This window comes from Eupeodes corollae, chromosome 2 (genome assembly GCF_945859685.1).
Source record: "Eupeodes corollae chromosome 2, idEupCoro1.1, whole genome shotgun sequence".
NCBI classification, from domain to species: Eukaryota; Metazoa; Arthropoda; class Insecta; order Diptera; family Syrphidae; genus Eupeodes; species Eupeodes corollae.
The window spans coordinates 98432823-98563636 of NC_079148.1; the positions used below are offsets into that span (position 1 = coordinate 98432823).

Below are 130814 nucleotides of genomic sequence, written 5' to 3' on the forward strand. Positions count from 1 at the left end.
CCAAAATCAGTGCTCGGTTCGAAATGTGTCTCGAGCTTTACGTCCGATTTATGGTTTACATAATCCACCAAGTGAGCAAACAATTAATGCGATTGTGACCAAGTTTCGTACTCAGTTTACTTTATTGGACATTAAACCAACCACACAAATGCGTACAGTGAGTACAGAAGAGAATATTGCGTCTGTTTCTGAGAGTGTTGCTGAAGACCGTGAAATGTCGATTCGTCGCCGTTCGCAGCAATTGGGTTTGTGTTATTCGACCATATGGAAGATTTTACGCAAAGATCTTGGTGTAAAACCGTATAAAATACAGCTCGTGCAAGAACTGAAGCCGAATGATCTGCCACAACGTCGAATTTTCAGTGAATGGGCCCTAGAAAAGTTGGCAGAAAATCCGCTTTTTTATCGACAAATTTTGTTCAGCGATGAGGCTCATTTCTGGTTGAATGGCTACGTAAATAAGCAAAATTGCCGCATTCGGAGTGAAGAGCAACCAGAAGCCGTTCAAGAACTGCCCATGCATCCCGAAAAATGCACTGTTTGGTGTGGTTTGTACGCTGGTGGAATCATTGGACCGTATTTTTTCAAAGATGCTGTTGGACGCAACGTTACGGTGAATGGCGATCGCTATCGTTCAATGCTAACAAGCTTTTTGTTGCCAAAAATGGAAGAACTGAACTTAGTTGACATGTGGTTTCAACAAGATGGCGCTACATGCCACACAGCTAGCGATTCTATGGCCATTTTGAGGGAAAACTTCGGAGAACAATTCATCTCAAGGAATGGACCGGTAAGTTGGCCACCAATATCATGCGATTTGACGCCTTTAGACTATTTTTTGTGGGGCTACGTCAAGTCTAAAGTATACACAAATAAGCCAGCAACTATTCCAGCTTTGGAAGACAACATTTCCGAAGAAATTCGGGCTATTCCGGCCGAAATGCTCGAAAAAGTTACCCAAAATTTGACTTTCCGAATGGACCACCTAAGACGCAGCCGCGGTCAACATTTAAATGAAATTATCTTCAAAAAGTAAATGTCATGGACCAATCTAACGTTTCAAATAAAGAATCGATGAGATTTTGCAAATTTTATGCGTTTTTTTTTTAAAAAAGTTCTCAAGCTCTTAAAAAATCACCGTTTACAAAGATAGCACTTATTTTGTTTGTATTAGTCCAAAGACTTATGAATTATCATAGGTATATTTTACAGCATTTTAAAATACAGAATTTTAAGTGAAAGTATTTTGATATAATAAATTTTACAAATAGTTACATTAAATTACGAAGCACACTACTGCGCATAAACTCAAGATCTTTCAGTCTTATTTAAAAACGCTGTATAGAGCCAACATAAAGTTATGTAATCTCTATAATGCCTCTGAACTCAAAAATGCTATTTATAAAACTTATGCAAGGTTGCATAGTCTCATAATAAGCTAAACGCGTTTTTAGGTTGATTAAAGCATACATAAGGAAATGATTCAGCAGCGACAATAGAGGAGACCACATCCCCATGGATATCCAAGTAATGTCAGTGAACCTTTGTTGGGGAAGGTTGCCCCTGTGTTGTGCGTTTCCGTTCTGTCTGTGCTCGTTCTTTTTTATTTTTATTGTTCGTAAACGTGTCGTGGAGCGGTTTTTTTTTTTGTCATCAAATAAATTTAATAACAATTAAACATATACACAAACAGTATAAACAAACAAAAATAACAATAATTTATCATAACAAAAAAATAACCATAAATTAATATTAGTGGTTCCAAAAAAAACAACAAAAAAAAAAACAATAGTGCAACCCCATAATAAAATATCATAGAAATCACGCCACTCAAAAAACAACAAAAACACACCAAAAACAAAAAAATGATAAGCCACTCAGCACTTTAGAGAAAGCTAATCTCTTTGCTAGGCAGTTCGCCGCCAATTCTACGCTGCCAGTGAGTGTTATGACTCCGCCTGTACTTGAGCGAGTTAGTGATTCTATGGGACCAATCTTTTTTCGCACTCGTACTGTGGCAAGAGTCCTAAGAGATCTAAACACACATAAATCCGCTGGTCCGGATGGTATCCCCGCTATTGTTCTGAAGAGGTGTTCTTCAACGCTGGCAAAACCACTGCGTAAGCTTTTTCATCTGTGCTACTCCTCAGGTCTCGTTCCGAGCGGATGGAAAACGGCATTTGTCCAGCCTATTCCCAAAAAAGGCGAATCTTCCTCACCCTCTAACTACCGACCGATTGCACTTACGTCCCTTCTTTCCAAGGTCATGGAAACGCTGATTAATTATCAGCTCAAGAAATATCTTGAAGATCGAAAGCTTCTTAATGACCGGCAATACGGCTTTCGTAGCAATAGGTCCACTGGTGATCTCATGGTTCATCTCACCGAACAGTGGAGCAAATCTTTACATCGTTTTGGAGAAAGTAAGATTACTGCACTTGATATTTCAAAAGCATTTGATAGGGTTTGGCATCAGGCTCTCTTATCGAAAATGCGTGCATTCGGTTTTCATGAATCCCTGCTTCATTGGATTAGTAATTACCTTTCGGATCGTTCAATACAAGTAGTATTGGATGGATTCAAGTCTGAAAACCATAAAATAAATGCTGGTGTGCCCCAGGGCTCTGTTTTATCCCCAACACTCTTTCTCATTTTTATTAATGATCTTCTGTCTGTAACATCTAATCCAATACATTGTTTCGCTGACGATAGTACTCTTAGCTTTACATATTCGTTTTCAGACTCACATCCCTCTTCTTCGGATGTGGAACTGCAACGACAAAATATGATAAGCTCATTAAATTCCGATCTAAACAGCATTGTTCAATGGGGATTAAAAAACCGCGTGGAATTTAATGCTTCGAAAACCCAATGCTATCTTGTATCGTTAAAGCGAGATATACCCCCATTGCCATTATCCATGGATGGCACTTGCATCAATGAGACTGAACACCTCGATATTCTCGGTATGTGTGTCACCAACCACCTCTTATGGAATGATCACATACGCGATGTCGCCAAAAATGCCCCAAGGTGTTTGGGTTTTCTTAGGCGATGCAAGAAATATTTCACACCTTCTGATCTGGCTGTTATCTACAAGACTTACATACGTCCAAAGCTTGAGTATAACTCCCATCTCTGGGCTGGTGCTCCTGCAACTTACTTAAGCCTCTTGGATAGTATTGAACGTAGAGCATTTAAATTGATAGGTGATAATATCATCATAAGTTCATTTACTTCGCTTGAACATCGTCGCAAGGTCTCTTGTCTGACCCTTTTTTACCGTTATTTTAACGGCTTATGCTCTAGTGAAATAGCCAGTTACATTCCTCCCCTTAAACAGTTCAACCGTAATACTCGCGCTTCTAGGAATGCTCATCAGTATACCCTCGAGCCCAACTTCGGTCGTACTGTCAAATACAGAGATTCGTTCTTTAGCCGTACTACGCGAATGTGGAATGCCTTACCACACTCTGTCTTTCCTAGTCATTGCAATATTCAGGAATTCAAAACCAATGTGCACCGACATCTCCTTTTAAACCCTCTCTCCTCTTCCTAGTGCTCACACTGTGCATCTGCATAATAAGGGTAGTAATATCCCCTTGAGTTTGTGTTTATTATAAAAAAAAAAAAAAAATGGCTGCAATAAGATATTGGGGACGGAACGAGGTGCGTTTGTACTAAATGTTCAAACTTATCCGAAATTTGTACCTTTTATGATTTGTTTATAGATTCAAGACGATGGAGCAGACGGATTTAGCCAACCTACGCTTTCCCGAATTTGTAAGCGAGTGGCAAGAGCATTAGCTAGCAAAACACATTTGTTCAGTAAAAAACTTCTTTCTTTTCTTTGGGACCAGTTAAGAACTATGGACAAGTTCTTTCAAATACTGGAGTTTCCAAAGGTGGTTGGCGCTATTGACTCTACCCACATAAGAATCCTAAAAGTAGGTGGCTCATCAGGGCAGTACTATATAAGCAGAAAAGAGTACTACTCGCTGAATACCCAAGTAGTATGCGACGCATCCCTAAAAATGAATGACATTGTTTGCCCCTGGAGAGGCAGCTTTCATGACTCTCCAATTTTTAGGAAAAGCAGAATTAAACAAAAATTTGATGATGGGGAGTTCAGTGGTAGTCTGCTTGGGGATGGTGGTACCCTTGTATACCCTTGTATAAGATTCAATATATCTTATAAAGCTACTCGTAACACGGTGGAAAGATGCTTTGGCATCTGGAAGTAAAGATTCCCCATTTTGTTATCAGGTATGAGGTGCTCCTTAGAAAATGCCAAAACAACTATTATAGCCTTAGGAGTTCTTCAAGTCATGAATTGACTTCCAACACAAATTTTTATATTTTATTTGTTATGACAAACATTACAGATAAATGGAATAGATTGCTTCATTTTGATACTTTATTGACATAAGCATTGTAGAACTAAAATGTGTAGCAGAATTTTTTATAAAAGTTACATAGAACCACATAAATCCTTATTCACTGTATAACTATTCATCTGTTTATAGAATTCCATTGAATAAGACTGTTAATTTATACAGTTTATAAATTCGTAGTATTCACTGATGCAAGTATTATTTTTATAGAAAGCCCCTGACCTCTAAGACTTATATGAGCAAAAACGTTAAGCTTCGGTAGAGAAATTCTCAACAAAAATTTGCATTAAGCTACAAATCCGGATACTAATTATCTACAATATTAATTTAATTCCACAAAAAAATTAATTAACATACAAAAACAAATTAACAGTTTGAACGAATAAATCAATTGTCTTGAAAAATTGGAGGTACCAAACGTTTTGTTCTTATATACATTATTATTAAGTTAATAAAACGGTTTCTCATTACCTTAATATGTTAAAAAAAATTGGACTGCGTTTGTTTTGAAAATATTTATAATCTATTAAAATTAAAAGATTATTACAACTAATCCAGCAGTTTAAAAAAAATCACAACGTCAAGAGTAGCAAAGTCGTTTCGTCCTTCAGCCGTTGTGATCTTTGGTAGCAAAAAATAGGTAATACTTTTTAAAAATAAAATTATGCAATTTTAAAGCGTAAACGTTAACAAATATGTACCCATGCAAGTTTGTGCGATTCAGGATGCAAGTATCTTTAAATCAAATTCATTTTTTTTAATTTTTAATGGTTCCAAATAAAAATAATTCGTCTCTAATTGAAGGCAGTGTATTTAATTACATTATTTATAGAAACCTCCATACAATGTGGTCTCTCATTTAAAGCTTAAAATATAACACCGACTCAAATATACTTACACCATTCGTTATTGTATATATATGCACCTACTCAGTTATTCAGCTTCTCATTTTGTGAATTTATAATATTTCATCTCAGTATCCGACACCCTCAGTTGATTGTTGTAGAACTTAAATTATGGCAGCCACTCCAAATACCTGAGTTATGAAAGTGCATTTCAAAAGCAATACGCGTTACACTCCAATGATGGCCTACTCCTCCTTACGCCCGCTGCCGCCGCCGCCGCCGGCCCGCCATGAAACACCAAGTAAACTGTCCACTGTCGTTGTCGTCATCAATATAAAATGCAGCAACTCATAGTGCGTTAAAGCCGTAAACTATCATAATCGCGAATTTTTGTTGTTGCGGAAACCAGGCGACATGATCTCCTCGAAGGGGACACCTATAAACTCTTCAAACACAAAGAACTGATGCTGTGCGTTACAATAATTCAAAATGGATTATGGTTTATTAGGTTTGCTGCGCACTGAAGGAGGACTACAGGGCAATCGCTGATACTGATACTGACTGCACCGCCATGCCATACCACGCACCGCCATGCATCAGGACCAGAAGCAAACCAAAGGACACATCATTGCGGCCGGCCGCGAGTAAAATACGAATAAGAATAAGAGTGGGCTTGTGGCAGTGATTTATGCAACGCAAAATGAAATACACCGCGCTTCCATTGGAGCAGCACTGACCCCAAATGTGATACGCATTCGTGGATAGCGAATTATTGCCACATTTCCAATGCGAACGAAGAAGTCTCACCACACCGACCGCGCGCCTGCGACTCAACTGTCAACCAACCAACTGAATTCCGTCCGCCTATATCCCGAATGGCTACGATGAGCGCTGCGGTGCTGCTGTGACGATCGGTCCAACGATCACATAAGTCAAGTTGACACTATTAAGGCGACGATTTGTAGCCTCGAATAAAATAAACGCGGATTAGACTTCATAAGGGACAAATGCTCACTGCAAATTTATGATAAACTCTTTGGACTGTTTGCACGGTTTAAAAAACGGACGCGGTCGCCTTGGATTGGCATTGGAATTGTGTGTTCATATATTCACGTTACTCAAATTGGTGGACGTTAATAATTTTTTTTTATTCACTGAGTTCAAAAGGAGCGGCAACCAACGCTTAAGTACTTAAGGTTGAGAGGAGGACTGCATGCGGAGGTGACGATTGTATTAAATCGGTAAGAGCTTCGCATTGAAAACAGATTTTGAATTATGAAATTTTGCAACTGTCATTCGATATTCTCGACGATTTAAAACTTTCCACAAAAAAAAAAACAAAGATTTAGCATAAGTTGCTTTGTTAATAAATCAATGAATGGCAACGTTTCGAAAAAAAAAGAATTTAAAAACGACACCTTTTGCATATATCAAATACAAAATAACGAAAGGAAATAAGGTATATTAAAAACACGACATAAACCTTAAGCTTAAGGTGTACCAAGTGAAAACTTTAAATAATTTCTTTCGAAGTTTTTTTTCAAAGAAATCAAACTCTTCGTAATCAAAAGATAAAAGTTAATTGTTTATGTCATATTATTTCTTAATACATGCACTTTTAAGAACGGGACGCATGTTTGAAGTATTATGACCTCAGAAATGTGTAGAATTAAGATTTAAAATGGTCTCAGAGAAAATAACCAACATTCACGAAGTTGCAAGTTTGGAGCATCTAATTGTTCTCAAAATGTTTTACACAATTTCGGTTATAACGCAACTGCCTCTATAAGTCTTTTCTAAAACGTTGTCTTTCTTGAAAGAAGCTGAAGAATTTTACGCAATTGCAACAAATTTCAATAAATCTCACAAAATATCATTCTTACAAAACTTAAAAACTTTTGTTTCTTCATTTTTTTCATCATGGATTTATTCATATCTATCTGGTGGTTTTTTTGTTTGACAAGTAAACGAAAATAAAACACATTTAAAATGTTTTATTTCATGATATTTGTTTGTTATTATAAAGTTTGAACTTTGAAAAACACTACATCATTTGAATTACCATTGAATTAAGCATCGATTCTTTCGAGCTAATTTTCTACCATTTTTTGACACAAATTGGGAGCAATCTCTGCGATAACTTGATGAATGTTTGTTTTTAAGGGTGCTCAGGAGTTTAAGGCTTATCTGCATAAGCAGGGCCGTCGAGAGGAATTCCCGAAAAAGATCTTACCATTTTTTTCAAAGTTCATGCCTACTACTATACTAGCATTAAATTGGTTTGAATTAATGATAATAACAATTTTTTGTTTGCAAAGTGAACCGAAAGAAAGTGGAATAGATCAGATTCCGAACAGAATCATACATTCAATTCAATATTGCCAACGACATGTTAATACTGTCAAATAACTATTAAAGTAAAATTAGAAGATCTAATATACCTACTATGAAAATAAAACAGAACGAAATAAAAGTATTTGAAATTTGTTTTTAAAAAAAGACTGTATAGATTTCGAATTTCAACGTCAATAATCATGTTTCTGGCTTGAAGAATAATACTTTTTTCAGTTATATTTACATTTCTTCGAGCAGTTAAATTAATATCACTTAAGGCTTCTAATGATGATTTAAGGCTTTTCAGGTGATAAGCAAATGGTTTCACCTCAATTCTAGCGACCATCTTGTATTGGAAAGTAAGAATTTCCCAACGTTGGGCCCTGCTGCTAAACAAATTGAAACACTCTTGAACAACACCAAAAGATGTGATGTGGCAGTACAACATTTCGCTATATACACACTTCGAAAAGATTTGATATCCTTCAAATCCTCAGTAAACAACATATTCAAAATATTAATTAATTAATACTACGGAAATCACAATTGAAAAACTTTTGCGTGGAATTTTCCGGTCCCCCGAAATCGAATCAAAAATTTCGTTCCCAGCAGAAACAAAAAAAAAAGAAGAAAATAAATTTTATAATAACAGAAACCAAAATAAATATTCGTGTTTTGTTTTAAGTTGCCGGGCCCCTTATTTTGACTTTTCAATTTTTCAAAATAAAATATATTTAAAATTTGCGTTAAATGAAATAAGAAAAGCGAAACAATTTATTATAACTTTCTTTCAATAGTTTAGAGTTGACCAATTTATAACTGAATACTAATAAAAATGTACGCCCATAATAATCAGAAGCCCAGATCGGCAAGCTTGTGACTGATAGGTTCGTAGATAACATGCAAACAGGTGCCCGATTACGAAAGCATGAATGATCGACAGTGATAGTCGTTCCATAGTTGTCGAAAAAATAAGGTCCAATCACACCTCGGGACCAAAGAGCCCACCAAACCGTGACTTTTTGTGGATGTAAAGACCTCTCTTCAATTACTTGGGGAAATTCAGAACCCAAAATAAGACAATTTTGTTTATTAAAATACCCAACTTACTGAGTAGGAAATGTGCTTCGTTCCTGAAGAAAATTTTTGGTCGATAAATCACCGTCTACCGCCTGTTGTTCAAGCAAACATTTGACGTATCAACGATTCTGTGAATGGTCAGCTAGCTTCAGTTGTTCTTTGATCTGAAATGTATATGCATGAAAGAGTAGATCCAAATGCAAAATACGCCATAATGTGCCGTAAGACACTCCTAATTCCTGAGAACGACGAGGATTTTACACATTCAGGTCTTCAGCAACACTTTTACTTACAGCAGCGACATTTTCAGTGGTACAAGCGAAACGATGATGCACAGATCTTACAATATCTGTAACCAATCCATTCTCTTCAATTTTCTTCAAAAATTTGAAAATTGCTTACATAGTTTAATGATTATGTAAACCATAACCTCCTCTAAAAGCACGATATGTGGCTGTGGCAGAATCACCATTCTTTTAACAGGTTTTAACAATTTGTAAGAGTTTTTTTGATAGTTAAGTGATCCGTCAGATTGTCCACTAAAAGAACTTTTAACAACTTATTTTGACAGATGTCGAATTCCAGCTTTGCATAGGGTTTTTAAATTGTCACGGGTAGATTTTGGCACCCAAATTTGAGAAAACCGGTTAAGTAACAATCAGCCATCAAGCAACGCAATATCGACGAGAACATCGCCGCTGTTCGTCAAAGTGCACAGCACATGGCGAGTCAGTTTTTTTTGCCGTTCACAGGCTCGGCCTTTCGCAAACTTCAACTTGGCGAACTCAAAATTCATAACCATAGACAACGCCACCATTTGTTCGCTGACTAGTTTTCGAATCGTTTGGAAGAGGACCCCGGAATTTTTTTGTAAGGGCTTAGAATTTTTTCGCAATTAAAAATTGAAACACAAATATCAAAATCAAAGCGGTTGTGTATAGACGAAACTTAAGTCAACTTATACGCTATGCTGATGGTCTGTAATCAGAATTTATAGAATCTGTTAGAATTTCTATTTTTGAACTAATAAGACGATCAGCAACGCAAAGATTTCGTCCTACAACACTGATGACAAAATCGAAGTGGTACGACGATGAATGTAAGAAATGTATTGAAAAGTCTTTCACTTGCCTAAAATTGTTTACACAATCTAACAAAGAAACTCACCGAGGAAATTACCTTGAACAGAATAAAATATATAAAGATTTTTGTAGACGGAAAAAGCAATAATTATATTTAATCAAAGCGGCTGGGAAACTGGGAAGCTGGGACGTCGCAGCAAGTCATCATTAGTATTAGTGTTGACGACCTGGCCACATACTTTGAAGGTTTACCACTGCCAGATCCTGACCAGAATTGCATCAGTTTTGCCCTGCAAAAATTTTCAATGGATGATCTAAACTCTCTCTAGGCATCTCTAAGCAGAATGAAAAAAATCAAAGTAGCGGGTTTGGATGGCATTCCTATCGAATTCTATAAGAATTCAACTCCTGAATTTCTCGAGCGTGTTTTTGGGGTTATTAAACAAAATGTTTACAGAAATGAAAATTCCGAGCTTCTTTCGTTTGGCTACAATATTTCCTATAATTAAAAACGGTAATCCGAGTTCACCAGAAAATTATAGAGGTATTTCAGTTCTGAGCTCACTATGAAAACTGTTTGAACAAATGATGTACGTTGGTTTCCGAGCGGGCCTTTCAACGATTGATCAAATGCTCTTACAAGCGTTGTCAGGCTTTTTATCGACAAAAAGAAGCCCCTATACACTTTTTTCGTTGATTTTAAATCTGCTTTTGATACCATCAACAGAAGATCACTTTTATATAAGCTAGCAGTTATTGGTCTTTCAACCAAATTTATGAACAACTTTTATAAAATACGTCTGCAATGGTTTGTAATGGTATATATATGTCAAAATCCTTAAATACCGAAACAGGTGTTCCACAAGGCTGTATATTGAGTCCACTAATGTTCGCTCTTTTTATCAATGATATTGAAAATAAATTACCGGGAGTCGTCAACTATGGCGATTTACCTTTGAAGATTTAGTTCTATGCTGTCGACCTGGTAGTATTTTCTGATAACACAGTGACGTTGCAGCTTCAGATAAATAAACTTAAACAATATTGCGATTCGTGGAATCTCAAAATCAACATTTCTAAATATATATTTATGATTTTTAAACACCAAAACAGTTCAAGTTTAAAGTCCAATGTAGACTATCTTACTAAAGTTATGCATAGACCTGACAGTAATCTGCACAAGCAAATCCTCCTTACATCACTCCATTGTGGATATTCCCCTTTTAGAAACTGGCATGCTCTTGCCACAACACATAATTTAGCAATGAATCTTAATGCATGCATGCAATGAACAGCAAAGAAGAATGGAGAAATAGATACCTTTTACAACTTCGATGGTTGTTGAGGAAATGTACAAAACTAATCTCGAAACGGCTAGGGAATCACTTTCTAGAGCAACCTATAGCCGTCTTAATTTAACTTTGGGTGGTTATAATTATTTCTGTGAGGACCATTCTGCTTCTGATATAAGTTTGACTTTCAAAATACGGACTGAAACTCTTAAGCTCAACTACAGGCTACATAGAACTGACATAGATGCAATTTGGTCCCTTTGCAACGTAAACCAAAACGAGGATGATATCCATTTTTAGTAACTTGTCCTATTTTACAAGACGTCCGTAAACTTCATTTTGGTAAAAGCTTCTTTTCGTCGAAAGAATGTTTACGCGTTTTCAACGGAGAGTATGGTTGGAAATTACTGGTAAGCTATGTCTCCAATGAATTTTTCTTATTTGAGTCTGTTTCGAAGTATCTACTTAAATAAAAAAAAGAAAAAGTTTTGTTTTAGCTAAACCAAAAGCCCCAATATTCCATAACTGGAACCTCATATAGTTCGCCTCTTTCGGCTTTAACTAAACAAAAAGTCCATATTCTCCGAAACCTTTCCACTTCTTCGAATACATCGTTTTTTTAGTTAAAAAAATAAGCTTAAATATTTGGAACAATCATTTGGTGCACAATTGTTAATTGTTTTTTTTTTTGAAAATGGGGTCACACAAATCTTCCTTAAACACACAAATATGACATTGCTTATGTTTTAAAATTATACGACTCAGCAAGCAAAGAAAATGTTTGTGTAAATATCTAAATAGTTATATGAGCCTATACGTAAGACCCGAAATTTCAGAACTTAGAATAATTTTAAAAAAGGAATCCTTGACAGAGCAGAATCCAATTCTACTGTTGACAGAATTCCCACATACAAGGCAGGTGAAACCAATAAACAATGCGCACTGTTCCCGTTCCCATTCCCATACAGACATTTCCCTGATACAAGCCTAAAGTCATTGGACTTAGCGCAGTTGATTTATGGACAAATGTTAAAAAAAATTAAATTATTTATGTATATTTGGAAACAACACACAGTGGTTTTAGTTTTTTAACTATTTTTTTCCTCTCTCTTTCTGAATTTAATTTATTCATTTGACCATAAAGTATGAACTGATTGCAGCAGTGGCATTGGCATCCAATGGATTCAGATCTCAACACACAAGCGAACACCACACCACACCAAAAAATAAAAAAAAAAAACAGCCTCTCTGTTTTCGGGAGATCTGTGAACATAGTGGCTTTTGTTCACGATTACAAATTTGATAATCTCTTCTTCGACTTTCAAACTTCTTATAGTCGTAGGTAGAGTTGGTCTTCTATTAGGCAAAATATGGCTGGCAATAAAAATGAAAAATCTTTCGAGGGTTCCTGGAGCCATTAGGATATCAGTGGTTCGGTTCCGTAAAGCAAACCGCACCATCCTCGTTTCCATTCCCGTTTTTAACTTTATGTCTAGAAACAAATTTCGAATACAAAAATCCACAAAAAATACCTGTCATTGTTTTATAAAGACATTAAACGAATGTAATCGGGCGCTTGATTTATCTTGGAGGCAATCGCGGTTGGAGATATGTGTTCCATGGGTGTTTCTTTAAAACGATCACAGAAGAGATGACGGACGGACAACGATGACCAGCACCGAACGAAAGGGACGAAAGGTACGAACGGCTGAATGCATATATAGCTATTGATGGAATAACACATGCTCGGGAGGTTTGACCTAAAGACATAAATTATTGATTTTTTGGAAAATTTATGGCACCGATCAAGTGCGTAATCCATTGGCGATGATAGATCGATAAAGGGAAGTGAAGTTCTTGTGTGGGACATTTTTCTTATTTCTTTTTTCTTGAGTAACTTTATGAACATAAAGAAAACCTTAAACTCTTAGTTTTTTTTTATATAAAATTAGAAGAAAAGAAACCTGTTGGTTCAAGTATTTTAATTAATTTAAACCATAGGCGCATTATGTAGATTATATATAAAAATAAGAATACAAAAATTGCAGTTATAATGGAAAAGCGATTATAAATCAATTTGATGTTACATTTTTACTTTCAAAAAAGTTCGTTGATATTTTTTACTTTCATATAATTGTGTTGTTTTTGTTGTTGGCTATGTTAGAATCATTGACATAACTTTTAAGAAGCTTAACGTTTGAGCTTCAACAGGATATAGTAGTGAAAAGTGGTGGTGATCTGTATTTGTTGGCTTTTAAATTGTTAACTTTAAACAGATTCAATATTTAGAGGTAGGATTCATAAAAAAACGTAGACCTTATATTAGTCAAGAGGTCAGGGCTAACTAAAGTTGCAAAAATACAAGTAGTATTGGTTAAGGTGATATCGCAAATTTTGCCCGCCAGCAGTTATAGGGGTGTAAAGTTTTTGTTCTTTATTTAACGTTTTTTACGTGAAATCGTCTAAAAGAAAAACAAAAACTAAAAAATATCGGCACAAGAGTAAGGTATTCCCGGCACAGTACCTTTTACATTTTTTTAAAAGGACCTTTAGACTAACTTTCTCCATTCCTAAAAAAAATTATTTTTTTTAGTTCAAAAACTCATTAAAAAACTATAACGAGATCAAGCGAAACCCTGGTTTGACGACGAATTGCGGTCAGCGCACGCAGTTAAGGAACGGTGCTGCATAGAAGGAATAGAGCTACTCGCGAACTCTACAAGCAGAAGAGAAGAGAAGAACACCGGCTTTTAAAACGGCAAAAAAAAGAGCATGAGAAGCCCGCGATCTTAAGTTCTTAAATTTTACCAAAATGTAAAAAAAAACTCCCAAATGAAGGAACAAAGCAGCAGGCGACGCGATGACTTGTTAGGGAGCATGCACCAACTCATCAGCAAAATATGGTCGGAAGAAAGCATGCCCGATGAGTGGAATCTCAGCATAGTGTGCCGATACATAAGAAAGGAGAAACTCTAAACTGCGCCAACTACAGAGGCATCCTTAGCATTGCATATAAGATCCTCTCTGCTCTATTATTAGAACGTCTGAAGCCGTTCGTCAACAAACTGATAGGTCTATATCAGTGTGGCTTCAGACCAGGAAAGTCCACTATCGACCAAATACTCACACTATTGGAGATCTTGGAAAAAAACCAAGACCTTCAAATCGATACCCACCCTCTCTTTATCGATTTCCCGCGTATGACACATCTGCAGGGAAGAGCTCTACAGAGCAATGTCTAGTTTTTAAGTATATGTTCTCATTAAAAAAGGACATTGAACAACGACGATGTCTTGAACAAAACGTCACCTTGGGCATCTATAATTTTGAGGTAGTTGAGGACTTTGATTACCTAGGCACCGCTATAAACTCAGACAGCGACACCAGCGTTGAAATCAAACGAAGAATAACTCTTGGAAATCGCTGCTTCTTTGGACTTAGGAGGCAATTGAGTAGTAAAATCCTCTCTCGAGCATCTCAAATCACCACTCACAAGAAACTTATCATCCCGGTTCTAATTTATGGCGCTGAGGCTTGGGTCCTGTCAAAGAAAGATGAGACCGTCTTAAGATGCTTCGCGAGATAGATGGAGAATAGAGGAAAAGATATAACGACGAACTGTACGGGCTGTACAGCGACACTGACCTATAGTTAAAAGAATTAAACTCCAACGACTTAGATGGCTGGGTCATGTAGAACGAATAGATACCAACGCTCCAGTCCGGAAGGTCTTCGAATCCAATACCGAGAGACGGCGGCGCAGTAGAGTAGAGAGTAGAGTAGAGACTGAGGTTCCGTACGCAAGTGGGTGAAGACCTCAACTAATTTGACTGGAGACGCATATTGGTTGAGGTCCAGGTCCGCCCTGGTCTGTAACGCCACCTTAAAAATGGAAAAATGTGTGTTCAAAATGTTGATGGTTAAAATTGACCAATATTATTAATATAATTTCCAAGGTCCGCAAATCTGAAAAAAAACCTTCGATGGAGCGAATCGCTGAAATGTCAATTTTCCGAAAATGTAATGACTTTTCAGGTTTAAGAGGAACCGTTATTTTTGTCCATATTGTATCGTTTCTAAATAAATACAAACAATCGTTTTTTTCGGTAACAAATTGCAATTGTTTTTTCTAGTTTTCCTTTATCTGTATAAATTACTTTGCAAAAATATTAGAACACCTGTTAAGTTGATAATTTAGGAAACAGGTAACGTAAAATACACTTTTCTATTTTTTACCTCATGAAATTAGAGAAGAAGTAAACGTTTTCCTCCTTAGACGTGCCAATAACCATTCGACTTGTAAAAATCCTTTGACTCATCAATTATAAACTTTTTTCCTTTTTTAATCGGGGACGAACAAAATATTGTCCAAATTGTATGGTTTTTTAATTGTATATAAAATAAGTTTCATCATCATGTTCACACATACAAAATCCTTTGTTTATTAAAAAAAAATATATAGATGTTTGTCTATAATCTTTACCATTCTCTCCATAACCATTCAAAACATAAAACTCTTTAAAGCGATCCAAAAACATCAAACACCATAACTATATATCTCTATGATATCACATTCAAATATGATAGTTGATATGATAAGTATGAAAACATTATTCTGTTCTCCCATGAATTAACAATAAATTGCAGGCAACACTGTTAATATATAATTTGTAATTTTAAAATATGCATATCACGTTTAAGTTCAGTGTGATATGGCGAACATTATAACGCTCAGTTTAATCTTATTTGGATGCACTCTCGCATGTCGAAACAAATATAAGCGAGGAGGCTCCCATATCGTCATCGCCACCGTGCTGCGTGCAAATCATCACACATGCTGCGTTATGATACAAACACTATCGCCACACGAATATGGACAATAAACTCATCCTGAATGTGAATTGTGTTGCCCCTGCTGCTATTTGCAACACCAAAGTGCAAATTGGATATACATATGTATGTATATACGAATGCGAAAACGAAACGAAACGAATCGAACATTCAGCAAAATATCCTTTTCTGCATATCCTCGGCCTTGCTGTTGCCATCACCCATCACCCATCTTCCTGAACCCAAATCCAAACCAAACAGTCACATCACACGGCATATAATGTGTTCCTAAGTCATTTTTACAGTTTACACCTTTATGCAAATCCGAAATATGTTCGGGAGTGCTATATAGCAAAAGAGCCTACAACTTTACAATTCGGGATGCACTTCGATTTGCTGCTAGGGTTTTGACATGTTTTCTCAGTTTACGAATCTCCCACTCGCTGTCTGGTCTTTGGGTGATGACTGTTTAGGTACAATTCAAAAAATCGATGCTGTGCCAACACCATGAGTACAACATGTCAGCTTGTCGACGCTCGCATCGATGGGAACTTTATGTGATGGCGCAACTTGTTTCATATCTTTATCAAATTGTTTAGGTACAAAATGGACTATAAAGCAGAAAAATATCAGAGAATAAACAAATATAACTCAAATCTTTACATGGTACCAACGAATATTTTTTCCTTTTAATGCAGGTAAAACTCCTCCCTTCCCTTTAAGGAAAATAAACCTCTAAATTGTTAGTTTTAAGGATTGATGATGCAACTTACAAATTCCTTTTTTGTAAAATTAAACAAAAGAGCTGTAGTGCGAACTTGAATTAGCTCAATGGCTTAACTTTTGTTAAGAATACTCCCAATGCTTCAATTGGTAAATCCACTCTCTTCGGAGATCAGTCCTATGGATTCTGGGGAGGACCAATTATTGCTTCTAGAAAATAGACGGAGTTCAAAAACACTAAGAACTCCACCAAAAATATCACCAAGGGTTACTCCATCGAAAACCCCAACGCAAAAATCAAATGACATAGAAGTCATTAACGAAAAAGGAACCATCTATGAAAAGATAGAAACAAAAGATCAGCAGTATTTCAAAAAAAACAACGAGAACCACCAAGATGAATCCGAAAATTATTTCGATAAATGGCAAATAGAAATCTTAGCCAGAAAACAACTTGAAGCCCTTGTTGAAAGTCTTCAGCAACAAGTGAAGAGACTCGAAGAAAAAGTCAGCTTGCTTGACAAAAAGTCCGTGCAAGACAACATATCAAGTCAAAAGCCACCAGTAGTGAAAAGCCCACAAAAAACTGCTAATGAGTTTCATACTGATGAGGAAGAGCTCCTCCTTGAAATTGAAGGAAACCGAAATAAACGTAAGTCAAAGAAACGAAAAGCAGAGAGTAGCCCAGAGGCTGTTATAAAATGTCAGCAAACAGGTTCAAAATCAAAAACTGCTACAATAATGATCCAATAAAGAAATAAGAGATTTACCCCAAAATAAGTCTCACGTTAAAGGTAACAGGCAAACTGCCCTACCTCCAATTATGATCTCCGGATCGGCAATGTTTGGCGAGCTAAAGAGCATAGTAGAAAAATGCACGAATAAGGCATGTAAATATACATCATACAATAAAGACAATTGGAAAGTCATTGTTGAAGACGCCGATGCGTATAGATCTGTCACTGAAGAATTGAACAAAAAGAAAATTCAGTGGCACTCGTACGAAAATAAAGCTACAAGATCGATAAAAGTAGTAGCAAGAGGCCTTCACTCTTCATGTGTTGCCAAAGAAATTGTCGAAGACCTTATACAAAAAGGCTTTCAAGCTATCGATGCCAATAATCTTATTAAAAATGAGATAGTAAAAGACTCCACTGGGGTATCAACGACAAAAAAGAGATCTCTACCTTTATTTATGCTCACGTTTGAAAATAAAGAAAGTCTCGATAAGATTTACAGTATTAAATCAATTATGGGCATAGTTGTTAAAATTGAACCACTGCGAAAGTCGAAAACTGTTCCACAATGTAAGCGCTGTCAAGCCTTTGGGCATACACAAAAATACTGCAATCGCGAGTTCACTTGTGTTAAATGCGAAGGCAGACATGCAACTAAAAACTGTCCCATGGGCAGAGAACAGAAAGCGAAATGTGTTAATTGTCAAGGTAATCATCCTGCAAGTTACAGAGGATGTCCAGTAGCAAAAAAGTTCCAAGACACAAAAAGAAAAAACAAAACTGGGAACAAGTTTAGAAACTCAACCAACACAAAACCAGTAGTTGAAAGCAAAAAAGTAACGGTCGATAACATTACTAAAAATCAACCGGGAAAAGCAATTGCACTAAGCAAAAGTGATGAAAATAAATCCTATTCCCGGATTGTAAAAAATGTGCGGAAGAATGGGGAAACTTCTATAAAAGAAATGCTGGAACTCATCCTGAAAAGGATTGACCAACAAGATTTAAACATAAAACAGCTAAGCGAAGAAGTCGCTCTTAAAAAACAATGATGGACAGAACACTCAAAATCGCAACATGGAATGCAAACGGTCTTTTACAGCATGTATCAGAACTAAACATCTTTTTAGACAAAGAGCATATAGACATTTGTTTGGTGTCCGAAACCCACCTCGCTATTGAACAAAGTCTTGATAATAAATTACCAAACTATACATGTTATCACGCTCCGCACCCAGCTGACAAAGCTAGGGGAGGATCAGCAATACTTATAAAAAAGTGCTTAACACACTTTGAAGAACCAAAGTTTACTAAAGAAAACATGCAAGTAACAACAATTAGTATTGGTATAAAAAAGAAAGAATTCAAAATAGCAGCTATATACTGCCCTCCGAGGCGCTCTCCAACTGAAGAAGACTATGCAGAACTCCTACATTTGTTAGGACATAACTTCCTTGTTGGTGGCGACTTCAATGCTAAACACACCCAATGGGGATCTAGGCTCATAACAACAAAAGGTAAACGGCTATACCAAGCAGGCCGACAACTGCGAATTTTATTCTTCTGGTTCGCCAACATATTGGCTATCTGATACTAACAAAATACCAGACCTTATTGACTTTTTCGTAGTTAAAGGTATTAAACGAAATCATATAAGTGTCGAAGGTAATTACGATTTATCATCAGATCATACTCCAGTAATTTTATCACTGATCGAAACAGAAATAATAGAAAAAAGTAATCCTAAGCTCGTGAATAACAGAACAAACTGGAACGAATTCAGAGACAAACTTGAAAATCTAACCTAAGATCCCCTATGCAAACAATTGAACAAATTGATCATGAAGTAGAACAATTTATTGCTGATGTGCAGCAGGCTGCAGAAGAAAGTACTCCAACTATTTCGAATGCGAGAGAAAAAGAAATAAAATATCCTATCGAAATAAAGGAGTTGATATTGGAAAAAAGAAGAGCTAGAAGAAAATGGCAATCCACGAGATTCCCAGATGATAAGGTAGTTTTTAACCGTCTTAACAACGAATTAAAAAAAAGAATCTGTGAGTTTAAAAATGATTCACTAAGTAGATTCCTGAAAAGTCTGATGACGGATGCTTCTACAGAATACTCCTTATGGAAAGCAGCTAAGCGCCTAAAAAGACCTCAGACCCGCCGATAAAATCTCAAGACGGTAAATGAACCCGAAACAAAAGGCTAATCTCTTCGCTGAACATCTCGCGAATGTTTTCAAGCCTTTCCCAGCAAGCACAGCTACAGATCCCTTACAGTTTGTTGACAGAAACGACGAATGTGAAATACCTTTTGTCACGCTCAAAGAAGTAAGAAGCATGTGTCAACATAAGTTGTCAGACAAAAAATCACCAGGGATCTTATAACTGCTCAGGTTCTGAAAGAAATGCCTCTTATAGCCTTCAAGAAACTCCAATTTATAAGATATGTGCCACATCATTGGAAAATTGCAGAAGTCATTGTTATACTTAAACAAGGTAAGGCACCAACAGAAGTTACATCTTACTGACCAATATCGCTTATACCAATCATGGCAAAAGTTTTTGAAAAACTGCTACTGAAAAGGCTTAGCAAAATAATTGAAGAAAGAAGACTAATTCCTAGCCATCAGTTTGGATTTAGAAATAAACATTCCACGATAGACCAAGTGCATCGAATTACGGATGTTGTGGAAAAGGCACTTGAAGAAAAACAAGTATGCTCGTCTGTATTCTTAGATGTTGCTCAAGCTTTTGACAAGGTTTGGCACTTGGGACTTGAGTACAACTGCATAGGGACTTCCCCAGGAAGTACTACGAAATACTGAAATCCTACGTTACGAACCGACTCTTTAGAGTACGGTACGACCAAAATTACTCGGAACTTAAGAAATTTGAAGCCGTTGTACCACAAGGAAGTGTCCTAGGACCAACCCTGTATCTGTTATATACAAGGGATATTCCAGTGGACATCAACCCTATCATGGCCACCTTTGCTGATGATACTGCAATATTGGTGCCAGATAAATCCGTTACGAAGGCTACACAAAAATTGCAAAATGCAGTCGATAAAGTTAGTGATTGGACGCACAAATGGCGTATCAAATTAAACGAAACAAAATCGACGCATATAAACTTTACAAACAAAAACATAAACAATGTTCCAATTTTTATAAACAGTACAGAAGTACCTTACTAAAATACCGCCAAATACCTTGGAATGAATTTGGATGCAAAGCTTAAATGGAAAGAACACATCAAAAAAAAAAAAAGAACTAAACTTGAAGTACAGAAAAATGTACTGGTTAATAGGAAAGAACTCTGACCTTTCTATCCAGAACAAACTAATGCAAAATGTATAAGCAAGTATTGAAACCCGTTTGGACATATGGCATCCAACTATGGGGCTGTACAAAGAAAACAAATGCTGAACCCATCCAAAAATTCCAAAGCAAGGTCCTTCATGGAATAATAAATGCCCCTTGGTATATAAGAAAGGTCACGATCTACATCGTGACCTTCAAATTGAAATGGTTACAGAAGTGGTTAAGAAACACGCTGTATCACACAATCAGCGACTGCAAAGTCATACTAACTCTGAAATGTAGACCGTATTAAATGTACGAGACAATGTTCGGAGATTAAGAAGAACCAAGCCTCATGAGCTGATGGGCTAGAAGCTACGGGAAAGTGTTATAACCTTAAACTTCCCCCAATGCGATTTAAAAATTAAGAAATAAAAATCATTTGTCAATCTTTCATAGATTGGTCCTGATTCACCGGTGGTTTTAGTGCGGTAAGAGTCCCACACTACTCGGTACCGATTCTTACCGAGTGTCTTTTGAAGATTTCAATCGGATAATAAAAAAAAAAAAAAAAAAAATCTGTTTATTACTTTCTCATAATGGTATTGTGATTTTGTTTTTCTTGGAAGATATCACTTTAAGTTTGTATCTTTTTTTCAAAACAAATTTTAAGGTTTTCGTGGTTGCTTATAGATAATTGTTTAAAATTTCTGATAATTTGTGTATAAATAAAAGGTATTACAAAGACTTTTATACCCTAATCACCCCGAACGTTTTGCTTCAAACTAAATTAATCAACAGTAAACTGCAAAATCTAACTTGGTCAAAGTGATTCCAAAGGTGTTCATCTGGATAGTCTAGTATAGCAATACTCAACCTGCGGCCCGCGAGCTTATAAAAGTTGGCCCGCAGCGTAGTTTAACATATTTTTAAATATCGAGTGACTGTAAAATAACCTGAGACAAAATATCCTATGAGTTTTTAAAATGGAAGCAACACTAGAACGTACAGCAGTGGAAAAGTGGACATCATGTGTTTTCAAAAAATTAATTTAGGTGCCACTCAAGTTTGCACAAATAAATGAAAAACAGACGTCGCTGAGTATTCCTTACTTTTCGTGCCATTGCGAAATGTAATTGGAATCATTTTATTCAAATTTTTAATGGAAAATTCATAAACAGCCCAGGAATAATAAGTCAAGGAAACTACTTTGCCGACATACCTCGTTTTAATGAATAGGTACTTACATTTTAAATTTTAGTTAGTGAGGTTACGGAAACCGTTCCCCGATGCAGGAACTGTCAAAGAATGTTTCGCAAGTGCTGCCGATATACTGTTTGATAAATTTTGCAACAAAAAACAAATATTGTCTGAAAAAAACTACAGCTGTCTGATTGAACATGTGTGAGACGTATTGAAGACATTTCCAAATATATTCGTGACAATTTAATAGAAAACTTGAGGAACTGTATGTTTTTTAGCTTGGCTTTGGATTCCAGCACTGATATTTCTACAACATCTCAATGCTCGATGTTTGTTAGATATTGTACAGAACAGAATTTAATCTTCAAAGGTCAAACCCGAGGAATAGATTATCTTGATACAGTTTCAAATTTTAAATTGATATTAAAAAAATCGTGGGTGTATGTACAGATGGCTGTCCATCCATGACTGGATCTGAAAAAGGATTTATAATCTTGTTTTAAGAAAATTATTATTTAACAAGTTTAATTACATTTCTTTGCATTATTCATCAAGAAAACTTGGCTGCTCGAATTATCAATTTAAAAATCGATGCTATGATGATGATTGTAATTGATATTGTGAATAATATTCGAGCGATAGAATTAAACCACAGAAAATTTAAAAGCCTTTTATAAGAATTGCGGTAAGTGAGTATGGTCACGTTCTTTTGCATACCTCTGTGCGATGGCTTAGAATGGGAAGGGTTTTGGAAAGGTTTTTTTCCTTGCGCGACGACATAATCCTCTTCTTACAACAAAATACAAATTTACCCAGAATTACAAGATGATCAATGGTGGTGTCTTTTAGCATTTTTATGCGATATCACAGGAAAACTAAAAAGCCTAAATCAAAATTTACAAGGACAAAATAACATAATTTAACAGATGAATAATATTTGAAGAAAAGCTTAATATTTTTCATGAAGAAATAAGCAGTAAACAGGTACAAAATAATACTACAAAAGACCTCATCGACATATCTGAAGACAACTGCTCAACAACATTGAATTACTTAACAGCACTGTCAAAAGAATTTGAAAAACGGTTTCATGATATCAGAAAAATAAAAAAATGCTTAACGCTTGTAGAAAACCCATGGCATCTGGAAACAGCGACTATCTCACAAGTGGCTTCTGTTTCATATCAAGATCAAGCTAAGATTTTCGATGAGTTCATCGATTTTGAAAACGATTCAAATCTTGAAGCTCCTTTTAAAGAAAAAAGAGAAAAAGGGGAATACTTAGAATTTTGGAGCATCGTCCCTGAAAAATTCGTCAAAAGAAGTTCACAGATTCTGCTGACATTATTTGGATCCTAATTTGTTTACGAACCTTCGTTTTTGGGAATGACATATTAAAAAAATATTTAGAGAAACAAACTGAGTGACTCCAACCTAGATGGTACCATTAGCCACAAGCCAGATCTAATTATAAAGTTTTGAAAATGTGTTCTCAATTTCGAAAATCATATTTCAATAAATACATAAATAAAAACATAATGTACAGATGTATGAATGAACATTAAAATGTTTGGATTTATGTCATACTTATCTTGCGTTTCTTCAAATATATGTATAGCAAACACATAAGGCAATTGATGATCTTCAACGTAATTTAGCTTACCACATGAAGCAATAACCGTAAGCAGACTGCATAATGAACAACGCACCGACATATCTGCATAATTTTTAGCTAATGACTTGTACACACAATGTAACACTTCTTCATTAATTTTTTTTTTTTTTAATCCGAATTTACATTAATTTCAATTTTCGGTTTCGGTACAGTATTAGAAATAAGACAAAGTTTGATTTGAAATTTCAATTTCTTTATAAATATCATTAAATCTTATTTTAACGTAAAAAACTCCATATGTAATAACAGGTAAACTACCTACTCCGTAGTATCGAGTTGGTCTCAGATTATTGCAACGCAATCGGATCGGAATATCTAAAAGCTTAATTAAACTTATCGGAATACCGGTATCAAAAAGAGAAAGATAAGTGTTACAATAAGGAACACAATCACTAGTAGGAAAAACAACACTTACAGAATTTACAATCTTAACAAATCTTGACATCGGATAAGGCATCCGCATCAGATTGGTTTTATTAAGGCCATAACAGAATTCGTCAATCAATGCAACAGTGCGTGCATTTTTGGGGGGTAGCTTCGGGCAATCCTTCAAAATATGAACTGTTGAACCACATCTGAAGCCTGATCATTTTTGACGTTTGAGATGTGGACATGAAGTAGAAAAACGTCCCATGCCAGAGCAATTGTAGCATTGGACAAGCATTTTTTTGGAGTCACCACCGGAAAACTTGACTTTAGGTTTCGATTCATTTTAATGCTGGGAAACTTGCGTTTGTTTGTCGGTCTGTTAACTGCTGAATTTGATTATATAACAATAACGGAACGATCTTGGAACCCATCAATAATAAATTGAATAATTTGTTTTTCGTCAATATCAGCACGTGATGCAAGCTCTTGCATTTTTTAAATGTAGCTCATAATGGATGTGTTTGAGGACACAAATGTTGTACTTCGCATCTTGTCAATAATTTCGAAAACTGAATAAGTGCAGCGAAATCGGGCTTCAATCGGCGAATGCTTTTTAATTTGAACACACTATCACCGTGAACAGAATCACATGCTCGCTTAAAAGTGCTGATCCATTTCTTAGCATCGTATGTTTCATCACCAGATACAAAGGCGACCAAGAACTTACAAAATTTTCTTCTTGCCGAGCTAGTTCACAACGTAATTCCATAAGCTTAAGTTTCTTTTCAATTATCTGGTCGCATTAGATTCCGTTCTTTGCCAATTTTGTATCACAATCGAAAATGCAACTATTTTCTTATCTCTTCGAAATGCATGCAAAGCTAGCCTTTTATTAATCATTGAGCTTTTGTTCATCCTAACATAACAGTTAAATCTTGGGGAATTGTTGCTTTATCGATGCTGTTGAATTTATCAACATCTCTATGGCAAGTTCCCGGTGATCTATCTCAATGTAGTTTGAAGCGATACGTTCTGGCGTTTGGTTACTTGTGACAAAATGAGGTTCTTTGCTTGAGAATAATCCCGACGGGAACTTCAACTTATAATTGAAAAGTGTATTTCCGAACTTGCAACAATATCACAAACAGTAAAATTGTCTCTCTTCAGAGCTTCTTATTTTATGTTGGTTTGTTTTAGTATTACCGCGCCATCACACATATATGAGATGCATACTCATTGTGCATGTCAATAGCTTTGGTAGAAACATCACCACCAATGGCCATACTGACTTCTGTCCTGGAAATGAATGCAGCAGCACAACAGCAGCACCCTCTGATATGGCAATTGCGAGATGGAGTTAGTGTGGTTGTGGCAACCCATTCAAAAAGGACAGCAAAGCAGCAAAACATTCATCGGTGCCTACACGGTGCCAATTAAAGGGGACTTGGGGTGTAAATTGATTGCCATGTTCCCTGACTATATACTCTCCTGGCCTGGTCTGGCCTATGGATGCCTTGCCTGTTGTTTCCTGCACTCCAATATCACCACCATGCTCTACCTAGAGTTTACTTTTACTTGAATTTGAATTGAAAATAAGCTCCGACAATATGTGTAGTTTTAGAGGAGAGTGCAGTATACTATCAACAACGAGACGCCTCATCGACTCATGGCTTTGGTTGTGGCTGAGGCACCTTATATCCCCAACACACAGTATTCCATGTTGTTGCACGCTCTACTTTCTATGTCGGATGACTTGAGTATGAGGATGAGGATGAAGATGAGGATGAAGCTGGATGCTACTGCTGATGCTGCAATCACTAGCGTGCGACTGCAGTGCGCTGTTCCTTGCGCTGCGCTGGTAAGAATGGTGTTTTACACGAGTTCGGATTTCGAAAACTGTCAGGGAGCAAGGGAACATGTATAAACTGGGCTACTGTTTGACTAGCCACTCCATGTGGAAAACAGACCATGGTGCGTCTCGTCCTCCAAGTCCAAGGGTGTTTGCATGATTTAAAGCCGAGTCGCATAAAATGTGCTCAGCGCATGATGCAACTGTATATACATCGAGTGTCTTAACACCTTAGGCTACACCACTAGGTATAATATGTCTCTAGGAGTCCTTGGTTTTGTTTTATTTGTTTCCAGCTTTAGGTACATTTTCGAATTCAACTCGATGTTGACACCTCTCTTTCGAAACTACACCTCGTTGCGATAAGCACATATACGCTTTGCAACTGCGGGTGTGTGTGAATGTGAGTCAACCGAGTACACACGATTCTTTGCTTAATTTGCCAGACAGGAAACAAATTTACGGTATTTTTTTGTGATTTATTTTAATTAACGCAACGGCCGCCGTTCCATGCCTCGCCGAGGTGTTAATTGGCGTAAAATTTCGGTAAATTTTGCGCGACACTTTTGGTTTAACATGATCAGCGAATTTTGGGTGGCTGTGACATTTTACGCATTCGACTGTCAATTGGTACATGAACAAGCGAACGGAGTGTGTTGTCTTTTCATCTCCTTAAGCTTCGTCGAGAGTTGTTGTTTGGATTTAACTTCTTGCATTTATAAGAGAATGGATATAGAAATCCCACTTTGGGTGGTATGAATTTGCTGATGGAATGCTTTTCATGACGATTGTTGCACAGAATGCTTGTGGTAATGTTACCTGCAGGAGAGGAACATTCAGAGAAATAAAATTGTATTCTGTTAACAGGAACTTTTTCTTCGGAAAATTTTAAGTATGATACATTTTAATGTTATCATTTGGTTGTCTTAATTTAAGGAATTTTTATTTAATCTATCGAGATCGTATAAAGCCTTCAACGGAAACTGACATTAAAAAGACAGATGGCCAACAAAGAATATTTTGGAATTCATATAATTTTTCGGGTGCTGATATAAACCCAAGTAACTTTGACAAAGTGAAATAAAGACAAATTATTTTGCGAAAAAGGGCCAACTTAAGTTTACTTAAGAGAGCATGAATCAACCAGACAATTTTTTACACATTCATTCAATCTAACTTTAGTTTTTTAACGGTTTTAATTTGCGAAATTGGTAAAAACATATTTTTTGACTCAATTATCTCGAAAATTATTGAATTCATTGATTCTAAAATTATTTAATGATACCAAAGTCCATTTTTTATAAGAAATAAAATCTTTCAAAAAACCTTTTCATAAGTTGTTGAAAATTGGTTTCGACTTAGATAGCTTGGAGACAAGAACAGATATTGAAGTCAAAGTTATTTTATTTCATGCAATATATTGTCGTTAACTTTAGTTTAGTTTTTTAGAACGATTGACAATTAAAAAAAAAAACAAAATCTACAAAACTGATAAAGAATGTTTTCGACTAAAGTATCTTGGGACTACAAAATTGTGTAACCTACAAAATTTTGTATTAATATTTTAGAAATTTTAACGGATGGGAAATTGTCAGTCTGACAATTTAACCTCATAAAATTACTGAGCTATGGACTCATTCAGTCCTACATATATATCTGAAACAGTTGAGCAAATGAACATTTGTTAGCAAACTGTATATATGTATCGTTGAGGTGCTAATTCCATCGATATTTCATGAGTATTTTGCACAATGTTTAAAATACCAAAAGATATATAAACAAATTTGGATATGTCCAAAAAAGATAGGCCTTACGTGCAAATTTTATAGAATATACTACCATTTGGCTGCCAAATTTACGATACTTAGACATATCTATTTTGTTTTTGTCAACTTTACAATTCGTTTATAATCGAAATAAACCAATTTATCGGAATACCTTTCTCTATACAAATTTACAAGAAACTTGTTAAATTCTAGTTGATAAAATGTAAAAGGTCGTAACCAAATTGTCTTTTTCTGTAAAACCAAATAGATTACAGTAGCTGCTATTTAAGGTTTTCTACTGTTTCCTGAAAGCACGAAGAAATATAGATCATTCCATTACAATCTTTAACACACACATTTTTACGACACAATTTTCGACTTAGAAAATACTAAGAAAAAGGAAAATAAAATGTATATACATAATTTTATATTGACTTCAGCATCTGTTGCTTTGAATGTAGTTATGTCTCTAAAGTCAATTTATCAATCAAATTCAAACATTTACTTTTACAGAAAATCTTTAATATTCTACTCATTAAAAAACCATTATTTTTGTTTTACCTCTAGATCAGCACAATAGTATAATCGTTCGTAGTTGGAAAGATGATAAATTGTTTAAAGAATTTCGTAATTTGACAAACTTTTAATAGCTAAACATATGTATATGCTTTTGAAGAGAAACAATTGTTTGGATTATAGTTATTGTACGCGAAACAAGTTCATTACCAAATCTCTAAAAAATATTACAAAAGACGTGCTGGGCTTGAAAGTTAATTCACAAGAAAATAAACCCCTAACCCGAAAGACGAAACTCGAAACCTTATAGAAGAAACGCAGTCAAAGTTGAGGATACGGAAGGACCACTCTGCAGATTGTGTAACGGCGACGACGAACTCAATTCCGCTGTCGGGTGAGAGGATCCATTCAAAATAGATGATGAAAGCCAATAATCCCGTCTTCCCGACTTAGAGGAAGTGAAGATAGACATATCTAAGCTGAAGTCTAAGAAAAATGCTGGAGCAGATGGCATAAGAGCCAAGCTCTTCAAAGCAGCTTTAAATAATTTGGTTATCTGTAAAATATGGTCGGAAGAAAGCATGTCCAATGAATGGTACCTCATTATTTATTGCCCGATACTGAAAAAAAGAGACCCTATAAACTGCACCAACTATATAGGAAACATTCTACTTAAAACCGCATACAAAATGTTCTTTGCCGTAATATGTGAAAGTCTGAAGTGCATCGTCAACAACCTGAGAGGTCATAGGTTCCTATCAATATTGTTTTAGACCAGGAAAGTCCACAGTCGAGCAAATATTTCCGTTACGGCTGATCACGGAAAAAACCCAAGAACATAAAATCTACACCCACCATCTCTTTATCGATTTCAAAGCTGCACATGACCCTGCCAAACTTGCCCCTATGTGCCGGATGACAATGGAGAATGAACGCTGCTCCATAAAGATTCGAAACAACTTAACAAGCTAGGACAAAAGTGGATGATAGCACCTTGGGTCGTTTCGAGAGAAAAGTTCTTCGTGTAATCTACGGAGAAGATGAAACGACCAACTGTTGGGGCCCTACAGCGAAGTAGACTAACCCACTGAGATGGCTGGGTCACGTAGAGCACATGGAAAGTCTTCGAACCCACGCCTACAGGACTATAGCGCCACCATAAGTAAGGAAGTAAGTATTACTAAAGAATCATTTTAGTGCACTTTTGAATCTAATGATTGTTCTCATGTTCATGTTCTCAGAAAGGATTGTACTGAACTGGGTTTTATTTAAGAATTGGGCTCATTTAAATTTTAAAAAGAGGCTGGGATGTTACCCACACTGATAACTTCACTTTCCGTCTGTCGATTTGTCTTGCTTAAAAGTTTGTAGGTTTTCGTTTTGGGTTAAAAAGTTGTTGTTTTTTATATAATGAAATAGTTTAGTTTAAAACTCTAGTTTTGTTAACGAGACTTCTAGTCAACAAATTTTTTACCAATTTTAGTAGCATTTTTTTATGAAAAAGCGGACTATTCGATTTTTATAAAAGAAACTACTGAATATCGAAAACAATATTTTCTATGAAACAAAAAGAGAGACAATATTTTTAATTTTCAAAAGCTTTTTGAGTCGGAAGTTAACTTTTACCAAGTTTTAGTATTGTTTTTCTTTTAGGTTTTTTTTTATAAAAAAAAACTGTTAATTTGATTTTTCTCATAATTTTTCTGAATGTTGAAGGCACAATTTCTAATAAGTTAAAATTAAATGGAAGCCATAATCTGAAATTTTTGAAAAGAAATTTTCTTTTAAGTTTCTATTTTTTGTAAGAAAACTGTCAATTAAATTTTTCTAAAAATTTTGCTGAATGTTGAAAAAAATATTTTTAAAAGATAAAAGTAGTTGAAAGCCAATATCTCAAAGTTTTGAAAAGATATTTGAGTCGAAAATCAATTTTTACCAACGTTCATTAATTTTCTCGGTTAAGTTTTATTTTTTGGTAAAAAAAATTTCAATTTGATTTTTCTGAAAGTTTTTCAGAATGTTGAAAACAATATTTATTTTAAGTTAAAATTAGTTTAATTCCAATATCTTTAATTTTAGAAAAAGATATTTGTTTTGAAATTCAATTTTTACCAATTTTGAATAATGTTTTTTTAGGTTTCTATTTTTTATAAGAAAAACTGTCAATTCGATTTTGCCAGATGTTAAAAACATTATTTTTCGTTGCACAAAATTGTTTTGAGATAAAATCATTTTGTATTCGTAAAATTTTTGAGGTGGCAAATTTTGTTTTTAGTTTTTTTGATTTAAAAAAAAAACCGTTAATTGGATTTTTTTTTCAAAAATATATTTGTTTGGAATCACATTACAATATATATTATATAAAATTTAATTCAAGTCTCTAGCGTATTGGGTTCGTAAGATATTTAGGGTTAACCAAAATGTTCACCTTTTTTTAAACTGCTATGGTAAAAAAAACCACCCACGCAACTTTCTTGAGAGCCCTTTTTGTATCTTTCTGCCTTTTTATTTGTACAACAAAGATTATTTGAAGTCGATATCTCTTCTGGTTCTTGAAATATGGACAAAAATCTTTTATTTTGACTCTAGGGAGCTTGAAATGTCAAAATTTTCAATTTGACAAATCGGACCCATTACAATAACTTCCTATGGAAAGTTAATAAAAATCTCAAACTTATGTAAAACTTCGAGTGACAAAAATCAGCCACTCCAAGCAAATCCAGAGAGGCAGCATCTTTTCTAATAATTAATTTTATTTGTTCGTTTATCAAAAACGCGTCTAGTAAAATTCTAATTCTTGACAAAGAAATTGCGAAAAGTGAAGAGAAATAATGCTTTTCAGGTCTAACTTTGACAACGGCAAATTCAATTTTTAAGAATTGAACAATATTTTTCCACGTCATCTAATTTTCATCGATTATAACGCCTTTCACTTTCATCAAAGCGGAAATGAAATTCAATACTCAATTAACGTTAAAACTCGTATTAATATAACTTGAGTACTGATTTGTTTATTTTTTTTTTTTGTAAAGATATTAGAAGATCTCCAAAAATATTAAGAAGGTTCATTCCCAAGGGAAAATCCCTACACCTTAAAAAAATTACTCGAAGAGAATTTAAAAAAACTATGGAAAATATTAATTCAAATAAAAAGAAAAAAAATTGGATAAACAAAAAGAAACCGAAAACCAGAAGTTATATAATCCAACGAAAAAAAAGAACAAGAGTTTTCAACAAAAACATATCGGTCTTAACGGGGGAGCATATATTTTCTGATACAAAGATGCACCTTCACATATTCTATACCTTCCGTGCCCTGTCACCTGTACCCAGCATACCTATACCTTTGTATATTTAAAGAAGATCGCCCATCAAAACAATTTGCAAGTCATCTTTATACAGATAGGTAGGTACTACAATTCGATTCGAACTCCAAATTGAAACGTTTTCGAGCTGAAGTAAGTTATCCCAATATCACAACACAACAATGTAACCCCTTGCTCGCCGTCGGTCGCCCGCACTCTGGTATCAATTCTTGAATCAACATTGACTTCAAATAATAAAATAACACCAAGATCCACAGGAAGAGAAACTCTTTTGAAAGGATGTTATGTTATGTTATGTTATTAAAGACTTTCATATATGTTATAAAGGTTATTCATCGGGCTGAATGCACATATATGAGGGAGAAGTGCTGTATAATGTGTAGTGTGTCTCCTCAGAGTCTGGCCAGCTTATTTTCCGTTCCCAATTTCCAATTATTGATTTAAGCGAAGCCATTTACCCGATCTTAAGAAAACATCAACAAATCGTCATCATTAATAATAATCACACGCAGGTAATCGACGAGCGATGTCGAAACTGTCTCAATACCTGGCAATCCCTTTCATTTATATGGATGCCAACTATGGTAAAACTATATTAAAACGAAGCAGAAGAATTTCAGAAAAACAAACCTTTCAATTTGACATTCAATTAGGATCTTATCATTGTGAAGTTTCATCACTCGAGGAAACTTCTGTTTAAAATAAAACCTTTCAGTTTGTAAGCCAGGGTTGCACTAAACTAGGTTGGTGAGATAGCAATCTCCAAGTTTGGACATTCAATAGCCTCTAAATGGAAACTCTCTCAATTTTGTATATTTGATTTGCAAGGTACGAGACATTTTTATGAAATGTAAGGCAATCGTCGAAGAAGAATTTGAAATGAAAACATAAAAAGTGGCAACCATTTAAGTTCAGTAAAAGACATATAAATCATATTATTCTCGGTGAATGGATTCAAAAATACCAACAAAAATAAAAACTCAAAGCAAGAGTTTGATGTTGTTTGTAGGAGGAAGTCCCTCGAAATTGTGAATGATTTGATGTTTATATTTGTTCTCCCCCCACCCTCAACACCTTCGTGCTTGCATCGTCTCCAGCTTATCTTCACCTCAAACTGAAGCACATATGATGTGTCATGTCAATGAGTAGTGGGGATATCATTTCTCATGTTCAATTCAATTTAAAAAAAAATCAAAATACCTGTTTTTTTTATGTCCAAGTCAATATAAAATGTATAGCTGTGCAATTCTTTGGTATGTCTTCACCTTTTTTTGAAATATTTTGGATAAATGCATCCAATCAATCGTCAGAATCTTGCAAAAAAAAAAGTACATAGCAAGCCAGCAGCTCGACCTTATTGAGTCAGAGAGCCCTGACAGACATTTCGGCATCCACTTAAAAGACACGAGACGGAGGCGGCCGGCACGCGGCGGCCGGCGCGGAGGAGACAACGACATTGCAAAATCATTTTGTCTTGATGATTGAGCTTGAAGAAAACATGAGCAAAGGAATTATTTCTTTTTTCTTTTGATTGATTGAAAAGGATTTTTCACAATTCTATTTATAATCAAAATTCTGCAAAGTACATACATACATATGTAAATTTTGCAATGTTAATTTAATTTTTAAGCAGAAATTCCAGAATTATTGTGAATTTAAGTAACAGCGGTTATTAGTTTTTTATTATTTAAGAATAGGTTATGTTAAGATCCATTATCAATTTGCCGTCGGCATCGCCTTTCCTTTGTTACTTTAAAATTAATAATGAAAATATTAAATAATAATTCAAAAACTAGGTTTTATTATTAAAATAAAGAGAGTTGAGTACATCATTATACATTCTTAGTGTGCGGCTGAAAAAGGAATCTCTTTACTTGACATTCTTATTTGATGCATCTTAAATTGAGCTGGAAGATCCTTAAAGTTTAAATATTGTGCCATAACTCTTTAAGAGGATCAATTATGTCTCAGAAAACCAAAGACAGTCACGAAACGTGTTGTATGACTATTGCATTGCGATGAGTTGCTAAATAAAGTTGATAAAAGTGAAAGGAAAATAAAAGGTAGTTTGTCAGCAGAAAACGAATTAATGAACGGCCTTTACTTTTGCTTGGCCCCTTCCGTTTTTTATAATTCAATTCAAAAATAATTGATTTACGAATTATGAAATTTCCCATGTTGAAAGCATTAAATTTTCCATTAAGCGTAGTTTTGAATAACTAAATTTCAGGCCTTACGATATAAGGATGTGCTTTATAATTTTGATGATTCTCTCATCTATTTCCGAAATACTGTACTTCAGGGACTACTGTGCCATAGAGTAGAAATGTAAAGTAAAGTGCGTGTTTGTAAATAAACTGAGTTTGTTAATTTTAAAATCGTGTTTTTCTTGCCTTAAATCCTGATATTTTATAATTTGAAGTTTTTTAAGAAAATATTTTAAAAAGTGAGAAGCATATTTAAAAAAAATACGTCGTTTTGTAGCAATCGTCTGATATCGCACCTAACCAATATAAAGATCAAAATTTTCCCTTTTAATCACTATCGGCACATCGGAATAACATATTCTGATGTTGAAACAAGAATGCGGCAGCCAATTAACATTTAGCGAGTTGGAAGAAACGTTGAAGACGCTTAAAGATGGAAAATCAGTCGGATCGAATGGTATTCCAGTGGAATTTTTTAAATATGGGACTGTCATGCTCAATGAACACCTTATAAAACTTTTTAATACAGTTTTCGAGGGAGAATTGTCACCAGATGAATTTTGAGATTCTATTATATGTATTTCCGATCCACAAAAAAGGATCTTTGTTTGATGCAGCTAACTACAGAGTGATTTCCTTTGAAATGCATCTTACAAGATGTTTACAACTATGATGCATAAGCGTCTTGTTAGTGAGATTGAGACCAGAAACTTGCTGAATTTAGACGAGGGTATTCAGCCATAGATAATGTTTTTATGTTCCGTAGCTTGACAGAGAATTAATTGAAACAAAGGAAAAGGCTATATGTATTTTTTTCGATTTTAAAATAGCTTTTGATACAATCGAAAGAGGTGCTCTATTCTATAAGCTGTACAGTCTGGGGATTTCATTGAAGTTTGGTCGCGTTCTTGAGCAGCTATATAGCGGAATAAGGGCGGCTGCATGGACTCTCAGACTGGTTTGAAACCTCTCATCGGAAGTGAGACAAGGTTGTACATTAAGCCCTACCTTGTTTGCATTATTCATTGATGAATAATGCCTTTTAGACTACCTGGCGGGTGGAGTGGATTTCGCAGGGATGCGGATTAAGGCACTTCCGTTCGCAGATGATATAGTCATGTTTGCCCAATCACCGGAAACTCTGAAGCTAATGATCAACAGTGTTTACCAGTATTGTCAGCTTTGCATGGAATTTAATAGTAGTAGTAATATAGATAAATCCAAGGTTATGGTTGTTAAAAGTGGTGGTGGACGTAATGCATCAAATGATAAATGGAGGTATAATCGCGAAAATATTGAATGTGTGCGAGACTACAAATACCTTGGCATTACTGTTACAAATAATTTAAATATGTATAAATACTTGAAGAAGAAATTGCTATTAATATGACCTGGAAACAATGCTTCATGAATAAGTTTATAGCACATAGTAGCAAGTTTAAAGTTTTTGAAGCAGTAGCTGAGAGCATACTTTAATATGGGTCGCATGGTATGGGTATGTAAAAAGTACAATTCGGTTGAACAACTCCTACCGCACTTTATAAAAAGAATACTTCATTTGCCAAAAAATACTCCAAACTACGCCTTAATGCTGAAAACGGGTCTCCCTCCTTTGATTATAAAAAACATTGACGTTGCAATGGCCATAAAAGCCATACAAGATCAAAACAGTTGGTATCGAGAGTGGCAAGATCTTGCTGACGAATGTCAAATTAATTTTAATTTAACCATCAAGGATTTCAAACGTTGATGAGAAATGTAGAGCTGAATATACATATTGCTGAAGCGTCTAATTCCTTTTACAGAACAACTTGCAGCAGATTAGATCATAACCTTGCAGAGAACAACTATTCTAAGGATTGTTTTTTAAATTATTTGTAATCTATCATGAACTTATAGTTAAAAAATTATATATACGTTTTTCAATATTAAAAAGTAATGATATTGAAGGCTTTTTACATTTATTGTGTTTTGTCGTCAATCTGGCAGACCGCAAGCGCCATGCAATAATGATTTTTGTGAACATTTTTTGGGTGTAATGTAAATTTTACTTTAATTTTACAAAATCTGTACCTATATTATCCATCTATCTGAATTTATTTTTGAAGTAATGAATTCATGGTACAATAATATAAATTAAAAAATATGGGTTTGCCGTCAGCTCGAAAACTATTAGTATTCAAAAAATTGTATGCTCTGAAAACATAAGTCAAATGTTGTCTGTAAACACAATGTACATATTTTTGAGATATTGAAAAAAAAAACACTTTTTCAGGCGTGTACAAGGAACTTTAGTAGTAAGGGTAGTATTAATATGTGGCTTAGAGCTTGACAACATAATCATAAAAGATAACAGTTATCGACACCAGGACACAATATTCGAATCCAATTCACATTGACATAAAATCTATGTTATTAGATATAGCATTTTTTAATATAAACATATTTAGAATTTTGAAAACGTTTTTAACTACAATAGGTACTACCACGATATAACGCGTTGGTATTTAGAAAAATCCATCCGTGTTCAGTTTTATATAGTTGTGGTCAAAATAATAAGCGTGAAATTCTGTTACGACAATTATATCACAAAAGTCTTTATTTTTTGAAAAAAAAACATTAAAATGTTAACAAGTATTGAAAGTAAATATTATTGAAATTAAATTACAGATTTTATAACCTTTAATATACTGTGATGAAAAAATAATAGTAACGAATTTTATTTTTCCTGATCCAGCTTTCACAGGAAATATTAACTCATGTGCCCTACTGTATATGATCGATCAAAAATAGTATTTTATTATACTATAGCTTTTAAGCACATTTCGTTCCAATAAATATATCTTTATGGTCATTTGTTGAACGGCCTCGTGTTTGTGCTGGAAAAAAATACAAACTCTCTTTTGTTTAAGAAATAAAATGCACGATTGGGTCGCACGAACTTGCTCCTGTATGCTAAAAGTATGTTTAAGAAAGTACTTACATAAGATTTTAAAATATTCCTGTAAAATAAGTTTGTCTTCAAATATATAAACGCCATTTGATTTGTCTCAAAAAAATCCGCGCGATCTTTGTATATGAAAACCATAGTACTCTCATGAGCCGAAACTTTTAGGACGACAAGATACCGATACCGAGTCGTTGGCGTTAATATCGAAAGTGGAGAAATTCAGCGGAAGCGAGAAAAAATATTATTTCCATTCCCATAAGCAGCCAGCAGAATAAGGGAGATAATTAATTTTCGACCCAAAAAGTCTACACTTGTATATGTTTTCACATAAAGAGCATCCATATGAAAGTTCATGAATTTGTTTTTGTTTTATTTATATCAATGCACTTTATATAACAAACAAAATGGCTTAATATTGTATCTAATAAGGGGATGAAACAAACTTTTGCATGCTTACGTCAGCTCTTTAGGATCTTTTACCCATATTTGTTGTTATTTACATTCATAAGTCTGCTTTTACTTGGGTACGATCTTTGTATATGAAAAATGGTTTCTATTATGTATAAAGCTACGATGCGATTCATATAGATTCAACTTGTTCCTTCAAAGCTTTTTTCCTTTAGATAGCTTTATTGTAATTTCATATAAGAAGAACCAGGATGGAAAATAAACAAGAAAGGAAAGAGGCATACCATGAATGTTTAAATTGTAAAGCGATCGCCTCCTATTGGTTGTGTAGTTAGGTAGTTAGGTTAGATAGATAAAGCCATGTTTATGATGATAATGAAGGAATGTTATTGGAAATTGGAAGGTTCTTACTACAATCCAATCCCATTTCTCATTTCCTATAAGTTTTCAGCGCAAACATTGAGTTATTAAGTTCAGTTTATTTTTTTCGTTAAAGATTAAAAGAAACAAGTATAGGAACAGGAAGTTGTATGTACGTAATACCTTTATAAGTAGGTAGGTATAATGTGTACACGTTGAAAGAGTGATTCTAATAGAAAATACTCTTTCTGGTCCGTTTCTTTAACTTGTACTAAGTATTTATTCTTTTATTTAGGCGGAGGCAAGCAAAAGAATAATATTTTAAAATCATATAGGTATACAAAAGTACCAAGATATTATTTCTTGATAGACACTTTAGAATAGATTGTTGATTAAACATATCATATTCGTTAATCCGATGCAGTGGCGCTACACGGCCATAGTTGGTATTTACAATAGTTATAGTTATAAAAATACATTTATAACCAAATGCATTAATTTGGATAAAAGATAGGAATGTAATTAAAACTTTGTCAAAATAATTTACTTTAAATACAGTAAAAACAATTAAAAAAATTTTTTTTTTAAGATTCAAAATTTTACCTGAAAAATAAGTTTGTCTTCAAAAATTCAAATGCCATTTTATAAATAAAAAAACCGTTGATTTTCCAAATTATTTTTTTGAAAATCGTTAGAGCGGTTTTTTTTTTAATTAATTTTTTGTTTATAAAATTTTTCAATTTTGTTCTAAAAATATTTTTGGTATGCAGTTGTTTAGAGATTAAAAATATACGCCTTACATTTGAATTTTGTAAAAAAATGTTGACCCGTTTTTGAGATATTGAGTTTTGAAAAAAAAAATTTCAATGTTTTTTTAAAAATTCAAACAATTAAAAATTGCACTTTTGATAATCACATATTGTTAAGGCAATATAAGAGCTTACTCAGAAAAAAAATTATTGAAATCAATTCATAAGTTGCTGAGAAAATTAAAAAACAAAATAACGGTTCTATGAGCGGTACCATTCCTGAGCAATACAAAAATATATTTTTCTTATTAAAAGAAGCCAAGTTAAAAAATAAAATTTTAGAGAAAATTTAAGAAAAATCTATCGGTTTGTTTTTGAGAAAATTCGAATTATCGTTTTTTGACCAAAAAAATTGTATGGGGGCCACTGTTAGTTTTGATCTTAAAAAAAAAAATTAAAAAAACGCCTAACGCGAATATGCTGAAAACCTTAACTTCCAAGTTTAAAGTCAATCGACCCAATGGTTTAGGCTGTAGGAGCGTGGACAGACAGACAAAACCGACCGGACGGAATCGCGGGACCCACTTTTTTCGGCTTCTTTACCATCGTAATATCATGTTTGATTAAAATCTCGAGTTCGAAATTTTGCACGAATGCAAAACTTGCCATATAGTTCCTATATGTCGCAAGTAAAAATCGTGAATAAAAAGTGCTAAAATCGAAAATAAGGTGATTTAATTTGGTTGTTTGAAAAAACAAAAGTGTCAAAATAGCATTTATCACGAAATTTGTTTTCTTATTGTTACTAACACTTGGGCATGGACCACGGGTTACATTGCTCAAACAAAGAACGAGAGTTGATGAAAAATCTCAAAAATGAAGGCAAATCAAAGGCGTAAATTGCAGGCCTAATGAATTCATCAAAAAAGAAAGTATTTACCGCCATGCATTTAGAACCACAACAGGAGTAGCGCGGCAGAAAGCGGGCAAATTCCAAAAGGTTCGATACCTTAAAAGTACGAGAATCGAAGAGGAATCCATTTTTATCGTCGCGTCTTAGGCCCTTAGGAAACACTTAAATGCTCCAGTCACAAGCCGGACGATTAGAAATAGGCTTATAGAAATGGACTTGAGGGTGCATTCTGCAAAAAAAGTTCCACTGCTCAGCCAAATAAATTATAAAAATCAAATCACTTTTGCGAAGGCGGCCAAATTGGAAATTATTGTGTTTAAATGAGAATGAGATAAATTTATTTTAATCCGTTGGAAAACCAAAGGTAACTCGACCCAAGAACTTCGCATACGATTCCAAACACACGATAAAGACCTAAAAGCATGGTGGTGGCAACATTATGCTCTTTGGACGTGTTTCGGCTTCAGGTGTGGGATCAATATATTGGATTAAGGATGTTTTGACGGCCACAGGTTACATTAATATCCTTAAAAATATAATGTTTACATTTGCCGAAGAAAACATGCCGTTAATATGGGAGTATATGCAGGACAATGACCCCAAACACACATCCCGACTCGCAAAACAATAGTTCAAGGACAACAAAGTCCATCTAATGAAATGGCCACCACAATCACTGGACTTAAATCGCATGAGCATCTATGGGAAACATTAAAAAAAAAAGGACTTGGTGGATTTAAATCCAAAAATAAAGACGAGCTATGGTAAAAAGTGCAGGAAGAGTGGTACACCATTGAGCCCTTCTCGCACTCATCCCGACTCGCAAAACAATGGTTCAAGGACAACAAAGTCCATCTAATGAAATGGCCATCACAATCCCTGGACTTAAATCGTATGAGCATCTATGGGAAACATTAAAAAAAAGGACTTGGTGGATTTAAATCCAAAAATAAAGACGAGCTGTGGTAAAAAGTGCAGGAAGAGTGGTACACCATTGAGCCCTTCACTTGTGCCAAATTAGTGGACTCCATGGGTCGCAGGTGCACCGAAGTACTAAAAAATAGTGGTGGCACAACAAAATATTAAAAAAAGTATATTTTATTGTTTAAGTAAGAAAAATTGTGTTAATTAGTTTAAAGTCTATTGTGTCTATTTTGTTTGTAAAATTGAAATAAATTCAGTTAGTTTTTTGTTTTTGAGTAAATTGGTAACCTGAAGTGAGTGGCCTAGGTTCATTGCCGTCACCATGCTTTACCGTCCTTATTGTGTTCCTTATATTTAGTTCTTTATTCTTTTTAATTCTAACATTAATCCGGCCATCAAACCAAAACAATAAATGTTGGTTTCGTTGCTGTACAAAATATTTGTCCAGTTTCTTGGATTCCCTAAAGCTTGGATAACTTTGGGAATGCAATGCACTGCTTTAGGTTTCTTTTACTTAGCAATGGAACTTTCTTAGCTATCCTTCCGTGTACATTTGTTCTTGCAAACGGCGACGAATCGTTCAGGATTTAACATTAAACGACAAATTCGTTTTTATCATGGTGGAAGTTTTGAATGTATACATAAAATCTTCTTTAACTATTTTTTGTCGAGCGTAGTTTATTTTTTTTGGCGTCCGCTTATTTCGGCTGTTTTTTCTGTTTTATGTCGATCGTTTAATACTCGAGCCAAAACAGGCGGGGATCGATAAAATGCGTTTGCAATAAAATCGAAAGTGTTACCTTCATCTAGAACAATGTTTTGTGTGTCCCATTACTTTAAAAGCTTAAAATTATTATTTTAGTTAAATGGATATTAAAATGAAAGAACCAGACACAAATTTTCCAGGCTGTACAGGATCTATCCCAGTCTGGAGTTAAATAGTTTCAAGCGAAGTTGTTGAATTATACAGAAATCTAGAATCTGTCCGGTCAGACCAATACAGATATGGCCATACCACTGAAAGCAGGAAGCAAGTTATAACTTTTATCAAACTTACATTGGAATCATTGACCGTCGATTTTCTTTAAAGCTCTTGCATCAAAAAACGTGGATAATAATTAGGAATTTCAAAAAAATAAAAGAGGCTGGGATGCGACCCACACTGATAACTTCCCACCTGTCTGTCGTGTCTGTCGATTTGTATTGCTTAAAAGGTTTGTAGGTTTTCGTGTTTTGTTACAAAAGTTGTCAATTGAATTATTCTAAAAATATAAAAATTAATAACAATATTTTGCTTTTGATGAAATAGTTTGATTTCAAAATCTATTTTTGTGTTAATTTTAAGTCGTTAACCAATTTTTACCAATTTAAGTAGAATTTCTTAAAAGTTTTTATTTCATTTAATCAAATACAAATTGGGTGAAATTGTTTGATGTCAATACCTTTCATTGTTCACGTGATATCGAGGACCGAACATCATTTTTACCAAATGTTCGTACTGTATTTTGTAGATTTTATTTTTTTTATGAAAAAAGTGGAATGTTGGATTTTTATCAAAAAAAAACATTAAATGTCGAAAACAATATTTTATGTGAGATAAAATAAGTTTAAAACAAATATTTTTAATTTTTGAAAAGCCATTTAAGTCGAAAAACAATTTCTAACTTTTAAAAATGCTTTTTTTAGGTTTTAATTTTTTATTAACAAACTTTTAATTTGATTTTTCAAAAATTTGTATCGAATGTTCAAAACAATATTTCTTATAAGATAAAATAAGTTAGAAGCCATAATCTCAAATTTTTGAAGAGATATTTGAGTCAAAATTCAAATTTTACCAACTTTGAGTAATGTTTTTTTCAGTTTTTATTTTTTATAAAAAAAAAATATCAATTCGATGTTTTCCAAAATCTTACCAAAATTGTTTTGGAGATGAAATCATTTTTTATTCGCAAAATTTTCGATGTGAAATTTTTTTCATTATTTTTGATTTATAAAAAACCCTTAATTGGAATTTGTTCAAAAAATATATTTCTTTGGTATCACGTTACAATAAATCATAACAAATTTAATTCAAGTCTCTAGAGTTTTTGGTGCGTAAGACATTTAAGGTTAACCAACATTTTTTAAATTGCTATGGTAAAAAAACCACGCAATTTTCTTGATGCATCTTAATGCATTTTTCTGCATTATTATCTGTATAACAAAATTTATTTGAAGTCGATATCTCTACCGGTTCTTGAGCTATGGACGAAAAGAAAAAACGTCGTGAACGTACGGACGACGCGACGCCTACACATGCACGACTCTATTGACCTTGAAATGTCAAAATTTTCAATTTGACAAATCGGACCCATTACAATAACTTTCTATGGGAAGTAAAAAAACAACGGCTTTGTTTAGTTACGATTCTGACTGATAAATGCGAACTTTTTGTAATGTTTATTTGAAGAATATTTAAACTCGCAAATTTTTTGATATGGTATATAGGCGAATGTTAACTAAGTGATTATCAAACTGTATTACCAAACAGCCACATTCATTAAATTTTCCTTGCGGCTCGAGAGTCACAATAGAACCCTATAATTTAAAATCAAAGGTTATTTTTTAAACTTTTGATTTTCACAAATAAATATAACTTTAACCTTTTACACTATGTTTTAAAAATTATTTCGGGCAAGTGGTCGCTCCTTCAATTTTTGCAGCAATAAGGGCGGTATGTCAAGTGACTTTGTATAGCTTCCCAAAAAATAGTTTAGCCACGATAAGCGTGATAATGCGCCCAACAAAAGTTTTCTTCAATAAATTGATTTGTAGATTGATGCATAAATCACAAAAGTAATCAGTTCATTGGCAACCTCGTTCATCCGAATTAAACTTACAACTGATAACATTGAATGTGCTACAGCTAATCGAAGTGAATTCTATACTTTAGAAATAAGTCCAGCAAAATTAAAAAAACAATACAAATTTTTTTTAAATTATCACATATTTTTATTTTCTTCTCATTTTTTATTTTTATTTTCTATACAATTCTTTTTTTATTATTTTATTTTTTATTATTTTTATTATTATTATTTTTATATTCTTTTTGTATAAGGTACATCTATAAATTAAATAATAATTTTATTTTCTATTACAATAAATTACACTATAATTAACTTCTTTTACATAAATATAAATTAAGTTTAAGAAAAAATAAATTTGTATTATGTATATTTTTATGTTGTATATAATTATTTATATATAGTTTTGTTGCAATGTGGCAAGTTTTGCGCTGGAGATGTATGTTATGTATGTATGTATATTATTAGAACTTTAGGAATAAATTATTTTACAAACAAATTATTTTGTTCTTGTTTAACTTTTGTTTATAGAAATATTTACAATTTAATAAAAAATAAAAATAGTACGAACAAATAAAAAAACAATAACAATTTAGTTTATTTCCTTTTAACCTCAATATTCCTCCACTTCAATTTTTAGTAATAATTTAATGGTTTTTAAACCAAAATTTGCTTTACAATATAAGAATTCAATAACTGGGAAACGGAATTATTTATAATTTCATATTAATAAATAAAAAATAAAATATATTCTATTATAATTATAGTGTGCTTTAAGCTTAATTTTTATTCTTCAGGCATTTGTTTTAGTAAATCCCATAGAACAATAGACAGTTATTTGTGTATTTAATTCTCATGGTTTATTGGAGCTCCTTAATGTGGTGTCTTTAAGGAAATAATGTGCAAAGTGTTGTTGGCACTTATCTGGCTTACGAAAAGTCTTTCAAGTCACAAGTAAGAGAAACATCAGAATATGACCGATAAACGTCAACGAAATGTATATGTCAAATTGTTACATCGACAAAAATAGTTTACCAAAAAGGAGTAACACAAATTAATACTTTGCGATTTATCAACTTAATTTCGTAAAAGGTACATCCACATTAAAGAGCTTAATAAAACAAGATATTTATACATTTTTATAAAGGTGCTTTGTACAAGAATAAATATCTTACAGATTGTTTGTTTTGTTTTGATTTGATTTTTTTCTGTGCGAAGATATTTTCAAAAGTTAAAGAAAAAGTTTAATGTCTAAAATGTATGTTTAGTTACTAATACTGGACCAGTTCTTAACGATAAGTTTAATTAATTATATTTTTAACTTAAAGAGCATCAATTGTTCTTTTCTGCTGCGAATAAAAAGTACTTGAATGGAATGTATGTTTGTTGTGTGTTTTTTTGTGTGTTCTGGCTGTGAGATCATCTTTGAGACGCTATATGCTCACCAGGTTTATTATAGTTTATGCTTCAAAATGCAAAGATCTATACAATATAAAGGTCCATAAATTTTGACTAGGATACGACACGAATTTTGAAGTTAAATAAATAGATAGGTTTTTGGACGTCTTACACTTCACTTTGCATACAATGCATTGAGGAATCTTGTGACATCTCATCCATAGAGGATTCTGTATAAAAGAAATAAGAATAAAAAAAAAACATATTTAATATATTGTAAATGTTTTAAATCGGAACTAAAATCATAAATAAAATACTCCCATCACAAAAATATATTTAAGTTTTTAAAAGCAATACAAAAGTAGGTCAAGAAATAATATGGACAAAGTCTGTCACAGTGAATAAGTTGATAAATGTCTTTGTAAGAAGCTATTTCTACATTAACTAATACATTTACAAGCGGTAAAATACTACAGCAGAAGTTTATTTTAACAATAAATAGTTTTCAAATAAAAGATTTCTTTTTGAATATACTTCTATTTGCGCAGCTTTCACTTTTGAAACTGTGGTTTTTTGACATTTAAGAAGTAAATTCTAGACTAAGGTTTTTCGATTTCTTGCTGATATTTACAATTCGTCATTCCACAATCTGCATAAGACCGTATTTTGCTTAAAGAATTATTCCTTAAGTCTTTAATATTTCCTTTAACAAAAACACTCAAGCTAGTTATTCTTAAACAACGTCGTATATTCGCTGGTTCTTTAGGTCCTTTATATGTGTCAAAATGATCCGGATTTTCATCTACAAATCATTTCCAGTGAAGACCATTTTTTATCAACCAGCATTTTTGCTTTTGAGGCTTGGAAAATCCAAGAATGGTTGTTAACACGTTTGCTACCGCCAATATAACTTTCGTTTTTTTCACCAAGGTACCAATAGTGTTTTTTGCATAAGTGTATATTTATTGTTTATAAATTGTTCTGTGATTTTCTTGTTCGTGTTTCGTCAATTTTCGATTGTTTTATGGGTGTGACTACCGGCGGCGGGTCACACGGTACCTGATGATACTGAAATGCATGAGGTGCCACGTGACTTGCCGGCAGTCACATTTTCTTACGTGTAACGAGTTGGATTTTGGGGCCTCCGGTTCGGATGAATATATTCCATCTGAGGGAAGTTCAAGTGATTCTAAATCTAAATGGACTTATGGTCACAGAAGAGGTATTTCGGCTAATTATTACAGAAACAAATGCCAATGCCAACCAATTTTTACGGAGCACCACTATAACTCGTACTTCTCGTGCAAAGGAATGGGTAGACACCAACGTCCAAGAGGCACAAAAATTCCTTGGAGTGATGATGTATATGGGCATTGTAAAATACCCATATATTTCTCACTATTAGATCACTGACAAGTTCTTCCAAAATTCCTTCGTACCACAAGTGATGTCGAGGAATAGATTCCACTTACTTATAAAGTTCATTAACTTTCAATTCAATAAATAGTGGAAACCGTTTGGGAAAAGAAAGTGGGCTTTTGGACTTCGTCAAAGCTAGAATCCCGAAAGAAATGTTGGCAGTAGATGAATCAATGGTCAATTGGCGCGATAGGCTGCAATTCCGGAAGTATAACCCAGGAAAAGCACAAAAGTATGGTATAAAGCTATAAGCTTTTTGATCCAGCCGGGTACACTTACATCAGTGCCATATGCAGGCAAAACTACCAAAAGCACATCGCATTCGACTGAAATTCTCACAGAAATTTTTGTACATCCATTTCCTAAGCTAAAAATCTCCTTTTTCGTCAAACGCATCTCATTGGAACTCTACGAGGAAATAGACAAGGCAATCCAAAAGATGTGACAACCGCCAAGCTCAGAAAAAATGAAGCAAACGTACTTGAAAATTTTGGATTTGTAGTTGCCAAATGGAAGGACAAGCGTGATGTTATCATGTTGACTACAAAACGTGGCTTGGAGGAAGTACTTACAGGAAAGCGGTCGATTCAAGGTGGGGAAATTCAAAAATTGCGTATGATTGTGGACTATAATCATGCCAAGCAAGGTATTGACATATCGGCTCAAATGGCTTGTTATTTTACACTTCTACGCAAAACTATTAGATGGTACCATAAAATAGCCTTTGGGTTTCTTTTATCAACATTTTTTCTAAACGCATTGGTTATGTATAAGGAGAATAAGAACTGCTCAATTTTGGAGTTTAGAAAAGTGATTTGCGAAGCTTTTTATAACCCTGTCTTGGAAGCACATGCATTCTTATCCAAAACTAAGCATGTTTTGAAGGAAACTGGTAGCAGGGATTCCAGAAATAGGAAATGTTGCTACCTATAGCAACATTAGTGAAAGTAAAGGCAGAAACGCTGCAGTCAAGAAGACCATTGTGTTATATCAGCAAATTTCTCGTGTCAAAACTGTTCAGTTAAATAAAGAGCTCCTAAGAGAACCGTTTGGCAATACGAGAAAGCCAACTGGGACGGTCTCAATAGGTACTTCAGTATCTTTAACTGGTCGCTATGCCTCCTCGATAGTGACGTTTAAGCCAGAGCTGAAATGATCACAAGTTTGATTCCATTTGAATGAGAACTTTTTTAACTAACAGGGTTAAAAGTATCAGACCCAAGGAAAACGCTTGGTTTGATGCGAGCTTTAAAGCGGTTATTAGGGCCAAAGAGGTAAGTTTCCGTTGATATAAAGCCAACTGTACTGAGGAAAGCCGGAAACCCATATTCGACGGACCAAATTTTTGCATGACCAAAAGTTACGGCAAAAAATTCTGCAATGTCCCAAAGGCAGTAAACATTTAATTTGTAAAAAACATTAAACATTCTTCCTCTTCATCGTTTCCTACGCTCGTTGTCAATGACACTCCTTTTGTTAGCTCTTTAGAGAAAGCTAATATCTTTGCTAGGCAGTTTGCCACCAATTCTACGCTGCCAGTGAGTGTTATGAGTTATGACACCTCCTGTATTTGATCGAGTTAGTGAGTCTATGGGACCAATCTTTTTCGCACTCGTAATTTGGCAAGAGTACTTAGAGATCTAAACACACATAAATCCGCTGTTCAGGATGGTATCCCCGCTATTGTTCTGAAGAGGTGTTCTTCATCACTGGCAAAACCACTGCGTAAGTTTTTTCATCTGTCCTACTCCTCAGGTCTCGTTCCGAGCGGATGGAAAACTGAATTTGTCCAGCCTATTCCCAAGAAAGGCGAATATTCCTCACTCTCTAACTACCGACCGATGGTACATACGTCCCTCCTTTCCAAGGTCATGGAAACGCTGATTAATTATCAGCTCAAGAAATATATCGAAGATCGAAAGCTTCTTAATGACCGACAATACGGCTTTCGTAGCAATAGGTAAACTGGTGATCTAATGGTTCATCTCACCGAACAGTGGAACAAATCTTTACATAGTTTTGGAGAAAGTAAGATTATTGCACTTGATATTTCAAAAGCATTTGATAGGGTTTGGCATCAGGCGTGATTTCGGCTTTCATGAATCTCTGCTTCGTTGGATTAGTAAATACATTCGGATCGTTCAATACAAGTGATAATGGATGGATTCAAGTCTGAAAACCATAAAATAAATACCCAAGGCTCTGTTTTATCTCCAATACTCTTTCTCGTTTTTATAAACGATCTCCTGTCTGCAGCATCTAATCCAATAAATTGTTTCGCTGACGATAGTACTCTTAGCTTTTCATATTCGGACTCACATCCGTCTTCTTCGGATGTGGAACTGCAACGACAAAATATGATAAGCTCATTAAATTCCGACCTAAACAGCATTGCTCAATGGGGATTAAAAAACTGCGTGGAATTTAATGCTTCGAAAACCCAATGCTGTCTTGTATCGTTAAAGCGAAATATACCCCCCTTGCCATTATCCATGGATGGCACTTGCATCAATGAGACTGAACACCTCGTTATTCTCGGTATGTGTGTCACCAACCGCAAGAAGTTTTTCTCCCCCTCTGATCTGGCTGTTATCTGCAAGACTTATATACGTCCAAAGCTTGAGTATAACTCCCATATCTGGGCTGGTGCTCCAGCAACTTACTTAAGCCTTTTGGACAGTATTGAACGTAGAGCATTTAGATTGATAGGTGATATTAACATCATAAAATCATTTACGTCGCTTGAACATCGTCGAAATGCTTCTTGTCTCACCCTCTTTTACAATTATTTGAATGGTTTATGCTCTAGAGAAATAGCCAGTTTTATTCCTCCCCTTAAACAGTTCAACCGTAATACTCGCGCTTCTAGGAATGCTCGTCAACATACCCTTGAGCCCAACTTCGGTCGTACTGTTAAGTACAAAGATTAGTTCTTTAGCCGTACTAGTCGAATGTGGAATGCCTTACCACACTCGGTCTTTCCTAGTCATTGCAATATTTAGGAATTCAAAACCAATGTGCACCGACACCTCCTTTTAAACCCTCTTTCCTCTTACTAGTGCTCACACTGCGCCCTTGCATAATAAGGGTAGTAATATCCCCATTGAGTGTGTGATTATAAAAAAAAGACAAAATTGAATTCTAGTTTATTTTTTTATATTATTAAATTTTCTTCTATTTTGTTTTCAATAAAATCAACAACCAACAAAATGGATACATTTTGGCAAAACTGCCTTGATTTTTTTTTGTGATGATAATATGGCTTTTATCTCAGTGCCGATGAAGAAAAGTTGATATTTTAATAACAGGCCACGCCGAAAAAAATCATACAAAAAAGTATAACTTGTGCCCGCCGGCCGGGAACATGGCCTCTCAGGGAGTAAAAGTTGTGCCCGCCTTCGGGTCATACGGCAGTTAACGTGTAAAAAATACCTCTCAATTCTCAACATTTGACTATTTCGTGCAATGTCATCGGGCCTTACTTATCCAAAATAACGTCTGGTGCAACTGTTACAGTGAATGGATTGCGCTGCTGAGATATGATAAATGGCGTTAAAAAAAGTTTCCTGAAAGTATTATGTCTTTGTTGGGTAATAATTGATTTTAAACCTGTAGACTTTTTTCTTAAGAACCCCTTGACATTGACTTAATCAATATGCTCAACAACCAGCTTAACACATAAAAGGTGGAATTGGGGAAGCAATTGAGAACATGCTGCAGCAAATATTTTGTATTATTCATAGCATAGCTTCCTCTCTACAATGAAGCTAAAATTCATTGACTTCTCACTTCATTGAAGTACTAGTTATGAATATCAAAATGAAATCTCTTATTGAAATACCCTATACCAACAGCATTAATAGTATTGGTTTTGACTTTAAATAGTACACTTTAGCAGTTGTTATTGGGGGAGTAGTCGAATGACAGGATAATTAAAAGCAAAGGTTAATAGAAACAGAAAATAAATGTTTAAAAAGTGTTTTGCTTCAGATTTATAATTAATATATAGGAATATAAGAAAAACTTACTTACCGTGGGCGGGGTAGAGCGAAGACTTGTTCGCATTTAACTGCATCGGATTCTGACCATTGTTCTGAAACGAATACGTAAGCTGTAGATTGATATGTCGAGCAAATGAATTTCCCTCAGGCTCACGCACTAAAAAAATATACATTATAATTAATACAAGCGTGTGACCATAATTTTTAACTTGTTTTTTTTTTTTTAATGAGGGTGTGTATTTTCTTGAAACTTTAAACTTTTTTTAAATAGTTTTTATTTAAAAATACATATCTTAAAATTAGTATTTATAACTACTTACTTTTATTCTTACCAGCATGAATATGTTTTTTCTGCCTTGCTCTGGAATTTTGAAACCAAACTTGTGTTACCCGTTTACTTAGGCCCGTCACTGAAGCTATCCGTTCTAGGTCTTGACCATCGGGATTGCTGTCAATTTGAAAATTAGCTTGTAGAACTTGTAATTGTTCTTCGGTAAATGTTGTTCGAACTCGTTTCGTTTTACTTTTATGATAACCATCACCATCGCAGCCATCTGAAGAAAAAACAAGATGAATGTTTAGAGTTAGTATATAAGCTTTATATTAAATTACTAATAATTGTGTTAAAGTGTGTCTAAGCAAGTGATTTACAGTGTTTGTTAAAAAACTAAACGCATTACACTTTGCACAAATATAAACGAGTATAAGCTCCAAAGCAAAAACTTACCATCACTAGACGTTGTTCCACCCTCCACTGTTTCGAGGTAATGAGCTTTGCATAACACTCGATCTTCCATCAAGGCAAACTGCTCCCCAGTCGAAAGCTGTCGCCCGCATGAATCACACGCGAAACATGCCAAATGAAATACCAAATCCCTTGCACGACGCACCCAGTCTGATGCTGAAATTCCTCGACAACATTTTGAACATTTTGCTCCAAAATTTCTAAAAAAAGTAAAAAAACAAAAGCAGAAAACAAGAATTAGTTAAACTCTTCAAAAAATAAAGTTACCTTAAATTTCAATGATTCTACTGGACTGATTTTTAATAGATCAAATATAAATACACAAACAAAAACAATAAATTATCTCAATCGACTTTATTGTTGTTTTTATTACTGCGGCGGCGGGGCGGGCAGTTTATACAACTTGGAGCTAAGAACTTACTTAGATGTCACTTCAACACGAACTCATTAAGTTACCCAAATCCGTATAAACAGAGAACATCTCTAGCACTCAAAACTCAAAACTCAAAAAGATATATATAAGTTCTGTGGTGAATGAGTTTCAATTTCTCGGTCTTAGGAGGCACTTAAGAAAAACAACACAACAACAGCCTTAAACACCAACAACAAGAACAATAAACTCCTGAGTACCGTCATTTCCGATCAATGTGACACTAAAAACAAAAATTATAGCATCGTAAAAACAAAATCCCAAAAACAAATATTATTCCTTCGATTTCGATGGTTTTGGATTTTTGATGATATTTTGTCCCTAACCACTATCCAGCTCCAGTTCCAGATCCAGCAACAGCCTAGCATCATCTTAGTGTCCCTCTTCAGGTTAAGAATTGAGAATGCAACTTATTTGTTATTGAACTGAAGCAAAAGAAAAAAAGGTTCTCAACCAGTCAAGCAGCTATAGTAGGAATAGCTGAGCTGGTCGCATCGGCGGAGCGGAGGAGCCTACGTGCCAGGTGAAGTACAAGTGCATATTTATATAAGTATGTGTTTTAAACCATAACACCAGGTGTCATAGATCCATTGAAGAAAAAAAGCTGGAAGGGTTTAATGCATAACGACAACACTTCTTCTTTATGACGAGCATAAACAGTTAATATGGAGGATATCTGTTGAGATTGTCCCACCTTTTTTCCAGCGTTTTTATAGAGTTTTAAATTGAGAACACAAAAAAATGGTATTGAAATAAATGACACGTCTTAATTGCAAGATCTAACAAAACCTGCTTTTGATTTGAATATAAAAATAATAAAAATTGATTACTTAAGCGAGCAGGAGAAAATGCAATCTTTCGATTATTAGTGCCTATCGAATCAGGTTTTCAATAGAGAAATAATTATCGTTAAATGTTTTCAGAGTTTAATCTACTAGAAACAAGTGAAGTTAGAAAAAGAACTATTATAAGAAGTTCAAGTAGGAGTATCTTACATCACCTTAAAGTTCATGCAAAAGTCGTCAAATGTCAGCTAAACGTTGTTTACTTAATTTATTTAAGAAATCATAATAAATAAGTCTTTAATTGGGGGTTTTCATTGATTAATTCGATTTGTTTAGAGAAAAATCTTTTTTATTGAGTTCTTTGTGGGTATAACTTAAAGTAGTTGGAGTAGATTTTAATTTTTTTATTCAAGTTTGTTCAAACTTAAATATAATTAATCGATGATTTTATTTCATAATGTTTCCATGTTTCAATTTGAATTATTATTTGAAGAAATATTTCGAACACAATATCCAAGATCAAACCATCAAAATTATAAACCAATTCATCATTTGTCTGTCAGATATTTGTCAAAAAACAATTTTTTTTAGAATTGCTTAAAGAAATTCTTGGAAAATTAAGGCAAGTGTGATTTTCAAAAATAAATCAGTTTATTTTGCCAAAAAGAAAGGACAAATTTAGAAAACCAAGTTTTAAATAACAAACTAAATAATAAACTAAAAAAATTGATACCTTTTACTTACGTAAAATAAAATGTTAAATAGATTTTTCTTAAGATCTTATTTTTGCGATTACTTGATTTATTCTTGCTGATTGTGTTTTCAACTTATAAGACTTGAACTAAATTTGACAAATTGAAAAAATTTGGAAACTTCTTTACTTTTTTTACACTTTCAGAAAGTAGTTACCTTATAGCAACCGTCAAACTACGATCAGATGCTCATCATTTTCAGATCTATTTTAGCCTATTTGAATGAAAGCTACAGTTATTTCATTTCGGATTTAATATGGGTAAAATTTCAATCATATAAATTTTAAACCTGACAATTTTATTAAATAATTTCTTCAAAGTTCAAAAATTATTGACTTTGGCTTTTTACTTTTTGTTAAATGACAAATTTAAAAAAAATGTTGTATATTGCTACTTAGCGCATATAGATTACAAAATTAATAGCAATCATGTACTCAAAAATAGTTCGTCATGAACCGTCCGTCAGTCATAATTCTACTTTAATAAGTTTTATTTTTTTTTCGCGAATAAAATAAACGAATTAGGTGGCGCACGATTCCGTTTAACGGGTACTTTGCGAAAGCACTTTTTATGGCAAGAATTACTCTTGGAGAATTTGGTTATTCCTCGCAAGAGGCAGTACCCGTGACAAAAACTTATAATTTCACAGGTAGGGTTTGAACCCAAAACCTCTAGTGCGTGTTTTGTTTTACTGTCAAACATCAACAGTTTGGTCTATAATTTAACCATGAATCGTCTTACAAACGAACAACGCTTGCAAATTATTGAATTTTGTTATCAAAATGCGTGCTCTATTAAGAAAGTTCATTACCGAAAAATTGTGTTCAGCGGCGAAGCTCATTTTTGTCTCGATGGGTACGTAAATAAGTAGAATTGCCGATTTTGGAGTGAATATTGCAAGACCTACCAATGCATCCAGAAAAAGTCACCGTTTGGTGCGGTTTAGCTTATTGGACCGTACTTCTAAAAAGACGTAACTGTGAATGGTGAGCACTACCGTGAGATGATATCCAACTTTTGTTTGCCCAAAATGCAAGAGCTTGACATGACATGTGGTTTCAACAAGACGGTACCACATTCCACACAGCACGCGCACCAATGGACATATTGAAAGGCAAATTCGGTGAACATTTTATTTCAAGTAGATCGTGCGATTTACCGCCTTTAGACTACTTTTTATGGGGCTATATGTAAAAGCTTATGTCTAATCAGACAAGCCCGCTTCAATTGACGCAACATTGAAGCACTTATTCGTGAGATACCAGCCGAAATGTTTAAAAGAGGGTCTCAAAATTAGACTAAGCGGATGGACTATTTGAGGTGCAGTCTAGGTCAACATTTGCATGAAATAATCTTCAAACATTAAATTATATGGACCGTGGGTGATTTAAAAAATCACCCTTTATAAGGGTTTCAAAATGAAATTAACCAGCATTTTTTACAGAAATGTATATTTGATTGTGATAATAAAAGAAAACGATATAAGCCAAATCATAAAGTGTTAAATCAAAAGATCTCAGCTGCCTCTTAGCGAGGTGTCAAATTCCAAAAGATGACGGATATATATATCTATATGATATGATATCTGCAGAAAAAGTGAGCTTTTCTCATTTACAAGAGGATAAATAAGACCCTCAAAAATTCAATAATTTGGTATTTTAAACATTCTTGCAAACATCAGTCCAAAATTAGAATATTAAAGATGTTAAAAGAAGAACACCCAACAAATTAACCAGAATAACATCGCTGGTGTCTTCTGGTATTGTATTTGAAAATGAAATAGATCACTGGTAGAATTATAGAACTAGAACTATTCATATTTTAATATGAACATGTCGGCCTGTTCTTATTGAATGAATGGAAAAATGAAAATCGAACAAAAACACCGGTCCTTTAAATCACATTAACAAATTTTACAAAGTTTTGCACTTCAAATTAACTAGAAAATTATCTAAGTATTCAAAATCGTGTACCTATAATTTTTTTTATAATGTAAGTTCCTTGGATTCATGTGATGTAACATCAATTTTTCAATTTAAATTTAATTCAATTTTGGATTTTGCTTGTTTTATTGGGTAATCAAATTGTCTTACCGATAAATTTTTGGAGTCATAAATCCGTTTTATTTTTAAGAAGAGAATACTGGAAACAAAAGTTTAACTCATATTTTTAAGAATTCACCACGAATTGGATATTGTATTAGGATTTTTTGTTTTTTTTTTAAATATGCTAAATATGTTAAATCCGTATATAACAAAATTAACACTGTTTAAATCCTCCTTTTTTCTATTTTTCAAAATTTGCTTGAGGCAAATTGGTAAAAAAAATGATCTTGAAGTTAAAAATTGCATAATTTCTAACGAAATATTCGATAATTCGTTGCATCAAAATGTGTTCTAAGTGTTTTATGTTTAATTTGGTACCTTGCTTACTCAAGATCAACTCATTAGCATACCCCCAGAAAATAATAAGGGGTCAAATGTGGTTGTTCTGCACGATAATTTCGAGGTCATCGTTTTATTGCATTGATCATTCTGTGATTTTTTGGATGCAAAAATATTTAATTTGATACAAATAATCACTGAAATATTAAACACAAATAATAAAAATGTTTTGCTACAAAAAATGAAGATGTTTGGGGGTTACTTTGCTAAGATGACTTCAACATAAAGAAGAAAAAACATATCACACAAAATCAAAATTGTCACAACCAAATCATGTCTAATAAAATTCAAAATATGCAACTAAATCCTTTTCAATAGTTAAATGTTGTCAAATTGACTAAATTGATACTAATTACTTCGAAGATAATGCTCAGTCTTATAGAATATATTAATATGTAGTAACTATTCCATATATATAAAAACACCTGTTCTAAAATTTGAGCTTGGGACAGGTCCTTACTTATCTCTTATCCATATGACTCACTATTTTCATCATATAAAATTATTTTTGATAATTTGTCTTTACTTTTCTATGCATCAACATATATACATTTCGAAACAGTGATAAGTCATGAGTTAAAAAAACTGTTCACTTCAAAGAGTTCATTGCATTTTGATTTCCTTTCCACTTATAATAAAAGAATAATAAAACTCATCCAAAATCTCACCTATTCCAACCTTAAAAAATACTCGAAATAAATAACTATGGGAAAATGATCAAAATCCAGTGATAATTTTTAATCCTGACAAATACAATTATTCTCACTCTCAATGACTCCACGTTCTCTATTATACAATATTTCTTGTTGGCAGTAACTATTTTGTCAATTACCATTCCCACGCAAATTATAGAATGTAACTTCCTTCCATTAACCACACATGATTAAATCGCAACACTATAGACATCCGATACAAAAAGAATTATTCTCATACCTTTGTACATTTGTAGATACTCGTATCTTTTCTTTTAAAAAAAGGACATGAAATCATTGAAATGTTGTGAATAAACATTATTTACACTTGAATTCTCCCCCGCGCACAACATACACGCGATCTGCTACCACAGGCTACCACGCACGTGGCAGTAATCCCTAATTATTTCCCACTCAGCAGGGGCATCATCATCACAATGGATGGAACTTACAAATCAAGAAAATCCTTGAAATTATTTAGTGATCAAGATAATTGCGAAAGAATTGAATTAACATTTGTTGAAAGGACACAACATAATAAAAATGTATAGAAGAGGACCGTGGAGGCAGTGGTGTGGTAAGTTAGTTGTGTTGAGTATAACGCTGATGTATAACACGGATTGCTCGTGATGCTGATGTCATTATCTTAAAATGTATCTGATGTGTTTCTTTCATTCATACACTTTATAGATAGATAAAAGTACATAATGTATATACTCACTTTCCATAGTCTGTTTTGCAATACACTTGTCGTTCGCGGATGAAACAAGATTGCTGTCGATCCAGAGGCGATAGGCACACACAACATCGTAAACAGGACCCATGCCAGGAGCATCCGCCAACCTCAAGAAAGTATCTATCCGAGATTGGCTCTCCACACGCTGCGCACGACCGCAGCTCAGTCTGTGAAAAAAGAAAAAATCAAAGAAAATTTATTAGCATAAGAAAAATGTGTTATTAAATTGAGCGAGAAGTTATAAAGATTCATAAAATATCGCTCTATGGTAGTATTTCTCTTATATAGGGATAAACTATTAGATATCTAAGTTTCCCATCGGTGCAGAAGCTGACACTAGATAAGTCTTAGGTTTTATGCTTTTTTAGGTAAAATTGACATTTATAACTACTCAAAAGGATATAAAAATAGAAAGTTTTGGTAAACACAATAAAATATGTTTGTTTTAATTATCAAGCAAATTCTCCTAACGTGCAAATTTACTTTATAATCAATTTTAAGCATCTCCTGTTGGTGTACCATAAGGTAGGGCCTTAGGTCCTCTATTATTTCTGTTAACTTTATTCATTCATAAAACGGATTTATTGCTGCAGCTGATTTGACATTTATCAAACTCAGCTGCCACTTGAAATATCATAATATTAGTTGAATGTTTTTGTCATTTATTAAAGTTAATCACTTAAGAATATACAAAATTAATAAAACTTAACAGGTAATTCAAATTTTTGATTACGATTCAAAATATTCGATTTTTTTTGACTACGAAAGTACAACAGCTGTGAAGAAATTTGAAGAGAATGAAAGTGTTAATGGTATTGTTAAGCATTATCGAAATGCACGCTCTCAGTTGAAAATAATGCTGCTACAAATGCAAGTGTTGATGATAATCCTAATGCATGGATTTTCCGGTGTTTAGAAAAATTTTAAAAATAATCAAAAATTATACTAAATTCATTTCCTTACCCTCTCGTGTTTGAAGGTAATATCTCAAAAACCTGAGGTGATAAAATGATTTTGAAGTTAAAGTCTACTGAAATTTGTTGAGGATTTCGGACATAGAAATCGATTCGTCCAAAATATATTCCATGTGGATTTTCTCTTTGAATTTAAAATTAAGTTGGATTCATTTTTTTAGCTTAGTTATTATTCTTGTTTTAGAAATTGGTCGATACGGTCGAATGATTTTGGATATATTTGGTCAAATTTATCGTGGAGTTACGCAAACAAATGCGGAACCTTGGATTCCTTACTTAGGCCCTGAGACCTGTTAAGTCCGTTGGGAACACCTTAAGGACATAGGGCTTCAAGGTGTTCCCAACTACGTCCACGCACCATCGTGTACGGTTTCCATAAATGTGTTTCAGCCAATTTACCTTTTCGAAGCGTATGACGAATCTATTGCCACTTACACCTTTGTATTATATAGTCAAAAGGTTCCTGACCTGTCCTTCTATGAAGGACCTCATTTGATATACGGTTTGGCCAGAAAATCCTTAAGATGTTACGAAGACATCTATTCACGAAGTTTTCCAGCTTTTTGCAATGGATGAAGTAACCTTCCCAGTACTGCACCCATAAAGAAGCACAGCTTCGACATTTGTGTGAAACAGTCGTAGCTTTGTTCTTAAGCTGATAGAGTTATTCCTCCAAATTTTCGACAACGTTTTTAACCCCGTTTTTACTTTGACGATGCGGCAGATGACGTCTTGTTCGGTTTCGCCTTCGATTGAGACGATACTTCCAAGGTATTAAAAGCTCTCCACTTTTTCCACTGGTTGTTGCGAGGAAATATGTATTTGAGAAGACGGTCGGGTTCTGAGGCTGATCATTCTTGTTTTGCTGGAATTAATTTTTAGCCCCGAGACTTATACTTCTCTCTCCACACTTGTTATCATTTAATGGAAACCCATGATCCTTTGAGAGAGTAAGCAAACATCGTCTGCGTAATCAAAGTTCTTACTCCCTGTTAACGTTATCAAAGGCCTTCTCGAAGTCGATGAACAGCAGGTTTAGTGTTGATCGATATTCAACGCTCTGTTCATCGCGGACTCCTCCTTGTTCGGCATAGAGTGTGGCCTCAAGGTTGTGTTCCAGTATGACTTTTGCAACTAGTTTGGCAACGGTAGGTAGAACGCAAATTCCTCTTCAGTTTCCGCACTTTGTAAGATCTCCTTTTTTTGGAAGCTTGACTATCATTCTCTTCTTCCACTCATTGGGGAAGCTTCTTTTATTTACGGATGAAGCAGTTTGCTTGATGACATTACCGCTGCTTGTAAAGCTCTGTGGGAATTCCATCAAGTCCTACCGCTTTATTGTTCCTAAGTACTTTAATTGCGGCAACGATCTCATCTTTACTGGGATATGCAGTGCGGATGCGGGGATTAGTTTGTTCAGGTGCTTCATAACACGTCGGCTGAATGTTGTTTGCAAACACTCGGTTTAAATCCAAGGAAAAGTGTTCTTTCCACCTTCTGGCACGCTCATCTACCGAACTATCACAATACCGTCTACTTCTTTTACCAGGTGATGCTTTGAGCACCGGTCAACTCTTTGGTTGTTCTGTAAATAATACTGCTGTCTCACCTGTTTGCAGCATCTTCTGCTTCTTTCGCCAATGTGTTGATGAAGTTACGTTTGTCAAGACGCACACTGCGATGGACCTCTCTCTTTTTCATGTGGTACGAGGACTCCAGCTCATTTCTTTCTTCTTCTTCCCCTTGTGCAGCAGTTATTCAAACCCTTAAATGTCTTAACAGTTTGCGTTCGTTGATCCATGCCCAAGATCCGACTATTCTGTCAGCACCTGAAATAAAAACATTTTTCACAGCATTCCAAGGGTGTTCGATGTCGTCATGTACTGTGCTGTTGATTGTTCTCATTTCGTGAGACAGGTAGTCCCTGAAATGTTGCCGGGTAGTGGGATCCTTTAGTCTGGCGATATTGAATATGGGGCTCGTGTTATTTCTTTAGATCTACAAACTGTAGCTGTACGCCATCTTAGGGTAGCTAGTATTAAGAGGTCGCCACGGGAAAGTCCCATGTCGGCGTCTCTTCTGTTTCTGAGATGCGTTAAAATAATAACCCGACCCAGTTATTGTCATTTTACTACTCGAAATGTGCGAAAAAGTGGTCAAAAATTACTTCCCGAGGTTTAGATTTGAATGATATTGTTTTTCACACACTTAATGGAAAAGTTTTAACATTTATGTAAAATGTTATTAAGCTCTACTTTCATCTATCATAAATATCTAGTCCATGCAACAAACAAAGAAATTTGGTTCGTTAGTGAATGTATTCGTTGTTTATAGTTTGTGTATTTTGACATTGACAGTTCTCACATTAAATTAAGGGTGTATTCACATCAGTGAAAGCTTAAAGTTGTCAAATCTTAATTTTGAAAATCCTTTATATATATGGTAAGTATTTGACCTAGTTAAAATCACGTATGGAAAACATAATATTCATTTATATAAATTATGCATCTCTGTATATATACTTAAAATTTAGAAAGAGAATAGATACGATACATAAATTATTTTTAATTTTATTGTTCCGTTAAAATCCATACAAATAAGCATCACACGAACGGAAGCTAAAATGACATTTTTAACAAGTCATTTCCTTTGTCCACAAAGAAAACGATTGCTAATCGATGAATTTATTTTACCCAAACTCTGCATTTGATTTACATTTTTTTAAATTATGCCTCAATTAACATAACACATTAAGAAAATTTTATAAAAATAAAACACGATACGAATTGAATTAACCTCTCTCTTCCCCATTCCCAGACCAGACCAGTGATGATAATAGTGAATATTTAAAAGTAACGTTTAAAAAAACATTTCAATAAATAATCCATAACAACAAAAAAAAACAAAATTGTTATTAATAATTTGATTATTTATAATACAGGAAAATTACAATTTATTTATTATCTTTGTTTAATGGAAATGAATATTTATAAATATTTATAAATCGACTTTCCATAAATAATTTATAAATAACTTTATATAGATAGATTGAATGTTTTATTTTTTTTGTATTATATTATAATTTAATTAAATTGGTAAAATTTCACAAAAGTGTCATAATATAAATTGTTTATAGGGGATTAAATCTGATGTTGGACAAAACGGATAGATTTGTTTTATAAATATTCATTCATAATCATAATATGGATGCATAAAATATAATTTACTTAAATTACGAATTTCTTATTAGCATTATAAATGTATGTTGTTAAGATTTTTTATTTTGTGCGTGATGCATTTGATTTAAATTAGAGTCGATTTATTTATTTGGCGGTAAAATTAAATCAAAAGACGTCTATCCCCGTTTTTATCACCGTCACCATCATTTTACATTTCTTTAACAACATTTCAGATCATAATTCATAATCGTATGGATTTCAATTGGTAGAATTAGGGATTCCCGACAAGGGGATTTTTTGAAGTGTTTGCCAACCCTTAATACTGTCAAGGTTCGTGTAGATAATCGAGTACTTGAATGTAATACCTACCTCTAGATAAACAAGGGTTCATTCCTTTGTTACAAATATTTTAAGAAGCCATTAAAATTACCAGTCAAGTATTTGATGTTTGAATAAAGAGAAACCTTAACCCAATTTTTGTATTTTTCAGTTACTTTGGCGCCATCAGTATCAGCAGGAGAAGTTCTGCATTTATTATTCCGATTTTTTTTTTGAATTCACTCAAGTTTGCATTCTTTTAGAATGAAAGTCCTGCTAGCTAATGCTAATAGCTGTTCAATATTTTAGACATATATAAATAATAGATCTCAAAGAAAAAAATTATTTGGAAAAGAAAAATAGTTCAGAATTTTGAATAATTTCAGTTATTATTTAAATTAGTTAAGGTAACGGGCTGACCATCTAATGCGGTGGATTTTATTGGAACTATCGACTTCAAATATTTTTTTTTTAACACACAGAAAGGACTTTCTTAAAACAAAAATGAATAGATGGTTTTTTTACTGATGATCCAAATATTAAATTAATATTTATACATTGGGACTTATAACGAATCAAATTCAAAAAACATTCAGCAATTTTTATAAATCAATAAAACCTTAAAAAAAGAGTATTTGTTAATTCGAAAGTTTTGCGAACAATAAATTATATAAAATTTAATATATTAAAGAACTACTTTTTTATTAAAATTTTAGAAATATTTAGAAAAATTGAATGAACTATTTTTGATTCGAATATTTTGACAACAATAAAAGATATTGACTTTAATCAACTTTGTCATTTTTGTCAAAAAATGCAAATTTTCAAACCAAAAATAGTAAACAAGTAAAGTGGTAAACATTTCGATTTTCGAATCGGATACCTCGGGAATAATTAAGGTATTGAATTCAAAAGTATTTGATCCTATATACACAATGTTTCTGTTAACATAATTTAATAATTTGTTAACCTCCAATATGTGGCGTTTGTTCTATCTAGGTACTTGTTATTATTCTTCTTTGTAAAATTGTTAAATTTTTCATTAATATTATTATTTCGACTTTTTGATTTCATTAAATAAACATGTTATAGTTTTAGTTTGTTCAATAGTTATTCATTTTCTTTTCAATATACAATAATTTGGCGACGAGATAAAAAAATAGATTGCAAGCAATTGAATAAAATTTTAAAAGCTTTTCAGGATCAAAAGAATGTGATAACTGACATTGTTGCACAATTGCAAATACCTTCAAGTCATTTAAGTCAAGTTTTGAAAATTATTGCAGCATGAAAAATGTTGCAGACGAAGCCAAAAAAGCACTGCATTCTAGGTCCTTAAAAACCTGTAAGGAACCTAAATCTTAAGGACCTAATCGAAAACTTCAAAAAGATGCTAATTCCAAAGAAGAATGTGGTGGTTTCTCAACATTATTTTCTTAATGTTTTTCAAAAGGACAATCAAAATTTTTTTTTTTTTTTTTTTTTTTTTTTATATCCGATGGAAATCTTCAAAAGACACTCGGTAAGAATCGGTACCGAGTAGTGTGGGACTCTTACCGCACTAAAACCACCGGTGAATCAGGACCAATCTATGAAAGATCGACAAATGATTTTTATTTCTTAATTTTTAAAATCGCATTGGGGGAAGTTTAATGTTATAACACTTTCCCGTAGCTTTTAGCCCATCAGCTCATGAGGCTTGGTTCTTCTTAATCTCCGAACATTGTCTCGTACATTTAATACGGTCTCCATTTCAGAGTTAGTATGACTTTGCAGCCGCTTATTGTGTGATACAGCGTGTTTCTTAACCACTTCTGTAACCATTTCAATTTGAAGGTCACGATGTAGATCGCTATTTCTTATATACCAAGGGGCATTTATTATTCCACGAAGGACCTTGCTTTGGAATTTTTGGATGGGTTCAGCATTTGTTTTCTTTGTACAGCCCCATAGTTGGATGCCATATGTCCAAACGGGTTTCAATACTTGCTTATATAACATTAGTTTGTTCTGGATAGATAGGTCAGAGTTCTTTCCTATTAACCAGTACATTTTTCTGTACTTCAAGTTTAGTTCTTCTCTTTTCTTTTTGATGTGTTCTTTCCATTTAAGCTTTGCATCCAAATTCATTCCAAGGTATTTGGCGGTATTGGAGTAAGGTACTTCTGTACTGTTTATAAAAATTGGAACATTGTTTATGTTTTTGTTTGTAAAGTTTATATGCGTCGATTTTGTTTCGTTTAATTTGATACGCCATTTGTGCGTCCAATCACTAACTTTATCGACTGCATTTTGCAATTTTTGTGTAGCCTTCGTAACGGATTTATCTGGCACCAATATTGCAGTATCATCAGCAAAGGTGGCCATGATAGCGTTGATGTCCACTGGAATATCCCTTGTATATAACAGATACAGGGTTGGTCCTAGGACACTTCCTTGTGGTACACCGGCTTCAATTTTCTTAAGTTCCGAGTAATTTTGGTCGTACCGTACTCTAAAGAGTCGGTTCGTAATGTAGGATTTCAGTATTTCGTAGTACTGCCTGGGGAAGTCCCTATGCAGTTTGTACTCAAGTCCCAAGTGCCAAACCTTGTCAAAAGCTTGAGCAACATCTAAGAATACAGACGAGCATACTTGTTTTTCTTCAAGTGCCTTTTCCACAACATCCGTAATTCGATGCACTTGGTCTATCGTGGAATGTTTATTTCTAAATCCAAACTGATGGCTCGGAATTAGTCTTCTTTCTTCAATTATTTTGTTAAGCCTTTTAAGTAGCAGTTTTTCAAAAACTTTTCAAAGGTATGCCTTTCAACACTTTTATCTAAAAATAAAAATTCCAGCGAACTTTCTACGAATGCCTTTAATGTCCAAGATTTGCCGACGATTCAGCTTAGCATTATGGACTCTACAAGTTAGAATTAATTGAAGACGAAATAGTGGATTCATTCGAAATCAACAATTGCGACAAATACCTCATTGATGTGACTCTCAACGATAAGGCTCAAAAATTCGAAGTAGATTCAGGTGCAAAATACTCACTTCTAGCCGAAAATGATTTAAACCTACCTTTGACCAAATCCCAAGTTGCTTTTCGATCATACATACTCAGGAAATATTATAAAACCATTAGAAAAGCTTTCGCTTAATGTTGCTTACGGAGGAAAAGAGATGTTTGGTGAGTTACAAATTGTTCCAGATGGTCATGATGCTCTTCTAGGAAGACAATGGATTAGAGGTCTAGGTATTGAACTCAAGGCAATTGATTCAAATATGTTAAACCCGTCAACCGTGTTTCAAATTCAACTAAACATCCCAATCGATTACATTCTCAAACCATTTTCTACAATATTTGAAGAAAAAGTCGGTTGTGTTCCAGATTTTTAAGTTTCTCTTCAACTCAAAGGTGATGACAAACCAGAAAGATGGTTTTCTTTTAAATATACAATACCATAGGAAGTTATTGCAATCGGCCCAATTTGTCAAATTAAAAATTTTGACATTTCTCGACGTTTAAGTCCCTACACTCCTACAGCTTAAATGTAAGATTTAAAGACAGATGTCTGGACGTTCCTCTCTACTTCCGTACGTTCAGGGAGCTTTTTTCGTAGTCCATATCTCAAGAACCAAACAATTTTGTTATACAGATAATAATGCAGCAAAATCCAGAAAAGACTCAAAAAGATTGAGTTAAATTTTGGGAAAGATCGAATTGACAATTTTCTTACAAAAAATAGAACCCTTAGAACCATTACTAAGACTTGCTAAAATTGATTTTCCAGTCAAATATCTTTTTAAGCATGTAAGATCCTTTCTTCAAAATAATTTCATGTTTTAAAAAATATTTTTTTTCACATTCAGAAAAATAAAAATGCAGTTTTTTTTTGTAGAAATTAAAATCTACACAAAATTCTACACACAATTGGCAAAAATTGATATTCGATTCTTGATATCTTGTGAATAAATGAAGGTGTTGACTCCAAAATGATGTAGTTTTGTGTTAAATTTGGTTATTATCGTAAGATAATGGCCTTAGAAATATCCAATATGTCTTTGTTTGTATAAGAAATAGAAGCTTTCAAAAATGCTTTTAAAATTGGTAAAGTTTTTGAAATCAAACTTGTATTATTATATGCAAAATATTTGTTGGTAATTTTAAGTTATCTTTTTCGAAAAAATTCAAGTGGCAACTTTTTTAACAAAACACGAAAATCTACAAAAATAATTAACAAAAATGAAGAGAAACGGTTTCGAGTTTTAAGCAAGACAAATCGACAGACAGGATGGAAAGTTATCAGTATGGGTCGCATCCCAGCCTTTTTGTAATTTTTTCTTAGAAAAATTTGTATTTTTAATAAGGAAGAGTAACTTCCAAAACATGCTATTTTCTAAAAATTGGTAAATATCTTGAAATCAATAATGTGCAAAATATTGTCGTTAACTTTTATTTAATTTTTTTAGAAACATCCAATAGACAACTTTTTTTTACTTAGAACCAAACCTTAAAAACATTTTAAAAGTGGTATTAAACGGTTTTGGATTCAAGTATCTTGAGAACAAACAAAGATATTGATTAGAAATTTTTGTTGTCATACAAAAAATATTGTTATTAATATTTTATCCAACTTTTAGAAATATCGACACACGTGCACGAAAAGGCAGTATCCATTGTGGGTCGCATTACAGCTCCTTTTTTTAATAAAATTATTTGAAACTTTGAAAACTTAAACTGTGTAAATTAAACAGTGCGTTTTTTTTAAAGAAATCCCTAGCCTGAGAAAAATTCTTCACAAAGAATTTCAAAGAAAATTTTAAAGGTCCAATTGACACAATCAGAGGCATATACAATACTTTTCTTCTTTAAAGCTTCGCAGTTAGGGCCCTAGAGATAGTTTAAAATAAAGAATGATTTTGGATGACAGATCATCTTTCCTGATATCGCAATTTTTATCTCGGCGGCTTCTTTAACAAACAACTATCTAGGGCTCGGACAACCAGAAAATTACTGTCTCAAAACCGATGTTTCCGTAAAGAGGGACAATATGGAGTAGATGTATTATTAGAACATTTGTCTTCAAAAATTAGGCTGGACACAATGTGTGGTTGAAGGATAGGCCATGTTAACCCATTTTTTGTTGTTGCTGATATTGAACATTAATTTCGACGACCTTTTATGGTTAATTCCACACAGCCCATGTTACATTCAATCTTTTGCCCATCATATTTCCAAATTGTGTTATCGGCCGTCTTCGCGATGTTAATTGGCCATTTACACAAATCCAAAAATTTATTTCCGTTGTAACTTTTAAAAATTATTCTTTTTACAACAAAAAAAAATAAGCATATTAAATCTTGCCATAAAAATAAAAATACTATAGCCATAAAATGACTAAGCCAACCAATAAGCAATTTGATTTTAATTACAAAACTCTTTTCACACACTTCGACTGTGGTTGTTAATAATCTTCGAATTTACACCTACGCCGCGTGTCGCGGTCGCTGGCTGGCTGCGATAGCTATGGTTTGTTAAAAATTATGATCTGTTTTTGGTAAGCTGGCCATTGGCCAGTTTATAATCATCGCATTAATTGACTTATTAACATATTTCTTTGACTGGAGGTTGTTTTTTTTTGGGGTTTTTATTGCGTTTAAGTGGGAGTTAAAAAAAAAAGATATTTTATAGGCAAATGTGTGTAAAAAGATAAACTAAAGCTGCTTTATCCATTGTTAAAATAGTCAACAATTTAAAGATTAAGCGGTTTTATTATTAATTTTCGTCATTATTTCTGTTGGAATGGGGAATATAGTTGGCGCCTTCGTTTTTATTAACTTTGTCATAAAAATGTTCACAATGATGTTATTATTTTAGATTTGATATGGGTATTAGAATAAAAAATAATTGAAATAAAGTTTTTAAACAAATAAGACATTAAAAATATTATAGCTACTATGTAGCGACTAAAAAATCAATAAAAATAGGATTTAGCTAAATTGTATGCGTTTTTTAAGTGACAACATTTTAAGATAGAATTTAAAATCAACACTAAGAAACCTTGCCAGAAAAAATGATTTTCAAATTTACCTGCCAGTTCTTAAGCTTTTACACAAGTTTTTAAATAGTTGATGAAACTAGAGTTAGTAATTCGAGACATACACAAAATTAATAAAGACAAGTTTAGGTATAAGATGCATATCAAAGGACCAAACAAACTTCGAGAAGACAATTTGAAAGAATCTTATTTGATAGTTAGCGAGTTAACTCACAGTCGATAACTTATCTCCTATATTCAACTATAACACTGAACTGCAAGACTAGTCCTAAATGTGTTTCAAAGGTTAAGTAAAAAGACATCATCAAATTATAAATCATATATAGAAAAAGAGATACAATTTTCGTTCAAGAATGATCATGATCCATATAGACTACAAAACGTGGGGCTACAGCCACCATAAAATACAGATATTAATAGGTTTCCAATAAAAACTGTCCCCCGCACTCCAAAGACGATGATCGTTGAGTTTTTAAGATTGAACATCAAAAAAAGGAACAAACGAAATTAAATTTAAATACATTGTTTAAAATTTCAATGAGCTTGTTTTCCAGAAATTTATGAGTGACATTAAAATGAAGCCAAGAAGCTTTGAAAAATTTGAACCTGTTTGTTTTTTTTTTAACTTTCTGATTTTACAAAGAAGAGATAATCCTTAAAATGTGTAAAATATCTCACAACCATAATGTTTTGATATTGAATTGAAATTTATGATACAATTTCTGTCAGAAGTAAGAACAGGTAGCCAAAAATGGGATCTCACGAGAGTTTTAAGAATGAAATTTATATCACTACAGTACGATAAACAGCCATAGATAATGGTTTTAAGTTTAGTCTTCAAGTTCAACTTCAAGTTGATCTGTCATGTCATTTTTGTAACATCGATATTTATTTTTTAGTTATGTATAAATCCTTTATTGTATTTATGGTGAGAATGGATGTTGTTATACTCTTTCAAGCAAAAACTACCAAACGGATTTCAATGAAACCATTGATATATCTTATACACCACAAAAACAAATATCCGGGAATTTAGTTATAATTTAAAAAGTGGCAATACTTTTTCATTTGTTATCATCTGTCTAAGAAGGGGGATCTTCCTTTTAGTAAGAGTTCAAAGTTGAAGTATATAGCACGTTTGATTTGAGCTTTATGCGTATTTTTTGCACTTTTTTAGTGGTGTAATGAAAATGTGTGACGTACATTACAAACAGCGTGTTGTGATTCAATTTTTAGTGAAATCTGGCGAAAAGCCCTCGGAAATCTTGTGTTTGAATGGGCGAAGCGGTTCAAGGAAGGGCGTGAATCTGTGGAAGACGATCCACGTGAACGATCAACATTCGCGTCGGTACGAGAGGTGATCGTTTGCGCATGTTGATCACGTCTGACCGTCGCCATCGTGCATTGTCTTACGAGTTAAACATCAACAAAGAAACGGTTCGGAAGATGTTTCACGAGAATTTGAACATGCGAAAGATCTGCGCAAGGATGGTCCCTAAGGTTCTCACCCATTCTCATTCGTTGTGCACGTGTTTTTGGCAAAAAAAGGCATCCCAACCCTATAGCCCCGATATTGCTCCCTGCGACTTTTTTCTATTCCCTAAGATGAAGTCGCACGTCAAGGAAACTCATGATGGCGGCGGCGTACAGAAGTCCAAGAAGCTCTAACCGTGGTGCTAAACGGGCTAACTGGAGGAATAACAAGGGTGTTTCCAACATGGGAAAAACGTTGGAATCGTTGTGTAGAGTTAACGGGAGATAATTGTGAAGGTCGATAGTAAAATTTTTAATTAAATTTCATTTCCTTGTTTTATATTGACAAATTCCCCGAACTTAATTCCCACGCCTTGTATGTACTATAATATACACAAGTATCGTGCAAATTGTCAAGATACTTGACTCGAAATCATTTTTATCAGTTTTTTTTTTTTTTTAAATTTGTCAATTGGGATTTTCAATAATATTTGAATATTTTTTAATAATTTAAAATTTTTTGTAACAAACAAAATATACAAAATATTATTATTACCATTTGTTTCTTTACAAACATTCAAATCATATACAAAAATAATGGTATTCGGTAGAAGAACTTCTTGGTCGGCTTTTAGAAGACTTACACCAGATAGGAACGAGCAGAATAATTAATACTCTTAGCAACTTGAAATTCTTGAAGGAAGGATTAATGCCTTAGCTGTTTTGTGGGATTTTAATAATTCATCAATTTTCTAGCATTCTAAAATTTATCTGTAGGTATATCGCCTCGGGAATTTGAACGGACTAGGTAAGGTTAGGTTAAAGTGGCTGTCCATGATGGAACCGGACACCCTTAGGCCAGTTTAATGGCCCGTTGTGATACCACTTGAATCTTGAGGCTTCCTTCTAAGCGCAATGGAACCAGTTTAAGTCCCTTACGAAACGTGAGAGGCTGATTATGCTAATATGATTAAGATCGTTTAGATCGTTAAAGAAGAATTCTCCTAGGTAATTCTGGCGTTTTTGAGCTAGAGCAGGGCATGTACAATGAAGGTGAAGAACTGTGTGCTCTTTTTCGTCTATACAGCTTCTGCAAAAGTCATTTCAGAATACCCCTAGCCACGTGGCGTGCTTTACAGTGTCCGGTATTGAAACCTATTAACGAGCTTATATGCAATCTGCTTAGAGAGAGCAAGCATATTTGAACGTTTTAAATCCAGTGTTGGGCAGATGTTTGTTGTGACTTGACACGTGGTGATGTTGTTCCACCTGGTGCCTGCCCTCCTCACAGCGTCTTGCATTAGCATCAGTTTACAAGTAGCGATTGGTATGCCAGCATTTTGAAAACGTGGTAGGATAGGCTGCATTGCACCGTTCCTGGCGAGTTCATCTGCCTTACAGTTACCTGGAATGTCTCTATGGCCCAGCACCCAGCAAAGGTGAATATTAAACTTTTGTCCAATTTCCATTAGAGATGATCGACAGTTATGGACTGTTATAGATTTTGTACAGACAGAGTCCAGAAATTTGATAACGGCCTGACTATCTTAAGAAGATACGGATATCAGATGTTTATATCACGTTTTTTATCGACAAAAGTTCCGCCTGGAACACGCTACAATGATGGGGAAGGCGCAATGAGAAACTTAATTTCAGTCGTTCAAGGTACACACCTCCACCAACCCATTCTTTTGTTTTAAAGCCATCTTTATAAAAATGGAATGCTCTATCCTCCTAGAAAGATCTGGAAGGAATAGAAATCTGGAAGCATCTGTTGAATTGGAGTTGGAGGATGGTGTAGTCTGTGTGCTTTAGAATTGATTCTAAATACTTAAGAATTACGGAGTGGCCAATGTTGTTGTTAGTCTACTGCTACGAAGCTTTGAGACGAATAGCAAAGCTTGCAGCTATTTGTTTGCTACATATATCAAGAGGTGTTAGGTAGAGTAAGATCAGGTTAGGCAACCTGAACGTTAGGCAGTCCAACATACTGCCACATCGGATATTAAAATCGGTCTAATTACCGATTTGTATAGCCAATGCGTGATTCTGGGTTGTAAGGCCCAGCTTTGTTGACTCTTTCCTGTACATTCTGTACATTTAATTGGATTCCTTTAATATAGAAGGGTTGACAAATAGAATTTTGTATCTCCTCGAAAATAAGACTAAATCGGTTTTTGTGTTAACACAATTCAATGGAATTTAAAATGATACTCACTCACTTCATTGGAGGACCAAAATACATTTCGATAGTCAAACCATTCATAAGGGTTTTCTAAAGGTCATGTATTTGAAGCTTTTCTCAACAGACACAGTACGACACTTAAATCCCCAAACTTCGATTTGTCATTTCCATCTCAAGTCATACTCAAACTTGTGCTAAATGCCACCATTAAAATATCAGCTGCAGTAACTTATCCTAAAATTCCAATGGATTCATTTATTCGTATACCTCGACAATTTGTAATTTGCAATTTTTAAAGGCACCAATTAGAAGTTTTCAACATGGGTCGCACCCTAGTCTTTTTTTCCTTATAGGTATAATAAACAAAAAAAAAGGAATACAACCGGTATTTCCCAACGTGGGGCCCACTTCCCACAGGCAGCAATTTGATTTTATAGCGGGGTAATTGAAAATTATGCTGCATAAGACATCTCTCCGAAAAATCTATGGTTCTTATACCTTCGAAAATATATTTTTGAACTCACCCATGATCTGTAATTCATCAATTTTGTCAACTGTTACCAACTTAACTTCAATCAATGACACTTTTCGTCAAAGTTGAATCAGTTGTTTTCTGTCACTTTGATTTATCAGCCTGGTTATTCCCATCAAGGTTTTTATTTTAATCATATATTATTTTATTTCTTTTCCTCGATCCATATATCATATTGAAATGAGTGGTTCAAGCAAGAAAAAAATTCGACAGTATTCGGAGGAATTTTTAAAATTTGGTTTCATATCTATACTGTTCATGATGAACGTTCCCCTTTTATATAAGGAATTTTGAAAAAAGAAGAACTGTAAAGTCCCTATTTACTACTCAACATGAAAATATCAATCGTACTTATGAGGCAGGTTACCAAATTTCTTTACTCATCGCTAAATCTGGAACAAGTCATACCATAGGATAGAATTTAATCAAAAAAACAATATCAACATTTCTTAAGACAGAAAGATGACAAAGACGTTCAAAATACCACTAAGAAACAATATTGTTTGCAGAAGAATAGCCGAAATGATTGAGGACATTGCAACTCGTTGGAAAACTAAAAACAAGAAATTTCTCGTTGCAAATGGATGAATCCACTTTAAGACAGAGTGAGCCCATACTTTAAACTTATGTAAGATATATTGACAAATGTGATTTTCATGAAGAAATGCTGTTCTGCAAATCTTTAGAAAACTCCACTACTGCCAAAGATATATCTAGTAGGCTTGAAGATAACTTAGAATTCAACCCCTGTAAAATATATCATCCTGCGCTGCTGATGGTGCTCCTAATATGATGGACTAATTAAAAAGAAAAATGGTTGCTTAAAATTGATGAAATATGAGAACCAAAAAATGCTTCTTGTCCATTGTGTTATTCACAGGGAAAACTTGGCATCCAAAAACATTTCGCCTGTTCTGAATGAAGTTCTTAATTCTGTTATAAAGTGTAGCAATTCTGTTAAAGCTAGTGCCAAATGTGAACGTCTTTTTAAGTTTTTTTTGTGAAGAACAAAAAGAGGATTATGTAAGACTTATATCATTGAATAATTGTAATTATTCAATGCTTATATACACTGAAGTAAGATGGCTCTCGAAAGGGAACAGCTTTAAAAGGTTTATGGAACTTTTTGATACTCTTAGTGACTTTTTAAACGACAAACCAGAACAGAATCTGATGACGATTGATGCTAAAGCATTCGTGAGTTATTTAGCTGATATCTTATAGACAAATTAAATACATTAAATAAGCAACTTCAAGAAAAAAAAATAAATCTCTCGTTAAAGCAAACCCGAAGATATTTGGGTTCGTTACCTTTATTAAATTCTATCAGACATATATTTACAACAAACATTTTTAAAATTTTCCTTGGCTCCAAAAATGTGAAGTCACCGATACCGCTAAAAATGTAATTGTCGATCATCTAAAAAATGTATCGGCTGATTTAAAAGAAAGATTTTTTGATTTGAAAGAAATTGATTTTACAACTTGAATGATGCAACCAATTTTAGTGAATCTTTCTGATATTTTAAATGTACAATATCAAAAAGAACTCGCTCAAATACAGAGTGATGAGTCAATTAAATATTTATTCGACATAAAAGGAGCCTTGGCATGGCTTTCTAAAGGAACCGAAATCAAATACCCCAATAAAACCAAATATGCAAGAGAACTGTTATTACCTTTTCTATCTTCACATTGAACAGAATATGTACGGATTTACTGACATAAATGACTTGCTGATAAAAAAAAAAGAAACCATCTTGATGTAACAAAACGAAGAGACTTGAGACTGAAACTGTCTAAACTTAAACCTGACATAAAATCCATTTTTAGGAAGCATCAAGCGCAAGGATCTCATACTTAATTTAAACAATACATTACTATTAAATTACTTTTACTACTTGAATTTCAGTTACAAACTTACTGTGTTTACTTATTTTCTTTGGATTTCTTTATTCAACATTTCAGATGTTTGTATGTTCAAAATTGTTGAGATCTACATCTATAATGTAAGGCGAACATAAAAGGTTCCGGTGGGGCATAGCAGAAAAGGTTGGGAAACAATGCTTTAACCTGAGTTTGGCTTTGATGCCAAAAATACAAATGTACAAACGCATGCGTATGGTTTAATTCTTATCCTCTAGTACCTACGCACTTACGCAAAACATTATTCTTCATTAAAATTCACAATCCTAACACATATCTTGGTTGATTCTTTACGTTGCAGATAAACCAGTATATTTACAATCTTTCTTGATAAATACGTTTAGAAGTGACACCTTGAGTTGTCATCTGTCATTTTTCGATAGATCCTTTTCTTTAAAACCTTTATTCTCATAAACTATATATAGATAAATCTATAGGCACATACTCAGACAAACATATATGTATAAAAGTTTTGACCCTACTGTCCATCAGGGTCCAAGTAGTGTCCACCCAAGCTTAGCGCCTTATATCTCTTTCATGTCATATCACATCACATCAATGGAATGAAGAAAATCCATTAAATACAATCTCTAGATTCCCATCGACCGCGACATCATTCCAACTAGCAGGTACCTGCTTATGCTTATACTCAGCTAATATAGATATACCTTAACCAACCTACTCTTAGCAATCGAAAAAGCCACAAGCAAAATTCCGATTAAGTCGTCGTTAATACCTCGTAACCACTTTTAATCGTTTTTCATCTGCGATACATTCTTTTGTTTTGTTTTGTGTAAAAGGCTACTTCCAGACATTGTATCGATTTCAACATGTTGGTCGCGCCGCGCCAGCGCGCAACACGCTCACTTGTCTCCAGAAAAAGACAAACTGTCAGATTTAAAAATTATATACCAACAAGAAAAAACAAAAATAGATACAGATACAGATACAGAAACAGACAAAAACAAAAACAAATAAACAAGGAAAACCCCATCCCAATCCCATATCCAGGTTCGAAGTTAAGACATCATCCACAGGTCGTTTTTTTTTTAATGCTGATGTTCTCTTAACTGTGCGTCGCGTCATCATCATCGGTCCATCGATCGGTAGACCGAAGAGTGGATGGGTCCAGGAGGATCGGCCGAAACAGCCCAGCTCGACTCGGGCCAGCTCAGCCCCGAGCAAGTGACAAGCACTGGCGATAAGATTATCTGAAATTGATCGTTTTAGATGATGTGGTGGCAGTCGAACATGTACTCAATATTTTATGTCTCCGGACAGATAAGTCGCTGAGAGTGATTCTGATCAATGACTTTTGCTCCAGCTGGCTATGGAACCTCTCCTCTACAACCTAAAGATGTTTTTCTTATTTCTTGTGATCTTCAATTTCTGGTTTGTTGTTTTTGTATTTTAAAAGGTAGGTAGTTTGGTTTGGGTATATTTTGTGTTATCTTGAATTGAGATCCAGATTTTTAGTGTCTGTATCTTTGTATATAGTGTGCGCGCTGAGCTCTCAGGTCAGCATTTTTTGGATGTGATTTAATAAAACATTATCTCTCAATATGGGAGGAGATGGATACACACTGGGAGCTGTCAGTGAATTATCTCTGAAGGAGTCCAACAAAAATATCTTATTCAAATTAATATATCGTCACATAGCTACATATAGTACAGATTGATATAACTTTATTTAAGGGAGACATTTTTTAAGTAGCCAACCATTGTGGACATGGGTTTTAGATAAAATTCATGAAATACGATATTCCAAACTGTGGGAACTTGATTTCGAAAGATAGATTAAATTATATGATGATGAGTGTCTATACAATAACTACAAATATACGAGAGGTACGCCTGAAAGCTTATGGTATGGGATATCATCATCAATTTTAAATAAACCACATCACAGCCGTGGGTATCCGAGGCTGTTGAAGGAAGACATCAGCAAGTTGTTCAAAGAAAGGTTACCTGAATTAGACTTCTTGATTAAGCTTTGTGATAATTTTTTCTTTGAAAATTTAAAATTCTATTAAATCTTGATTTCATTTTTTAAAATGTCTTACCTATTACGGATTTTGGTGTAACAAGAAAAAATTCGTTAAGGCTTAAACCATTGGAAGTTTGATATATTTATTTACACAAAGTTAAGCCCTATATGAAATGTTACCAACATTAATTGAAGCAGTCACAACAACTAGCGCGCCGCCGTCGCCTTTATTATAGAACTTAGAGAATAGGCTATCTTCATATTACGTTCTGCATCATGAGATATTTTTGCAGCTGTTTTCAGCCCCGAATTCTAACAGGAAGTCAATATCATATCTCTGCAAAACGAAATAATTTGGTTTTCATTAAAGCCAAATTGGAAAATATTGAAGAAAGTTTTAGCAGGAATAAAGCACTTGATGTTCTCTAGTTTGTGCAAAAAATTTTAAGCTACTGAACGTACTTAGAAAGGTGCTCATTGTTACAGATGAGAATTTAGCAACTAAAAAACAGACAACATTTCACGCACTAGACTATAGGCGAGAGTTTTGAACTAATATTTCGGATTAACTACTATAGATTACAAAGTGCAGTTGAAGGCGCACGACCCGATCAACCGCTTCTTTGTTGCTTCGAAGTTTTGTCCTTAGAGCAGCTTGAAATGGAGAACAATTTTAGCTGAAAAATCGTGCCTAGTAACGAGTTTCTTCAAAAGCAAATGATGGCCGCATTTAGAAGCCAACGAAATTTGTTTTGCGAATTGTTGAGAAATGGATTAATTCGAGCACTTCGTCTTTTAAAATTAAGCAGTGAACAACGTCTAATCAGTCTCCTGAACATCGCATATTAGATCCTTTCATCGGTTTTATTTAAACGTCTGAAACCCTTCGTCAGAAACCTAATTGGTCCATATCAGTGTGGTTTCTATCAGGAAAATCCACCATCGAATAAATATTCAAATTACTGCAGATCTTTGAAAAAAACCAGCAACTTCAAATTGATACCCACCATCTCCTTATCGATTTTAAGGCCACGTATGACAACAAAGTTTTTGCATCCCTGTCAAGCTTATTCGTTTATGTTTACGCTGCTCTATCACGGTCCGTTAAGTTGCATTTGATATCAAAAAAGGTTTTAGACGAGGCGATCATGCAACTGTAATGTGCAAAACTTTCAACACTTGAGCCACAATCTTTCAAATCCTTCATCGGATTCGCTGATAATATTGACATAATTAAAAGATCAAATCGTGATGTCAGTGCAGAGTTTTTAAGCATTGCGATTAGGCTGACCAGGCGTCCTCTTTATGGAGGACATGTCTTCTTTTTGACCTTACAAACTTTTGTCCGGTGACTTTTTTTAAAACCATTTGCCCTATTTTTCGATTTGTATTAAAAACTAATTTTCGTATGAAGACGGCCTTAAAAGAATTTTCATCGCAAAATATTGACTTGAACTCACCCATTCCAGAACCCATTTAGAGCGCCATCTGTTCTTTTCTACGTTTTGATAATCGAACGCACTCCGTCATTTGACAGCTCAAACTAGGGATGTTGCGAAAATTCTCATCCGCACCCGCATCCGCAATTGCGGACTATTCGCAATAATTCCAACTGATGCGGATGTTTTTTAACGCTTTTTTCAAATTCGAAAAATAGCAACAGCACGGTCATGATCAATAAAAACGACCCTTTCACCCTTAGTAAAAATTTAAAATTCAAAAATCTCGGTCTCAAGTAGTCGACGACAAAAACAACAACAAGTCATAATCAATGGTCACAGATTGGAGGATATAAAAGATATTGCTAAGTGGCCAGAGGACACAGTGAAAAAGTGACACAGATACGGAACATAAATGCCGCCACCAACAAAAAGCAGCATCTGGATCTATTTTAATTTAAATACAAATGATCCAGACAATTCCGAATGCAAAATATGTCGAAAAACACTCACGAAAAGGACGCACGACTTCTTCGTTGAAAAACCACTTGAAGTCAAAGCCCAGAAGAGTTTGTTTTATTTGAGAGCGCCAACAATGAAAATCTTTAAAAAAAAAAAGAAAGAAGATGCAGGTATGATATTTTTTTATAAACATACAATTCTAAAATTGCTCGTTAGTTTCTTTATTTTTTTTTTCGTACAAAATTGTTTGTTATGTTCTTAAGACTATCTTTTTTCTTTTTTAAAAAAAATGTAACACCTTTACAAGAAGCAAAGAAACAACTTTCGTTAGAGGAATCTTTGCAAAAGGGAAAAAATGGGATATAAGCAGCAGCAACTCATATAAAATTGACAAACTGATTGAAGATGATAGTGCCATTTAAACAGTTAGATACAAACGATTTTCGGTAGCAAACAAGTGAGAAAGAGATCTTAATCAACATTTACTTACCGAAAAACATAACAAAATATTAAATCTGCAGGTTCTTGTAAGAAAGTTACGGAATTTCTTACTTCAAAAAATTTTAAGTTTGACGACCAAGTATCTGCAGCTGAGGGTGTCTTAGCTTATCATACTGTAGTTCACCACTTTGGGTTCCGATCTGTTGACTGCAGCCACACATTTTTAAAGAGTACTTTGACGGATTCGGAAACCGGAAACGAACATTATGAAATGTTTTTTCTTGACTATTTTTATTTCCATGAAAATACGCAGATAATAAAACCTGAATAATATTCTTATATGTTTATATCGATACTTTTATTATTTTCATGCAAAATAAGCCATAATATTATGATTTTTTCTATTAACTGTTACTTTTTGTTAGAATTAAATGTTTTGTTTAATTTTATTTAAATAAATTATAAAAAAAAATTTAACTTCTGTTTTTTTTTTTGAGATTTTGATAAGTGTCCTCTTTTTCCTTGATTTCATATCTGGTCACCCTAATTGCGATGGAAACAAAGAAGATAGGTTTAGTGGTCAATGAGAACAAGACCAAGTATATGCTGTCATCAAAAAAGGACAATGAACGACGACGTCCTTGACAAAACGTCATCATGGACAGCTATAGCTTTGAGATAGTTAAGACTTTGAATACCTAGGCACCGCTATAAATTCAGACAGCGCCACCAGCGCTGAACTTAAACGAAGAATAACTCTGGAAAATAGCTGCTTCTTTAGGCTTGGAAGGCAATTGAGTAGTTAAGTACCTACTCTCTTAAGCATCTAAAGTCTCCATCTATGAAACACTCTACATCCTGGTTCTCATTTATTGCGCTGAGGGGTGGACCCTGTCAAAGAAAGATGAGAGCGTCTTATTATACTTCGAGAGACAAATTATTCGGGTGATTTTTGGGCCCGTCTGCATAGATGAAGAGTGGAGGAGAAGATACAACGACGAACTGTACGGGCTGTACACAGCACTGACCTGGTTGAAACACTAAAAGTCCAACGACTTAGATGCCTGGCTCATGTACATCTACTCTAGCATGGAAGGTCTTCGAATCCAATCCCGAGGGATGGCGCAGTAGAGGAAATCGCAACTCAGTTAGCACACGCAGGTAAGAGGGGACCCCAAAAATGTGTCTTGGATATGGATCGGTATTTTGCTAACAATCGCTTGTAAATATTGTACCAATCCATGAAGCGCTTATAAATATTGTACCAATCCATGAGCTACTTCCCAAAACCATTATCAAGGTGAAAAATTGCTGTGAAGAATGCACTTCTATGAAGCCTGTCGAGGCAACCACCTGAGCTAAGCTGTGTTCGATAATTAACGGAAAAGTCTGATCTAGCTAAATAAGCTATAATACAAGGACAAAATTGATTTCGTTCATTTTATTGCATTTTTAAAAAATCAGTAAAAGAATCAGACATTTTCTATATTTTAGCTTAAATACATTTTAATAAAAACTCAAACGACACATCAAATATCAGTTAGTCGTTAATTTATATCTCAACGAACGTATATTATATTGTAACATTCTAAAAGAACGTTTAAAAGGTAATAATATTTTAATAAATAGAAAAGTCTAGGTATATACAGCTCTGCATAAGCATACTCACATTCTCATTGAATAGATATAAATTATCTTCAAAGAAAATCATATATTTATACTATAATTTTTTGTATAGCCAATTAACGAACTGTGCTGTTCTTGAGAATATTCATTAAACAAAATCTATTTACATTCAAAAAAGTCTCAAGATATATGCAGATAAAAAGATAACATTAAAAAAAAGTATCTATATAAAATAAAAATCATTGATAATGAAAATCATTACCAACTTGACGCCCAATTTGACATAAATTTGTCACAATAATCACATCGATGCGTGAGTAGCTTCAAAAGTCTGCACACGGCTAGCTGCTGAGGCTTCTGATACTGTTGATGCTAAATACATCTATTAATCGACTTAATTTATGAGATACTTATAACTTCTGGACCTCTCGCTTCATGTCCGAGATGGGCGAGTTTGGATCTTTAAAAATCCATACAACTCAAGATATTGTATTTCTCGTTTCCATTGTCTGTATTTAACATATTTTTCAAATAAATGAAACACACCAAAAAAATAAAACAGATGAAATTAACATATCTAAGAGATACCAAACCACAGACAGGGAGATGATGATTCTTAAGGAAAAAATACAGTAGGTACAACAGAAGGCCATACATTACAGAGTCTATAGTATAATATCGGCTGATGTTTTCGTGTCGTTTTTTTTTGGGTCTTTTTTTTCATCGATATGGAGGCTCTGAGTTTGGGTATGTTGGGCTTTTTTCCCACGTTGTTCTCCCCATCATCATATATAACTTACAACTTCAAGAAGACAGAAAAAGAAAAGAAGAAAAATACCATTTCGTTTACAATCTTGTTTTATAAGATCTCCAAAGAGTTCATGTTCATCCGATGTGTAACCAAGTCTCAGGTGTTGATCAATTCTGCGGATCTAGCACCTTAAAGTCTATAAATTGATGGCTTTTCTTGAATCATCATCATCAGATATGGTGGACTCAAGTCTGAGAGATGAGTTTAATAGTAAAAGCGTATATCGTTGTTATACAACGGAGAAGAAAGAACTATTAAAACTCTTGTTCTTTTTTGTGTTTTTGTTTGTTTTCAAACGACAAGGTATTTTGCTCTGATTATAGGTTTAAGCGTGAAAAAACGCCGTCAGTCTTATAACTACAACGGTAACGGTTTTTTTTGGATCTTAATCAAGGTATTGATTGGAATTTTTAGAATTCTAATTACCAAAATAAATGAACAAAAATAAAAGGTTTACGAATAAAAAGATCAGACGCTTTAAATTGGCTCTCACGAAGTGTCAACTTTGAGACTTAATTGGATCGCTATATATGTGTGTATATTTGGACTTAGGAGATCAATTTTTCACATTCAAGACAAAATTAAATACGGGTTTAACGATTGCTTATACTTAAATTTAAAATTATTATATGGACTAATAATAAAATAAATTAGAATGTATTTTACATTGTATAAAATGTTTAAATATTTAAAAATTTCGATTAAGTTCAGTAGCATACCTATTTATAGTTAGCAGACACAATTTAAATGACAAATATTATCTCAAAATTATGTATAGTTATTTTTTTTGTTTAATGTTTTTATTAAAAAGTGGTATTTACAAACTCGTAACTTTGTCAGATTAAATTTTGTGTTAGAAAATGAAATATAAGCATCAGAATGAGCAAATGTTTTAAAAATATTATCATACAAAATGTATATAATTATATTATATTTAAAATACTATGTCATTTGTGCGCATTGTCTTTTTGACATTTTATTAGAGATAACATCATAAAATTACTACTTTTTTCTTTAAAGCATAAATTATAATACCAGCACAAATTTAACACTTTGGTATTTTAGAAAAGTCAGACCGTTTACTGATTGTTGAATACAGTTTAAAAAGGGTGTTTTTACGGGTCCGTAACGTGAAACTATGCAGTTACCAGTTTTATTTATTGACGTATCCATTCAACCAAAAGTATGTTGTCGATTTTAAGGAAGCTTTTGATACCATTGAACGCCGATCACTATTCTTCAAGCTTTACAATTATGGGATGGACAAATTTGTGCAGGTACTAGTCGGAGAGTTTCAAACGAAGATGGAAGTCAAGAAAGGATGCAATTCAAGCCCAAATCTTTTTCCTTTGTTCATAGAAGACCTGATTTTATCAAGACAAAGGCCTAGTCACTGATAAAGCTTCGGTTCCCATCGATCAACGAAATCAAGCATCAGTGAGCGTGGATAGTAGACAGATGGTGGACCATCTCGAAAGCTACGGCATGCTGTTGCCATGTGTTCTTTCTGTCTGTTGTTCTTTCTCTTCTGTCCTTCTGTTTTCTATTAATGTCTTGTGTTGTTATCACCTTACATAGTCTAGTCGCTCAAGGTACTGCGTTCTCTACTTTGTACATTTATGTGCTGAGTAGTGTGAAATGTAATGATTTTCTTCCTGGTGGAATTTAAATATCGAGGTCACTCATCAATGCTTGCTTTTTGCAGAAGACGTCATACTCGCCTGAAACCCTACAGTTGATAGTTAACATCAGACTGAATGTGTATATTATCGGTTATGGAATCTGAAAGTCAATTTGAGCAAATCCAAGGTGATGATATTCGGGAATGGTTCTGGTAGAACAGCCAGGAATGAGAAATGGCACAGAGAACCAATTGAGATTGTTAAAGCCTAAAAATAATTATATTCCACATCGGGAGGATCTGCCTATCTACTACAGCCATTGTAACTTAAAGTGTAAGGGAAGACGTAATCCTTTTCATAGGTAAGTGTCTATTTTTATGTGAAATACGCAGAAATTTGCTCGGCAGGATTGTGAAGTCACCAGAAGATATAGTCGCCCTCCTCAACTGTGAATTAAACGTAAATAAATTATTTAATTATTTTCGAACTGCAATTTCTTACCGCAATCAAAATATAAACGAATCCTTTTCAAAAAGTAATTTATATTCTAAATGCTAATTCAAACTTCAATTAGATAAATATTTTTAATTTTCAAACAGACGTCAATCGGTAGACGGCATAGCCAAGCAATAACGATTTTACTAAATTATTTTTGTAAACAATGTACATACATATGTATATAAACGAATGTTAATAAATCGAATTATCTATCTATCTATCTATCATTCAACCAAAAGTGAGTTTCATCACTAAAATCAATCAATTCAATAAAATCAATTATGAAATTCGGGATCCACGGTACCGTACCTATGCCTTGATTTAAGTGATTCTGGGGCTTCAAATCTTCCACGAGTTCGATTTTATAAGCACTCAAACCAAGTTATTTCCGCAATATCATCCATTAAGTGGATGAACAGTGGAAACATATCCAATTCCTATGCACGATATCGAATACACTGATTCGGGTCTTCCTCTACGCTACATTTTACAACAACAATGTCTGTACACATTGTACGACGTAAGAAAACGTTGTCCGAAAAGGGTTCTACATAATCTACATTATTTTAACCGTAAAATGCACATAGGTCGCGATACGTATTTCGAACAGCCATTTCAAACTAAAATTAAATAACTTGACAGCCCACAAAACAGCTGTCAGTTAAAATAGTATTGCCAACTTTCAGACATCTCAAAAAACACCGGTAGAAAATGCCAACTAAGCAGGTTTAGGGAAGGTTCAATAAGAAATTTGAATAATTTCAAGAAAATTATTCGTCATTAAAAAAAAAATGGAAAGTCAGTTTCAATGTTAACACATATTTTTTAACTGGCTTAAAAAATTGTATGTATAACGTTTGAATTTCTCTTTGCTGAATGTAGCCATTGAAATACTAAACTGGAACGCACTCATAAACTTAAAATCGATGTTTGTTTTTAGGGTAAAGGGGGTAAAACGTTTTAATCTCAATGAAACTATCATTTTCGTGCCTTCATTATTTTTTATTTCAGTAATTATCTTTGGTAATCAGTCTTACATAGCTAATATTTCTTCTTCAAAAGTCCCATAGCAAGGCAATAAAATTAGCTATAATTTATCTTCTTTGAAGACTTGTAGCAGCTATATAATTCACAGTAGCTCTATGTAGCTCGGATTATATGGAATCTCGATTTGTTCGAGAAAATATGCGTCAAGACAAGGTGTAATAGTCATCTTCTGATGAGCCCAACCATTACACGCGAAACGCATATATGAACACTTATGCTGTTTTATATTTATTTTCATTATCATAATTTTAAATCATATTTATTATTAGTATTACATAACAAATTCCAATTAGAAACATATTTTAAATAATTAAATGGAAAATTGACAAACAGTAGACAAGGTCAGATCTCCCCATCATGTCCCATCCGTCGGGTAAGATGGAGTACCCTGAGGGACAATATGGGTTTGAAAAAATTCTAATTTATTTTTGCTGACAAAATTGGCAAGTTAAGGTTACATCTTCATTATCTATACCAGCACAACCATTACAAACAAACATGGTGTCTTTTTAACTTCACTATCAACTCTACTGAAGAGACAGTTTGTAAGTTCTCTTATTTTCTTTTTCTGCCAACTTCTTTTTTTAATGGTCTCATTCATTTTAATAAGGGAATAAAGTTATAATTGCAATTTTTCTCATTTTGTATAACAACTCGAAAAGTTTTGCGTGTTACTGGAAAGGGAGTTATTTTCGTGAGAGTGGTTACGGTAAATGTTGATTTTTGTGGAGTACTTTGTGTCTTGTTCATTTTAGTGTCATGAAACCAACTAAAACAACCAGGCTTAGGGGATGATATTGTTGTAGTACAGGTTGCAAGAGGAATGGCTTCATGGGTACCCCGTCTTGTCCGCCATCTTACCACCCTCTCCCCTATTTGGTATTTGTTAGTTCAGAAAGCTTTTATAGGTAACCCATTGAAAATACTATAACAGTTTCTGTCAAATCTATGAAAATCAAGAACCTCGAGTTCACGAAAAATGATCTTCTGCATTACAAAAAAAAATCTCCCAGTATTGTCACTACTCGGACACTTCCCAAGCTATCATTGCTCGTGTTGTTGTTTTTATCTTGTTGGAACCACATATCATCCAAGAAATTCAAATCAACAGCAACACGTGCACATGCAGCTACAATATTCTCGAGAATGACGATGATACACAGGGCTACTGAAATCAGTAACGCTTCCACTTTCTCATCAGTTGCCATTTTTGAATTACCACTTTTGTAGTAAGTTTTAATAATTTGTAAGAATTGTTAGATTGTTAAGCAACCCGACATCGTAAATCATTATGACACTCAAAATGACAGCTAAGTTTGACAGGTGTCAAATGCCAGCGAGCCAGAATGAATGACACTATGCATTAATGTTATTCTTGCTTCTTCTAAATTTTAAGCTGTCATTTCATGACAAAATTCTAATGCTTCATAGTCGTTAGACCCTAGATTCAAAAAGAATATCTACATCATTTAATGTGCCTCCAAAAGTTTTTGAACTAAAATCAAAGAAATCTAGACTTTTTAAAGGTACTAACATTAATGTCAATTACATGATCAGTGATCAGTTTAAAGTCCGAACCACAGTGGCATTACATTTTAAAAGTTGTCCGATGTCCTGTTTCGATAATATATTTAATTTATTTCTGAAATAAATCCAAGAACATCTAAAAACTTAAAAGGTCAAAACTAAATCACATACCTACATATTCTCATTTCAGCTACTATTTTTGATACAAAATTAAAAACAACACACAAAAGACATTGAACACGTATCTTGAAAAATGTTCAAACTAAATAAATGCAGATGATACTTTCATCTCTTAACATAACCCTCCTTCGATCGTATATTCAAATGTCAATATTTTATCTCACTTGCCACTTCATACACTCAAGCACACAGTGCGCAATGAAATTAGTAGGTCCAGATCAAAGGCTATTGGGATCGGCTAATTTATGGGTTGACAAATAAAAAATACAACAAAAAGAATAGAAAAATAGATCTTGCCATATAAAAAATAAAATAAAGAAAAACAACCAACAAAATCTGACTACCATATCAAGAGGAAAATTTATTTCCCAAAACGAAATAAAGGAACAAAAAAAAAAAAAACAAATCTATAAAATACAACCAACATAGCATCTTCTTTTCTATCACAGACCAATAAAAGGGAAACCGCCTTAAGGCAATGGTCTTCGGGAACGTCAATAAATGCCTTATTGACATACGTCTTTCAGCGTTCGAAATCGAACTCGGTTGGATTTGATACGTGAGTATTCGTATACAATACTCGTATATACCAGGAACTAGCCAGGTCGAGGGAATCACATCAGAGGAGCCACCACCACCGTTACGGTCATTCCCAAAGGTTGCATTCCAAGCATCATCCTCACTCCATCGTCAGAGGTGCAACCCATATAGGTACAATTTATCTATAAATTCGATTCGAATTCAAGATCCGTTTCAGATTCGGGTGAGAATTGAATAAAAGGAATATATTTGTTCCTCAAACAACACAGTGTTAATATAGTTAAACGCGTTGTACGATAGATGTTACGAGTATGTTTGGTGCTTCTGCTGCTGGATCTTGGATCAAAGTCGTTGACCGAGCAGAGCATCCTTTTTTCTTATCTTGTGGTGCGTTGTTGAGCGAGGAGGAGATGGCGAAGAAGCATTACAATTTTGTATCTTTATAGAGGTTCTTTGGGCGATGCGACGAGTGGCTGCAGGTGTCATTTTTGTATTTGTTAGCTTATTAATTTTTTTTTCTTAACCAAACTATAGATGTAGGTTTAGGTATATCTAATTGTTAAATTTGACAGAAACTAGTTTAAGTACACAAACCTTTCTTTGTATAGAAACAGCCCACCCGTCTTTTCGACAAGACTAGGTGTATCCTATATGAACGACGGACTTTTATACAAAGAAGTAAGAGATTAAATAAAAACGTTTGTTTCCAATAGCGGACGTTGTATACTTGTATCCTGCCGTAAGTTGCCTCTTTTTTGCTATCACGGAGAGAATTGAAAAATGACTAATTACGAAAATCTCTTTTTTAGTAAATCAAGACGATTTTATTATAAATGAATGAGAAAGTTGTAATTTAGCATTCAAATCTTCATAAAATCATAATCCGAGTTTGTTGAAATCAAAGCACAAAATAAATTGCAACTTTTGAGTCGCGATCTACTTCTTCAGGGGAATAATTTAATTTGAATGCACATTTATCTTGTTTTGCGAAATGGATACGGTGATTTAAGCTTTCTTAATCCTCAAATCAATAAAATATACTCATTGTGTTTGTGATTAGTTTTGTACAAAGATAAACGGTGATTTTTTAAGAGCTTGAGAATTTAAAAAAAAAAACGCACAAAATTTGCAAAATCTCATCGATTCTTTATTTGAAACGTTAGATTGGTCCATGACATTTACTTTTTGAAGATAATTTCATTTAAATGTTGACCGGGGCTGCGTCTTAGGTGGTCCATTTGGAAAGTCCAATTTTGGGTAACTTTTTCGAGCATTTCGGCCGGAATAGCCCGAATTTCTTCGGAAATGTTGTCTTCCAAAGCTGGAATAGTTGCTGGCTTATTTGTGTAGACTTTAGACTTGACGTAGCCTCACAAAAAATAGTCTAAAGGCGTCAAATCGCATGATCTTGGTTGCCAACTTACCGGTCCATTCCTTGAGATGAATTGTTCTCCGAAGTTTTCCCTCAAAATGGCTATAGAATCGCGAGCTGTGTGACATATAGCGCCATCTTGTTGAAACCACATGTCAACCAAGTTCAGTTCTTCCATTTTTGGCAACAAAAAGTTTGTTAGCATTGAACGATAGCGATCGCCATTCACCGTAACGTTGCGTCCAACAGCATCTTTGAAAAAATACGGTCCAATGATTCCACCAACGTACAAACCACACCAAACAGAGCATTTTTCGGGATGCATGGGCAGTTCTTGAACGGCTTCTGGTTGCTCTTCACTCCAAATGCGGCAATTTTGCTTATTTACGTAGCCATTCAACCAGAAATGAGCCTCATCGCTGAACAAAATTTTGTAAAAAGCGGATTTTCTGCCAACTTTTTTAGGGCCCATTCACTGAAAATTCGACGTTGTGCAGATCGTTCGGCTTCAGTTCTTGCACGAGCTGTATTTTATACGGTTTTACACCAAGATCTTTGCGTAAAATCTTCCATGTGGTCGAATAACACAAACCCAATTGCTGCGAACGGCGACGAATCGACATTTCACGGTCTTCAGCAACACTCTCAGAAACAGACGCAATATTCTCTTCATAAATAAAGTAAACTGAGTGCGAAACTTGGTCACAATCGCATTAATTGTTTGCTCACTTGGTCGATTATGTAGACCATAAATCGGACGTAAAGCGCGAAACACATTTCGAACCGAACACTGATTTTGGTAATAAAATTCAATGATTTGCAAGCTTTGCTCGTTAGTAAGTCTATTCATGATGAAATGTCAAATCATCCGATATAAACAAATTATAAAGAAAAGAAAATAATTGTTCTTCATTTAATTAATTGTTTGATTTTCCCGAACAAACCAAAGGTAATATAAATGTTAAGGGAAAAGATTGAGTTAAACAAATTAAAACTACAAAGCGTTTGTGTCCTATAACGAGTTTACTCGAAAAGGAAGGATTCAATCAACGTATAGAACAATTATCGGTAGGCTAGAAAGAGAAGGTTTGTTAATGTATAAACATAGTTTGTGTGTTTCTTGTTTAATTTTAAAAACTGGAGACAAAAGTGGTTAAAAACATAATCCACGCCATTTTCCACCTTTGAAAACAAGTAGAAGACCACACAAAAGGAACTTGCTGAAGAAAAAGCCTTAAAAAAGGATATTTCAGGTTTAATTCAAGAATAGCCAGCTCATACATTCTCAGAAGAACCACGATTATTAAAACCTACTAAAAATTAATAAAACTAGTATTTGTTTTAATTTTAAGTATCTAAATTTGTATTTCTAGAAAGAAGTTAAAAACAATCAGAAAGTCCCATAGCAAGGCAATAAAATAGCTACAATTTATCTTCTTTGAAGACTTGTAGCAACTATATAATTCGCAGTTGCTCTATGAAGCTCACATTATATAGAATCTCGATTAATTCGGGAAAATATGCGTCAAGACAAGGTGTAATGGTCATCTTCTGATAAGCCCAACCTTTAAACCGGGCGAAACGCATATATGAACACTTATGCTGTAAACTGTAACTGGCATTTGCAAACTGCAGAATAACCTGTTTCAAATTACAACTCAAAAGTAGCAATTTAAAAAAAAATAAGTATCAAAACTTTATTTGGAATTTGCAAACTAATGTATTTGGTCGCAGTCTAAGAAAACAAGGGTTGAAATTTATCACTTAAAAAAACGATTCATAATCTGCAAGAAAACAATTTCAATCTACAAACTCCTGCTTAAATTTACTATAAAAACAAACATTAAATTAATATCAAATTGCAATTTGCTGTTTTTTAACTGTTGGCCTCTGAATCCCTGACAACAGTACTCGCATACAGGAGTGGTTGCGAGTTATAAGTCATTAGGGCTTAGTTCTCAACCGACTGTGGAGCCGCCTAATTTATTTTTAAGTTGCCTCTTGAAAATATAGGTTCAAAAGTTAACTTTTCTTTATCCCTCGATAAAGAAAACTTGTTAAGATTATAAATGTGTCATTATTTTGACGTTGAATAGTAAAGCCAATTGACAATGCTGTACTTAACTACTTTATGCATGATTTGTCAGTAAGAGGTTTCATTTTGAATAGCCCTCTATTTGCGCAGAAATTAGCCGAAATTAGAAAGAAGCCGCAAATATAAAAATGTTCATCATTTTTCATTGTTAATGTGGCATAATTACATTTTTACAATGAGATGAACATCCATTGATTTCCTTTCAAAAATACTATTTTTTTAAACAACAAAATGAAACTTCTTATTGGAAAAACCTTGCATAAAGCAGAGAATCTTCTCCCCAAGTTTTAACTATTTATTAGATATGTTATAGAAGGATATTTGTATTACCTGATTATTTGCCGTTAATTTGTCAGTAATTGATTGTGACAGTTTTAATTTTGTCCTGTGATGAGTATTTTTCTTAAATTTATAAGAAGTTAACATTCTAATCTTCTTAAAAAATGTTACTTTTAATTTTTGCATGAAGTCCCAATCAAAATTCAGATCAATCGCGTAGAAAACATTTTATTGTGACATCCTGGTCGCACTGTTTGTTTTGATCAAAATTGGAGTAAAACAAATGTCAACTGTCAAATTTCACGGATCCATTTTTGAAACGCATTTAACGTATTATTCCCATCAAGGGGTCTTTAAGTCTTAACGTTTACTAATCTTTTCACCTATTTGACATGACTTTCCGATATCTTTAAATAACACCCTTTTGCGAACAATTCAGAATGACAAGTGTCAAAAAATTAAATACATAATTTCAAATATGAAATATGCATATGTGTTTTTTCTCTGGTATATAAACAGATGCAAAGTTGTCTTTGCCAACTTATAATATGGCTGCCTTATATTTGGTTTCAAGAATTAAACAATAATAAAGTTTCTATTCGTATCTAATCTTTGATGTATACCGCCGTACTTGTTCAAATTGTTTAAACAAAAAACTGACGTTTATAATAATAAAGAAAACAAAACAACAACTTTAGCCCCAATTATTTCATACTATACACTTTATACATATTTGATTGTTTTTATCAATACACTTTAATAAATATTCACAAGTATATTATGTATACATACGACTTACGAGATTATATACAACTTATTGGTTCTTGTGTTTTCTTATGTATACAGTTAACTGCGCTTGGAACAAAAGTTTCTACTTAGCATTAGCTTTGTTTTTAAAAGTGTTTGTTAAAAGTTTTACCTTAAAAAAGAGTTATTTAAATAAATAACATTAAATAAATAAATGTTGTCAATAAATTATATGCATCTTTAATTTATCTAGCAATTTTACAATATGGAAAAATACTTTTTTTGCGAAATTGAGATCTAAAAATAGAAACTTGTCTTCAAAGCTGTTTGTAGGATAACGATTGAGAGTGATTCCCAAACAGATGTTTATTAGTTGAGTCGTAACAAAGAAAACAAAATTCAAAACGACTACTGGCAACTCCCTTTGTGTCAAACCTTATGTCAACAACCACCTGATCGATCGCTATCCGCACGATTTGATTGGGGCAGGTACCTACCTAAGTCAAACGTCAGTCAATCAAATTTTGACACTTAAGCGAACATTTTTTTTTAAAAAATTAAAAAAAAACTTATTGAAACGCAGATAGGACACGTTGCTTAGTCAAGTTTTCAAAAGAATTGTAGAAATGTTTAAAAAAAGAAAATTAATTCGATTTAACTTCTTTTGGCAGAGTTTGTTTTCGATTTTATTTTGTGTGTAGGTACACTTCAAACAATATTTGCTTTTGTTCAAAACTAAAAGAAAAGTTTAAATTTGGTGGCAAACACTTGTGCTTGATCAGCTAAGCAAACATTGTGAAAGTGAAATTTTGCAATCTAGTCGATATTTAAGTAAGACAGGGTTCAAAAGTCGTAGTGTTTTTTTTAGAATTCAAATATGGGCACAACTGTCGCGGCCGTTCCGTGTCATTTATTGCCTCAGTACAATTTGATAGAATGTTGCAGCAGAAACTGAATGTAAATATAGCTTTAAGCTGTATTTAAATCTGACATGTGCATTTTAAAGTTTGAAATAAGCTTGACATTTAACTTAAACTCATAAGTCATAATCATCCATGAACTATGGTAGTGACATTGTTTTACGATATTGAGATACGATATTAAAAAGTAAAAAATGTTGTATGTGAAAGTAAGCAATTTTCTAAGTTGTTAATTTTGTTTTGTTTATATTACAAATTACAACAATTTATTTTTTTTCAAAAACAAATTCAAGATGTTGCAACTTGGACATCAAGTGTCAATTAATAGAAATAACTGCAGGGCCGGATCCTGGATCGCATCATAAATACTTACAGAAGAAAATTATAAATAATTTATTTTGATTCAAATTGGATGGTTTGGATTTTTGTGATGAAGAGGTTTGCACTGAAAATTTGGCACTGCATTTTTGGCTAAAGTGTTCGCAAGTAGCTTTTAGGTTTGGGGGCAGAGTTCCTTTTTAGTGAATGTGGCTTTTTAAGAATTGCCAATATATTTATGTTTATTTATGAACAAACCTTAAATCTGTCATTGCTTCATTGTATTTTTAACTTCCAATAGGAAGGTATTGTAACTGATCCGATTTGTCGAATTGAAAATTTTGACATTTCTCGACGTTTCAAAGTCCCTAGAGCCGAAATAAAAGATTTTTAAGGACATGTCAGTGCGTCTGTACGTCCGTAAGTTTTTTTCGTCCTCCATAGCTCAAGAACCAGAAGAGATATCGCCTCTAAATAAATTTTTGGATACAGATACAAATGCAGAAAGGACTCTCAAAAAAATTGCGTTGACCCAAAAATCGCACAAAATGCTAAATACTTTTTATATTATGTATTGAAACGTGATACCAAACAAATATATTTTTGGAAAAAATCCACGTTTTTTTTATAAATCAAAAAAAAAACTGAAACAAGGAATATTTGTCACCTCAAAAATTTTACGAACAAAAACGATTTTATCCCCAAAAAAATGTGTGCAACTAAAAATAACGTTTTCAACATTTGGTAAAATTTTGAGAAAAATCGTGCTTTTACAAAAAAATAAAAACCTAAAAAAAATCAACAAAAGTTGGTAAAAAAATGATTTTCGACTTAAATATCTTTTAAAAAATTTTAGATTAAGGCCTTCAAGTAATTTTAATTCATAAGAATATTGTTTTCACCATTTGGAAAAATTTTGAGAAAAATCAAATCGACATTTTTTTTACAAAAAATAAAAACTTAAAAAAAATAATAAACGTTGGTAAAAATTGATTTTCGACTTAAATAACTTTTCAAAAATTGGAGACATGGGCTTTAAACTAATTTTATCTTTTAAAAAATATTGTTTTCAACAATCTGTTAAATTTTTAGAAAAATCGTATTGACAATTATTTTACAAAAATTTTAAAACATACACAAAATTAACACAATCTGCTAAAAAAATCTTTTAAAAATATTTGAGATTAAGGCTTCCAAATAATTTTGTTTTACAAAAAAATTGTTTTTCGAGGAAAGTTTGAAAAAAATCGAATAGACAGATTTTTAAAGAAAATAAAAATCTAAAAAAGAAATAAATAAAAGTTGGTAAAAATTGATTTTCGACTCAAATATCTTTTAAAAAATTTGAGAAATTTGCTTCAAACTAATTTTATCTTTTAAAAGATATTGTTTTCAACATTCTGTAAAGTTTTGAGAAAAATCGATTTGACGGTTTTTAAAAAAAAATAAAAATCTAAAACAAATTTACAAAAATTAGTATAAATTGAGTTTCGACTCAAATAAAAAAAATGATTATTGCTTCAAACTAATTTCATCTTATAAGAAATTTTGTTTTCAGCATTAAAAAAAAAATGAGAAAAATTGAATTGATGGTTTTTTTTTTGGTAATTTTCTAAAAACTCTTTTAAAAATATTTGAAATTATGGCTGCCAACTAATTTTGTCTCATAAGAAACATTGTTTTCAATATTCTAAAAAATTCAAAAAAAAAATCTAATCGACTGTTTTTTTACAAAAAAACATAACAAAACTAAACAAAAACTTGAAAAAAATGTGGTAAACATTTATTTTCAACTCAAATATCTTTTCAAAACTTTGAGATATTGGCTTAAATAATAAAAAACTTCAAAAAGAGGGTTTGTTCGTAGACTACTACATTAAAATGTGGTGTTGAAGGAAGCTTGAAGCTCGCCTCAATTCTTTATATACCTGAATCGAGTTGAGATTTATCTATTCTAAACTGAGATAAACCTTTTTTGGAAACATAGCAAAACATAAATATGTTTTCTATTGTTTTTTCTTGCAAAATAAGCCCAGTTAGTCTATTTTCACTAACAAAACTAAATAATATCAACAGTAATAGATTCGTTTTTTCCGCAATGGAAAACACACATGATTCCAAATGCAGAACTACTCAACGAACATAGCCATCGAGATACAAATGCAATATCAATCGTACCAACATTTGAGAACGAAATCAAATAAGATCCATTCGAGGCTCGTATAAATGTCAAAAAACTATCCATAGTGAGATTCTACTATAAATTTTATCGGTGTTATCCTCACTATGGATATTGTTTTTGTTATTCGTGTAAAATCCTACTTTACTATGGATAGATTTCCCAACAAAACACGGGTATTTATTTCATTCATCCAACTTGTAAAAATTTAAGCTACCAAAATTGTTAAAAATTGTTTTTCGACTGTTAACAAAACTAGTTTTTGAAATAAAACAATTTCATTATACGCAAAATATTGTTGGTAATTTTGAAATTTTTAAGAATAATCAACTGACAACTTTTTTAACACAACACAAAAGCCTACAGACTTTTAAGCAAGATAAATCGACAGACGGGTTGCATCCCACCCTCTTTTTTGATTCAAATTGGATTATAATTTGGATTTGTGAGATGAAAACGTTCGCATTTGAAATGTGCAACAACTAAGTTGCATTTTCGGTGTTCGCCGGTAGTTTTTATGCAAAGCGTTCTATTTTAGCAGTGTAGCCTTTTAAGAGTTGCAAATACATTCATTATTATTTAAAAACAAATTTAAAACTGTTATTGATTCATTTTACATTGTATATTGTAATATATTAACATTCAATTAGTTCTTTTGCAGATTTATGTTTGATTGAATGCAAAGTTCCTATTTATTCGCATTTAGGGAAATCTGTCAAAGCTATACTGCGGATAAAGTTGTAAAACTAGCACAAATATATTGTTTACTATCGATAAATAAGTTGGTGTATCTAGAAGTATAAGTGAATTTTAACAATTAAACTCAAAAGATTCCTTTGGACGTTATAGGCTTATCCTTGTGTAGTAGTATTTATTAAATTAAATTAAAAAAAACGCCCAACATTTCCTTTTACGTCCTGTCATCCTAAAGTGGAACTATAAAAATCTAAGATTTATCACTATCTAAATGCGGCAAGTTGTGTATAAATTGTTGAAAGCCCCTCTCATTTTCAGCAAATACGATGCCTATACCTTTACGATTACATCCCAAATGATTTTTAAGAGGTTGGCATTTATAACAAATCGAGTTGAGTATACATCTGGTAAAAAGGGATGATGCGGGAAAATAATGCCTAATGTCACACAGCAGGGTTCTCCTGCTTGTATATAGAGAATCTCAGGGGCACTGCACATTGACAATCAACAGAACTCAAGTGTGATTGAATAGCTTAGCATCACTACAAAAAGTCACACTGTTGTAAAATACATTGCAAACAAAAAAAAAAAACCTCAAGCAAAAACCCTTAAACATATTTGTGAAACGGTTCCGCTTTGTTAGGCCTCTTGGGTGTGAGGCCCTCTTTTCTTTTTTTTATATTTCAGACAACATTTTTGAAGGTGAACATGAACATAGGCATCTACGAGTGTACATTGTGATGTCCTTGCTCATTCCCTTGCCCAATAATTTTTTGACAACCAAACCAGCAAAAACCCTAGAAATTGCGGTGGCAATAGATACATTTTATTATACCCACTGACATTCATACAGGGAAAGTATCTACAATAAAGGTATAGTTATCTTTTTATATAGTTTTGCCTTTGCCTTTTGCAGGGATTTCTTCACTTGAATACCATTGTTTCAGGAAAGTCATGGATGGATTTGAAAGAGAAAACCTCTCAATTACCTGCTGCTGCCGTTACACGCCGATGTCAAAATCAATTGTTACTGAGGACAAAAACAAATAACAAACTTATTGGCTTTCTATTCGTATTTAATGGGCTTAGTGTGCGGCTTAGAGGTATACCTATATAGATGAGAATGAGATCCTGGTTATGTTGTTTTGCTGTCAAGGTGTTTAGCGTTTGCTTGCCTCTTTTTCGTTTTTGTTTTTGAAAAACCAACACCCGGTATACGCACGAGGATATAAGTTGAGTCCTTGACATCTGGACACTATATATGACAAGACACAAGACAATGAATTGAAGTGGGGTGCGCCAAACATTGGTATTGTTAAAGGTGTATAGTTATTGCATTGTCTTTGGACATTCATCATTTATTACATTATCATCATCAGTAAAATAAATATATATAGGCAATATGTGAAAAGACCGCAGTGACGCGACGTGGACAAGATTACATAAGTTGATAACAACGAATTTAAGAATAATGTTTGTGAATGGTTAGTGAGGAAGGAAGAAGTCATAAATGTGCGGGCAATATAGATATTTATCAACTTATACTTATCTAATTTTTTAAGTAGGTACCTCTACCTTTACCTATACTATCAGTCAAAACTGTTGGTTCACTTATGGCATTTTGGATTGATCGTCTATCATTCAAAAGCCTTACAAACCCCTTCAAAGTTCAAAATGAGAAATTTGTTTCTTTAGATAGAAATGAAAAGGCTCCCGGATATGAATTCAAAACTTAAAAAAATTAGGGGTCCGTGTTCATCATTTATTATAGAACCTGGTCAATCTATTGAATCCTATATATTGGTTTAAAGTATTTAAAAAACCTTGTTTTTTACAAAACATAAGAAGAGGCATCACATAATCAAAAAACTTTTTCAAATGACCCCAAATCCCAACTCTATGATTCGACTGGGCGTCTATCATTCAAAAGTCTTACAAACCCCTTTAAAATGAGAAATTTGTTTCTTAAGATAGAAAGGAAAGGCTCCCGGATGTGAATTCAGAACTTAACAACATTCAAAGGTCCGTGCCCATCATTTATGACAGAACCAGGTCAATCTTTTAAATCCTACATATTGGTTGAAAGTATTTGAAAAACCTTGTTAATTACCAAAGATGAGGCAAGGGGTCAGTTAATCAAAAGACTTTTGGAAATGACTTCAAATTTCAACTCTAGTTCAAAATTTAAAAGATAACAGTTACAAAAAACAAGTTAAAGTTAATAAAGCATAAATCGCTAAAAGTGACATTTGCAAAATAGTTGGGATGATTCGAATGCAGTGATTTTTGCTTAAAGTTCACATATAAAATCACTTTTAAACCCATTTAGGACACTTGATTCTTTTCCAAGCTGACAATAGTAAAGCTTTGACAAAGATATAATTCCTCACTTTTTAGTATGTAAAAAGTTATTTTCCCAAAATTGCTTTTTGACAGTTTTGAAGTACAATTAGAAGACGTTAAAAAAATAGTTAATACCCGTGTTTTGTTGGAAAATCTATCAATAGCATAGCGGAATTTTACACGAGTAACAAAAACAATATCCGCAGTACAAAAACTACCGATAAAAGTTAAAGTAGAATCTTACTACGGATGGGTTTTTGACATTTATACGAGTCTCGAATGGATCTTATGTGATTTCGTTCTCGAATGTTGGTAAGATTGATTGATTGCATTTGTATCTCGATGGCTGTGTTCGTTGAGTTGTTGTGCATTTGGAATCATGTGTTTTCCATTAGAAAAAAAATCTATCTGTTACTGTTGCTACTATTTAGTTTTGTTAGTGAAAATATAGTAACTGGGCTTATTTTGCAAAAGAAAACAATAGAAAAGATAATTTAGTTTTGGATATGTTTGATTTAAATAAATCTTTTTCCTCCCACAAGAAAATTTAAAAATGATTTAGTTTGACAGCACTTTCAAAAATGCAAATGGTGTTTAGATGTTTCTTATGAAGTGAAATAGAGATAGTTTGATTCGTTTTGAACAATGAAGAACTAGATATAGTTCAGCACCATTTAAGAATATGCTACCTTACCTACCCAATGTGCATTTTTTTGTTTAAATTTGATTAAATTGAGCATGCAAATAAACAGACCATAATAGCTCTAAGCTCCGTTCGCGTACCCTCCTAAAACAGTATAAAATACGAAATTTAACTAAATCCTGTTCGCGTACTCAAAAATTTCGTAGGTTTTCGCAAAAAAGAGAGCGCTCACCAGAGAGTAAAATATTTCCCCAACCTACGATTTTTAGTCGAAGAAATTTCTTTGGGCTGATTTTTGAAAATTGTCAAATTTGATAGAAATTCAAATTAATTGCTCGCTTTTGCTGTCAGGTATAAAATTTGAAAACAGTAATATTGTGTGAAAAATTTGTTCGCTTACTTTTTTGTAGTAATTTTACCCCCACTCTTTAAAATATCTTTTTTTGCAAATTTTAGTGCAGAAAGTACGCGAACGGGCCTTATGCATTCTCTGTAAGACCAACTCCTCCACACAGGTTTTTCTTCTCAAATTTTACCTTAACTTCAATCCCCGGCCGGAATCGAGTCGAATCAAGCTCATTTCAACTCGATTCAGGTATATAAAGAACTGAGGCGAGCTTTAAGCTCGCTTCAACACCACATATTAATGTAGTAGTCTACGAACAAACCCCCTTCTTGAAGTTTTTATTTTATCTCAAAGCTGCAACTTTTAAATGAACTTTTTTTTGTAGAATATCAATTTCCTGATGTTTTCTTACCATTTCTTCTTTAAAACTATCCATTTTATTAGTTTTAGTTAGTTTTTTTTGCTGAAGTTAATTTTACCTTTTGATTTTCACAAAACTTTCTTCTATTTGTGTTTTATTTTGTATTATTATTCTGTCAGTTGTACCAATTTTTTAATACAAAAGTCTGGCTACTGCCGATGCATTTTCTTGGGAATTGTCTACTATATTATTTATAGAATGCCAAAAAAAGACGGGTTATAACACATCAACCAAAAAATGTGAATTAATTTTAAAACTCGAATGCAATTGTTTCTTTCAATAAACCAAATAAATTATTTGTTCTTTTAAAATGCTTTGAAATTTAAATGGAACAAAGCTTTAAGCCATGGTTTTCCAATAAATTTGTTCGCTTTTAATAATTATTAAAAAACATCATGTGATGTTTTTATGTAGATTTAAATACTTATTTTTTATTTTTACTGTAACAAAATTCATATAAATTTACTGAAAACCATTAATCATTAAATCTAACAATTTAACGGAATACCAGTGACAATCTATTGAGAAATTCAATCGCACTCAACTCGAGACTAACTGATTGTTTTCTTTTCCCAAAAAGATGTCTTCTTAAAAAAGTTATAAAATTTATAATCACGACTTCATATCTATACCCAAAAATGCTTATTGGCGCCTTAAAAACCGAAAACAAACTATCAAACACTTGTAATCTATCCAGGAACTAAATTTAACCACCTTATTTTATTTAAGCTAAACAAAAATTCATTTAATTATGCATGAAACATTAAAACAAAATTGTTAAATCTTACGATGAGTGACAATTCTAACTCAGCAATAAAAGTTCCAATCCTAAATTTGCATCTCTGCGTGAATATTAATTTCAACAAAACATTAACACAATCTGACTTAACCAAAAGACACATTTTTTTTAATTTTATAGTTTGTAGCACTCTTGTGGTTACTGCGCTTAAATTATTCAATCTATAAAAAAACTTAAAATAGGTTTATGAGAAAATAGTCTCAACAAAGAATATTATTTACCAAAAAAAAAAACACAAAACAAAACTTAAATGCTTTTTAACATAATTTTACAGATTATGACATGGAAACAATAAACTATTAAACCATTTATATATTCTTGTCCGATGTCCGTATATAAACACACGCCCAGTTTAAGTCTTCTAAAAAAAACTTTTCGACACTATACGACTTTTATAAGAAAGCGATAATACTCTTATTATTATTTGAATATATCATCTTCTATAATAGTTGAAATGCTCATAGTCATAACTTAAGATCGAAGAACAAGGAGCAAACACAAAAAAGCTGACAAGTCGACATGACACCAAAATGGGAATGGGAATGGAAATATGGTATTCAAAATTCCATTTCAAGCTATTCATTGACTTTTAATAATTTTTAATATTATAGTGCTGACCTGAAACGTCTTGGCCTCCCATTGGGAATGTATACTTTTATATATATATATTGCCGTCTTTGGGTTTCGGACTTCGACTATACGACTTCGACTTCAACTTCAACTGTGACTTGGCCAACCCATATGGAGTTTGAATTGGATGCTTTCAACAACAACGGGAAATTTGAATAAAAATGTTTTGTATAAGTCGATTAATTTATTGGTTAATTTGAATTTATAAATTCGTGTTTCTATCTTTATCTGTGTAAAGACCATATTGAGTCAATAAATTAAACTCTTGTCAAATTACACATCAAAAGAGCTTTAGAATTTGTTCAGTTGTTCAAATTGAAAATGCTTTGAACGTTTCACCGACTCTTTGGATCTTTTTTTTTTGGTAGCTTTTATTACTCATATATTTATAAATTTAATGATAATGAATCGTAGAGAACTTGGATATACTTATAAGTCTATGAGATAACTTTTTAGATTCACTTCCATGTTGACTTTTTTTGTAGAACAAGTGGAATAGCTTGGTTGATTGACAGCCTGAGATTCTTTGAACTAGTTTGAATGACATTACACCTGGAACACATGTTAGACGTTTTGTATCAAATATCATTTTAAGTATTATTTAGTTTAGCGCATCTATGAAAATAGAAAACGTAGCGCCATTTAAGTGAAGAATTATTTTTCAATTGATATTTGGTCAGTTTGTCAATTTTCATCATTTCATGAGTAGCCATTTTTTATGTTGACACTTTGATTTTGACAATTGAGGGAAACTGCATTACCGATGTGTTTTTCTTTCATTTTCTTGATTTCAATTCTACTTTTTGAGTTTTATAGATTTGAGAACCTTTACAAAATAATTTTTCATGCATAAAACTAATTAAATAATTGGAAATTCTAAGCCGTATTTCACGGCAATGTCGGATGCAGGAAGGGGGAATTGTAGGGGTCAGACCCCACGCTAGAAAATTATTTAGTTTTTTAATTTTCGTAGGTATTTCCTTAAGTTCAAAACTAATCGTATTGCTTTAATGGATATGAGCCCCTTTATATTTTTAAATATTTATTTTTGTATATACCAAGTTAAAATTTGTATTTTACTATCTTTTAGCCTCTGTTGCTAAAAGTACTTCTTTTAACTGAGGACTAGACCAAGAACACTTAAAAAGAGGCTGGGATGCGACACACACTGATAACTTTCAATCCCGTCTGTCGATTTGTCTTGCTTAAAAGTTTGTAGGTTTTCGTGTTGTGTTAAGAAAGTTGTTAGTTTAATTATTCTCAAACATTTTAAAATTACTAACAATATTTTTCATATGAAGAAATAATTTAGTTTGTAAATCTAGTTTTGTTAAATAGATTTTTAGTAAAAACCAATTTTTACCAATTTTAGTAGCATTTCTTAGATTTGTACACACACAACAACAAGAACCGAACTTCAATTTTTTAAATATTTTCGTACTATTTTTTGTAACTTTAATTTTTTTTTATGAAAAAACGGACTGTTGAATTTTTATTAAAAAAAACTACTGAGTATTCAAAACAATATTTTCTGTAAAATAAAAAAATTGAAGACAGTATTTTTAATTTTTGAAAAGCTATTTGAGTGGAAAGTAAATTTTTACCAAGTTTTAGTATTGTTTTTTTTTAGGTTTTTATTTTTTGCAAAAAACCTGTCAATAGATTTTTTTTCAAAATTTATCTGAATGTTGAAACAATATTTTTTTAAGAAAGAAGTAGTTGGAAGTCATAATCTCAAAGTTTTGAAAAGATATTTGAGTCAAAAATCAATTTTTGCCAACTTTTATTAATTTTTTGGTTTACATTTTTATTTTTTGTAAAAAAAACTGTCAATTCGATTTTTCGCAAAATTTTTCCGAATGTCGAAAACAATATTTCATATATGTTAAAATTATTTGGAAGCCATAATCTCAAAGTTTTGAAAAGATATTTGAGTCAAAAATCAATTTTTGACAACTTTTGTTCAATTTTCTTTTAAGTTTATATTTTTTGTAAACAAAACTGTCAATTTGATTTTTATTAAAATTTTACCAGATGCTAAAAACGGCATTTTTCGTTGCACAAAATTGTTTTGGAGATGAAATCATATTCGTAAGATTTTCGAGGTGAAATTTTTGTTTAGTTTTTTTGATTTATAAGAAAACAGCGTAATTGGTTCGTGAGATATTTTGCTTTTTTTGTCCATAAATTGCTATTTTAATATGTCTAGAAAACGGCAGTAAAGTGATTTTTCTAAATTCGAAGTCGTTTTAAAGACGACTTCGGCATTTCAAAAAAGATACAACACATAAAGGAATCGGTGGAAAAGGAATAGGTAAACTTACTGATAATGTTATTCAGGAAATCTTTAATAATTGTTTCAAAGGTAATTTGAAAGTAATGTAGGTTATGGGATGCCCTATAGGCGGCGAAGTCCATACTTATGTTGAGAAACGCGATGAAAAGCTAATCTCACGTTCTGAGTGGCGCGTAAGTGATGCCGTTAAACAAGCCAGAATTGATTTAAGAGCTGAACAATCTGCTTTGAAAGAGTTTCAAGAAGAAGAGGAAGGAATACTCTATGGACCAGGCATCGCCGATTGAAAGGTAAGTTGATATTTTCATAGTTAAGAGGACTTGAAACTTTAAACGAGTTTTTCTCAAAACTGTGATTTTCAAACTTTCCTTCATCGTATCTCAAAACCGGCTTGACCGAATGACCTCAAATTTGATGGGTTGAATTCGGCACATGTAGACGCATGGTAAAATTCGCGACTTTTTGTTTTAAAAGTCCAATTTTTGGTATATTCATTTGATGACAGTTCATTCCATGCATTTAAGCTCACAGATTAAAACGCCAATCAGTTGGAATCGTGCCGGAAGTGCGAGCCCATTTTTTGGTTAACATCTGTGTAACGCGTGTTCTTTACAATATTTTAAATTCAAATTTTATATTTATTCTGTCGAACTATGTTAATAAATTATAATAAACTTAATAAAGTTGTATCTATTTACTGGCCGTAAAAAAATCCTAAAAATTTCTTTAAAATACAGGCCGTCACATGGGATGACCCCCTTAACCAAAATGTCCACCTTTTTTTTAAAATGCTATGGTAAAAAACCACCCACTCAGTTTCCTTGAGAGCCTTTTCCTGCATCTTTCTGCACCATTATCTGTATAAAAAAAAATGTATTTAAAGGCTATATCTGTGCTAGTTCTTGAGCTATGGACGCCGAAAAAAACGTCGCGAACATACGCACACATTTTTTTTAGAAAAATATGATCTTTTTTCGTAGGAAAATAAAACACAATCTGATATCGCATCTATAGAAATGGCAACATGAACAGAATATATTATTTTTAGAAAAAAATCCACTTTTCAAAACAATTTCTAAATATTTAAGTTTTGTCAGTGTCCTTTAAGCATCTTGCACATGAGCTACGAACTGCAAACTGTGGATGTTTGCATATTTTGACTTTTCTTTCACATGAGCTTTATTTCTATTCGTTGACAGGGACGAATTGTCAATGTATAATTATCCTTTTCAACAATTCAACAAACAAAGCAAGAGTATTATAATTTTGGGGTTAAGTTGAGCACGAACAATTTATTCGTTGCAGTGTGGATGGTATGTGGAACGCGAAGAGTTTGACATTTCGTAGCAACCACACTGCAATTCGTTACTACCAAATTGTTTATACAAAATTGTCTTGTTTTAAGCTCTATTCACATGAGCACGACCAACGAATGAACGAATATTCGTCGATTTTGACATTTCTTTCACATGAGAGTTTTTAATTCGTCGGGAACGAATGATCAAGAATGATTTTTTTAGGTTAAGTACTCGCGATTATTTTATTCGTTGCGAGTGTGGATAATGTGCAACGCCAATAAAGTTTGACAGTTCGTATTAACTACAATTTTTTTCGCGACGAATGAATTATTAATATATGATATTGAAAAGTAAAAGTTTTGTTAAGAAATTGTGTGGAAATATGTCTTTAAACGTACATAAACTCACATTTTGTATTTCATTCGTCGTTCGTTGTTCCCTCTCATGTGCAAGGCCCTTTAGAGAACATTAAACAACATTGGTAAGCTGTGCTTAAAAACTCATTTGTATGTTAAGTGTTTGATCGTAGCCCCCCCCCCTATTTTTAAAAGTCTGTACCCGGCCTTGGTCCACGGAACTGGCGTTTAAGTTAAATGCCATAAGTCACATGGTGCTAAGCCAGCCAAGATGACTGTGGAACGGATTGATTCGAGTTTTTGGAGAAATAATCAAGAATTACGACTTCAAAAAAAAAAAAATGGGCTTTTTTAGCATCGCTTATTCTACTATTTCGTTTCACGCCTCGTTTTTAACTGTAATTTCTCTTCCGCAGACAAAATTTAAAGGAACTGGATGAGTATTTTTTAGCATAGAACAAAAAATCACCTTAAAAAAAACGGTTTTACATATTGTTCCGTCTTATTTCTCAAACATTTTTGATCTGCTAATTCAATTCAAATTTAAAATTAAATCCATACATTTTTTAACAGATTTAAATGAAAAATATTTCACTTCTTATTGATTTTATGTTTTTGTCTATAACTCATAAGAACAAATACATTCGACCTAATATGGAACCTTATTCCCCAATACCGGTGATAGCGTGATCTGTGTTTTCTTCCGGCACTACAACGTCTAAAAACAATGTCAATAGAACGTGATCAGAATCGGTAAACTGCGTCAAGAAATCTATCAACAACAAATATTATATAAGCCCATTCGAAAATCTTCATCTAGGAATGTTAAGTTCTATAAATGTAGGTGCCAGCTTGCTCCCAAAAAAAAAAATAAGTTGGTACAAAAAATATCACTTCAAATGAAAAAAGTTTGCCGCTGCATTTCGGAGCCGCACGCTAGGTACACAACATCATTGGTAGCATCATCTAGTGAATGAAAAACTACGTGTCCTACTCCGGATGTTAATGTTAGAAAAATTAAATAAAATAGTTTCTTCTGTGCAAATATACGGTACGTGCTGACAAACTTCACACGTTGTCGTCGTCTGTCATTTGTCGTTTGTAGGTAGATAGTTTTGTTGTTGTTGTTGTTTTTGTATTTGTATTTATCCATGACGCCTCGATATCTATAGACTGCTGGTGCTGAACCGGGATGATTATCGAAGCTTTGCATTCCAATGAGATGGCCTCCAAACGGAAATGAACCACATCTACATATTTTTGTATTGCTGACTTGCAAACTTAAAATAACTCACGAAAAAATAAAATAAATACAAATAAAAATAAAAATAAAAACGAGTATAAAATCTCAAAAACAGGTTAAAATTAATTCGTTGCACTGCATCAGTATTTCGATTAAAACATTTTTATTTTCAACGGAATTAAATTGAAAAAAAAAAACGAAAAGAAATTATGAAGTTTATCTGACAATTTTGTATGTTGCACATACAAAGTCGCAAATCTGCTTTGCAAGAATGGCAATTAAGTTGCAATATTCCATCACCTAAACGAGTTGCATTGATAAAATGTGTCACATCATCATCGCAACATCGTAACGTCGGACATCGAAACAGGGCAGCGCAGGTGTGTTGCAGATTGCAGTGTGTTTTGTGTTGGCGCAATCTGTGCTGCGCATGTCATTATCACTTTGGATTAACAATCTTTGACACATTTGCTTAGTTGGCAAGCTTTAATGTTAAAGAAAAAAATTAATAATAATTTCATTTAAATGACCACTTTATACAGTGCTGTGCAAAGATTTTTTATTAAACATAAAATTAAAGGCCTCTCTCCCAAAATCTAGAAACTCAGGTGTATTTAACTAACGGGTTGGTTTTATTAGACGTGTGGTTTTCAAGAAGAAATGAAACACCGCAGTTGGTTCTAATAAAATCCAGTCGAGTGGCCCGAATTTCAACCACATATTGAAAATATTTTCTTCCAAGGTGTTGATCGCCTTGCGTGCATCTGCGTAGGGAAGCGAGTTTCACATAACCCCACAAAAATAGTTTAACGACGTTAAATCGGAGATAGATAGATAAATCCTTATTCATTAAAAACGATACATAATAATTTACAATAGAAAACAAAACTTACAAGCATGAGAGCTGTCTGCGGAATATTATCAAGACATTTACATTGAGAAAAAAGAGTACAAAATTATGTACTATAATATAAAGAACTTATATAAATAATATTACAGAAATGTGATCAACTTTTTAAATGTTGTTTTGATAAAATAGCAAAGTTATTTAAAGAAGAAAAAGAATAGTTAACAATAAATATGTGTTACAATGAAAAAAGAAAACAAGTAACAATTAGGTACTTTAAATGATTGTTCAAAATATTTAAGTTTATTTTTTAAACTAAAAAACCGAAGATGGCGAAGAAGTGCAAAGGTTTAGGAAAAAGGCGAACTCTAAAAGGTCCAAGTCATGGAATATTGGACCTTTTACTTTAGGTAAAACAAAACTTTTTTTATTTATGTAGATACTTCAAAACAGACTCAAATAAGAAAAATGTGTGGGAGACATAGCGTACCAGCAATTTCCAACCATACTTCAAAACACTTAAACATTTTTCAGACGAAAAGAAGCTTTTATCAAAATGAAGTCCACGGATTTCTTGTAAAATAGGACAAGTTGCTAAAAATGGTAATCATCCTCGTTTTGGTTTAAGTTGCAGAGTGAACAAATTGCATCTAAGTCAGTTCTATGTGGCCTGTAGTTGAGCTCTAGAGTTTCAGTCCGTATTTTAAATATCAAACTTATATCAGAAGCAGAAAGCTCCTCACAGAAATAATTATAATCACCCAAAGTTAAATTAAGACGGCTATAGGTTGCTCTAGAAAGTGATTCGCTAGCTCTTTCGAGATTAGTTTTGTACATTTCCTCATCAATTATCGAAATGCAGTTGTAAAAGGTATTTCTCCATTCTTCTTTGCTTTTTGTATTTAGATTCATTGTTAAATTATGTGTTGTGGCCAATTCTAAAATGGGAATATCCACAATGGAGTGATGTAAGGAGGATTTGCTTGTGCAGATTACTATCAGGTCCATGCATAACGTTAAAAAGATAGTCTTCGTTGGCCTTTAAATTTCTAACATATTTTTGCGGAAGCCCGGAATCAACATATCAGGCGTGCTACGCGGCAGCCGGAAGATTCTTTTGAAAAATTATCTTTAAATAACTTCCATATCCTCTAGAAATTGGTATCCATACACTTGATTCCTATAACAAACGCAACTGTTCACGGTAGCCTCAAAAATCTTAAATTTCGATGTAGGGTCCACAAAGTTTCTTGAAAAAAGATGTGACCACATCGAGTTTTTTAGCTGATTTGGGTAGTACCAGTTTATCTTTAATATGATTTTTTATGTTCAAATTATGAATGATAGTAAAACCAAGACATTTATTCGCTGACAACTTCAATAGTGGTACCATCTAATGTCCAATTTCTTTCATTATTATCTGAACGGTTTTGAGGTTTAAAAATCGGAGATAAATGGAGTCCACGCCAAAGGACCGCACATAGCGAATATTGCGCTCACCAAAAGATTCCTTAAATAAATAAATGTCTTTGCATTTCAAGAACTGAACCATTATTTTGATAATAAATTTGCAATATTTACACATGTTGTTTAACAGTAAAAGTCTATTCATTTAGAAAGGGCAAAGAAAACTGAGCTGTCAAAAAGACCACCATTTTTAGTCGTGTGGTTTTCAATATGGCAATACCTTTGTAACGAACCCACTTGGGTGACATCCTCTCCTTTCTGCTGCTAAAATCAGCCGCAGGAGCCTGTAGCCCGAGGTTGTAATGGTAGTAAGAAAATGGGAGGTTTACACCCAAGTGGGCTTAAAAAAACATTAGTTATTATCCAAATTTTAAGTCACGCAACGAAAAAATGTGGCCAAAACATTATAAAACAACTGAAGACGAAACAAAAATAAAGACAATACAATTTGGCGAAATTGTTTAAGTTGGTTAGGGTTTTCCTATGAAAAAATATAAATCAATTTATTTTGTATTCAAATTTCTTAATGCATTAATTTTTACCATTTTGCAAACTAATTTGATTTTTTTGATTAAGAATACATTTTTCTACGCATTGCACTTAAGAACATAAACACCAATAGCATTTGTATGTGCCAGCTTCAAAAGCATTAATGATGAAATATGTTTTAAATGTGAAAGTTCTATGAAATTAATTCATCGATACTCAAGCAAATTTCTTCTCCAAACTGAAACTCAAAACCGACAATCTTAATAATACAAAAATTTATAACTGTGTTCTATTAAACAAATCCAAAATTTTGTATGAAAAACCCCTTAACCTGAGTTCTTTATATTTTGGTTGAACTGGTGCAATTGCAGTGATGTTTTGATTACAAATAAACTAAATGACCATTTTCATTAATTTTATAAAAATACTTTTATTTTAATTTTATAAAAATGCTTTTAAAGTGATTTTATCCACAGCACTGTCTGCATTCATTGATGATTTGTGTTTATGTGTATATGGATTATTGGACACCATATGCAATCAAATTAAATACAAAATGACCCAACCGATATCATGCATCATACCATAGGGTATACTAGAATATTATTAATTAAATATGCAATCATAATCCTGCTTAACATCAATTCGAAAATGAAGTCATTTTGATTGCCATCATCACTGTCTCAAGATAGATGATTTTTTTTTTCGTTTCGTTCAGTTTATTTTTTATCCGTCAAAAGGTTAAATTACTAATATGATAAATTAATATTCACGATTACAACAATTTCAATAAACGATCATGATCAATAAACAAGAATCAATTTTAAATGAAAACTTTAAATATAATAAGTAAAGTTTATTTGTCATTTTTAAGCATTTACCTACTTTTTGAAATGTTGACATATTTTTTAGTTTATGTTTCCATACATGGGATTAAAATGATTCCAAATTATTAATTCAACATTTATCAGAAATAAAGAAATATTCATAAAATATCAAACATTTATTAAATAATCTTCAAAAGGAAAACTTATTATCATGTTTATATCATGCGCTCTTTATAGGGAGTGTAATTCTACAATTCTACACATAAAATTGGTTATTGAAGTTAATCGCATAGATCTTTATAAAACTATCATAATGCCTGAAATAACCCACTTATCAGTAGTATTTTAGTCGAAGCATTTTTGCTTTATTATCATTTTGACATTGTATTTATCAAGTAACAATTTCAGGCCCTCCGAAATGTTATTCGGATTTATTTGTGGGTAATTTAATGTCACTGCATCAACTTTTGGGAATCTGTAATCTTTGTCAAAATATAGAAGACTTAAGTTGTCCTTAAATGAATAAAACATTTGGCTTTAATGCAATGTAACCCGGTTATAGATCTATGATTTGTTTTTTTAAACTTAACGAAAACAAATAATTCATGGTTAGCTTCCAGAAAAAGTTGACTTTTACAAAATTAAATTACACAAAATTTTCTCAAATGCTCGAACCTAATAATTCTGTCATCCTCGAGTCTTACCGCTTTCATTAATTGGTTAAAACTTTTTATCAAAATGGCGAAATCAATTGATCAATTTGCTTTGGCGTCATCTATCTGAGTATAATGGAGGCAGTAAATAATGAAACAGAAAACATAACGAAAGCATTCCGACAAACAAAAACCTACATTTTTATTACAATACTGATTTCTCAAAGATCTAATCGGAATATTATTATAAAAAGGGTAATTTAGTTTTTGGAATATTAACGTCCTACTGAATTAATGTTAAAATAAATCAAGTAATTCAGTTGTATTTAAAATAAGTGTCATCCGTGACACTCATTCATTTGACTACTTAGAAAACGATTATCGAAAATGATTCCTGTTTAACCATAAAGATTTATAATTTGTGTTTTGATTTTTGACTTAATTGATTCTTTGTTGTTTATTTATAGCTCTGTGTGCTTAATTAAGATCAAAAAACGATGAACAAACCATAGCTGAGTTGAAAAGTAAGGTCGACTTTTTGATAATCTTCAAACGGCGGACTTGAGTACATTCTTAAATTATAAAAAAAATGTAAATAAAATACTCATAGTATTGAATTTGACTGTGTTGTGACAGAAGCCTTTCGTTGTGAAGGCAGCCGACTATTTAAACTGAGCATTTAGTTATTCAGGATCTTTGAAATGAATACCTATGTTTGTATCCATTTGCAATCAAACTGATATTCAAGAATTGTGAAGGAAATCGTTTTTGTCAGACTCCGGCTATTGACAAATTGTGAAATGCTTCTAATACCTTATTAACACAAGTGCGTCAGTTATTGAAATAATAAAGTGAAATTATTGCAAACCTACCGAATAAAAATGATTGGCTAAAACTTTTAAGCGGTCTAATATTAAATTATTAGAATTATTAGCATGGTACCAATCAAAACTTTGCTAGTTTCCGCTTTACTTAAATTTTACTTATAAAACATAATTATATAGGCTACAATTTTACGTTATTGACAATGAAGAGTATTTTATATTAGCTTTATCACCACTCACCAACAAGAACTAGCTTTAGAACACTGCCAACCCACATATGTGTACCCATTTACTTATTTTCTAATTCTAAAAATTTTAGAACAAAGCTATCACGTAAATAAAAATCTGTGCAAGTTTTATTTTTATTTCAGCAACTTTCGACCCAATCATCAAAATCTTATATAAAGGATAATATCGAAAGGAAATAAAGTCGACAAGATCAAAAATAAATTCTTTAATAATAGTATGCCCAATGTATACTAAGGCTACGTTCAGACGGCGACTATTCAATTCGATTTTTTCCTGTATGCGATTTTATCGAATACGAGACGGCGGGCGTTTCACACGAGAAATATTCGATTCAATTTTTTCACGTACGGGTTTTGAGGCTTGGAAGGGGACACAGCACTGTCGGCAGTCAAAAGACCATCTTCATCATGGATTCAAATATTCCACTTATTTTTTTATTGGTATAGAAATGTTAATAAGAAACGGTTAGTACGTCGAAGATCTATAGCGTGAAAAAAGTTTTGAAAAATTTTACCTAAGCCTGAGAAATGACGAACAGAAATTTTATAATTATTTTTGTATGTCGATGGCTAGTTTTAGTTATTAAGACTAGAAAAAGATTCTACTCTTCGACTGTCATCAGAATAACTTGTTGAATCATGAGAAGCTTGGGAGACTCTGTGACTAGAATGTGAACTATAGACGATGCCCGTATTTGGAGTATTAGATGCATTATGACTGTAGTAATTAGTTGAGTTATATGATAAAGAAGCTTGAGACTCTACTGACTGTCGTTGAGTAGTACTATTCTTTTGAAGTTGAAAATCTAGTACTTGGTCGTCATTGAATTTGTCCAGTAATGGAACTAAACCGTGAAAAAATTGCCTGTTAGTTGGTTCAGATTGAGATGGAAAAGAATCCATAAATTTGATCATTTAAGCGTCTATAGGAGATAACTTCGAAATTGATTGTCTTTTATGTTGGACATTTTTTGGTTGACGTGGTAGTTTTGTTAATCATCATGGAATCATCATATTGATTGGAACTCGTGTCTTCATTACCACCACCATTTTCACTACACTCTAAAGTATCTCCTGACGCCATACTACAGATTGTCATATTAGATATTGCAAATTTTCTAAGAAAAGATAGTGGTTTATGATATACATAAGGTCTTTGCTCCACTTCCAGATATCTTAATAGCTTAAAAGTAATAATTATTCGAAAATCGAAAACACGACGTAATGAACGTTGAACGTAATGAACGAATTCGATGAAATTTTGTTCGTGCGAACGACGATAAAAATACATTCGAGATTCATCGAATAGTAGTGACAAGTTCTTACGGTATACGGACAAAATTATTTCACGAATACGGGATTTTCCTGCATGGGCTTCGTGTGAACGCACAAATATAACACTTGTTGCCACTACTCTATTCGATAAAATCGCGTATACGGTACACGAGAAAAATATGGTCGTCTGAACGTAGCCTATAAAGCATCTTGCACATGAGCTACGAACTGCGAGCTGTGGATGTTCGCATATTTTGACTTTTCTTTCACATGAGCTTTATTTCTATTGGCAGACAGCGACGAATTGTCAATTTATAATAACCCTTTTCAACAATTCAACAAACAAAACAAGAGTGGTATAATTTCGAGGTTAAGTTGAGCGCAAATAATTTATTCATTGCAGTGTGGATGGTATGTGGAACGCGAATAGAGTTTGACAGTTCGTATAGCAACCACACTGCAATTCGTTACTACCAATTTTTACAAAATTGTCTTGTTTTAGAGAACAAAATGCAAATTTTATTATCCTAGCATAAGAGTCAATTGGTTTCTTACAATTTAAATGTGTTTTTGTTTGAAATTGACGTTTTGAAATGTGTAAAATCACATTTGTTCGTCCATTCGTTGTTTTCTCTTATGTGCAAGGCCCTTAAGAGGTAAAGAACTAGAATAGTGACTTCACATATCAACACCGAAAATATAGTAAAGCGGTGTTAAATCGCTCGATGTTAGAGGCCAATTCACAAGTTTGTCACTTGAAACTATGGGATTACCAAACATGTCCTTTAATTAGCCATTTTTGGCATGATCTGTGTTTTATATGTCACCTTGTCTTGTTGAAACCACAGCTTATTCTTCAATTGATGGAAGAAAAAGTCAGTAATCTTGGCTCTTTAGCGGCCACTATTGACTGTAACATTCTGGCAAACATCGTTTCCAAAGAAGTACGGACAAATTGTAAAACTAAACTATAAATCACACTATAGCCAGTCAGGTTATGTGGACGTAACGGTGTCCCTGTCTTAACATACACTTGAAGACTATTATTACGCAAGCCAAAAAAATACTGCAGTTTTGCTTATTGAAGAATCCATTCAACCCAAAGTGCGATACGTATTTTGATCAGAATCATGATTTTCAAAATAAATGTTCACAGTTTGGAAGTGTTATTCAGCCATCAGTCTATTCATTTTGAAATGGCAAACCAAACAGAAAACAAATCACTTGACAGCAGACAAAATGGCCGCCATTGAAAATAATGTTGCCATCTTAAAGTTCAATACGTATGACAAAAAAAAAATACCAGTTAGTATGTAATTAAACTTCTTCAAGTGCACACATTTAAGAAACAGATAATATAAAATTCACTGTTTATTGATTAACCAATTCTTGTGATTTTATATGGCTTAGAAAAACTATAAAACAATTTAAGTTATTTAAGTTTTTTTTGTAAAACCAGACTTAAGTCATTCAGAACTATGGTGTATGTAAGTGGTATTCATAAATACATAAATTATGGATATAAGTACGTCTATCGTCTAGTTTTACATGGTTGATATTTATAAAAACCAAAAATTATCAATTAAACTTGATTTTTTATTGGTAAAAACTGTAGAAACCAATAAATTGTTTAGTTATTGACTGTTAACCTATCCCCATATCAAGTGAATGCAATAAATTTATATCAAACTTAACTGGTGCAAAAATGTTTTGTCGTTTAGAAAAATAAAAATAACGATTGTAGGTAAACAAGTTAAATTAAATATACCGTTCCAATTTGTTTAAAACGCTTATGCGCTTTGCTTGTAGAAAATAAAAACATTACACTCCAATTGACTTGATTACGGATATATATTTATATATTTTTTTTTATTTATATCAATATTTAATGGTGAAAGAAGAAAAAGTAATAATATAGATTGACGTATGAAGCCCTGCCACTTTCCAAAATTCCGAAATAAGACAGATTTTTTGAGTTTTTTTTAAGCAGTATTGTCCTTAATTCAGGGAAACAAATTGTAGGTTAGGTTTATGTTCATACATTTACAGTGATGGAAAAAATATTGTAAACAATGAAATAACTAGGCAAAATTCTTAATGGCTGAAACACAAACACTCTTCAGCTTCTGCTTCGTCTGCGTTACGATGGGCCCGCTTCGAGGTTGCTTTCAATGACATTTCTATAATAACCAATGGGAATCCCTTCAAAAGCAAAAGTAGATTTTGTTTGTTGACTTTTTTTAGAGCTTTGGAGCTGTCAGATAAAGCAAATGTTCAGCACATTAGAACTAGAGCTTCCGTTTGGAGTCACATTACGTAACATTAAGTTCTTTTCCTTACGATTGTCAAACGAAACGTGAGGTCAAAGCTTCATTGTGATAGCATGCATTGAATTCCTATGGCTGAACTCGTATATGTCATTCGAAGCCGAGGCTGAAGCGTGTTTGTGCTTCAGCCATAACTCTCATCTTCGTGTATTTGGGGTCGAATTTTCATCGTCGGTTTAGAAAAACAAAGACAAATTTAATAAGATAAGATGAAAAAAATCAAGTCAGACGACCAAGGTACTTTAAGTTAGATCCCAAATACACGAAGATGATAGTTAAGGAATTTGATAGAAGCGCTATGAGTTTTTGCACGTTTTTTCGAGTTCTCTGAGTTGTTTGAATTAAATGAAAAACATGTGCTGTGGACTTAATTCGGACTCTAAGCATCAAAATGATGCCTTTTGCGAAGAGGACATGCCAAAAAATAAGGATTCACTCAAGATAATGAAACGAAGCACTCATAAAAGTTGTAGAAAGAATAATCTCCATAACACAATGTACTTAATGGAAGGCCCATCAAAATTAAAAGTTTTTAAAATATTGGAATATATCTGGGGTAAACTGCCGGGTCAAAGACAATGACATCTTAAGGTTAAAAATAAAACAAATTGACACTTTTCAAGACATGTTACAAGGTGGTTAGTTCTATTTTGAAAGATGTGATTATGCTGATAAGCAACAATTTAACCATTCAATAATTCTATTACAAACATTCAGTATTCAGGGCAAATTCAGAGATTTGTATAAACATTTAATTTTGCTTAAGTTTAACAATTTAATATGATATCTTTTCCTTAAAGTATGGAGAGTTTTCTTATATTATTCAAATATCTTTATACTCTTCTTAAAACGCTTTTTATTGCAACAAAAATTGCAATCTAAGATCGTTTCTATTACTTTTTCCATCACTGTATATTATAATGTGTTGAATTCTTATAGGAGTTTTAAATATTCGTTTTAGACTGTCAATGGGGCGTATTCATAGAGAATTATAAAAGTCGTGACTTCTTGATCTATAGTTTAAGGCCTATTGGTTAAATAAACACAGTTCTTATTCATAGTCAATTTCCTAGCTGTGTTTTGTAAAACCCCAGTTTAAGGTTCTGCTCTACTACAATTATACTTCAAATGACAAAAAAAAATACCTTATATTTCCAAACTTGTTCTTTTTTTTTTGCTTTCATTTCTCAAATTAAATATCGAAAAAAGTTAAGTAAAACAAAACTATTTAATAAAAAATTAAAAAAGCAACTAAGTTAGGTTAGGTTGAGGGGCTGACAATTGTTGTCTTTGCCGTCACACTTAGATCAATACAGATCAATTGTGATACCCGTGAGTACCTATTGCTATACTCAAACTAATAAGAAAAACCTGTGTTCAGTTAGTCAAGCCATTTAGAGGCTTTGACGAAGTTCAGAATGTTAGTACCTGGCGTTCTAGAGAATTCTTCTAAATTCCCGAAGAAATAGTTGCCAAGCAGTTTCTTCGTTTGATGGGAGAGTGCGGGACAGTGACAGAGAAAGTGCGAAAGTGCACCTTCTCGTCACCGCATCCTCTGCATAGATCATCTGAACAGATTCTCATCTTTTTCATATGATAACCTAACAGTATATGTCTGATGATTATGCTTACAAGAGATCGAAGTGATCCCTTGTATAGCTGCATAAGTCTTTCCGTTCTTTGTTTGTTAAAACAGGGCCAGATCTTTCTTGTTGTGCCGCAGGTGTCAAGAAGGTTCCACCTTTCATCGGCCTTGATAGTTATTCTTTTTGAGATTTCCTGTTTTAAATAACAGGTATAGGGGTGCTAACTAGCTGAGTTTGGCTTACGTCAAGCATTGACCCTAATCTTGCTAATTCATCGGCTTTCTCGTTGCCTAGTATATCTCTGTGGTCTGGGACCCAGCAGAGTCTAATGTTGTGCTGTGCACCAAGAACCTTATCCTCTTCGCGGCAGCATGAAACAAGCTTCGATTTCACCTCAGTTGCAGTAATCGCTTTTATTGCAGCTTGGCTTTCAATGTAAAAGGTGATATCAGCTCTTGGTATCGCTACCATTAATACCTTTTTAGCATCTGTTGTCACTGCCAGGACCCCCACTTGGAAGCCGCTACTGTAGTTTGGAAGCATAAACGAGGCGATTAGCTTGAGAGATTCAGAAAAGAAGCCGGCTCCTTCAACAGTGTCCATTTTAGAGCCATCAGTATAGATAGCTATTGACGGCTCACTGGAGTATGGTATATTATCTATCCATTCCTCTCTGCTTGGGATGGCAGCCTGGAATGCTTTATGAAAATCAAGTTCGGGTATTTTATAGTCTGTTGTAGTACTATGACCCATATTTTTATGATGGATCTGGGCATGTCCTATGGAACTGTTTACCCAGACTTTAGTTTGACTAAGTTTTAGGGCACTTTTGGCCGCAGATTCTTGAACAAGGAGGCAACTAACAATGTTCTATAATATTGTAGATCAACAGCAAAGAAAATATAAAACATGGACGGCATGAAAACTGTCCGCAGTCGGAGAAACGATTCGCCGGCACATCAACATTGTCGACGATCAGGGAAATGATGTTACGATGATAATAAAAAAAAAAAGATCTTGGTTCGATATGAGGACCGCTGGCTATAATAGATGCTGTTAAAACCTGTAGATTATCCTCTTTTACTCCGTAGCTATCCAATATTAAGTACATTTATAATGAATGTCACTGTTTCTATATTCAAACGATATCTTTTGTAGCAATCCTTGTCGCTTAATATAAATGGATTGAACCGTACTTTTTATATTTTTCTTTTTCTCGGTGCCATATTTTGCAGATAACGACATAACTCAAACTCCTCTAAGATTTTCTTTAATTGGGGTATCAATCGAAATTTTTCTGGACAGCAAGTTTACGTTACATTTATTTGTTTTATGATTTACTTTTCCAATTATTCAATTTACAAATTATAATGATCAAATATGACATTCGGCTGTAATAATAACTATTTCAACACAGCATTTCGTATGTTTATAGTTAGACCACAGATTTAGCCCTAAATTTAGGTTTAAATTTGTTTATAAATAGCATTGACTCTAGACTTGCTTGGAAAGAGTCTGCTATAAATAAATATCAAGATTAAGTTTGAACGCAAATTTAATTGTTGTTTTATTTTCATACAAAACTAAATACCAAATACCTATTGTTTGTATAGCAAGTATAATGAATAATATAAATAATTACTCGTTAATGTATAATTACAAGCATTGCTACATATTTTAATTTTGAATTTGACGGTTGGTAATGCCGTTGACACACGATTTCAATTATTATTTTCGTTACGAGAGCATTGTAACATTATTTTTTTAAATGTGCACATTTAAAGAAATTGGCGCAAAATTTTAAACGATTTAGTAAAATGTTAAAGCTATTTTTAGCAATTTACTAATCTTAAAAGATGATTAACCGAATTTTAAACTATTTCAACACATTTTATGTAAATTGCTATATGCCAATTTACTATAGTTAGCAAAACGAAAAGGAAGGTGTTAAGGCCCAACTATAATAGACTTAACCGAGCTTAAGGGAACGAACCAATACGCAGCCTTATATGTCACTAACCATAGACGTTCTGCTCAGTTTCGTTAAATTTCGCTAACTTTCGCGCAATTACGCAAGAGCCATTTTAATAACTCGAGATTAAGCAAATGTCAAATTTGCTTAAGTTACTTGAATCCATTATGGTTACTTTTTGTTTTGACGATAATTTCTGATAACTTTTCATTCGGTTTCGACATATACTTATTTCGGTTAAGTCTATTATAGTTGGGCCATAAGATTTTGGACTCCCTTCCTAAATTTCTAAATATTTAGGAAATTGCTTACTAATAAATTGTTACTCCCTTAATAATAAGCAAATAGTTTAAACTTGGCATGCGAAACTGGTGACAGGGACCGAGCTGGCTGGAGACGTATGTTGGTTGAGGCCCAGGTCCACCCGGACTGTAGCGCCACCTTAAGTAAGTAAGTAAGTAAGTAAGTTTAAAATTTTGCGCCATTGTATTTGAGATGATTTTGATTAGAAACCCGAAAGAATTTTAATTTTATGTTAAGAGAATACACAATCATTTAACGGGCTTCAAAATGCTTCTGGACGACCAATTGAAAAACGTCATGGATAAAAGGAATACAAAACCTTTCACTGACTAGAGTAAATTAATACTAACTTACTGTAGTATATCAACTACTAAATATAAAATAAATTTCTCAATACATTTTTCACTGAAATAGAATAAATCTTGCTAAATATTTTCCAAAAAAAGTTAAATTAATACCCGTGGCGAGGACCTGGGGTTATTTACAACCTGTTCGTCAATTTTTTTCACGGGTATTGACAAATCCTTCAAGAGCAATTCTTGTCATGAAAAGGGCTTTCTTAAAAAATCCGTACGGATTCGGCTTAAAACTGTAGCTCCCTCCATTCCTAACAACATTACTCCTACACGGGAATGATTGATAGTTGTAAGACACTAGCCCCTTGTTCTCAACGGATTGTTGCCGCCACCTAATTTGTATATTTTTAATAAGGTATTAAAATAACAACCAGCCAATGTGATGAATTTGACATATGTGAGCAAACGAGACTTAGATCTTATCGCTACTTTTAAAATAGATGATACAATTTTATGGCCAAATAATTTGTCATTGTTTTTTTTTTGGAAATATTATGTATTAAATTAAATTAGAAATGTACTATCCACACGTAAAAACAAACATTACTTTAAAACAAAATGTGAAAAGCATATTTTCCTTTAAAAAACTTTTTAAAAAAAGCTATCGTTCGGGGTTTCTAATAAACCCCATTTATTTTTGCTAAAGAATTTCGCAAAAACTTTCAATTAAATAAATAATAGAAAAGGACAATAAACGCTTGCAAGAATCCATAATCACTTAACAAACTTAAAACAATATGAAGCTGAAGATCAATGATGATATTGTAACATTTCAAACACAAAAATGTTGCGGGCGCACAATTTTCCAGGGACGGAATTAAAGAATATGGTATTGAAAATTAGGCACTATTACATGCTTTTTGTTTTACTTGAAAATGTTTTGACATATTTGCTAATTGTTCTTTCAAAGCATGTAGAAATCGTACTCGTATTTTCTGACATTAACCCACAATCTTCAAGGCATTTATTACATATCCATAAATAAAGTTGACAGTTTTGCTTTGAACCAACACAAAATAAGTAACAGCAAAAAACTAATTCCTCATGCAACTAATAAGACCAAAGGAAGGCTTTTGTTCATAAAACTGTAGATACTCTTAATTCAATGGCGCAAAAGTTTAAGCAACCTATTGTGAAGGGTTTAACAATTTACTAGTTAGAATTTTGAAAAATGTTTTGTAATTTACGAAGGAATTCCAACATTTTAAACCTTCCTTTTTTTTCCTCACAAAAGTAATTTGCTAAATGCCTTTTTTTTAAAATGAGCGTCCATGTGTAAAAATTAGTGACAGTTCGTGAAAATAGTAACAAAGCAAATACGCTTAAACGGACCTATTAATTGGAATTCCCAACTTTTAAATAATTGTACAGATATCATTCGGATTTAGCAAATTGCTAAAAGCTAAAGAGGCCATCCCGTGATTGAACTTAAGCACATTGTTAAGAGAGATAGTAAGATGTGGAAATAGTTTAAAAAAGGTAACGATCTTCTTTAATGCACAAGTAAATTGCTAAACAACATTTTACTAATTCGTTGAAAAATTTGCTCCAATCTATTGGAAAAATAAACGGTAGCTAAGATCCTCCCAGTTAACGACTTTTCGATATTGTTTAAAGAATCATCCTTAGCTTTTACCTTGTTTTTAAGACTCAGCTGGTATCTGGCTGGTTTTTGTTTTACACGAATTTTTGGAGTTTTCTACGCTTTACTTGGTTCGAAAATACCTAACTTAATGTCCGATTTAATAAGAAACACTAAAAGCACTTTTATCTTAAAGGTTTTTTTAATTTTATCAGGCCCTTAAATTTTTTGAGTTTCACCAAGCTTAAAATGGGAACTTTCAGCAATATTTTTGCTAAAATACAGTTCTCTTCACAACCCTTTTTTCTTTCTTTTCAGCGAATCGAGTGAGAAAAAATGAGAAAGCATTGAAATAAATGACAAGCTAAGACGTTGAATGTGTTTTGAACGTTCATTATATCATGACGATCAGTAGGAAGTGTAATAAATTGCAGTCTCATTAATGCTATGGTGGGTTACTTTTCGTACGATGCGTAAAACAGTTGATTTTTGTAAACATATCTCCGACACCGACGCAGATTTGGAAAGATCCTGTGGCATAAAATACTAAAGTAATAAGCGCTTGCTTTAATGCACTGACGGCTTTATTTCGGTTAGTTTTATGATCCAAATGATTACTAAACAAACTCAACAACTGATCCACAGATGCTTTGAAAAGTTGAAACCTCATTTTGAAGTCAATATCATCATACCTAGTCTGAAAATTGATTCTTGTGAACACCAAATACTCTTGAACGGCGAAGTGTAAAAAATAAACATAACGTTGTTCTTCTTCGTCACATAAAGATCACCGATCTAATATTCTAATTTGGAATTAAAATCATAAAAATGATATTATAAATAGTAATGCAAGGTTGAATTTGTTTACCTATTAATTCGGTTTCTCCAAATATTGAGAATACAAATTTTACAAAACAAAACATCACCGGTCAATCTTTCATATTCATTTTTTAATGACACTTTTAAAATTAAAAAATCCTGTAAAATGAATAAAAGTTGTTTATATGAAATTGGGCAATCTGTTAACCTCTTAAAATCCAGGATTAAAATATTGAGATTTATTCACAGCATCATCGTTAATATTGGAGCTGAAGAAATGAAGTTCATACGTAGGTAATTAAATTTATCAAAACAATACTTTGCAATACTTTTAAAATAAAGTTAATGGCTAACAATATGTGAAAAAAAGTAAAAATTTACGAATTCATCAATGCAATGAATTCAAAAATAAATGTCTACAATTTCGTAACTTGTTTTAGTAAAGTTGTCATATTCTATTTAAAAGAATGAAAAAACGCACAATTTTAAATTTTTCTTCTAACCAAGCTTAAACCAATATTTGACATTTTCATTGAATATTTCGGCGTAACTGCATTTATGCTAAATTCACGTCATATCGTTTAAAAAACTAAAGCGGACACACTAAAATAATTGTAATTATTGCTTTTTATCAATCGGATATGACGAAACAAATAAAAAACATGGCTTCCAACTCTTATAACATAAGCTTTAAAAAAAAATCAAGCAAAATGCCGACGCAATTTCAAATGTCAATCAAAATGACATTTAGAATACAGTTTCAGATGCTTATTTAAAACTCACCTTCATTTTAATTGCTTCCACAATTTTGACGAAATTATCCACTCTGTGTGTATTTTGGTTTTTTGAATCCGTTTTAAAACACTACCACGAACTTTTTATCAGCTCGCGAAATTGCTGATAAAAAAATTTCTTAATCACTAAACAATTTGTATCCAAATTTTATACGTAGATTTTTGCTCTCACTTTTTCACAAAAAATTATTTTTTCAATACTTCTTTCTCAAAATCACTTTTGTTTATTATTTTATTCTTTTCAAAAAGCGGTAAGGTATTTTTTTTTTTTTGAATCCGAAAAACATTAACGCCACGTTAATTTTACCATTTACAACGGCATTTGCGTTACTGTTATCAACTGAAAAACGTTGAAACCACGACGGCAGACAATATTCAATAAACATTCACAGGTCGTCGCTCGTCGTCGATACGTTGTCTCGCAGTCGTCGTCGTATACTCGCTACCGCCAACACAAGACCACTCGACTGTCTGTATAAAACTGCCTGTGTAAACCAAAAATCCGAAGTAAAAGACAGATGCCGTTCGACGTTCAACGTTCAACATACAACATTCGCCGTTGCTGTTCTAGAAAAGTAAGCATTAGGCTTGTTGTTGTTGGAGTATTCCCTCTACTAAACCGTGGTTGAACTGGGGCGCAAACCGGTATCGGTATCCGGAGAGAATCCAATTGGTCATGGCAAAATCTTGGTAGTTGCTGCAGTGGTTAGAGGGAAATTTGTGCCGCCTTAATGTGCGCAAAGCTGGTGGGCGTGGCCAAAATGTCGCGTGCCAAACTATGCCACATTAACAATGGAGTCGATGGAAAGAGATTGCATGACACTATCTCTTTCAGGCTTATTCAAGTTGTCTATCGTGAGTTGTATTTGTGATATGAAGGTATTTGAAATTGAGATTGTGTTTGTTTTTGTTGTGTTTTTTTTTGACGTTTGGGTGACAGCGCCACCTCTTTTTATCTACTTTTGTTGGTTTTAGAAATGACTTTACCGGAAATGACATAAAAACAAGATTTTTAAAGAGAGCTAAAGATACTTTAATGTAGCGTCAGCGTACCTTACCTACCTACCTATAAGCTAGAATATAAATGCCGACGACCGACCGACAATGACAACATCAACGACGAAGATAGAATATGGTTATACATCTTTTACTACCATCGTTGTAATGTAACATAACCCTTATGCTTATGCCATCCCTTATGGCTTCATTCACATTCGTTGTTTTGTGTATGTTGATTGACAATTTTAAGGGTTGATTAAGGAAGAAATCGTTGGATTAAATGCTAAATGTAAATACTTACCTTGTTTCTTTGGAATTTTAAACCATCCTCGTCGTCGTCCGTGCCCGTCATAGTGAAGTCGTATAGGTAATGGCATAATATGATGGCAGACGAAGTTGCATAGAGATGATGTTAGGAGGTGGGGATTTATTTTAAAAGGATTTGTTTAGGCAAGTTTTCGCGTTCTATAAAGAAATATCAATATTTGACTGTAAACATTCACGTGTTTTTTTTAATGGAGATGAATTTTCTATTGTTTAAGTTTCGAAATTTCGTTGGAAAAGATGACATATGAGGTTGTTTTTGCTTATGGCGCTCTTCATTTATCTATCTAGGTTAAATACCTTCCTCGATGTTATCAAAATAGATGTATAACTGTAGGCTTTTAATAAAGAACTTTATAGAAAATTGAATTGTATTTTGTGAAAAACCTATCTATAGCAGTAGGTATATATAAGTTAGGTAATATGTTGAGTTTAAACTTATAGGTAGTTAGTTGTTATTTTGGAATTTGTTTAAAAAATTATGATTAATTCATAGCTCGTGTTTTTGAGATTTTATTAATTATTGTAGAAATTTAAAAGTTGGTTAATTTTTTATAAGAAACCGACAGCAATGAAAAAAACGAACATTGTCAATAGCTTTTAAGTCTATTTGGATGAAGGTTTGTTGAATTAACCTAGTTTAAAACAATTACATTTAATTTACCTTTATATAATTTATACATATTTTTTAAGTCGGTCACATCAGTTTTCAGTTATTAATTTAAAAATTTTGACTTTAATCGTAAACATTTCCATTTCTGGAAAACTTTATTTTTTAGTGTAAGTTTATAATGTTTATAGATCATGTTTCATAGATTCCTATGGTTATTATTGTTCCTACTAATATAAGAAGAATAAAAAGATCCAAAAACTTTTACTTGAAAGTGAAGTTAATATTTATGATTTTAATTCATAATCCATAAGTGTTTTATTATATTTTTAATCCTTACTTGTTATCATAACTCTTTCAGTCACGATTGTATACTAAGAATAATTTATCATCTCTGTTTTAGTTTTATAATAAAATCGACTAAAATATAGCAGAAAATACTAAAAAAAAAATCTTATTACTAAGGTTTTCGAGAAATGAGGTGGTTATAGCAACACTAACCACCATGACTATTGACGAAGAGAAAACTATGATGGATTGTTTATACTTTTTATTATTAATTAATATTTCTTTCACGAAATGAAATTATTAACTTATTATAAACTTATAACTGCTTGGTATCTGTTATACAGGTTTTTCCTTTGCGAATTCAAAGGGAACACGTAATGCACTGCAATATTGTCTTCACTGCATTTCCTTTTGTGCTACATTTGCAGCATCTTCTCGAAGTAGGTACTTCTTTCTGGTTGATATTGATTGCATTCTAGACGAATTTCCTCTGCGACTGTATGCTTGTGGCGTTTGATAAATGCAGGTCCAAGAGATGAGGACCTGGAACCTCGTTTTCTGACTTCTAAACCAAGCCTTTGCTTCTGTCTGACATAATCCGGCGCCATAAGACACTGGTATACGCTTCGTCTGAAGTCTTTCAGAGTTAATGGGTTTAGGTCCGCGCGAGAAGAGGCCTGCAGTTCCTTATAAATTAAAAAGGCATTGACCACACAACAATCAAGGAATTGAAAAAAAATCCTGTGCCACCACTTGTATGATTTTCTATCAACAGCATAACTTCCTTTAAGCTGGTCAAATTTATCGAAAAAATTCATGTTCGCGTTGTAGTCTTTAACGGCTTCTGGACAGGAAACCTCGTTATAGGTACCATCGCGCTCTCTACGGTTAACTTTACGAACGTTCTTAGGATCATGATACTTTGAAAACATGAATACTGATCTCTTGTCTTTCTATTTCAACAAACTAACATTTGTCTCCTTATGCGGTAATCGTGTTCGCCTCTGCGGAAATGCCTGTCTTCTTTTAGCTTCGGCAAGAACTTTCTATTTGAATTCACCGTTCCACAGGCGAAAATTTTGTCTTCTTGTAAAGGGTAACTGTTGAAATAATTGTCAAAATAGACTTTATGATTTTTTCCTTTCAAATTTTCACAAAATTTCGTTACAACTTTACCGCCTAAGTCCGTTTCCCTGCTTGCCAGTATAAAAATCGAAATCAAGGCAGTAACCTGAATCTGCACACATCATCCATACCTTGTACCCTCGTTTTGTCGTTTTTTTTGGCATGTATTGCTTCAAAAAGTTCCTTCCCTTGAACTTGATCATACTCTCATCAGTAGAGATCTAATTTTATACGCAGTTTGCCGAAATTTGAGCAGTTTCTGTCAGGCATTACGCTACTGTCATTTACGTGCAAATAATTCAGAAGCGATATACTTCTAGACATAGCTGTCATGAAAATCAGGTGCTGAAGACCAGTAATCCTTGTAGCTTGGCATTTTTTTTATACCCTTCACCAAGTTCAACGCAATGAAAACGTCAAGCTCTTCAGTTGTAGTGGGTGTATAAGGTTTTCCAGATTGAGTTGCGTAAAGGTTAGTTTGAAAACATAAAATGTTTTGAAAATGTTCTGTCCAAAATAGCCGAAATAGTGAAAGAGGGGCAACATTCTCCATGCCCAGAATTTCATCAGATATTCCCACACTTTCCGAAAACTCACCAGGTGTGTCCATTCTATAATTTTTCTTCCACTTTAGAGCTAGTGTCATTGGTCTATTTACATTCACGGTGTTGGACTCTGTAACATTAGGATTTCGCTGAACTAAGTTTGATAAAGGGAGGTCATCATCGGAATCAAAGTCATAATTGGGAACTTCTCTTATCAAATCCCCTAACAAAAGTGGACTTGGCTGATCGTCTCTCCGTCTCTCCGTCATCCTGGTCACTACAAAAACTGTCGTTTCCTGAAGGAATATCTTCCAACAAATATTCGAAAGTTTCTCTACCTTGTAGCCGGGCGGCGGCGCGACATACTGTAAAAAATCAAAAACAGCAATTATAATTACATGTATAAATTTCATTTGGACTGTGACCACAAACACACAACATTCATGGTGGTTAGTTTAGTAACCACCATATTTTCTCCATCAGTACACAGTGAAAACACAAAAGTAACATTTTTTCTATGTAAACACGTATAAAATATATTTATGAGAAAACATTGAGTACAAAAAAATAAAAAAAAAAAAATACTTTTCCAATTCATAATTTTCTTATCGAACACGCTTATAAAATCACTTTATCACAAAATTGAACCGAATGCAAAATAACAGTTATGCATTCAATTTACCGCAAATCTGTCGAATCTATGGTTCGAAAATTCATCACACTTTAAAAAATTGTCGCTAGAAGCTGTAAGACTCAAAATAAAAATTCAAATTCGGAAAGAGTTGGTTAGTTTAGTGTCACTAACCACCTCTTTCCGAAGGCTTCCCAGGCTGAAAGAATAAAGACGTATTTGTTTTAAACCAAACTAAGCAGAAGGTTAACAATATTGCTGAAAAAGTTCATCCACGTTTTTGGTTATTTTGTAAAATTTAATATGCAGGCAAATTGTTTAAGCTGTAATCCAGGAAGATTAGTTATTCACTGCAAAAAAATTAAAATAGAGATGAACTTTTGTGAGACCGAAACATTTTCTAAAAATTACACTAAATTTAGAATCAAGCAAACAAACTTAAAAAGGGAAGAGCAGGAAACGTGCCATTTTATACAAATTGCTCAAAAGTTATAAATTATTTATTTTTATAAGAATAGATATGAAAATAAAATTTGTATTTTACTGCTTTCAACTTTGTTGCTAAAAGTACTACTTTAACCAATGGCGGATCCAGTAGGGGTCATGACCCCCTCCCCTCCTCCCTGGGAGATATTTTTTTTTTATTTTCCTAGGAACTCCCGTATCCCGTATTTCAAAACTATCGTATTGCGTTAATGGATATGACTCAAATTATATTTTTTAATTATTTTTTTTTCATATTTGAAAACAAAATTTATATTTTACTTCCTTGAACTTTGTTGGCCAAAAGTACTACTTTTAACAGAGGACTGCACCAAAAACGTAATATGAGTCGGAAATTCAGCCCTTTTCAGATAATGCAGCACAAATTCATCAATTTTTGACCAATGGACGATCTAGGAGAGGGGTCATAAAAGCCAAAAAGCTTATGCGGTTAAATTTTATAAATAAAGATTTCATCTAAAGAATAAAGATTTATTAGTAATTTAACGACTTTTTCCAAAAAGTGGTTTGCTGTCAAAACCAACTAAAATTTATGTTTTACTCAATTTTGAATTTGGAAAAACTTTAGTAATGCTATAAATTACTTACATAAAATTTAAGAAAAAGAGCAAACATTCGGGTTCTTAAAAAGAAACTTTGAATTTGAGATCTTCAAATTGAAAAAGTTTCCTTTACATCCTGAACTTCTTAAAATTCGTAATTCGTTAAAAATTTCAATAACGAGAAAAGTTAAACTAAGGTTTTTTTTTCATTTTCTTATAATACGAAAATTAGAAACTTTCTAAATTTCTTCCTTAATTTGGCTTCTTTCTACAAGAAAAACATATTTTGGTATTGATCCAGAAGAGTACCCTTCATAAAACCGTTATTTTTTTTTTAATTTTCTTAAGAATGTCTTCACCTTTTATTTTTAAAAAAATATTGATTTTTGCTAACAAAACTCGATATCGCAGAAAGGGGTCACCATGTAAAATGTAAATTTAAAATCACTTAACAACTGCAGCAAAATTTTTAAATTGTAAATGTAAAAACTATTAAAAAAACCGCTCTATTGATTGTTAGTTTAGTTTTTTTGAGAAATAAAATGGCATTTAAATTTTTGAGAAAAAACGTATTTTTAAATCTTAAAATATAATAAATATTTTTAAACAGACTTTTTGGAAGACATTAACAAGTTCTAGCGACCCAATCGTGTTTTTTATTTATTTCAAAATAGATTTTATTAAATGCAAAAACTTTTAAGATCTTTAATATCTTAAAAAAATAAATAAATCTTCTTTTTGAAGCGAATACGCTTTGAATGCTGTAGGACTGAGATTTAAACACGAATTTCAATCATATAAATTTGCCAAAACAGCAAAAGTGACATTTTTGTTAAACTAATGGCTATTTCAAAAACATAATGAACGTTTCATATCTATTGATATAGACTTCAAATCTCCTGGAATTTGAAGTGAAAAGAGATTCTGAAATGTGTAATTTGTGAGTGCCACACAAAAGTTTCTTTCCAACTTATTTGTTTACCTCAATTTGTTTTTATTTAAATTTTATATGTACCTATGTATGTATATCCTTAAATTCAAGAAGCAAACATTTTTGTCTCTACAATTTTTAAGCTTTGTTGAATCCTTTAAGATCAAAACATATTCATATCAACACAATTCTCCAAATTAAAAATTTAGACCATACCTTTATATAATTTTATTATTAAAGTTGTCACTTAAGCCCTTGAAATGTGTAAATGTAAATAAGGTTAAGATGCACATTATGTTATTTTAATTTTGTTAGCCTCCTTTACAGAACATTAAAGAACATTTTTTTTCGATATGAATTTGGGTTGGATGCTCTAGAACTGAGATTTAAACATGAATTTCATGAATATAAATTTCCAAAAACAAAAAAGATAATCCTTTGTTAAACTAATGGCTAATTCTAATAAACGTCTTATATCTATTGATTTATTATAAAAGCTTTGAGTCTCACGAGTACAGCTTCAATCTATGAGTAAGCAGACTAAAAACGATAGTTATATTAGACTCCCGAAAATTGAGTACAAAAAAAGCTAGACTATTTTTCAAATCAGATTCTGTTTTATTTTCCTACGAAAAAGGATCACATTTCTTTATTAAACTTTTTCATTTTGTTGGATTTTGCATCGAAACGGTTTTTAAATAAGGGAGGGTGGATGTTTAAGTGGAATAAAACAAGTTTTGTGTGAGGTATTAACAAATCTATTTTTTTATTTGAAAGGCGCATATGTATTATGTAAGCCATTAAGTGTGGAATTTGACACCATTTAAATGCCCACCTCGGCTTCTTGCGGTGGCACGGATCCGAGTGGTCCAATTTTCTATAACTTTTCCGCATAGATCTAGCTGAATTTTTACGATGGCCTGTACTATGCTAACCTTTAAGCCATCGGTCGATTGTGGTTTATTTGCATAGACCGGCGACTTTAAAAAAAAACCCACATGTCGTCTAGGTCGAACGCTATTCATGTTGTTTGCCCTGGGAAAAAGCTGGATCGAACGCTATTCATGTTTTTTAAGTTTTATTAAGACCAAAATTATAATGGTACAAGTAATTTTTGTAGTTCTTTGTTTTTTTTTAGATTTGTTGTTTAGATTTTCAACTTAATAAATGTCAAAGCGAAACAACGAACGAATCGATTTTTTGAATGAGTTAGGAAGAATCCAGAAAACCAAAATCATTAAAACCCAAAATCCCTAAATTTCTGGAAAATTAACAAAAAACAGTAGCAAAACATTTATTTGTTTATTTTATTATTGGCAAGGAATAAGTAGTTTAAAAATTGTTTAGAAATGTAATATACAAAATTCTCCTGTCACAGTGTTAGTTTCCATACTCCTCTGAAACGGCTTAACCAATTTCAATGAATTTTTTCGAATACATTTGAGAATAGGTTTTTGTCTATGTTTTGAATTGGTATAATTTAATTGCATCAACATCTTACACAGTGCAACGATCTTACGATAGTATTCAGTGACGCTACGAAGAATGAAGCACTGATTGCTATGGAGGATTTTTCCGTTTGGGCAGGACAAGGTGGATTCTGGATGCACTAGGTGGAACTGGAAAACGTTCCTTATTTCGATAGTTCTTGCTAAAATACGATCAAATAATATCGCATTTTCTGACATTGCGGCAAATTGAATGGATGGAGGCAGCTCAGCTCATTCAGTATTTAAGCTGCCACTAAATATTCAAAATAACCCAGACGGGGTATGCAATAAAAAAAACAATCATCCATGACCACAGTGCTGAAGCAGTGTAAAATGATCAGCATCAGGGATGATGGTGGAAAGGTACAAAATAACGACATACTATTCGGCGGCACTCTGTTACTCTTTTCAGGTGCTTTCAGACAAGCACTTCCCGTAATTTCGCGTCCAACTTACGCTGATGAGATAAACGCGTGCTTAATCATCGCCACTGTGGCGTAGTGTTAGAAAATTACAACTCAAAGTAAATATGCGGGTTCAAACGCTTCAAGATCCAACTGCTGAAATATTCTCAAAACAACTATTAGATATAGGCGACGGAAAAGTTACTACAGATGAAACTGGATGCATAAAATTACTGATCGATTTCTTCACGATTATTGATTCACAAGATACTCTTATTGATGTCATACAAATCTATTGATAAAGTTTGTGATGCTACTGAAGCTGTAAATTATCCACCTAAGTTTTTGAACTCATTAGATTGTTTGGTAATTTAAACCCACCATGGTTGCCAAATTAGAAATGAAAAAAATAATGAAAAATGTTATCGAAGCAATAATTCTAAATGGAAAATTGCGAGTTGAAAATATATTTTTACCGCGAATTCCTATTAAACTTATGCCCACAGATGTGCCAATTTAATTCAAACACCTTCAATTTCCAATTAGATTGGCATTTCCAAAGTCAATTAGTCTCAAGGCCAAACGATGTCTGTCTGCGGCTTAGATTAGAGCACTTCATGTTTTTCGCACGGACAATTCTACGTGGCGTTCTCTCGAGTGGGCAAACCATCCAGAGTTTGTTTATATTGGCGAAAGATGGGACAGCAAAAATTATTGTACACTTCGTTGCATTAAGGGATTGATATTGTTTTTTTTTTGTTATGTTATAAATAGCGATATGTATATAATTTTAAAGAATTAATTTTAATAAATTAAAAAAATTTGTTTGGTGATTTGTTATTTCAATATTTTGTCACCGTTCAAACTGCTCTATACCTCTTCCAACAAATCTTTACACACTTACAGAAAGTTAATTATTTATTTTTTGCAAAACATTCTCTAAATATTATTTATATGACAATACAACGTTTGTCGGGTCAGCTAGTTGTTTATATAAAAAGGACATTATTATTAAGATGTTCATGTTTTTTTACACACTTCAGAATTTCAGAAAGTAGTAAGCTTATAGCAAGCGTCAAACTACGATCAGAGGCTCATCATAAGTGCATGTGTTAGTTGTTAGTAAAAAATAATACAAATATAGCCTAACACACGCACAAAATACAAAACAAAATTAGCATTTAACTATTACAGAACAAAAAATTACGATAGTGGAGCACTGGTTCTAAACAATGATTTTAATCCCACCTTATTTAAATTTAAATCTATCGATGAACAGTTTAAGTTATATAAAATGCTCATTCGACTTAAAGCTTCATTCTTGCCATGGTTAGTTCTATGGAAGTCAATATGTATAAAATCAAACGTGCGCAGGTGATGAGTTCCGCCACGGTAATTCAAATGTACACAAGATAGCAAATAAGGTGCATCAATTTCACCATTAATGAGTTGATGAAAAAATACTAAGTCATTATTAACACGCCTTTGTTGGAGAAATTGCATTTGAAGAAGTAGAATACGGTGTTCATAGGGAGGCAGATCATAAGGATCATCCCAAGGAAGACCTTTTAGAGCAAAGCGAATGAAATTATGTTGAATTGATTCAATACGTTTTCTATGAATTTCGTAATAGGGAGTCCATACCTGCGAAGCATATTCAAGATGAGGACGAACATGGCAATTATACAAAGAAAGGGTAACATAGGGATCATTGAACTCCTTTGCCCAGCGTTTTATAAAACCAAGTATAGAACTTGCCTTATTAACAATAACATTAATGTGATGTGTAAACTCTAAGTTGGAACAGAAATGAACACCTAAATCTTTAATTGTGGAGACCCGGCAGAGTTTTTGCTGTGATATACAGTAGTCAAATACGTTACTGATTAGTTTTTTAGTGAAAGTTATAGTCTGGCATTTTAAAGGGTTGAGTAAAAGGCGATTTTTCCCACACCAAAATGTAAAACTATCAATGTCGGCTTGTAAAAGAATACGATCATGGTTTGACTTTATTATTTTGAAAATCTTCATATCGTCAGCAAAAATAAGAAGTTCACTTGAGCGTAGACATGACGATACATCGTTAATAGACAGGATGAACAAAAACGGGCCAAGATGGCTTCCCTGGGGAACACCAGATTGAGCAACAAAAGGTTCAGAATGACAATTT

At 33.1% G+C, this 130814-nt stretch overlaps 1 protein-coding gene across 2 annotated transcripts; it reads right to left on the reverse strand.

The window, feature by feature from the left end:
* Positions 1-43789: 43789 nt before the first annotated feature.
* On the reverse strand, positions 43790-120703 carry LOC129948413 (LIM/homeobox protein Awh). 2 transcript variants are annotated; one of them, XM_056059418.1, is made up of 6 exons: positions 120241-120703; positions 56073-56254; positions 50231-50448; positions 49836-50057; positions 49535-49660; positions 43790-44313 (listed from the first exon to the last, which is right to left on the reverse strand). In XM_056059418.1, the coding sequence occupies exons 1-6, from the start codon at positions 120244-120246 to the stop codon at positions 44252-44254; spliced, it is 816 nt and encodes a 271-aa protein (XP_055915393.1). In that variant the 5' UTR covers positions 120247-120703; the 3' UTR covers positions 43790-44251. The 2 variants fall into 2 exon arrangements, with proteins under 2 accessions (XP_055915393.1, XP_055915392.1); XM_056059417.1 differs by having other exon boundaries at positions 49824-50057.
* Between the last annotated feature and the right edge of the window lie 10111 nt (positions 120704-130814).

What these genes read in the sequence shown, in the direction of transcription:
- LOC129948413 (XM_056059417.1), bottom strand. An exon ending in TGCAAAACAGACTATGGAAA is followed by an intron (nt 50,449 to 56,072) that starts GTGAGTATATAC and finishes TACTTTTTTTAG; the next exon opens with AAATTTTGGAGCAAAATGTT. An exon ending in TGGAACAACGTCTAGTGATG is followed by an intron (nt 50,058 to 50,230) that starts GTAAGTTTTTGC and finishes TTTTTTCTTCAG; the next exon opens with ATGGCTGCGATGGTGATGGT.